This window comes from Pipistrellus hanaki (assembly GCF_964339955.1).
Source record: "Pipistrellus hanaki genome assembly, chromosome: 7".
NCBI lineage: Eukaryota > Metazoa > Chordata > Mammalia > Chiroptera > Vespertilionidae > Pipistrellus > Pipistrellus hanaki.
Genome location: NC_140509.1, coordinates 65,147,546 through 65,269,441, shown reverse-complemented (window position 1 = coordinate 65,269,441; position 121,896 = coordinate 65,147,546). Strand labels below are relative to the sequence as shown.

General features: G+C 41.5%; 3 protein-coding genes across 5 annotated transcripts; 2 read left to right on the top strand and 1 right to left on the bottom strand.

The window, feature by feature from the left end:
- Window positions 1–7,758: 7,758 nt before the first annotated feature.
- Window positions 7,759–52,131, top strand: HECA (hdc homolog, cell cycle regulator). Of its 3 annotated transcripts, XM_084890682.1 has the most exons (5): window positions 7,759–8,355; window positions 36,887–37,927; window positions 45,537–45,691; window positions 48,668–48,848; window positions 50,209–52,131. In XM_084890682.1, the coding sequence occupies exons 1-4, from the start codon at window positions 8,055–8,057 to the stop codon at window positions 48,830–48,832; spliced, it is 1,662 nt and encodes a 553-aa protein (XP_084746808.1). In that variant the 5' UTR covers window positions 7,759–8,054; the 3' UTR covers window positions 48,833–48,848; window positions 50,209–52,131. The 3 variants fall into 3 exon arrangements, with proteins under 3 accessions (XP_084746808.1, XP_084746809.1, XP_084746807.1); XM_084890683.1 differs by having other exon boundaries at window positions 7,759–8,346; window positions 48,668–52,131; XM_084890681.1 differs by having other exon boundaries at window positions 48,668–52,131.
- A 25,093-nt stretch (window positions 52,132–77,224) lies between these two features.
- Window positions 77,225–120,052, bottom strand: TXLNB (taxilin beta). Its single transcript, XM_084890576.1, has 10 exons — window positions 119,857–120,052; window positions 116,641–117,092; window positions 107,323–107,414; window positions 100,801–100,971; window positions 96,800–96,994; window positions 94,907–95,026; window positions 91,086–91,160; window positions 83,302–83,394; window positions 80,708–80,803; window positions 77,225–79,483 (listed from the first exon to the last, which is right to left on the bottom strand). The coding sequence occupies exons 2-10, from the start codon at window positions 117,077–117,079 to the stop codon at window positions 78,692–78,694; spliced, it is 2,073 nt and encodes a 690-aa protein (XP_084746702.1). The 5' UTR covers window positions 117,080–117,092; window positions 119,857–120,052; the 3' UTR covers window positions 77,225–78,691.
- On the top strand, window positions 82,058–82,328 carry LOC311625901 (large ribosomal subunit protein eL39). Its single transcript, XM_084890577.1, has one exon. It carries the CDS (start codon window positions 82,083–82,085, stop codon window positions 82,236–82,238), a length of 156 nt encoding a protein of 51 aa, XP_084746703.1. The 5' UTR covers window positions 82,058–82,082; the 3' UTR covers window positions 82,239–82,328.
- Window positions 120,053–121,896: the final 1,844 nt, after the last annotated feature.

Below are 121,896 nucleotides of genomic sequence, written 5' to 3'. Positions count from 1 at the left end.
GCATGCCTCTTTCCAGCCTTGAGCTCAGTGGCTTATGTTGGTAGCCTGAAATTGACTATGGTGGGAATAGTTATACCATGGGCAAATGTAAACACTACAAATCAGGGCTCCCTCTCTTCTCCTGTGGTTTAACAATAGCATGCCATTGAAACTATCCCAACAGATGCTTAAAACAGCAGCTATGTATTATTTCTCACAATTCTGGGCTCATTTGGACAATCTGCTCCATATGGTGACATTGCGGTAACTCATCTGGCTGCATTCAGCTAGGATAGGACTTTTCAACCTTGACACTACATTTGCTGCTGGATAATATATAGGATATCCCCAAAAATGTATACACACACTTGGAATAATTATAAAGGCAGTGTTTATTAAAATACATTTCATTTTCAAAATTGAGTTATTATCTGTTTAAGTGTCTAAACATTTTTTGGGGGACACCCTGTATTGTTGGGGAGGCAGTCCTGTGCATTGTATGATTTTAGCAACATCCATGACCTCAACTTACTAGATGCTAGTAGTGGCAACCAAAAATGTCCCCAGGGGGCAAAATTGCCCAGGCTGAGAAACACTGAGCTAGGAGCTTGGCTGAGACTAGAACATCGGAGATGGCTTCTCATCTTCCAGAAGTTTGTAGTTCTTTGTTAAAAATATTTTATTCTGTAAAAAAAAAACAACAAAAACCTGAATATGCTTATGATGTACAAATGGTTTGATACATGTATACATTGGGAAATGACACTTGTTAATGATAGTAAGACAGATTTTGTTTAGGAAACTACTAATGAGGTTTGTAATAGGGGAGAAAGATCAGGATCAACTCTAAAAACAACAAGGAAAAGTGGGAATTTATAGCCAGGGAGCAGGGTAGGGGTCAGTGGATGGAAAATTACTAAGAGGAAACATCAGGAGTAGAGAGATTTTGGTTAGACTGACTTGACAGGATTCTTGCTGAAGGCAGACTAGGGTGGGAAGGTATCAAGAATAATCTGATGCCAAGAGTGTGTATTTTTTATAAAATTACTTAGAATTCTTGCTAAAATTGGACTACGCAGGCCAAGGTGAGGACCATATCAAAAAGAGGACTCAGCCTGGTCAGCATGGCTCAGTGGTTGAGTGTTGACCTGTGAAGCAGGAGGTCATGGTTCGATTCCCTGTCAGAGCACACGCCTGGGTTGCGGGCTCAATCCCCAGTGTGGGGCATGCAGGAGGCAGCCAATCAATGATTCTCTCTCATCATTAATGTTTCTCTTTCTCTCTCTCCCTCTCCATTCCTCACTGAAATCAATAAAATATATATTTTTAAAAAGAGGACTCAGAAGAGCCTCATTCATGTTTGATCAAGGAGAGAGTCTTTGTCACCTTCTCCATATGGTCTCTCATCGTTCCATAGCCTAAATCATAGTCCTTCACAGCATGGTGGCTGGATTTAAGGGAGTAAAAGTATGCAACTGAAGCAACGCCCCTTTTGCTGCACTTCTGATTGGTCAAAGCAAATCACAAAGCCAGATCAGATTCAAGGGGAGGAGGAAACGATTTGTCTTAAAGAGAATAGTAGCAAGTTTGTGGCCATCTTTAATCTACGCAGTACCATATTTGCATACGAGGACTCAAGATCAGTATTTTGCAGAAGGGAAGAAAATCTTGAGAGAGAATTCTAATCACAATCAAAATTACCTCCAGAAACTGACATAACAGTCCTTATTACTAGACTTAAAGGTGAAACTGATTATTTATGTGATGTAAAGAATCACATCATATTGAAAGCATACAAGGCAATATATTTCTAGATTCTATAATATTTATTATAACAAAGGTTCTAAAGAAGAGATGGAAGTTGTTTCTAGTTATAATGTTGGTAAAGATGTCTTCACATTTAAAAAAAGTAGTACTATGTTGTTGACACTAATTTTTGTTCTTCAAAGGAACAATGATAGCATAATTGATGTTTCTGCAATTGGAAGCAGTGTTGTGACTGTTTTACTGTTTTACCTTATTTAGAGTTAGTATTTATATCATTATAACAATTGGAGTTTGTAGAGTTTTAAAGATATTTCCCAATGCATTTTTTTCTTATTTTTTAATATATATATATTAAAAAGAAATTTAATATTGATTTCAGAGAGGAAGGGAGGGAGAGAAACATCAGTGATAAGAGATAATCATTGATCAGCTGCCTCCTGCATACACCCACTGTGATTGAGCCCACAACCAGGGTATGTGCCTTGACAGGGAATCTAACCATGATCTTCAGGTTCACAGGTTGGTAGTCAACCACTGAACCACACTGTCTAGGCCCCAAGGCATTTTCTAAAAAAACTGGTTGTTTACAAGAGGGACCCACTGTCTGCCTTTTCACTTGAGTTTTCACCATTGTATCAACTCACTTGAATGCTAATACTAAAAGTAGGTTTTTGGGTTTGTTTGTTTTTTGCATCAGGCACTATCTCCACCCCCTCCCCAATATTTAGCAGAACTCTAGTTCCACAGATGTTAATTGATTTACATGTAAAGGAATTCACAGATTGTATATACTTGGGAAATTCTAAGTTGGGAGTGAGCAGGTTTCTTGGGATCTTTACTATACTAATGTAAATTATGACTCATAACAAACAGTGTTTCCTAGACTCACTTAACCACAGAAATAGAGGCATGTCTTACATAACAAGTGTTCCTCAGGATACTCTTGGTAGAAATTGTTCTAAGTGGAAATAAAGGCAGAGGAGGAATTTTGAGAGAGAATTTTGTTCAAGATCAATCAAAATTAACTCCAGAAATGTGGAGAGCGCCTACAACGTTTGGACAGGTTCAAGCCTCGGACTGATGAGAGGGCACGGTCCTCTTGGGGCAAAGCCACATATAAGTCCCAGCTTGGAAGGCAAAGCCCGTCCAGAGAAATTATAGCCAAAGGCTATGGTTTGTATGCTTGACCTTATTGTCTGAGCCTGTAGTCGTAGGTAGCTGAGGGATGTGGACTGCAGGAGGTGCAGCAAGTGCTGCCAAAACAAAGCTTGACAGAGTTTTCAGGTGCATGTAATCAAGTAGATTTGAAACATGCAAGAAAATGGTAAACATCTTGACCACTCCCTTGTTATGCTTTGTGTGATCTGACTATAAAATAAAGATTCCACTTACAGGCTGTGTCACTGTTTCTTCTTCCAAGTGCAGTGATCCATCTGGCCCCAACTATATTCTCTTGCCAGTTTTATTAAATCCTTCACCGCCCCTCCTTAGGTTCACCACTGGCTGTGCTGGATTCGGTTCATAGAAACAGGCACAGCAGCCGAAACCGGTTTGGCTCAGTGGATAGAGCATCGGCCTGCGGACTGAAAGGTCCCAGGTTCGATTCAGGTCAAGGGCATGTATCTTGGTTGCGGACACATCCCCAGTAGGGGGTGTGCAAGACACAGCTGATCGATGTCTCTCTCTCATTGATGTTTCTAACTCTTTATCCCTCTCTCTTCTCTCTGTAAAAAAAAAATCAATAAAATATATTAAAAAAAAGAAAAAAAAGAAAAAAAGAAACAGGCACAGCAGTACCTTCGCACTTTAAAAAAAGGTGTCCTTGAAGCAGGTCATTGGATCCAATAATGTTTTATACTATTGTGTTGGTTTTAAATGCCAATAGTTGTTTTTGTTTTTTAACATTGAGGACTGAAACCATTTAAATACAAATAATTTTGCTAAAGTTATTTTAAATTCATGTAATTTAATCACCCAACATCAGCAAAAGTTTAGTTTAAACCACAACTTAGAAAACATTGCTGTAACCAGGTGGTGAGCATGTGCAAGTGTGAAGTAAAAGTGAGAGTATTGAGTGGAATGGATGCAGGGAAGTCTTTCTTAAAAAAGACTATACTTGATCTGTTTCTTACAATAAACATCCTGTTATATTACTGGGGTCCAGAACAGTGTTGTTGGGGAATGAGACAGCAGTCTGAGCAAAGAAGACACGGAGGTTGGAGTAAGCAGCAAGTTCAGGGGTCACTGAGGACAGGATTTTTTAAATGACTGCTTTTGTAGATTAGGGAAATAATGTAAAAGTCAAACTAAAAGCCTGAAAAAAAAAAGTTCCTAAGGGTACACAATATTACATGTAATATTGATTATTGGGAATAGTGAAATGGCAGAGCAGATCTGTGACATTTAATAAAACCTACTATTTTTGCATAAGTATTCCACTTTTGTCAAATTTACTTATAATCACAATTATCACTATTTTTCAAAGTAAACCTGTGGGCACAAGAGAGACTATTTCCAGAAAAAAACAACAACACACACAAAAAACACTGTACATAGAGATAACATACATTCTTCAAGCTGTATTTACCTAAAGTGACTTTAGCAGGTCAGGCTAACTGTGGCCCAAATGACGAGCTGACACTTCCACAGTTTAGAAGACAGGCACCCATGTCAAGCAAAAAAATGAACAGAACAAGAATGCTGGGACAATGGCCACTTATTCTACCCATCCCTGAGGATTGGCTTGTCCCTTTTCTCAAGGGTATAAATTATTTAACTTTGATGACCTATTTGTAGCTGTGTTTTATTCAGTTTTGTAAAGACCTCTGTGATGGAGTGGGTGACAAATTCTGGGGGGAAAGAAACCAAAACAATTGTTTTGAAGTTCATTTCAGAACACACCAGTTGACCAGGGAAATGACAGAAAGAGAAGCCAAGTGTGGATACATAGACTATAGTGGTGTCCTTGGGTTCCTACAGCTCATCACATTTTCCTTCTGGAAGTATGCGAGGGGAGGGCTTTCTGTCATTTTCCATCTTTCTCTTTCTTAAAAAAAAATAATTAAAAAATATATATATATTATTATTATTATTATTATTAGTTTTTACAGAGAGGAAGGGAGAGTTAGAAACATCAATGAGAGAAACATCGATCAGCTGCCTCCTGCACACCTCCCACTGGGGATGTGCCCACAACTAACGTACATGCCCTTGACCGGAATTGAACCTGGGACCCTTCAGTTCATAGGCTGATGCTTTATCCACTGAGCCAAACTAGTTTCAGCTCCGTCTTTCTCTTTAGGTAGTTCTCTCTCTCTCTCTCTCTCTCTCTCTCTCTCTCTCTCTCTCTCTCTCTCTCTCTCTCTCTTCCCCCCCCCCCTTTAGAATTGGGAGAGGGGCGGAAAGGAAGAAAATAAAGGGTGAAATTCCACATGGTGTATAAAAGTAGGAAATGGAATCCTTTAACCCCACCTAATTCTTGTTTTTTACATCCTGATTTTAGGATTTTTTTTTTTTTAACAATAAATTGGAACTTTTGACTAAGGCTAAAAATATAATACATGGTTGAGCATGAAGAAGTGACCCAGCTTCTCCTTCTCCTTTTCATTTTGCTTCAGTTTGAATGAGAAGGGGATAGCTCACACAATAAACAAGAACAGCAACTGTCTGTGTGTCTGTGAGCTTTGAGCCAATTATGATATTTTTGTGGGAAAGTTTCCAATTCGTAAGTCTCAGTTATGTAGAGGTGGGAGGCAGCTGGTGTGAATGTCTGTCTGCAGGCTACATGCACAATTACTCTGATCCAATATGGCATGGCATGACAGCAATGTGCTTATTCAAGAAAATAATTATCTCAGTTTTCTTAACCTAAGCTTTTTCATCCTTATCACTTTAAAAAAAAAAGACAAGTAAAACAATAAAAAGGCCAAAGCCAAATATTCAAAAGATTTTAAGATCGCTCAGCTACCTCTAGTGAGGGATAGCAGTAATGAAATTAAGCTAAGTCTGAACTCATTATCTTTGTCCACAGTTCCTACTCATACTGTCCCTCCCCTCCACCAAGTCTCCATTTAATTAACAACCATCATTTCCTTCAGTTTTCAAAATTTCCTGACTTCACTCTCTCCTTCATCTTTCATATTCAAGTGGCCACCAAATTCTGCTGCATCTACCTTCAAAGCATTGTCCATTTATTTATTGATGTATTTGTCATGCATTTATTAAATACCTACTGTGTACCATGTGTGCTGTCATTGTATCCTAGGTACCAAGGATACAATGGCAACTGAGACAGACAGTTTCTGCCATCACCAAACTCATAGTCTAGTGGGAGCCCAGAGACAGGTAAATAGGCAATTTCAATACCATGTATGCAAGCTTGTGGGGAAGGTATAGTGTGCACATAGGGACAAATCTAGCTTTGGGATTTCAGAGAAGACGTCCTAGAGAATCAATGACTTAGCTGAGGTTTAAAGGCTTCTAAACTTTGAGATTTAGAAAAATGTAGCCAGAAGTAGAATGCTTCAAGCATTCCCCATTAAACAAAATTCCATTGGACACTTATTGTGGGGTCAGGCTTTGCTCTAGGTTCCACAGTTGGTTAGACGAATAGATACCACCCTGGCTCTCCTAGGGCTTAGAGGATGTCGGGGGGGGGGGGGGGGGAGGGAGGGAATAGACTTGAAAATATAGGCACAAAATATCCAACCAGCAATTGCTCCTGAGTATCCAGCACTCCTCCTGCAGCTCCAGGCTCTGCCTTGGACTGCGCTGAATGCCTAGAGTTCCCTATTAGAATGCCTAGAATTTCCTGCTTAGGTGAGCATGGGTATTCTTCCCTGTACTCCCTGCCTGTCTCTATATGCTTTGGAACGCAGTCACCGAGAGCCTTTACTGAAAAGCTGGGTTAATTAAAGATCCCACTATAGGTGGGGAAAACTGCAAACTGTCAGCTAGCATAGTTTTTCCTCCAAGGTTCATGGGGAAAAAAATCTAATGTATATATTCAACAAATATATGCTAGCTGTTTCATGAGGTGCTCAAGACAGGAAAAAAATTTCCTACACCATGGAGCTTTCATTTGAGCGAGGAGATAGCAATAAGTAAACATATAAAGTGACAGGATAATTAGAGATGGATGAGGGAAATAAAGAAGGTGATACTTCTGATAGCTCTTCTCAGAAGGCTCCTCAGTGATATCACCCTGAAGGAAGTGACATGTTGGAGTTGGGACCCTGGGGGTGGGAAGGAACTGAGGTGCAAAAAGCTAGAAAAGAGTTGCAGAAAAAGACCATATGCAAGTCTTCCCAAGGGTCTCCTGCCCTTAGGTCATTGCCTCTCATCACAGGTGTCACCTTCTAATCTCTGCCTGCGCACAACGTGGCCACCTATCTCTCAGGACAACTCAGTCCTATCCGCAGCTTATTGGGTATCCCCCAAGCAGGGCCTGCTTCTAGGTCACAGGCAACATTTAGTTCCATTCTTGGATGGTGAGTCCTGTGTGAATGACTATCACCGCTAGTCTGCGATGGCTTTCAGGGACCCTGCATGCAGTAAGTTCACTGCCATTGTCTAGAAATTCAACCCTATTTCTGCAAGTATTGAATCTAAGGCTGCTCCCGAATGGCAACAACGCTTTTTAGTGGATGATTAATCCAAAATCTGAAATCCTTTGTGTTCCTTTCCTGTTCTACCCACCCGCCTATTTTTCCCAACCATGGGTGTGTGCTCAGCTTCCATCACATGAAAGCCAGGAGGCCACCCAATCCCTCCAGATGCCATCAGGCTGGAGATGCGGGCCATTTCAGGAAGGGCGGCGGCTCCCCGGGTTCCCCGGGAGCTGCAGGGGGGCCAGGGCGGAGAGCGCCAGGATGACGTCACTCGAAGGTGGCCGACTCCGCGCGGGGGGCGTGATGTCACGCGGGCGGCGGGCCGGGCCGCCGTGAGGTCATCTGCTGGGCGCGGCCGGGCCGAGTCCCCGGTGACGTCACGGGCGGGGCGGGCCCAGAGCGTGTCAGCGGAGCCGAAGCAAAACAAGCCGGAGACCCGCCTTTTCCCTCCGGCCCCCGAGCGAGTCCCAGTCCTCGCGCCCCGAACCCGCGGCTGCGAGCCCCGGTGCGGCGCGCCAGCTGCGGGGAGCCGGGCAGGGCGCGGCGGCGGCGGGATGGCGGGTTAGACGGGTGCCGGCCCGCGCCCTCCATTCTCTCCGCCCCGGAGCCGTCCGCGCTCCGGGTCCCGAGCGCCCGCGCCGCGCGGGGAGCCTCCTTCGCCGGCCCGGGCACCCCCCGGACGCCTCCCTCCCCCCCGAGATGCCCAACCCCAAAAACAGTAAAGGCGGACGCAAAAACAAACGCGCCAACAGCAGCGGCGACGAGCAGGAAAATGGAGCCGGAGCCCTGGCGGCGGCGGGCGCGGCGGGCGCGGCGGCGGCCGGGGGGGCCCTGGCGGCGGCGGCGGGCTGCGGGGCGGCGGCGGCGGGCGCGCCGGGCACCGGGGGCGCGGCGGGCACCGGGGGCGCGGGCACCGGCGCCGCCAACAACGCCGCTGCCAACGCCGCCGCCGCCGGCAACGCCGCCGCGGGAGCTGCCGCCGCGGGCGACGGTAAGAACGGTAAGAAGACGGGGCGACCGGGCGGGCGCCCCCTTCCTCCCCGACGGGCACGGCGCGGGGGGCGCGGGCGGCGCGCGGACAATGCGAGCCAGGAAGGGCGCACCCCGCCCTCCGCCCCGCCGCGGCGGCCCCGGCCCGGACCCCCGCGCCTGGCGGCGGCCGCGGCGGCGGATCCGCGCCCCCGGCAGCCCGCGCCCCGGACAACGAGGGGCGCCCGGGTGCCCGCCCGCGGCCGCGCTGCCCTCGGGCCCCGCGCCGTGGTGCCCGCGCGGGCCAAGCCTGGTGTGTGAGCCCCGGGCCGGAGGGGGAGAGGGAAGGGGGGAAGAGCCGCCCAAGTTGAGAAGAATGATCCGATTGAAAACTTGGGCACCGGTTCATCCTTTCCCCCTGCCCGAGCGGAGAGCCCTCCGTCCCAGCAAGTCCGGGCTGGCTGTGCCCATGGCCACAGGTGGAGCGGCCGCAGAGACATTTGTGCCGAGTAGGGCGTGTGCGTGTGTGTGTGTGTGTGTGTGTGTGTGTGTGTGCTCGCTCTTTAATCCTGCAGCTCGCTTGAGGAAGGAAGAGAATCTGAACTTGACTTCCGTTGTTCTCAGCCCGGACTTTAAAAAAATAAAAATAAAAATCCACTATGCATTGAATTCTGCTTCACGTTTTTAGGAGGAAGCCTGCTGCTCTTAGGGGAGTGCCTAAGAGCGCAGCTTTGGAGGGGCACCTACGGAACAGTGGAGAGGTGGCAGGACTGCTGATGTCCCTGCACAGACCAGGCTTTGCTGGAGGCTGCGAGCGAGCACTTCGCTCACCTGGACAGTTCCTTTGAATGCCCGTGGTCAGCCAGATTTTCGGGGAAGGGAATATAGGTAGCCTGGAATGGGAGAAGATTTAAGATCTTTATTTCTAGCTTTGACTTGCAGCTTTCAGGTTTTTTTTAATCCATTCTTTAATCCATTTTTTAATCCATGTACATCAGCCACTCTTTTAAATCGGGGCACCTGCACTTAGAAGAAACCCACAGCGACGTGTTGCGGGTTAGAAACAGAACGGAAGGCCTCTATGGGCTGTGTCTCTGCAGTATGGACATAGGAAGTTTCCCAAATTTAACCGCCTATGTGAGGGTTTATAGATAGGACAGCATGTGGCCAGACTGTCTTCTCCATGTCCTGTTGTTTTCCTGGCTCTAAACTTCATTTTGGTTTTGATGTGACAGAGGGGGAGGGAGACAGACTCCTCCTGGCTCAGCCACTTAGAACTTTTTCATCTTGGGGAAGGTCAGTCTTTCTGAACCTCAATTTCCTTGCCTGTAACATTAGAAAAAAAAGAAGTATGCTGATTATATTGTCCCCCTCAGAGGCTTCTGGTGAGGCTCAAAGTGTCCTTTCTCCACCCCACCCCTAGTTCTTGTCGTTTTAAAGGCTTGCTACTTTGGTAAGAGCTTTAGTAAAGTTCCTCAAGAAAAGTAAGTGATAAACAATGATCTCACAGCCATTCATTCATTCATTCAAAAAAATACTAAGCCCTTGAGTTACACGTACCAAGTTAAGTGTTGAAGGAGATAGTGGTAATCAAGAGAGAGGGCCTCCTGGTTACCCTCTCCCTCATGGAGTTTGCATTCCTATTCTGGGGGTGGTTGTGGCTTGCCTTTTTGCCGTTTTTGTGTTTTTGGAAGCTTCAAATTAGCTGTTTCCTTTTCTTCTTTGTCCAAAAGGTTGAGACCACTTTGTGGTGCTGTGAGGGAATTTTGTTCTTAGGCTGGTGGTATCTCCTCATTTGAAAACAACCTGGTTGTGATGTCCCTATTCACTCTCCTCTGAAATGGCAGAAGCAGGTATATTCAGCAGTTCTGTACATATCTATGCAAAGTTACGTATTTCTGATTTGGAACTTGTTTTTATTAATTGAGTAGGGGGAAAAAACAGTGCCACACTCAGGGTTCCAGAAACTACAAACTTAACTTGTGTTAGAACTGAAGCTGGATTTTATGACCCCAGATTCTTGGTGCTGACATGGTGTGAGATCTCAGCGAGTGATCCACTTTCATTTGGAGAAATCTTACTGATAACAACTGAACTTGGATGCTGAGACCTATGTGCAAAATGGATAAATAAGGAAATTGCAGATGCTTTTCATTTTGCCATTTAAAGCTGTGCATTACAACGTAGGGGTGGGAGAAGTAGCATTGGTGAATTTTTTTAAGGAAGGGGCAAAGAGGTATGTGCCAACTCTCAAAATCAATTGTAAAGGCCCAATTATTTTGATTTTTAAAATGATATTAATGGGGCTATTTTAAAAAAAGATAATTTTTATTGATTTCAGAGAGGAAGGAAGAGAGCAAGAATCTTTTGTTAATCGGCAGCTCCCCCAGTGGGGATCGAGCTGGCAACCTGTGCCCGTGCCCTGATAGGGAATTGGAGCATGATCTCCTGGTTCATAGGTTGACACTCAACCACTGAGCAATACTAGCCAGGCTGATGGGACTATTATGTATTATGGAATATCTAAGTATCTTTTTTTTTTTTTTTTTTTTTTTTTTTTTTACTTAACTGTGATTTATATTAGATTTTGTGATTATGAATATTACAAATCAAATAATTTTTCCAAGGATGTAGTAAATCTACATTCTATTAAACTTTAGAAGGTTTATTCTCACTGTTTGAGTCAGTTGTGATCTGCATTGCAAGCATACAAACTTAATTACTTCACTAGAAGTTAATAATATTTATTTCTAGATATTTAGAGTTTATAGAATGGTTTCATGTCTTCTTGGGCAGTGCGGCCACCAGGGCAGGGTAATATTAGTTGCTCACTGTTTGTCAGTAGGTATAAATAACTACTTATCCTAGAAAAGCAGATTATTAGCTAGGGAAAGCTTAGGGAAGTTTGGTCTGGTTGTAGTTGAAGAAGTTGAACTGTTGCAATTTTCCATCTTGGGTAAGTTGAATATTAATAGTAAGGATTTTGTATCACAATAAGAAATGTATTAATACATTTGTATATTGATTTATTTTAATCCTCACGGGATGACATGTTTTCATTGATTCCAGAGGCATAAAAAGGGAGAGAGAAAACGTTGATATGAGAGAGAAACATCAGTTGCCTTTCATACGTACCCCAACTGGAGATAGAGCCCACAACCTTGGTATGTGCCCTAACGGGGAATTGAACCCTCAACCCTTTGGTGTACTGGGCAAGACTTCAATCAACTGAGCCATAGAGGGCAGGGCTATTAGAACATTTTTAGATACTGTTCATTTATGTTTATGAAGCTTTTTGCAGGGATTGTAGTAAAAGCTGTGGAACCACTGTCCTCCTTCTACATGGTAAACAGCTGTCTGCACATACTTTGATTGTAGGTGGACAAGATTTGCCTGCAGTCATCATTTTTAGGATGTCGTAATCACACAGTTGATTATGACTATGCAGTTTCTTTCTGGAATTCTATTTCCATTAGATCTTCATTTTCTTTTCTTTTTTTCTTTTTTTGCTTCAGGCCTAAAATTATATGAACCCTTGATCATAATATCCCATTTTCAGTGGGCCTGGATCCCAAGTCCTTTGAGAAGTTTCTGCTTTCTGAATGGCCATGGTTTACCATTCACTCCTGACTGCCACCATAACCCCTGGCCTGCTGAGTCTGCCTCAACTCATTTAACCACTCTTTCTAGGAAATGGAATTAGTTTATATAGTGATTGGCTTTGCATTGGGTAGACCTAGATTCACATCCCGGCTCCGCAAATTACTTACCACGTGGTCTGGAATAAGTCATTTGACTTCTGTGAGCCTCAGTTTCTGCATGTTTAAACTGGGATTATAGTACCTATCCATTCTTATGCACTAAGATACCTTTCTCTATTTACCTATTATGTACATAATATATATTACATACTTACATGTAAGTATGTATGTTTATAAACAGTGTCTGAGTTATAAAACGAGCTTACTAAATGTTAGCTGTTTGTCTTAGGTCCGGGAAATAGTCTCTGAGACAGAGATTGACGTGCAGGAGGCTTCCTGTGGCTGCTCTTGGCATCGTCACTAGTGGCGGAGTGAGGGGAGCAGGGCAGGGGGAGGCGTTGAACTGTGATGCAGTGATGATGGAGCTCTGGTGCTGGATGGCCCTGCAGAGTTATCTAACCAGGCGGCATGGGGGCAGGGCCTTCAAACCTTCCCTCCCCTTCTGACTGGCTCTTTGGACCTGGGCAGCCCCGGGGAAGAGGGTCTGACCCGAACAGGTCTCTTAGCTGGAGCGCCTCTGTGGAGAGGGGTTGAATTGAGAGCCTTTGGGTCCAAGGGAAGGAGAGCCTCTTCCTCCCCTAGCACTATGGGTTTCCTCACTTAGTGCCGTTCACCGGGAACACCGGCCTGGCCTGGTTCCCACGACTCATAGGCTTCAAGGGCCAGGTTGGGAGTTAGCAGCCATCATAACATTGTTCCGATGGGAATATGTGTTCTGAATTCCATGTATCTGTTTACAAATAGGTGTTTAGAGCACCACCTGTTCCCTACAGACAGTATTTGTGTTTTTTGCCTGCCCAGGCCTATCTCTATTGAAAGGAAAGTGAAGAGTGTTTGCTTTCTGTTTATTTTCTAATCAAGGAATATTTGTTGAGGGTGTAAAGTATGTAGCCACCATGGCGGACTTGGAAGACATTTTTTTTGCCTTATCTGGAATTTATTTCTGTTGGATCTTGAAAAATATCTGCTAATTTTAGATCTTGTCTTAGAAATCCACCTTTGTAATGGGTAGAAAATATTGCCCAATTCATCAAAGATTCATCTTGTGCGCTTTGTTGATTGTAGTAAGAACTATTCTATGCTTTGCTAATGGTGTTTTATGCACAGCCCTCACTCTTTCTCTCTTTACTTGTTGCAGGACCTGAGCTTAAATTCTAGATACTAAATCTTTGATGTTAGCTTTCCTTCAAGTCCAAGAATATATATTATCTGTAAAAAACTGAAAAACAGGATATAAAACTGGGAACTCTCTGCAGCTTAATCCTCCTCTGAGCAATTTAAAGGACTTGAGGGTACCAAAAGGAAAATTTTAGGGAAATAACACTGTCCTGATTGATTTTGATCAACAGCTTTTTAATATTTTTAAGGGATTGATTCAATTAAAGATATTTTGTCATTTCATTATTTTATAAAATGGGCATTATGGAACAAAAATTAAAAAAATAAATAAAGAGGATAGGCAAAGTTCTTTTTTACTTTCTAGTCAAACACATAATCCCACCAGTTAGATCACCATTGTTAACATTTTGATATATATTCTTGTAGCCTTAACACTTTTGTTCTTAACAGTTTTTGAAAACAGAGGATCATATATTTTACTAGAGGCCTGGTGCACAGAACTCGTGCACTGGTAGGGGTGTGTGGTCTTCGAGGATCAGCCCACTGCAGCTGCTCATCCTGGTTAGCTGAGCAGTGCTCCCACTGTGGGAGCACACTGACCATCAGGGGCAGCTCCTGTGTTGAGCGTCTGCCCCCTGCTGGTCAGTGTGTGTCATGGTGACTGGCTGACTGGTTGTTCTGGTCATTCTGCTCTTCATTCACCGGGCTTTTAGAATATAGGATAATCTACTTTTTACACATACAATATTTTGTGGGCATTTCAGCAGAGCCACAAATTTACTTGTATTTTACCACTTTTTTTTCTTGTTAATTCTCACCCGAGGATTTTTTTCCCCCCATTGATTTTTAGAGCGAGTGGAAGGGAGGGGGAGAGACACACAGAGAGAAACATTGATGTGAGAGAAGCACATCGATTGGTTGCCTCTTGAACTCACCCCGATGGAGCCTACAACCGAGGTGCATGCATAATGTGTCATCATATGTCTGCATTTGATCATTCTGCTATTGTTTGATCTTTAGGTTCTGCTGTTGTTGGATCTCTGGGCATTATCCAGTTACTTTCTTAGGATAAATCCTTACTTGTGGACTTGCTATGTCAAAGGATATGCATATTATTATGACTTTTAATACACGCTGTCAGATTGCACTATGGAAAGGTTGTACCAGTTTGGCCCTGCTGTGGTCAGAGTGCCCTTTGCTCATGGCCTCACTGACCCCTGGTTCTTACTGTTTTAAAGGCATGCTGGAGAATTGCTGGTACCCCAGAATGTCTCAGCAATAGGCGGGCCTCTTTGGACCAACAGCCTGGAGCAGCTGCTGCCACACTTAGCGGGATTTTCCAAGCCTTTATTGATTTCTGCTGGGGACTTATGTGCTCTTTAGTGATTTGGTGGTTAACAGATTCAACAGAATATTTAATAATGCTGAAGGATATTTTAGTTAGTGAAGATAAAAGCATAGGCCTTGAAATCCTATTTGTACCATTATTCTAATCTTCAGAAGTAAGACTGAGAGCATTTTAAAGTTTTATCAAAAAGCATGTGACCTGGGTGTAAACCTTATTTATAAGTGCTACAACTTACTAGCAATGTTACTTTGGGGCAAGTTACTTGATATTTTTTGGTTTGCATTTTCAAATGCAGCCTTTTGGAATGCTTTTGAAGATTAAGAAAAATATATGTGAAAAATCTTGGCACAGGGCCTGAAAGATATGCTTACTGTCCACGATAGCTTTATAAATTTTATGACTTTCTTCAACCTTCTTCAATAACAAAAGCTGCTAAACTGTGATGCTCTTGAGAACAGTCCCTGAGACAATAAGGTGGTGGTGAAGTGTCTGTATTAGAGAAAAGGACTGGTATATACAGGTTTTCATTCAAGTACTGATTTAACTTCAAATGATCTGTTCTTTCCTCACTATCTTTCTCTGATCATAGTTTACCTGGAAAAATCAGACTATTTAGTTCAATAGTAAAACGCAAAGTGTGAGAACTGTTACATCTTCATTTCTTCATTCGGTCACTTATCCATCTTGTCTAAGGTGAGTGCCTGCTATTTGTCAGACACGTGCTGGGCTCTGGGGTTACAAGGACAAAAGAACAGGGCGTGGGGTCTTTGGCATCCTTGGGAGCCTTTGTAGCAACAAGTGCAAGTAGGTAGTTACATGTCCTACAGCAGGGCAGCTACGAAACAAAGACAGGATCTTCTGAGGTGGTAAAGCATTGGATTTAAATGTGGGGATTGGATAAAGTGTGAAGATGTGGAGAGGTGAAAGGAGCATGTGGAGTTGGAAAGTAGCTGAGAGGAGTCAAGGAGCTCTGTGTGTTCTTTAGGGATCCTCCAGGGCTTAGTAATGCCCTCTCTTCTCCTGGCAACAGTTAGAATAATTCACTCACTAATTTACTTGTTCGTTTGTTTGCTTATTCATGGTTTTGTTCATCTATACACTCATCCACTTACTAAACATTTATTATGTGCTTACTACTTCTGTGACTGGAAGGATAATGTTGAATTGCACTTGTGCGTATCAGAATCTGCACCCCCCACAGGCTCTTGGTGAAGCTGGATAGAGACATGTATGTAAACACCGGGGCCACGATAATGCGCTACGGGTGCCCAGTGGGGGAAAAAAAAAATAATTCGTTTCCTGGCTGAGGGACAGTTGAGCTGAGTCTTGCAGGAAGAGAAGCAGTTAGCTCTGAAAACAGAGGAAGGATATTTCAATCAGAAGGAGGTGGGAAAGAGCCTTGAGTTCTGGTTGCTGCCAGGAGTTTGTGGTTGGTTCAAGGTAGGACCAGAGGATGGAAAGGGAGGGAGCTAGGCAGTCAGCTCTGGATGTTCTGTAGCCAGTGCAGAACTACCCCCGAGGTATGTCAGCAGGGACAAGGTCAGTGGAATCCGCAAAAGGAAATAAACATAGATTGTTGGCAAGCCAGCCAAGGATCGGCAGTCCAGCCTGCCATGGGCCCTTGATTGTGGTCTTTCAGTAAAGCAGTAGGCAGACTGCACACCCTGCAGTTTTTGCACAGCAGGTGATGGTGTCTCCCAAGGCTGCTGTGTGCAAAGTGTGTCTTAATTGTGGGCACCAGCATCCCTGTGCTTCAGAGCCATAGGAGGTTAGCTAACTGAGGTTAACTTCAGAGAACCAAATGCCAAGGGCGGGACTGGGGCCGTGGGAGCACAGAAAGGCTTTTCCCTGGGGGCCAGTGGGGCTGTGCCTGTGGTTTATTTTTCAGACTTTGGTACAAAGTGCCAGGTTGGATAATTATCTTGGTTTGTCATTTTGCGTTTATCGTCATCAAATCAGTTTTAAAACAATAAACTCTTATGAGGTGGAGTGTGTGTGGGGTGTTGTTTTGTACAAAGTGATTGTATGTGTGTTTTAATTCTGTGTTTCAGAACGCTTCCCGTTTTCAGTAATTGGTGAAATAGCAACTTACTTTATTTAATCAACATGATGTTTTAGCTTGATTGTACTTGAGAGGTTTTTATCAACTGACAAAAAGTGAGTAGCATTTGTATTACTTAATAATTGTATGTTCTGATTTATCAGAAGTAGAAAGGGAAAACAAATTATTTCTGCTAAATTATAATACTTACGAGGATAATATTTGAAAACTGCTGTAGAAATTCAAGTTAGAAGCAAGAAAGATTAAGGGGAAGTTTAAAGAAAAGCAAGGAAAGAGGAAGACATAAAGAGGAAGTGTTAAATGTTAATCATGTAATTGTTTAGACTGCAATCAATAAGAAAGTCAGTATCGTTCTCATATATACGCATAATACAGTGTATTTCACAGATTTAAATCGTCAGAGAAGAAAAACTTTTCCCCTACCCTTTTAGGTTCAGTATTTGGAGGCCTGCAAATTCAACTGACAAAAGATAGATTGCAGAGAGAAAAGTCAGATTTAATCACAGAAAAAAATGTGACTCATAGGGGCTGGGGGTTAGGATATGCGACTTATATACCATCTTCATAGGAGAAGGGCACTTAATGGGGGAAAACAAATGACCTCCTAATAGAAGGGGACGGAGAGAAAGGACATCTTTAGGAAACAAATAACTTTCTGGAAAGACAAATGGTTCTAAGAGAATAGCTGGGAGATGTGACAGTTCTGTGACAATGTGCGTTTCAGTGTGGTGTGGAGACTTACCTCTGGTGATAGAGTCTCTTCCCTGGTTGCTTCTAGGGAGGGGATTTAGGATGATTGAGTTCTTTTGAGAGGCCTTTCTTTTTGACAGATAGAAGATTTCAGGAACTCAAAAGCCTTCAGCTCACAATAGTTTTTAGGCCACAGTGGCATACTCTGGACCCCATCAAAATATATTGCAACTCAAATCATGTTACCCCTATAATAGCAATTATAGATAGTCAGATAGCAAAAGATAGTGTCATAGTTCAGGATTTCTATTTTTCATTTCATTGGAAATTTATTAGAAATAGAGAGCCTTAAGGCATATGACTTTATAAAGCTGATAAAGAAGATGAATTTAGACAAAAGTTAGTAGGATATCAAATTGCTCATATGAGTCAGGGAGATATTTGCTAAATTTAAAGTGTCTATTTTGCTCTAAGGGTAAGCCCAAGTTTGTTGATGCTTTACCTCATGTCTCTTCAAGTTAGAGCACTCAGGAGAATCTTTTGACATTGATGCTGGAACTGAATCACCAGCTATTTTAGGTTTCTAAATCAGCACTCCTGAATGTAATGGTTATTTCAGTATAATTTTTAGTAGAATTCTGTTACAACACAATTTCTTATTAAAGTCACACTCTCCTTGTTATGCCCGACAAAACTGAAATGTCTGGGCAGACATGGAAACAAACTGGGGAATGCACAGAAGCAAGTTCTGGCTATTTTTGATTGGCAGCAGGTGCAGTTTGTAATCTGAGAGGCTGAGCCTGGGATGGTTGGTGGCGGTTGTTAGTGAACACACACAATGGGCCAGAAGCCATGGAGAGAGCCTGGCACTGAGAGTAGGAAGTGTCCTCCAGTGGCCAAGGCAAGAACATGCACGCCTAACATGAGGCAGCTCCAAGAATTCTTCCAGTTGGTTTCCAGCTCCTCAGACCTCCTCTTATCCGGCAGCACTCACACACTGCCGTTAGCCCTGTAGTGATGTGGTCCGACTCTTTCAGGCCTTCAGTTTTAGAGGTCCAGGTGAGGCTTTGCAGTACAGAAGCCAAAGAGGTTAGATTCCTGGGTGGTAGGTGTGTTGGCGCTTCAAAACCCACAGAATCAAAATAAAGGAGAAGTGACCGTTCCCAGTGATAGGAACGATGCTGGTACTGCCACTGCCCTTCATTGAGAGCTTACTAAGACCAGGCGTGACACCTCGCAGTCTGCGGTCTAGGTTTGAGGACGAGGACGCTAAGCTCCCCAGACGGCCAACTCTTCGGCAGTGAAGGCGCTCTGGGTCAGGGAGATGTGGCCCCGTGCCACAGTTGGATCCTCTTTGATGTTGGATTCATCTTGTCGGGCACGCACATGTGCGTAAAATATGAAGTTGTTAAGTAGAGGACTTAAATTCAGTATAAAACAACCAAGGAAGCAATAGAGCCAGATAAAGTACTTTTAAAAGGTCTCGTGCTTATCATTTTGACACTTGACCTGAAATTTAAATTTGTAAAACAAGAAAGCCCCGGAGCAAGGAAGCACTTTGCCCACACCTTGTGTACTCGTGATCAGATTCCTTCTCATGATAGGACTTCTGCTCTTGTAATGGGCACTCTCTGTTCTGCATGGGTCACGTTTCATAGTTGAGCACTGACGATCTTCATCAGGCTAACATCCTCCAAGTGGGATCGCTGGTCACAGGGCTGTGGTTTTTCAGGCTCTGGTGCACCTGGCCGACCCATTCTCCGGAGGGGGTTTAACCTCCTTATGCTAGCACTGGCCCAGCACAGAGTGCTCCTTTCTCTGCACTGCTCAGCATGGATCTTAACCACTTTTGGATGGATGACAAAAATCTCCCTCCCACTGTTAATTTTATTTGTATCTGTTGGACTTTATGTGTACTGCTCGTTTGCATTTTTTTTCTGTTTGTGTTTTTTTTTTTTCTTTCCCATTTCACTAATGGGATATTTGGGTCCTTACTGATCTGCATCGGTCTTTGTATAATCAGGATTCTTTTTGAGGTACATTTCCCCCTGTTTTATGGCTTGTCTTTTTGCTGTTTAAGAGGTTTTCATTCGTTAGAAATGTTACAGTTTCATATGATCACAGAACATCCACATAGAGAGAGAACTTCAAGAGGAAGATAGGGGAGAGGGCCGCAAGCTGTCTGTGAAATGGCTTGTAGGGAAAGTGGTCGGGCGTGGCATACCACTTGTGACTGCGTTCCCTTGGGCATCAGTGCACAGTAATGCTGTTACACTCGTGAGGGTCTGTTTCCTTTTCGTATTTAATTTTAGAGGCTCTCTCACAGAGTTGGTTGCAACTCCTGCCACCCTCCCTGACCTCTTGACCCTCAGCTTCCCTGACCACTGCTGACCAATCGACAGCCGAGCTTCAGTGCTCAACACCTATCACTTTCTGTACTTTTCTAAAATCCCTTGAAGTTTTTATTCCAGCCAGTTCCAAGGACTTTGAAACGTCTACATAAAGGCCCATTATTTCCTTATCAGGTCTTCTCAACAACCAAGCTGCAAACGGGGAGGCCTCTGGTAGGCTAACTTGCCCATGACCTCCTTTTGATAGCAAACTTAAATGCTGAATCATAAGCAAGTTCAAGTTTTTCTCATTCTGGCGTTTGGATTGAAATTACATTTGTATGTTAATAAACGGAGAACATAGCACTCAATTGAAACAAGCGTGTATTCCCACCCCAGACGTCATGTTGATTTGATAGCCCTTGTGCTTTTTCAGATGACCGAGATTTGGAGATTCCACAGAGCGAGATTTGAGGTTTGGTTATAGCTTGAGATCTGCCATTCTGCAAGGCCAAGGAACCTTTCTGAGTTTCAGTGTTCTTATCTTTAGAAAGGGGTGGGGGTGGGGGGTAGTAACATGACATCGTTTGTGACTAAATCTTTACAAAAACTGTAGACATGTTTGAAAAAGCAGAGTCGTGTCAAGATTTGGGGTTTTTCGTGTTTTCTGGTTGGGATTTTGATTTTCAGTTTGTCATGTGGTAGTGTGGCTGCTTCCCAATTTGTAATGAAATGCACACTCCGATGAGTTGGAAGAACCCAGGCAGACCTTTGCTTTCCCCAGTGGAGTTTGCAGCAAACGCTCTCCTAAAACCCTTATTCAGCTTCCTTGGGGTGGCTTTAGTTTCTCTTTAAGTTCAGATCTGGGAGTTCTTGCTGTGTGGATTTTCCCAGAGACTTCAGTGCTTGCCTGCTGGCCTCAGGGTAAGTCCAGCTCCTTGAATGAGTTGAGCTTTTCTGGAGTTACTGAAAAAGACCTTTCTGTCCCCAGCAAACGGAAGGACTGTGGCAGCCGAAGCCTTAGGGAGGGTTCTTTTTACCAGTGTAAGTATAGCTGACTTGGGGATTTTTGTTGTTGTTGTGATCTGTGAATCATTCTGTACCCAGGTTTCATAATAACAGCAGATTCCACTGTGATTTTAACCACTCGATTAACAGAGCCTTGCTTTTGGTCTATTGTACTACACAGTTTTTGAGTAGGTGCCTGCCTGCATATGTAATCATGACTCAACATCGTTCACATTTTGATTCACTTCAGGCCTTTCTGCCTTCTGCTCTTTACCTGCCACTAGGGCCTTATGGAGTGGGCCCTAGTGGCAGGTAAAGAGCCACTATTATTGTAAAAGCATTAAAACGCTTACATATGACTTTAATTTGTTTCCTTACTTCCCTTTTAGATTTTGCATTTTAAATTAGGTTAAAGAAAAATGAAAACGAAACGAAGAGGAAAGAAAACAGAACAAAACTAATTTATAGAGGCATACAACAGATTGGTGGTTACCAGAGGGGAAGCGGGTGGAGGAGGGTGAAGTGAGCAAAGGGGGTCAATTGTATGGTGACAGATGGAAACTAGACTTGGTAGCAGCATGACCTAGTTCATGCAGATGTCAGTTTATAATGCTGTACACCTGAAACTTTCATAATGTTATAAACCAATGGTTACCTCAAAAAAATAAGTTAACAGAATTGTGAATATGTCATACTATGTTGGATTTATACATAGTAATTTGTATAGGCATGTGATACTTGGCATGTGTATATATCAATGTGTTTATATTGAATCTTTGTTTTTCTTGGATTTGGTTGATTAAAAACAATTCGTAAGCTTTACCTTTAAGATACTCATATTTGCAAAATTTGAGTTTGGAATAAATCAGTTTTCCTCATAACTTCTTTTTTTAATATTCTATGAAATATATAATCTAAGGAATACTTGAAAGAAGTTTATATATATATATTTTTTTTTTTTTTTTTAAGAGAGGGAGGGAGAGGAATAGAGAGATAGAAACATCTATGAGAGAGAAACATAAATTGACTACCTCCTACATGCGCATTGCTGGGAATCAAGCACAAAACCAAGGCATGTGTCCTGACTGGGAATCGAACTGGAGACCTCCTGATTCGTGGGTCAATGCTCAACTGCTGAGCCACATCAGGAAGAATTTTGGAAGAATTTTTAAAGAATTAATTTGAAATGTTTTTCTCTTGACAGATATGGAAATATTATTCAGAATTCATTTGAAATATAATCATATGTACATTGTATATATTTACATATGTTAATAGAATTTTACATAACACTAGTAGCTCATCGCATGATACCGTGCACAGTTGGCCACCCACCGCTTCCATGGGAGCAAACGGGAACCGCCGCGCACCACCAGGAGCCGTGCTGCTTTCATGGGACCCAGGGGGGACCCCCGGCTGATTCCGCAGGAGGCGGGAGGGACCTGTGCTTCGCGCGGTCGCAGAGGCTGCAGGCTGGCCCCCCTGTCCCTCTCCACGTCTGCTCTGGCTCCGGTGGGCCGGCCCGAGCCAGGCGCTGTGAGGAAGCGAGCATTCTGCCAGGCCGCTCATGCTGCCCGCTCTCAGCGGCCACCCCCCTGGGGCTGCTGAGACTGGGTGGCACTACCTTGTGAATATGGTGCCACTTTCTTTGTGATAGAGTGATGGTTAATTTGCATACTACCCTTTTATTAGATAGGATGTCAGATTCTCTTATGGCCAAATTTCCAGGTATTTTTGCCGTTTTATAAATGATATGTGACTTTTCCCCTTTAGTTTAGAAATGAATAGTTTTAAGTCTTTGGTGATCATACTGTAAAATTATATCGGTGTTGTGTAAGAGTTAGTAATTGGGAAAGGAGTGAAGGTCTAGTTTAGGGGTGTCGAACTCAATCAGAGAAGGGGCCAAAATCTAAAATCCAGCCTTAATTGCGGGCCGAATGGTTTACTGAACAGTCATAAACTGACAATGTCATAAACTGACAGCGGAGTGCAGTGATGACAGCGCGGTGCGGGCCACATTGCAAGGCCTGGCGGGCTGGATTTGGCCCGCGGGCCTTGTGTTTGACACATGTGGTCTAGTTACAAGGACCATACCGGCACGTTGGCCGTTGTTGCTCAGTTGTTAGAGTGCTGGCCTGCACATGATAGGTCAAAGGCTTGCAGGTTTGGATCTTGGTCAAGGGCAAGTACCTGGGTTGCAGGTTCCAGCCTGGTTAGGTGTATTCGGGAGGCAACCAATCACTGTGTCTCTGTCACATGGATGTTTCTCTCTTTCCCTTCATCCTCCCTTCCCTTCCATCTCTCTAAAAATCAGTGGGAAAAACATCCTGTGATGAGGATTAACAAAACCCCCCCACAAAAACAAAAAGCAAACCAAACAAACCAATCCACGACATCGCTGTCTGAATAATTGATCAGTGGGATCTAAACTTTGCAGTAGGAAATGTTATGAGATGCTCTCTTGGAAACAAGTCATATCATAACATGCTGTGTGAGTGTCCTTAGATGATGCACTGCTAGGCCAGGACTTAAGACATGACTGATTTGTGAGTCTAGTATTCATTTTTCCTGAAGTATGTATAACACTTAGACACGCCTTCTCTTTTGACAAGTCTTTTCCTGTTGCAACAGATTCTGTAACTTGCTTGGTTGCCGAAGCACTGGCCTGCAGTGTGGCCCCCAGGCAAAAGCTTTGTTTTTCTGTCTAATCCCAGCAGAGTGACTCCTAGGGTGGGAGGGATCCCTTTATAGCATTTTCTCAGGTTTATTTTGTAGGGAGGGCAGGGGAGCAGAAAGAGTATATTTTCCAGGGAGTTCAGCAGTGCAGTAAAGGTACATGGAAAACAAAGATAGGGAAATGAATTGAGCACTTTGCGCTGGGGTTTTTATTGGTTTAAGTACAGTAATCTTAAAAATCATCCTGAGATTTGGTACATTGACCCAGTTCGTTGACCAAACAGGGTCCAGGAAAGGCAGGCTGAATTTTTGTTTCTCAGTGTCAGTGCTTTTTCTGCTGTTCAATTTGACAGTCTCTGTACTGGTAGAAGGCTTTTTCTTAATATTTTTTTAAAGGAAATTGCTTTATTTTTATTGATTGACAAGTAGACCTTTGCTCATGAGTTATTTTTCTTTAGTTTAGCAATTCTATTAGCTTGAGTAGGTTTACCTCATTGTCTATCTTTGTTTTTAAAGAGTGCAAAGATTGAGGTCAGGAAATCTTTATATTGTAGTTGGGTTTAAGCACTTGCTTCTTTAACTTGGTTTTTCTTATATGTAGTTTTTAAGTGATTCTGAGGATTCATATGGTATTGAACATTTTGAATAAACTTACTGGTTGAATGACCTTGGGCAGACCACTAAAGGTTCACCTGGAAGTGGCTCAGGAAGAGTTTGTAGAATCTCAACCAAGGGATTGCCTTATTTCTGCTTGTGGAACTTCGGTATTTTTAAGAAACATTCAGGAATAACTATAAACATTATCTTCATCCTGACTTTCAGCCTAAATTAGGTTTATTTTGAGTCCATGTCACTTTGGGTCCTGACATGGCCTCTGTTAGTTAAGAAAAATGTGAATTTCTACTCTAGTCAACAATGATACATTTATATATGGATATTGATATATCATTATCAGAGTATTGTGGCCAGAATGGAAATAAAAATTAGGTAAAATAGAAACATAAGCGTTCTGCTTAGTTTGAATTTGAGGCTTGGTAGGCTTGTGAGTTTTAATTGAAAGTAAGGAAAGAGTGGGTCTAGGAGAATAAACTAAATATATTGAGTGGATGTTAAAAGCCCAAGTTGTTAAATATTAATTATGAAGGGCCTTTTTTAATTTATTTTTTTATTTTATTTTATGTGAAGCTTCCATGTTTATTTGGACAGGGTGGTTTGTCTGAGTAAAAGTCTTGTGTTTAAACCCTTCTCTAAGCATAAAAACATGTTAAATTGATTGTAATCGCCATGTACTCAACTTGCTACCCATTTTGGAGCAGTCTTACATTACAATAACATAAGGGAGGATAAACTAAATCAGAGGTTAAGATAGATATGCTTAAGTGAGCTTACTATAGTTCCTATGCTAATTGAAACAAGTTGAAAAAATATTTTTTGTTTTAACTTCCCTTTATATATCAGCTTTAGTGTCTTTTAAAAGATTTTAGTAGCAGAAGGTGTCTCAAAATATTTGACAAAAATTATTTAAAAGCCTCTTTAGTTTTCAGTTTAAAATTATTCACCAGTTAATTAAGAAATGATTTTTAGGCATCTAGTAAATGGTGGTGTGGGGCACCGGTGGGATGCAGTTAGTCTTCTGACCAGTCTGCCCACTTCTGACCCGCGTTGGATCACTGCTGAACAGAGGTTTTGCTTCTGGGTCTGGTGGGCCCCTAGGCGGAAGGGAGGAGGCCTGATTGTGGAGATCCTTGGACGTATCCAGATGATTTGGGACTTTAGTCTGGGGGGTTCCTGAAGTACTTGAATGTGTGTGTGAGATAATCATAGTGTAATTTTCAGGAGGCTGATATGAAGGTGGTAGTCAGACATTTTTTTTTTATCCCCTAAAAGAATTTGAAAACAGAGTCCTTCTTGCATATTTGAGTTGTAAACTGTTGAAGCACTGAAGGTGTGCCCCAACATACACACAGAGCCCCTTGGTGAAGTTGGGAGACTTACTGGGGTGGAGGCCTGGATGATCAGAGTCCTTGATGCACCTAAAAGGCATTTGGATTTACATTTCATGACCAAAAACCTTGTGCTGGTTTAATAAGACACACTGCAGGCCAAACCTCCCCACTGGAATCTGATCTAGAGGAGTATGTGGACATCATCTATGAAATCTTTCTTAAAACCTGTTTCCCACAGTAGAGCTTTTGGAAAGTATTGAACAGCAGTGAATTATGGCTTGTATTCTGAGACAGATACCTGGTCTGCACATGACCCATGCTGCCAGCTAATCATGCGGCCATATGTTTTACCCGTTGGACAGACCAGGGAGGAGGTACAGTCATTTGTCTTTTGAGCTGAGGCCATTGGGAATCAGAGGGAAAGGGGAGGGGCCCACTCCACTGTGGCCTTTGGTCTGCAGGTACCATTTGGGCCCACCAAGAGAGAGGAAGCAGGCCAGTGTTTGGGAGATGCCGTGCTATAACTCAGGTGGCAAATAGGGATCACATATAAAAATATGATTTAGGAGTTTTTATTATAGCCAAGGCGAGGACGCTGACAAGGGTAATAAATCGAATTCTGTCCTTTTTGGAGTCTTTAAAAATGGGAGAGTTTAACAATGGTCTAGTCTAGACGGTTTCTCTGCAGTTATATATATGCACACATTCATGCACACACGCATGCACATACACATATATTTAATCTGGAGTACTTTTCCCCATTTTAAGACTCTGGGTCCTACCCTTCCTTCAGGGTGAGTGCTGTATAGTTCTCTGTGATCCAGCACTCTCACTAAGCTGAGTAGACACTTCAATGGTTGCCCAAGGCTAAATAATACAGACTTTGCAGTATTAGTCTAGTTCCATTATTATATAAACAACAGTACCAATAGTATATACAGTGAGTAGAAGGAACTGATGTCCAGAGTTGCCATCTTATGTTATTGAAGTGTCTAGTGTTCAACAAAATGTATAAGATACTCAAGGAAATAGGAACAAGTATGGCTTATGATCTTTGCCACCATTTCCATCCCCTATGCCAAACTCTGCACTCCACACTGGGCACATAACAGATGTTCAGAAACATCATTTGAATAATAATCTCACATTGATTGCTGGTTGTAATTGGCTGATTTTCAGATCCCATGTATTTATTTCTTCTGTAGTAAGTGTTGACAAACCCTGGTGTTATTTATTTATTTATTTATTTATTTATTATTATTTTTTTTAAATTCTCACCCAAGGACATGTTTTTATTGGTGAGAGAGAGAGAGAGAGAGAGAGAGACAGACAGACAGACAGCAATGTGAGAGTGAAACATTGATTGATTGTCTCCTGCACAGGCTCTGAATGGATAGAATCCACAATCTAAACCCTGGTGTCCTTATGTCTCCTAGAACAAGGTTCTGATTAAATGATAGCTTTTTTAAAAAGTCATACATTTGCCCAAACAAGTTTATTAGAATACTGGAAAATTCAAAGGCTTTTATTTTTTTAAGGCAATAATCTATAATAATAAAAGCATAATATGCTAATTAGACCGGACAGACCAGTGACCTTCTGGCCATCTTTCCGGATGAGGCCAGGGCTGCAAGGGCCAAGGACAGCCACGGGGAGCAGGCCTAAGCCAACAGTTGGACATCCCCTGAGGGCTCCTGGACTGTGAGAGGGCGCAGGCTGGGCTGAGGAAACCCCCTTCCCAAGTGCATGAATCTCGTGCACCAGTCCTCTAGATTCAGTAAACCTGCTAAGAAAACTGACTTATTCAGAGACTGGGTCACTTTGAAATACTTCATGGGTAAAGTTTATAGTTTAAATTTTGAGACTGTAACTAGTATATTTTTTTGCAGGTGTCCAAATCTCTGGTGACCTGTAGTCAAGTACTACTCACGTTATCCCATATATGACTTTTTTGTTGTAACAATTCAGAGGATTTTTGTGTTTCATACCTAATAAATTGGTGTTAAGTCTATCAGCACATGCTGATTTAAAAAATCTGGCTCAACTCTATAATATTTGCAGATGACAAACTTTTACTATTTTCATGATCAACTGTGATGATGGAAGAAATTTGGGGTTCTAAGGTATCGTATTGATGTTTCCTGATTCATTCCAGGAGCAGAAAAGAGGAAACTGGGAATGCTTGTATCATCACATTTATGCGTAGAGTATTACCAATATTTTCTGTTTCCAAATACTCATTTGTGCATATTCTTCTATATTTTTCATCATTCTGTTTACTCCAGTGTTTGAAAAAAGATGAAGCAAACCTGCTAGACTGGCAGGCTTCAGAAACCTGTGTCACTGCCAGGAGAAGATGCCCTGAATTGGCATTGATGCCAAGCAGGGAGGCTAGGGCGGACTAGTGTCTTACAGAATGTGGTCGGAATTCCAAATAGCATCGAGCTAGTCAACATTCAAAGAGTGACTCGAGAAAGGGCAACCCACAAAGTAAACAGTTGTTTACTGGCCATTGTAATCAAGGCAAAAAACGACTGGGGTTCACAAAGGATCGTGAGATTAAAATTTAACTGTTAACCTGGTTAGTGAAACCGTAATTCGCTTTTGAGGACTAATTTGGGTTTAAAATAAATTCAAGTCCTTGTCTTTTCTTTTTTCATGGTTTTCTGTTTGCAAAAAGTATAAGAAGATAATAAGCAATTTTCCTATGAAAGAACATTTTGGATTTTCTGTATTAAAGCAAATGAAAGTAAAATGCTAGGGTTTTCTTTGTTCACTGTGGAAATAATATTGCATCTAGAGTAGTGCATATTATGTACACATGTACATGTGTATAAAATTTCAGGGATAAGGCTATATCTAGTTATTCATAGACAATAGCCTCATGTACATAAATGAATATGTGTGCCTTATTTCAATTGACATCTGTTATAAACTTATTTTTCTTACAGTTCTTATATATGAGTATATGTATATAATTTTCCTAATTCTTATATTTAAGAATTATATTATTTCCTTGTAATTCTTATATATGACTACATTATAGGATTAATTTACCAATGAGTATGACTTTTTTTGTATTATTAACCATTTGTACGCTATAAGCGTCCATAGATGCAAGTGGACGGACCTATTTAAATTAAATTCAAAATATCCTTTTCATATTTGTTGGAAATGAACTCCAAGATTTGATAGGTGAGGGAGGAGGATGACTTAGAGCCAAGGAGAGGGGATCCCTTGGAAGAAGACAAGGTGGGGTAGATTTGGGAAGAATCCAAGCCTATTTCACTATGTCCTAGTATCACCAGTGAGGCTGGGAGCAGGTGGGGGTTGGGAGGACCTACATGGACGAGGTGGGCCAAGAAGTACTGGAGTGGGGGACTCAGTTGGCTGGCAGAGCACTGAGTGACAAGAGCCAGACTGAGAGAAGAGCTGAGACAGAAAGCAGGTGAGATGGAAATAGGTGGAGGCCCAGGCATGAAGGGCAGAGTGAAGCTGAGGGCGCTGAGCCAAGGGGAGATGAAGAGAGGTGTGGGGTGGGGGAGGTGAGCACCTTCAGGGCCCGGAGCTTGTGCCACAGGTGCTTCTCTGAGGAGCCAGCAGGGGGTGTGGCAGAGAGGGTGGCCATTCAGGAAAGATGCTGTGTTTGTGGGGCTCCTGACACCCGGGGGTCAGCATTGGCCTCCCCTTTCACTTCTCTCAGCCTTCTCTACAGACTTTGGAAAGGGACGAGGGAGAGGAGAAGCTTGGTGCATGTCTAGCACAGGTTAATATGTAGTAGGCAAAACCTATTTGAAAGTTATGGGAAGAGGTGGCAAATGGATTTTTGTTTTGATCATTTGTACCTTCCTTTTTCCAAAAATAAAGTGGCTTTCAAAAATACATGTAATGCTGTAAGATGAATAATAAATGTGAGAATATTAGTAATAGTGACCCTACTATTAGGAAAACAAGTGGATGTCCTGAGTCAATACAAGAGGTAGGTCACAAATGTGGCTTTCAGATTTCTAGCACACAGAGGGACGAGGCAAACAGAAGCAGTGGTATGTTCCGCATTGCCCATCTGATAAAAAAAGCAGTTATTAAAAAAGTCACTCAGCCATTTCTAAGACATTGTAAAATACTGAGCGGTGTCCATCACAATACCCTTTCATAAATAAAACAAATGTATTGGGTTTTCCCATGTCACGAAAAGCAGTCTGTCTAGGGAATGGAACATTGTGGTCCTGGTAACCAGCTCTGTGGCACTTGGCTTCCCTGAGGGACAGACTTTTCCTAGCACAGGAGTCACATACCCAAGTACTTCCATGGTCCTGGCACAAAAATAAATACATGGATGGGACTACTCAGGGGGTGGGAAAGCCTGGATGATCAGAGAGTCCTTGATGCACCTAAAAGGCATTTGGATTTACATTTCATGACAAAAAAAAACAAACAACCTTTTTTACTGGTTTAATAAGACACACTGCAGATTCCAAATCTCCCCACCGGAATCTGATCTAGAGGAGTGTGTGGATATCATCTATGAAATCTTTCTTAAAACCTGTTTCCCTCAGTAGAGCTTTTGGAAAGTACTGAACAGCAGTGAATTATGGTTTGTATTCTGTGACCTGGTCTGGATATGACCCATGTTACCAGCTAATCATGCGGCCATATGTTTTACCTGTTGGACAGACCATGGAGGAGGTAAAGTCGTTTGTCTTTTGAGCTGAGGCCATTGGGAATCAGAGGGAAGGGGAGGGGCCTGCTCCACCATGGCCTTTGGTCTCCAGGTACCATTTGGGCCCACCAAGAGAGAGGAAGCAGGCTGACGTTTCAGGAATGCTGGGCTGTATAACTCAGGTGGTAAGTAGGGATCACATATAAAAATATGATTTAGAACTTTTTATTATGGCTACATCTTGAATATTTGTGCTGGCAGAGGGGAGGGTGTTGACAAGGGTAACAAATCAAGTTCTGTAGTGTTTCAGAGGAAGCAAAAAAAAAAAATCCTTTAACATCAGAAAATAATACTGAAAGATGGCGTGAGTGTTTTTTTGTTGTTTTTGGAGTCTTTGGAAATAGGATGTATCTGAAGTTTTGTTCCCATGTTAGGAGATTATGATTTGGTTCTGAGAGCCTCTGCACCTACCTTTCCTTCAGGGTGAGGGCATGCAGTCCATGGAATGCTAGGGTGCGGCGAGTTCTCCCTGGTCCCGCACCCTCCAGATCATGCTTTGACAAGAGGAAAGGCAGCCTGCTAATTTATTTCCTAGTACAGTGTGAGCCCTTTTTTTTTTTTGCAAATTGAATTATGCAAATTTTAACTAATGACATAAATAATATTAATAGAAGCTTCACATTATGTGCATCATTTCAGCAGACACATTTCCCCAAATTATGCATTAAGCCATCTCATATTTTCAAAGCTTGCAGGTTGACTGAATTATAAAAATGCTCCCTTACCCAGTGGCATCACCTTTTCTTAGGAAAAAACCTACTAACCCTTGGCAGTATGTGAACACCTGTTTTTGTTGTTGTTCTTTTAGAACTTCAAGGATTTTGGTGGCATTTGTGTTATTTTAAAAAGAACTGTTATAATTTAGATCATTATTATAACTTTCAAAATATCCAAATGTGCTGATACTGGTGCTGAAAATCAGTATGATATGCCAGGCTGTCAGTTTATGAGATGCAACTGAGAACTATTAGAACTAATGCTGCTAATACAAGCATCAGTATAGCACCAGACAGCACGGTGACTGCAGATTTATGTGCTCGGAGGATGCCTTCCCCACACCTCCCCCCTAGACTGTGGGGTAATGTCTTGAATTATGTTAAGTTTTTCAGGAACACGTCCCATGAATCAAATGCAACCATGCTTTATGAATTCCTGTAACCTAGGCTTGGAAAAGATCATGTAGGTTGAGAAATACATATAATAACATACTTATTTGTCTGACATTTTTTTCCTTGTTATTAAATTCTTTTATTTTAATGGTTTTTATTACAGGAGTAGTATGTTTGGTGAATCCTTCCAGAATGTTTCCCTAGTCCTATACCACATATATAATACTTTAAAATAAACCAAGATCATACTCTTCACTCCCCGCATCCCCCCCTTCCTTTAACTTAATATATCATTCCCGGTCAGTTTGGATAGATTTGCCTCGTTGTTTTTCACATCCTAAGCCTTTTTTTAAAATTTCAATTTCTTTATTGATTAAGGCATTACATATGTGTCTTTATTCCCCTGTTACCCCCCACCTCCCCATTCATGCCCTTACTCCCCAATTGTCTGTGTCCATGGATTAGGCTTATAAGAATGCATATAAGTCCTTTGGTTGATCTCTCCCCCTTACCCGCACCGTCCCCTACCTTTCCTGAGGTTTGACATTCTGATCAATGTTTCTCTGTCTCTGGATCTGTTTTTGTTCATCAGTTTATGTTATTCATTATATTCCATAAATGAGCGAGATCATGTGATATTTATCTTTCTCTGCCTGGCTTATTTCACTTAGCATAATGCTCTCCAGCTCCATCCATGTTGTTGCAAATGGTAAGAACTCCTTTTTTACTGCAGTGTAGTATTCTATTGTGTAGTTGTATCACAGTGGTTTTTTTTTTAATCCACTCATCTGCTGATGGGCATATTTGTCTGAAATTTAGGAGAATGTATTTAAGGGGTTAGAAGAAGAGAATTCTGCTTCTGTGTTTTTAAAACATCTCAGTGAATATTTATTGAATTGTTTTGTGCATGCTTGTTGTGGGGAAGAAATGTATTTCTTTCGCCTATTTATGTGTGGAGATAGGATGGTCACTTCCTGATTGTAGCTATACTCTAAATGCATTCAGCGTTATTTGGTTTTAACATCAGGTGATAGGGCTTTTAATAATTGCTTATTTTAGCCGAAACTGGTTTGGCTCAGTGGATAAGAGCGTCAGGCTTTGGACTTAAAGGTCCCGGGTTCGATTCCGGTCAGGGGCATTTACCTTGGTTGTGGGCACGTCCCCAGTAGGGGGTGTGCAGGAGGTAGCTGATCGATGTTTCTATCTCTCTCCCTTCCTCTCTGTAAAAAATCAATAAAATATATTTAAAAAAACTGCTTATTTTATGCCAGGCACTGTTCAAACGGCCTTAACTCCTTTAATCCTCACGGGGACCCTTTGAGGTAGATACTGTTCTTCTGCCTTTTACACGTTAGACAACAGAAGTACGGGGAGGTTGACTTGCCAAAATCTGAGAACAAGTACGTTGCAGAGCCGAGAGTCAGGTCCAGTTTGGCTCGCTCCAGAGTCTGTGTCCTCAGTGCCCCAGCTCTGTGGCCTCTCTGGAAGCTAGAGGTGAAGTTCCTCTTGCCGGACTTCATACCCTGAGCAGAACTTGTTCAGCAAGCGAGAAGATGTGTTCCCATGTAACAGGAATTAAAATATGGAAAAGATCCGTGCAATAAAACGGGTGTTCAGGACCCCTAATATTTGCAATTGGTGATTTACTACCAACGGAGGATGGAGTAGGTCAGGTTAAGTTTGTGGAAGTGAGGATGAGGGCTGGGCTCTGCCCCCAAAAGAATTTCAGGGTTGAGTGTAGAAGATCCGTTGAGAGCTCATCTGCACCTAGTCAGGCTGTGCTCTCCGGCATGTGGCCCCCGGGAATACTGACTCAGATGGGCCCATACTTTTCTTCCACAAGACATTTATGGAACACCAATACGGTTTTCACAGCAGTGGGTTTACAAGGATGAATAGGACCAAGTCCCTACCTCATCCCTCTTCCCCATCAAACTCCCTACCTGATGCTTGCAACCGTTTCAAGAGGGGTGAAACATTTAATTTCACGGGTGAAAAGCTGAAGATGGCCACGCCTGGTTCACAGGGAGCCTGTTAGTGTGAACACGTTTGCCAAGGGGATCATGTTTGTTGGGCAGCCAGGGTAAATGACTGCTGTCAGATACTCCCCTTTTAGAAGTAGGTGGCAATGCCTTAACCGTATGCGTGTTGTTAGGCCGAGAGCCTCTTCCATCCTTGTCAAGGGGAGTGCTAACCTTCTCTCCTTTCATACAACACAGATACTCCCCTTTTAATAGGTGGGGGCAGAGGTGGAGGATGTGAAGGCTGGGGAGAGTGACAGGCTGCCCTCATGACCTAGGCCTAGTCATTCTGTTGTCCAGACTTTAAACTCTGTGAGATTGTTGCCCAGGATGAGGTGAGCCCTGATCGTTTTTACTTGGGCAGAGACAAATAGATACTGGATACTGAATATTGGATGATGAAGCTGTAAAAACTGGCACTGGGGGCTTATATACATTTTTAAAAACTGCTGACACTGCATAAAGGAGCGTTTTCCCATATTGCTTGTTGTTCAAGCTATCACAGCTTATACCAATATCCCAAGGGATCTATGTGGCACCAGCCCTTGCTAACGTGGGATCCCCTTCTCCTCTTTCCCCAGTTAAAGGTTTAGTTGTATCATACCAACCTGTATTCCATTTATGGGACAGCTATTCTTAAGAGCTGGGGGTTTTGCAGTTAGAGACAGCTTTCAGGAAGCAATCCAATGTTTTGGTAATACTGCTAGTATCTCATGTGTCATTTTGAATGCCACCACCATTTTGAATATCTTACAGTTCCAAAGTCTTTTTCTATATGTTTTGGTTATTTAGGAAATTTTTAAAAAGGCTTGGCATTATTCATTTATTTATTGACTTTCTAAACACCTATTGAGTATCTATCTAAAACATTAGATAGAAAAAGTAGAACTATATTGGAGCAATCTGCATTTAGTAGGGGAGCCAGGTACACAGGTATAAACTTATCCTGAAGATAACATAGAAAAGTTTTTATGCAAGTTTACAGTTTACAGCGTGTTTCCACATATACAGGAGTGGGCAAACGTAGGTTTACAGTTGTGAGGACATGAAACGGAGTTTGATCTTATATTATTATTTATCACGTATTGTATTATTTGTATCACAACTAGGCACCTTCTAGATGCCTCTGCAGTGTAGACAGGGGGAGGGGGAGGGGGAGGGGAACCAGGTGTAGGGAGTTAAGAACCAAACCCCAAAGGAAACCGTGCCTTTGAGGGTAGAGGCCAGCCTACCCCTCGGAAGGCTGTGTGAGATGTAGAAGCCTCGTCAGGAGTTCTCTGCTGTTCCCAAGGCCCACCCTGTGACTCACCTAATCCGAGGAGCCTTGCCCTTAGCCTGGAGGTGTGTACCAGGGGGAGGTGTCTGTTGCACATAATATTTGGTATTAAAACAAGCCCTTGGCTCTGTCTTTGTTTTTGAGGTCTAGCCACAAGGCCACATCAAAGTGGCTGAGCTGTAAACAAGCCGGGCTGGCAGGGTGGGGTGGGGACTCTTGGAGGGTAGAAAGCAGGTGAGGATGGCTGTGGTGATCACAGACCAGGCTGCAGGGACAGGGACTTGGAGCTCTGCCTCCTCCGTGAGCCAGGCATATACTTCTGTTAGAGTTCTCAGCAGGATTTGCCGTCTTTCCTGCTTCTAAGACCTGTTACGCAGGAAGTGCTCAGTATTGGTTTAGTGATACATGTGCAGCTTTTTGGGAAAGATATAAATAGGATTTCCCCCCTTATTAGTCAACCTTTTTTTAAATGTGAAAATACCTTTTAAAGAAATATCAAGTTGATCTAAACATTTAAATTTTGGATATTATGAATGCAAAGTATAGCTAGGGCCATTTAAAATTTGATTTCACTAGTCTTGGGTTAATATCACTGATTACTGCCATTCTGTTTCAGAGACATCTCTTTGAAGTCTCTTCCTCTGAAGGACTGAAATTAAAAGCAACTGAACTTTGTTTAATTGACTCATTAACATTTTAAACGACACTAAAGGTCTCAGACCTGGAGACTAGTTAATTTACTCAGTTTGCAAACCACTCTCCTACTTCTTTTCTGTACAGTCAGGTCTTTTCTCTTTGTCTAGGATTGCAGAGCTCTCTTCCTGTGCTTTGCTTATCACATAGGTTTGTCAGTGTTATTTTAATGCAACTGTATTCGGCACCGGATGTGTGTATGGCCTGGCCAGTGGTACCAGGAGTCTAAAGGCGAGTCAGAGATGTCCACTCTCCTGAGTCATCACCTGGTGGGCACCAGCATGGGGACTCAAATAAGGTTCAGACTAGACTGTGCTGCTCAGGATGTAGGGGTAGAGGGGAGTCCTGGTGACACTGGTGTCTAGAGGTGGACCTTGAAGATTGGAAAGCAGGGCATGAGGCTTATTTGTGCCAGGCCCTGCTCTAAGCACCGCCTCTGAATGGGGATATTTCATTTTTATGACCACCATGGAAGGTCCATGCATTTTTACACAGAAAAGTAACACAAAGAAAAGTTAAGTAACTTTCCCGTGAGCTCACAGCACAGCAGTGGTGCTGTTGGGATTCCAGCTCAGGCAGTCTGGCTGCAGAGCCCATACTGTGAATTGCTACACTAGGGGAGTGGGATTTGGACGAATGGAGATTAAGGATTGTGGATTTCCAGGAGGTAGACAGGGAGGCCACAGTGGTCACAGGCATGGACGGAAACAAGTTGTTGAGGGCCGTTTTGCTGAAGTCCCAGAATCCCACACTGAAGGGAATGATTGGTGATTTTGCTCCCAGGGGATATCTGGCAACGACTGGAGACCTTTTGGGGTGTCACAGTTGCGGGGGGTGGTGTGACAAGCATCTAGCAGGGGTGCTGCTAAACATCAGCAGTGCACAGGACATTCCCACAACAAAGAATTGTCCAGCCCCAAATGTCCAGAGTGGTGCAGAGTGAGAAACACTGGTCTTCCCTGGCACCCTGAGAGAGCCCAGGTCCCCTGTTCTTACCCCTTTTCCAACTGCCTTGATAGAATTCTCTCCCGATTTGTCAGTGAATTCTGTTTATTCCTTACTAGTCTCTGTGGAGAATTCTTCTCCAGCCTTTTAATGTCGCTTCCCAGGATTCTTTCCCACTCTTCACATTCCAGGGATTGCACCTGCCTGGCTGGTTGCGTGGCTCCACATCTGTATCCACAGCTCCAGCTCTCTGGGGCTCCGCTCACCTCTCTCTCCACCTCGGGTGGTGCACAGGCACTTCCAATTCAGCAGGCCCAGCCTTCTTCCAAACATGTCCCTCGCCGTCCATCAGCATCTGCCCAGCTTCAACCATGGGAGTTTTCTTTCTGCTGTCTAGCCCAGACCCCTGTCATTTCTCACCTGGGTTACTGCATGCCCTGCTCCCTTCCCCTGGCCTCCCTGTCTCCAGCCTCATGTCCCACTCTGCCACCCGGGTGAGGTTTCTAAAACAATTCCGCCTGAGGGGCTCTGTGGCTCACAGCCCTCATTTAGCTTCTCAGCTACAACAGGTAACTCTTACCCAAGCATGGCATGTAGAACCTTTGTGATCAAGCTCCGTGGTTCCCAACTGGGAGCAGAACGAGCCCTCAGAGGGGCCTGTAGAAAACCTTATGGACGTTGAAATACTAGGAACCCAGTGGAACTCCAGTCTCCATAAATCCTGGTGGAAATCTGACACCAGAAAAATGGTACCTTTGGCATGAATGGGCTACTGCGGGATTTGGTCTCTGACCTGGTGTCGGCTGGGAACCCCTCATGCTGTGGGCTGAACGTCTCTCCTTTTGTGTCTCTCCCCAGAAGCCCCCTGCGCCACGCCCCTGATCTGCAGCTTCGGGCGGCCCGTGGACCTGGAGAAGGACGACTACCAGAAGGTGGTGTGCAACAACGAGCACTGCCCCCACAGCAGCTGGATGCACCTGCAGTGCTTCTACGAGTGGGAGAGCAGCATCCTGGTCCAGTTCAACTGCATCGGCCGGGCCCGCAGCTGGAACGAGAAGCAGTGCCGCCAGAACATGTGGACCAAGAAGGGCTACGACCTGGCCTTCCGCTTCTGCTCCTGCCGCTGCGGGCAGGGCCACCTGAAGAAGGACACGGACTGGTACCAGGTGAAGCGGATGCAGGACGAGAAGAAGAAGAAGTCAGGGTCGGAGAAGAACACGGGGAGGCCGCCCGGCGAGGTGGCGGAGGAGGCCAAAAAGTGCAGGCCCCCGAACAAGCCCCAGAAAGGCCTGAGCCACGACCTCCCCCGCCGGCACTCCATGGACCGGCAGAACTCCCAAGAGAAGGCGGTGGGCGCCGGGGCCTACGGGGGCCGCTCCCCCTGCGGCTCCCCCGGCCAGTCCCCGCCCACCGGCTACTCCATCCTCTCCCCTGCCCACTTCAGCGGCCCCCGCTCCTCCAGGTACCTGGGGGAGTTCTTAAAGAACGCCATCCACCTGGAGCCTCACAAGAAGGCCATGGCCGGGGGCCACGTGTTCCGAAACGCCCACTTTGATTACGGTCCGGCCGGGCTGTCCGTGCACAGGGGCGGCCACTTTGACACTCCCGTGCAGTTCCTGCGGCGGCTGGACCTCTCTGAGCTCCTCACCCACATCCCCAGGCACAAGCTGAACACTTTCCACGTGCGGATGGAAGACGACGCCCAGATGGGCCAGGGCGAGGATCTGCGCAAGTTCATCCTCGCGGCTCTCAGCGCCAGCCACAGGAACGTTGTAAACTGCGCCCTGTGCCACCGGGCGCTCCCGGTGTTCGAACAGTTCCCACTGGTGGACGGGACTCTGTTCCTAAGCCCGTCGAGGCACGACGAGATCGAGTACGATGTTCCTTGTCACCTTCAAGGTACAGGTGTTCACTCACCTTGCCTGCTTTCTGTCTGTGGAGAGCCGGAAGGTCACCGCGATGGGCCGCCTCTGCGCTGGCTCAGTGTTAACTGATGGTGCTTTACTGTTCTAGCCAGGGGCCGGGTCACATGTGGACATTTCCGCTTCGCCAGGGAGGTGTGGGAGGTGGGGGAGGTCTGCTTACTCCAGTATCACTGTGCCCCTAGCTCAGGTGTCCTGGTGGGTAATTGCATGTGTTTGTTCTGTTGCAGTTTGAAGAGAGGACCCCTGGTGTATAGTTTTTTTATATTGGGTCGGCAGCTAAGTAATTGCGGATTTTTTAAAGAAAATCAAAGACAATTTTTTCATGGAACTAAATAACTTTATTCTTTAATGTATTGCCCATTTTGATCAATGACCTTTTGCCATCTTTCAGGCAGCATCATAATCCCACGTTCAAAAAACTTCTGTTTTTTATTAGCAAAAAACTGAATCAGGTACGATTTGACATCATCATCATTATTGAAATTTTTACCATTCAAGGAGTTTTGTAAAGATTGAAACAAAAAGTAATCAGATGGTGCAAGGTCAGGACTATATGGTGGATGTGGCAAAACATCCCAACCAAGCTCCATTAATTTTTGCCAAGTGACCAAAGATGTGTGTGGCCTTGCATTGTCATGATGGAATACAACACCTTTTCTATTTGTCAATTCGGGCCACTTTTCTTCAACTGCATTGTTTAATTTTGTTAGTTGTTCAATGTAGACATCAGAATTGATCGTTCGGTTGGGTGGTAAGAGTTCAAAGTAGACAATTCCTTTGTAATCCCACCAAACTGATAACAAAACCTTCTTTTGATGAATCTCAGCTTTTGATGTTGTTTGAGTTGGTTCACCTGGCCTGCTCCACGATCTTTTCCGCTTGATATTGTTGTAAACAACCCATTTTTCATCGCCAGTTATCAGTCGTTTTAAAAATGGATCATTTTCATTACGTTTCTTTAGCAAATCGCAGCTGCTAATGCGTTGCGTTAACTGTGATTCTTTCAGTTCGTGAGGAACCCATGTATCGAGTTTTTGAACATAGCCAATTTGTTTTAAGTGATTTTCAATGCATGTATGTGATACATGAAGCTTCTCTGTAATCTCACGTGTTGTACTGTGACAGTCCGAATTGATTATTGCTTTGATTAGGGCGTCATCAACTTCAACTGGACGACCAGAGCGTCTTTCATCTTTGAGTGAAAAATCACCAGAACGAAATTTGGCAAACCAATTTTGACACTGCCGTTCTTTTAAGGCTTCGTCACCATAAACAGCACATAACTTTTTATGAGCTTGCGATGCGTTTTTCCCTTGCGGAAATAAAAAAGCAAAATATGACGAAAATGTTCCTTTTGATTTTCCATTTTTCAACGAACGCCAAACAAAAACTACAAAACAGATCAAAAAACTTTTTTTACTGATTAACAGCTGAATAGCCAACTATCAAATACAAAATGTGTTTTACATTTGTACTACGTCTGCAAACCTAAAAATTCAACTGAAGCCATATGTGTGTGAAACCCGCAATTACTTAGTTGCCGACCCAATATAATTGGGAGGAAAGTTAGGGAAGAAGTTGCATAAAAAACGTTACTCACTGTTAAATAGTCACCTTTGAAACCCGTGTTAATGTGCCCAGCAAGCTGTGTGTTCTCTTTGATTCTTGTAAGCATATAAAAGTAGGAGTCGGAGAGGGTCAGGGTGTTTTTATATTATTTGAATTATTCTTGACATTTATGAAAGATGAGACTTTCTTGATAGCAACAAAAGGAATGTGGAGGATTATTGGAGACTCAGATATTATCTTGGTGGTGAAGGGTGGGAGCTTATTAATGCTGTGGATGACATAAAAAGACTTAGTGACATTTCAACCGTATGGTGAACGGCAGAGGTGAGCAGTCGGTCAATGCATGTAACACTATTGAATTTATGTAAAGATGGGATGCATGTCACCTATCTTTATAATTTTAAAAGTGTGTAAAAAGACCTGTAGTGAAAATGACATTCCCACCTGTCTTCTTCCTACCAATCCCTGCTATCCGAGTTCCCAGAGACTTAAATCTTATATGATTCTTTAGGTTTTTACCATCATATTTTAAAACTGTTAACTTCATTCTCCCAATTTTAGATACTACCTATTGACTCTTAAGGTGGATGACTATGCTTTCATGATCTTCCTCTTTCTCTCAGGATAATATACAACAACTAGAGGCCCGGTGCACAAAATTCGTGCACTCGGGAAGGTCCCTCAACCTGGCCTGTGCCCTCTTGCAGTCCAGGAGCCCTCGGGGGATGTCTGACTGATGGCTTAATCTGGCAGTGGGATGTCCTTAGCACTGCTGTGGAGGCAGGAGAGGCTCCTGCCACTGTGTTGCGCTTGCCAGGCGTGAGCCTGGCTTCTGGCTGAGCGGCACACCCCTGTGGAGCACACTGACCACCAGGGGGCCACTCCTGCGTTGAGCATCTGCCTCCTTGTGGTTAGTGTGCATCATAGCGACTGGTTGTTCCACCTTAAGTTGATTTGCATATTAGGGTTTTATTATATAGGATTCTTTGATAATCCTTAATGTTGTGTGTTTTTTTTGTTTGTTTGTTTGTTTTTTTAACCATTGGTATGGATATATTTAGTATTGAGCCAAGAAGTATGGGTACTTATATTTCCTATATGGAAGTACCTCTTGTTTTTGTTGAAGTTAATAATTGCTTCACGTTCCATTTGCTTAGCCTTCTTTGAATCTTTGGCTGATTGTTCTCATTCTCCAGCAGCAATGCAAACCACCTTTCAAAAACATTTCCACATACCTCTGACATTTTATGGATTTTTTTTCTAAAAAATTTCCCTCATGGAACCTTTCATCTTCTTGCTCCTGTCTGTCCTTACGCACTCAGTACCTGTTATACTACATAGTTGCCCTCCTAGGAATTTCTTTAATTCTTTCTTATTTTTTATCTTCTGTTTTCTGGACACCACATTTTCTTTTTCCTTGGTTTATTCCCTCAACTTGCTAAACATCCCCTGTGGGCTTTCTGAGAAAGGGAGCATGTAAATAGATGTTTTAAGACTTTGAAAGTCTCATAATATCTTGAGTCTATCTTCACGATTGCTGTTTGGCAGGTTACAATTTTCCAAGATACAATTATTTTTCCCTTAGAATTTCTAAGGCATTTCTTCTCTGTCTCCTGTTTTCGAGTGTTGCTATTGAAAAGTCTAATATTACTTAATATTACTCTTTTTCCTTTATTCCCCTGAGGGTTTTAAGATTTTTCTCTTTCTCCCTAACATTCTGCAGTTTCACCATGATATGGGTCTTCCTATTTTTCATTCATTGGACAGGGTGCTTTCTTGACTTTGTAAACTTACGTTCTTAAGTATGGGGAAATTACTTTTGGTTTATTTTTATTATATATATTTTGGCCCTTTTGTTCATCTCTTTATTTTAATTCTGCTTTCTGGAAGATTCCTATGACTTCATATTCCAGGATTTTTACTGAGTTTAAAGATTTTGTTCTCATATTTATAATATCTAAGAGCTCTTTTTTAAAATAGTATTCTGTTCTTGTTTCATGGATGCAATTTCTTTTCCTTCTCAGTGGGGTAAGGAACTCACGTTGCAGGGATTGTTCTCAGGCAATTTTTAGAGTTTCACCGAATCCCGTGTGTCGTCTGGCCTTGGTTATAAGGCAAACCGCTCCAAAACCTTAGTGGTTTAAGACAGTGGTCATTTATGATTTCTCACAGGTCTATGGATGGTTTGGTTAGGATGGCTTCTTCCACACTTCTAACAGTTGGCAGCTAGTTTGCCTTGGGAGCCGCAACCGGAATTGCTCGTCCCTGTTCTGCAATGCCTTTCACCTCCCAGTGGGCTTGCCTGGGTTTTCCCATGGCATTTCACCAGGAGGGTGAAAGTTAAGTGAGGACCTGAATAACATTACATTTTGTTCATCAAAACAAGTTGTAAGACTACCCCAGGTTCAGGGGATGACGAAATAGACCCTGCTTCTTGATGGAAAAAACTGTATGGACTGTTGATTACTTGTATACCCCACTCGTTCCCTTTCAGCAGCACTTCTTCTCACTCTCCCTGTGCTCGCTGTCCAGTTTGATGGTAAACCATGTACATTTTCTCCTCCCAACTTCTGGCCTCATAGTCAGGTTTAGTTTCACAGGAGATGGGGTTTTTGTGTTTTTCTTGTTCTTCATACTGTTTGGGGATAATCTGAGAGGGTAGTAAGTTGAAACACCTTTAGTCTCCATTTTCAGGCTGGAAACTTTCTTTATGAAGATGAACGAGGGTACATGAGAGGAGTAGTGTTCTTTTTCCATTCATGATGATGGACAAATTCTTTTCATTTAATTCATTCATCGGCCAATTAGACTTAAGAATTTCATGAGCTGGGTACTTTTGGTCCTTACCTTTTATCAGTTTATAGCCTTGGGATGTATGATGCTTTGATAAAAATATAACTAATTCCCAGGCCTATGGCTCTAGTGCCACAAGGGGACCTAGTAACATCTGGATATTATGAACATTAAGGGTCCTGTAATTTCCAAGGTAAAAGGGGCCCATTTGGCCTGTGTAGTGAGAGGCAATGTGAAGGCATATATCAAAAGGTGGACTAATTTGAAGTAAAGGTTCTAACCACACCAGGTGTTTGTTGCTAAGGAGATGAAGCAATATGCAAAGCAATAGAGGTTTAAAAAAATTAGGAGGAGAAAGCTGGAGAGAATCATTTGGTTGAGCAGAGGTTCTAGAGTGGAGAATGAGTAGCGTAGATGGAGAACAGGTTGTAGAATCACTTGGAAGCTATAATAAAGAGCTCTGTCATGTCTGTCGTGTTCTTTGTGGGGCCTTGACATGTTCCTGTGTTGTTATTGTCACATCTCGGAGAAGCCCATGCAGTCCTTTCTACAGCAAATTAGTGTAAATAATTTCTGCCATCAGCATCCGGCCATGTATTCCTCACAGCATCTTCCACTCCAATAGAAAGGCCACGTTCCAGCCACAGATTCCTGATTATATGCTGCTGAAATAACTTATTTTCAGTGCTGGCTAAATGGATGGTCACCCCTCTCCATGCCCTCTACCTCTCACTGCCCTCCTCAGCCTCCAGCTCCAGCCTTCGTTCACTGACTCTTCCTCTGATTAGATATTTTTGTTTGACTTGAATATTTATTAAGATTGTTCTAATGAGGAAGTTTTTATTGTACTTCTTTTCCACTTAGAACCACAGGTCATTGTTCTCTCAGGAATCTCCACTTTCTGCTTGATCTCACAACCATAGAGTTCAGAAATGTAAACCTCTCTGAATCTAGGACTATGTATAATATAGTAACTGAAACAAATCCAGAGGCTGTCCACACCAGGAGTTTGTCTAGAAGTTAAGAGTCAGGCAGATATGAACTGAAGTCTGGACTTTGCTGCTCATTATCTTTATGAACGTGGGCAAGCAACTCAAACTCTCTCTGTTTCACTTCCTCCTCTCTGAATGGGAATAACAATAGTAGCTTCTTTCTAGTGATGCTGTGAGGGTTAAGTGCAGTGCTTCAAGTAGCCTCATAGCACAGTGTCAGACCCTTGGTAAGCCCTCAGCAAAAGCTCGCTGTCAACTTCTTCATTAAGGTCATTGCTACCAACACCTGACCTTTATCTGTTCCTGCCCCAAGCTGCCTGCATGTCTGAATAGTTGAGAATTACGTAAGCCCAGGAGGGAAACTAGGAATGAAGTGTTATCTAGTATCCTTTGGATGCTTGAATTAACATTGTGAAATGTTCCCAGGCTGCTCTGAGTGGGGATGGTATGTGTGACCTTCTCTTTTCAGTGCCCTAGAGCAGAGGTGGACAGTATTGCCAGAAGCTTACACCATCCTTCCTATTTCTGACACGGAGGCTCCCAACATTATATTGTCTTTGTCTATTGATAAGCCCCATCCATTCATTCAACTTACAATTGTGGAGTGCTTTCCACATTTTAGGCACGATGCTAGACTCAGCCTACAAGGATAAGGAAGACCTAGTCCTCAAAGAGGAGACAAAATGCTGTAAAAGATATCTCTGAAGAACTGTATACCCTTCTCCAGTTTAAGGAGCACCGAGGAGTGATTGGCCATGGTCTGGCTGAAGGCAGCGAACAGCACTTATACACTAATAAAAGGGTAACATGCTAATTAGAGTGGATATCTTCCAAACGTCCTTCCGGACAAAGCCCCAGCCGCCGCTCAAGCAAGCTGTGGAAGGTGGCTGCAGGATGGCAGCTGCCACTGCGAGGGCCGTAGTGGCTGCAAGGGCTGAGGCTCAGGCAGCGGTGGTGTGATGGGGGCGTTGCCTTCCCCTGATGGCCCAGTCACCTCCCGCAGAGGGAGGCCAGACTGTGGCTTGGGCCTGCTCCCAGCAGGACATTCCCTGAGGGCTCCTGGACTGTGAGAGTGGGGCAGGCTGGTCTTAGGAACACCCCCCCCCCCCCCCCCCCCCGTGCATGAATTTTTGTGCACCGGGCCTCTAGTTTTGAATAAAAAGCCACTTAGGAGCTGGTGTGCTCCTGATGGGAGTTTCTAGCACAGTGGAACTTCCTGATCACCACACAGAGAGCAGCATTGTTGCTGATACTCACCACTCCAGCAAATCCTGTACATTCTGACACTTTCCCAGTGATTGAACCCTAACCTAAGCCTTCCATATAAACTGAGTGGCATTGTTTCTTAGGTGTTAATAACTAATGGAGGAATGGGGGTGTGACCTTTAAGAGCCCAGTAAATAACAAGACATTGAACTCATTTTAAAACACCACTTACAAGTAAGATATAATTCTGGTTCCTAAATTAGATGTGGTGGTGGTTGAGTAATTTTGGGGACAAGGACAGTTAACATAGCAATTTTGGCCGTGGTATAATTCTGGGCTCCCAATGCCAGGACGGACTTTTGACTTTATCATGGGACTTGTTAATGGATGAGAGGGCCCATGACTATACCAGTGTTTCCCAAACTTTTGACATATGTGTACCCCTTCTATAGTTTTCGTAACACTGAGTACCCCTCATACTCATGAGAATGTAGAATTAGGCGCAGCTTAGCACGGTGCAGTGCATATCCCCACCAAACTCCGGTGCAACGCATACCCCCACCAAACTCTCAAACTCTTCTCCTACCCCTGGGGGTACACGTACCACACTTTGGGAAACACTGCATGAACCAGTGTAACCGGCCCAGTCTCTGTGTGCCACCTGTAGGCTTCTGTGCAGAAAGTCCTGTAGGCCACAGGCTGGTTCTGAGCACCCGAGGCTTGGTCATTTGAGTTTGGATGTCTGTATTGGCAATCTGGCAGCATTTTTTGGAAAAATGATTTGAAGCAATATTTAAACTTAAACATTGAAATTAAAGTACATGTTCCATTGACAAGAGTTGGAATTTATCATTATTCTAAAAGGACAACTTTGGGGACATGTGATATCTACTTTGCTTTTTATATTTATCCAAATGATAAAATGTTTGCTTATAATTAGTAGATGCACGAATGTTTAACCCTCTTTGGAGACAAAAGGGGAATTCCTTGACGGCCACCTCAGCATTGTGTCTCTGTGCACAGGGAGACTCATGCACCTGTACGCGGTGTGCGTGGACTGCCTGGAAGGGGTGCACAAGATCATCTGCATCAAGTGCAAGTCACGGTGGGACGGCAGCTGGCACCAGCTGGGCACCATGTATACCTACGACATCCTGGCCGCCTCTCCGTGCTGTCAGGTTGGTATTGGCCCCCACAGAACGAGCACTGGTGGCATCAGCTTCTGTCCCCGGTGAACATGGAGGAGTTAGAGTCAGCATTGCCGTTACAGTGGGAGGTGGACGGCCTGGGGAAGGTGCTTTAGTAGTGAGCGTTTGAGACTTCCCCGAAGTCCAGCAGTGGTGGTGGGTTTACTGCAGTGTGCTGCAGTGGTCTCTGGATTATGCAGTCACGGAAAGGGATACTGCAGAGCCGTGATTGAGTATGTGGGGAATGTTTTCAGTATTGTAAGTTAAAAAATTCTAAGGATTATAAATGTTCCCGTTGGCCAAAAATGAACATAAAAAGCAATCTGCTATTCAGTTATCATCTGGTTTCTGGATGTGGGATGCTGAGCGGTTCTTTAGTTTTCTTTTTGCTTACTTATATTTTCTAATGTTTTATATAGTTAACATGTACTGAGTTTCTAATAAGCAAAGTTTCATTTAAAAGGAAGAAGAAAGCTTCGCTTTTTGTAATAGACAGGATTTCCTTTTGGTTTCCTTCCTGTGAGACCAGTACAGTTACCCAGGACCTGCCTGCCTTGTAAAGTGTTTGAGGTTGACATGAAAGAGGCAGTTAGCACTGCTCAGAGAGCATCTGACATTTAGCTGTCACCAGCAAAACGGGGAAATAGTAACATGTGAAAACATTAAATAAGAACATAGAAACACAGGAGATAACAAAATCCTTGGAAATACCTTCGTTTATTTCTAGGTGCTTGAAAAAAAAACAAGCTCTTATATAATTCCTCGATCTTCGTGGGTCAGAAAGATATTTTCTATCACTCTTCATTGGCCACACCTGGATTTTAATAAAGTGATAAACACTTTATTAGTGTACTACACATTTTTTCATCATTAGCATGCTTTGATTTTTGTGAAGAGAATATCCTGACTATTCACAGTTTATTCAGAAGGTACCTTATATCGGTTGAATTAAAATGTTGGCAGAGTCAGTATTTCACCTGTACTTTGTTTATACCAGTGATCTTAAAGGTGAACTAGGGTGACGAGAGACCTAAATGGCCATCCATAGCCTGTCATTTAATTCCACAATTGACTACTTTTATGCTATTCTATTCTGTTTAAAACTTGGCCTTAGACATGAGATATTACAGTCTATCGGTTGTTCACGGTAGCATTTTATAATACTCACTGTGCCTTAATGCCAGCTCACGAGGTGAGAGAAACAAAAGGAAGTGGCTCCTCTTTCTTCACACACACACACCGGAGAGAAACACCTTATTTCTCTGTCTTATAGAGAAACAAGGAAATAAAAGCATGGCTGGGCCTGTAAGTCATAGCATGTTATCGCTTGGAAGGACCCAGGGAATCTCGTCCAGCCTCCTTGTTTTCCACATGTAATGGAGGCCTGGAAAGGAGGAGGTTTTGCACAAATGTGTCACCGTGATGAGTAAAACCCACAGCTCCCAGGCTGGCTGGCGCTCTTTCTGACAGGCAATGGGACTGTTTCCTCACCTTGGAGAAAAGCAGGATGGCCTTCTGCACACCCAACCTGTTGGACTTACTATATCTTTCTTCCTTAAAACAATGTAAGCCCAGACTTTTATTTTCCGCCCCCCCCTGCGTACTGAAATGGAAAACACATTTGATTGCTGTTTGGCTTTAAAAAACCAAGTAACGGTAGTCACTGTGAGGGTGTAAGTGTTAGACATGACTAAGGAATCAAGGGAAGTCTTCCAGTCAGACTTTGAGCCAAACATAAGCAACGATTAGTTATTAGAAAAGAATAGCAAGTTAAAGAAAGTTGTGCCATAGACCTCACGTACTTACTGTTGCTCAACGAGATTAATCAGTTAAAAGGGAGGTTATCTCAGGGGAGAGAAGGGTAGTCCACATAGTGGCTCAGAGCGTGGGCTATGATTGAAGCTGCTTGGGTTCAAATCTCAGCCTTTCTGCCTCCTAAGGGTATGGTCTTGGGCGTGTCACTTTACCCCTGCATACCTCAGTTTCATCTAAAAATTCACAGAATTCTACCCACCTCACCAGGAGTGTTTCAGGGACAAAATGAGGTAATACTTTTCTATTACATTTTTGGAATGAATCTAAATTGAGAGCCTGTTTGTATTTATCAATTCTGGTTATTCACTTAAGGCCTGGTATTTGCTGTGAGAGAGGCCTGGGTGTGAATGAAGATGCACTGTGCCTGGTGGGTTCTGGAAGCCTCAGATAAATATAGCACTGCTTCCTGGATTATTCCTTCTACTTTAGTGTTTTAGGGAAATTTTATTTTTATACAGAGAAAATGCAAATATAGCCAGGAGTAGAATGAAACGTGTATATGAATTTTAAAAATAAACTTAGAATCTTCAAAGAAGTTTATGCAGTTTCGGGTGGGGGAAGACAGGCAGAGCCACCCTTTGAAATCGCGGGGGACGAAGGCAAGTCCTGTGGTTGGAGACGTTAGTGGAGAAATTTAGGGCAGTACAAGTTGTTTTTTTTTTTTAATATATATATTTTATTGCTTTTTTACAGAGAGAAAGAGAGAGGGATAGAGAGTTAGAAACATCAATGAGAGAGAAACATCGACCAGCTGCCTCTTGCACACCCCCTACTAGGGATGTGCCCGCAACCAAGGTACATTCCCTTGACCGGAATCGAACCTGGGGACCTTTCAGTCCGCAGGCCGATGCTCTATCCACTGAGCCAAACCAGTTTCGGCTAAGGCAGTGCAAGTTTACATTTTCTTGGAGCGGTGGACATATGGGGAGAGAAAGCAGAGTTAATCGTTCAGACTAACGAATACCTGAATACACGTAGGTCTTATGCTTATCTCATGCTCTGCCTACCCTGGTTTTGGTAACAGAAAGGATACTGCCCTAAACTCCGGGTCAGTTTCGCGGCTGTAACAGTCTTGCCTTTGGGGTCAGGTGACTCGGGCCGGTGTGGGAGGCCGAAGGCTGTGGCGGCTCACGTGCCTGTGCTTCCCCCCAGGCCCGGCTGAACTGCAAGCACTGCGGGAAGCCCGTGATCGACGTGCGGATCGGGATGCAGTACTTCTCCGAGTACAGCAACGTCCAACAGTGTCCACACTGTGGCAACCTGGACTACCATTTTGTGAAGCCATTTTCCTCCTTTAAAGTTCTGGAAGCTTATTGATGAAAGCTTTGCTTTGGTAATAGCTCTTTTATCGACACTCTTACTTTATTACATATCTTTTCTAGGGAAACATTCTGTGATGTTCATTTCTTTTCTAACCTAAAGGAAAGTTCCTTTGTGTAGGGGGTCACTAAAATGGGCTGCCCCTGCCCTCCCCTGACTCCTGAGTGTTCGTCTGTGGTCCTGGCCAGAGCCCCGTGCGCAGTCCTGTGAGCTGGGGTGTTGGTTCCCTATCACAAAGAGTCTCCCTTGCAGCTTTTAAGGTGGTGGGGAGGATGGGCTGAGTTTAAGAAAGGAATTAGAGTTTGGTAGGACTTGGGAGCCCCCTCTTACTCAAAGTCAACCGTTTAAGACCCGCTTTGGATCTTCTCTGGGCCGCGGGAAAACATGTGACAGGTGAATGTAAGTCTGTGCCTGGAGCTGATGGTGTGTCAGCCCTCTTGTTTAGCTGCTGCAGCGCACTTTGGCGTGCAGTTTACACTCATTGACAAACTATTTGAAAGTTAACGTGAGGGCTATTTCCATCACTCTTCTAGTTTCGTAGTCAGTTTGCATACTGAAAATAATATCCAAATTATGGGACATATGAGAGCTATTGGTATTGCACATATTTTTAGGTAAGCTGACTTATAGCAGTGAGAATGTACTAAAGTAATTTGATGCACACGGATTTAAGAGGGCAAAAAGGTAGAAAATTGTAATTTGAATTTGGTCACATTAGCTTCCAAGGAGAATGCAGGGATAATAACATGATTTGGGCAGCACTGGTATATGAAGGTTGCACTGTCTAAGTGCCATTTCATGCTAGACCTTTCTCACAGGGAAATCTCACAGCCACAGACCTCACTGGTGATTCTGGAGCTGCTCACGGCCACATTTCTCTCCTCCCAAATTGCTGACAGTGACATTTTACCCATTTAATGCTGTGTTTGCAAAATAAAAAAATTTGGCCCTAGGAAGGAAAGGAAAGCATTATTTGTGAGGGTATGAGGAAAAGAATAAATTTAACATCTCTGTTTCAAGTGTATTTAATTTTGGAAAAATCATTGAATTTAAGGGATAATAATATGTTTGAAAATAGATCATTCGGAAGCTCTCTATGATACCTTAACCATTGGTGAAAAATAGGTGATACTCTGTTAGTATGTCTTTATTTTGTCAGAGCATTAGGCTTTCAACATGCTGCTACCTGTTCATTAGATATTGCTGATTTAATTAGACATACATCCTATGCCCTTATAGGATTGGAATATCATTGCACAAAAATGATAGGCAAATTGAAAGCTTAAAATAAAATTATTTTACAGGTAACCAAACTTGGAGTTACGTGAGCATTTACATTTCTCACTTGGTTTATACCATTTTTGTCCCCTCAGATAAACAGTTGTTTTACCTCCCAGAAGTGTTCAGGCATTATTGCAAGTGAGCTTCAGTTCTACATGCAACAGCTGATGTTTTGTTTGAAACAACGCAGTCTTAAAAAGAACCCACATCTTTCAGGTTGGATGATTGTAATTCAGTTTCCCGCATCTGGTTTGGTGTTTGATGATCTGAAAAGTGTTTCATAGCTGGGGAACTGCCCAGTGCCAATAAGAAGCAGAAAATCATCGCTGGTCTGAGAGCATTTGATGCAACTGAAACAGGTCTATAGGACATAACCTTTGCAAATTTGTCTGTAACACACAGACCTGCAATTATAGGTTAACTATTACCCTGTCGTTCTCTCATGTACCCAAGTACAAAAGTTTCTCTTGTCTTTCGAGCACCATTTATTTGGCTTTTATCTCTGAATTTAAAATTAGTAAAGTATTTGTAATGCTGTTCTAAATTTTTTTTTAGAGAAATCTGCTAGTATTGTTCTCAAACTTAATGTCTATGTATAGATTCCATTAAGCAAGTTCTTCAGTCTAAAACTGCTCTGAGCATAGTGTCTACTGCTTTCGTTATTTTCTCCTTATATTGTCTTCTATTCCCTAAAAAATAAGTATGACATAATTACGTAAAACTTGCTTTTGACCTTTATTTTGATGAAAAAGTTAGGACCCTATGGATGCTGCAGTTACACAAAAGGAGAGGCAGAGATGGGTATCCTATTTGAGGATATCTTTGGCCTTCAAGGCATTGCATTCCTGTCTAAAATGGAAAATTTTGTTGATTTGAGAATAAAATATAATTAATTATACAATAATATAGAGACTAAAACTTATTTTGGAAACCTGCTGACCATAATATTTCCCCCATGCTTTCTCAAACTACTTTGCTCTGAGTACCTTGATGGAAATTGGAATATGTCAAAAAGATGATTATTTTTGTTGTGGTTTGGATATTAAAAGGTATTAGTCACCTAAGAGATCCATCTTCTGTTTTTCTGATGAATAGTGCTCTATAATATGAATCACTCATAGTGACGTATAATTTCAAATCCATTTGTCATCTGCTCTAACTTTTTTATCACTTATATTTAAGAGTTATACACCTTGAACAAACACAATTATCTACTTTAGTTTAGTGAGAAAACTATTTCTGATGATCTCATCATTTTCTCTTCAGACCAGCTCAGTTCTCCATTTTCTTCTGGTTGCATCTGAAGCACTTAAAATACTGGGTTTTTACCTAAAAAGAGACATTGGCGTGAACCTGGAGATTGGGGTCAGTTATTCCATTCTAATTAAAAAAAGAGCTTTCCCAAGTCTTTATTTTATAGTTTTTATTTTAAAAAAAAAGTTCATTTTCAGAGTAAAAAGTATTTTCATATCTGCTTTGGGGAAGTTAATTAATCAGAAAAGAATATTATTAGTTGTTTAAACCCTAAAACTAATAGATGAACTGATACATAACTGACTAGACCACCAAAACTAACCTGCTGAAATCTTTCATTTTTTCCTATAAGACCACTTCTTGCCCTCTGTTCTCCTGTGCCAGGTCAGTAACTCTAGCTTGCTTTTTTCATTAGTCTCATGGTAGCAGCTGTTGAGTAAGTTTAGTTGGAGATTTGGTTCCTATAACCCCATGCTGCCTAACTCAGCTCATCTCCATATCCTGTTGACTTTATTACCCTTCCAGGTAATTGAAAGAAAACATATGGGATGGACATCTTTAAAACCAGCTAAAATGTATTCTTGTCATTAAAGATTTCTTGTCAAGATGTCTTGGATTGCACTTTTGTGGAGGGAAGACCGTGTAAATAGTTCAAGAAAGTTGGTAAAATTGAAACATTTGGCTATGGAATTGTATGTGATGGTAGAAGGTTTCTGTTTGTGAAATGTATGTAATAAAAATAATAAAGCTTTAGAAACTTACACTGTGTCACTTTATTTTTTGAGCTTGGAATTGTTAACAGAAAAAGTAGTGGAGAAGACTTTCTGAGGTTTTGTTTACCATTCAGGTAACCATTTCACAGTCACTACTGTGGCTAATAAAAACTGACCTTTTTATGCTGTTTGAAAGTGGTTTGTCACAACACAACGTGGTAAACTCCCTTTGCAACAAAATAAGCATTCAATCAATAACAGTCGATTCCCTGTGAATACACTAAAATTATTGTTCTGGTTATAGGGAATTCTATTGCATAGATAGGTAATCCTATTCTACAGATGTTTTCCTTGGTTCCTAGGCTTGTAATATTTTTCGTAATGAAAAAATTTGGTCATATGCTTTTTCATGATAAGAAAATGGAAACTGAATTGTAATTAAACTTCGTGCTGACTTTATGCACGTTCATCAAGCGTAGCTTATCTTTCAAATCTCCTTGATCCCTCACTTCTTTTTGAGCCCTAAACAATTACTGAAACATTCAATAACATTCAGCAAATATATTTTAAAGCCTCAATATATGCTCAGAAGGTTTTTATTTTTTTTCCTTTTCAGACAACCCTCTACCCCCATCCCCTTTGCAACCATTAGTCTTATATCTATATCTGTGGATCTGTTTCATTTTCTTTTTTCATTTGTTGTTGTGGGTGGTGGTGGTGGTGGTGGTGGTGATGGTGGTGGTGGTGTGTGTGTGTGTATGTATGTTTTAGGTTCCACATATAAATGAAATCATATATTATTTGTCTTTCTCTGGCTGAATTATTTCACTTCCACAATAATATCTAGGTTCATCCATGTTGTTGCCCTTCATTTAAAATATTCTCAGTAAGTGGGTTGAAATGCACACAATCATTAGAACCTAGGATAAGATGTGGAAATGTGGGTGAGGAAAGAGCCCAGTCTGCCAGAGAATTCAAAGCCTGTCTTACCACTTATCTGCTTCTGACATCGGAGGCATGCATCTTGTTTTGTTTAAGGGATCATGTACTTGGGATGTTGTGATTCCTACTATATAATTTATGTCAACAAAATTTCTTTGCAGTTACAAGGAAAGTATAATTCTTACTCTAGTAGAGAGAAAAAACAAAGTTAAACAGTAATTGTTAAGAATTAAGTTTAATGGAAGAAAAATCTGATTTGTTGTTAGTAGTTTCCATTTCTTAAAATCTTGCTAATACTGTTTTGACTTAAATTTGGCAGCAATTAGATTGCTAATTATGCAGACCTCACTGTTTCTTTAGTAATAAGGAGTTAATTTTGGAAGGAAAAAAGCTTACCTTGAGCTTTGGTTTGTTTCATGTTCTCTCAGCTCTCCATACCTGAGGTAAACCTTATCTAATAAGTGTGAAATATCTTTGAAGATAGTAAAGTGCTATACAGTGGTACTGTACACTGGAAATAATGTATTTTAAGGCATATTTTTCTTCTAATGACAGCTTGGAGCATTGTTGTAATTACTTCATTTAAGCTTGATCTGCTATTGGTATGCCTTAGGGAGAGCAAAAATGAGCAAAAAAGTTAAAGCATTTTGGCTCACGGAGTTCAGTTTAACAACACTGACTACATTTGTCAGGTTTCAAATGGGATTGGCCATCACCAGCATCATTTCCTGGTGATGGATCCCATGCCAAGTGGGTCTGATACACTTGATTGAACATGTAGATCATATCTTAAATTTAGAACAACCTAATTACATTCCTCATAAACCTAATAATGGAAAAGTCATAGCCACAATCATCACATAATTGAGAGATGCCAGAATTTAGAGCAACAGCTATGGTTTTTGTTGTATTCGGAATAATATATGTTTGTTAAATTTCATTAACTAACTCATTTTAGAGAGAAACTGAGGCCCAGAGAACTTAAACCTAAATAATTTCATGTAGTTAATGGCTAGCTGGGAATTAAGTCTGGATTTCCTCTCCTAGTCCTTCCTCAAAATGAGATCAGCGAATGGGTACATTGTTTTCAATTGAGAGATGACTTTGGGCTTGTTTTGACAAGGCAGTAGACTTAAATGGTATAGCAGCCCAGGTGCTAAAATGGAAGTGATTCTGAGAATGCTTGCTGGGGCCCCTGCATAAGGATGACATGCACATTTGAAAGCAACCCTTATTTTTAAGAAGAACAAACAACGAAACAACTAAAAGAAAAATAATATTTGAAATCAATAATAGTGTCCTCTATACTCCTTTTTCACACATTAATTTGTTGACATCTCTTCCCTTTTGTTAAGATCATTGTTTGAGAACTGTGGGTGCAAGGTGACATTTCAACAGTCTACATTAAGAATCCAAAATTTTACCTTGGGATCTGACTTTGAGATATTTTTAGATTCAGACATGTCAAGCCATCATATTTGATAGCATTAATCTATCTAATTTGCACAGGGTTTTCCTTTTTGACTAACTTTTCAAATAGTTTGGAATGTTTCATTTGCAGTTTCTTACTATCTTGTCTGAAGGTCTGGTATCCAGACTTTTTTAAGTTCTTAAACCTGGTTAATGCTTATTTGAAATTCCACATAACCTTAGGGGGGAAAAGTGCTGGTTACAGGTTTCTTTTAGAGAATTAAATTTTTTTTTCATGGTTTTTAGGGGCTATCTTTTGGGCTAATGATTGATGATATTCTGAGCTATTTCAAAACCATGGATTGGCAATCAGTGCTTTACATCTTATTGTCATCGTATTAGCAATTCATGCATTTTTCTGAAGTTCTGATGACACAGCAAGTGGTTGACGAAGGAAGAAAAGTCAGGTGAGGCCCCTAGGCTCCGGTTTATCTCCCATGGTTCTAAAAAGAGAGTGAGTTGGGCAGGAGCGGGTGGTGGGAGTCGTGGGGGCTGAGTGAATATTTCAAAAAGCTTAATAGAGATCACATAACATTGCCCACCACAAGGCTGCACAGGATATCTAAAAGGTCAGTTTATTTTTGGCAGGAGTTAAAGCAACCTTGGTTATCTCATACTGCTCAGAAACACTGGCAGTAGCATATGCCTTTGATGAATAATATATGAGAAGACAAATGAATTATGACCTAATAAATGCTATTTATTTTATAGACATAACCTTTCAAAACTGGTTAGGGTCATATTAGGTGGGGGTGGTGGTCTTTAGTGATGACCGAGTTGGGAAATGCCTTTTTTTTTTTTAAAGTGCTAACTTTTTCTAATCCTTTTCCTGTGTGATACTTTTGCTTTCTCTTTTCTGTACCTGGCCATCTCTCTTTTCTACCTCGTCCTCTTGCTTTTCCTGTTTCATCAAGTTTCTTAACCACTAGAACGCAGTAAAAGTTTCCTGACAAACCCAGGCATGAGTTGGTCAGTAAATTTAAAAAGTTAGTTAAAAGAATAGATGCCAACAGTTGGCACAGAGATGGATAAGTTGATCAACAGCAAGACAGAGACCAGAAGTAGATCCACATTTACATATATGGCCAATTGATATTTGACAAAAGTGTAAAGAGAATTCATAAGAGAACAAACGACCTGCTTAGAAAAATGGGCAAAATATTTGAAGAGATTTTACCACCACCCCAGAATAAGACAAATGAATACATGATAAGATACTCAACATCTTTAGTCATTAGGGAAATGTAAATTAAAACCACAATGCAATACCACTACACACCTGTTAGAAGGACTAACGTTTAAAAAAGACAATACCGATTGCTAGCAAAGATGTGAAGTAACGAACTCGCATACATTGCCACTGGGAATCAGGTGGCAGCTTCACACAAACATATATCTATCAGATGACCCAGCCATTCCACCTCCCTGTATTTACCGGGGAAGAAACAAAAGCATGTTTCAGGAAGACTTGTTCATGAATGTTTGCAGCAGCATTATTTTGTTAGAGCCCAAAATGGAAACAACCCTCTTGTCCACCAACAGGACAATGGATGAACAAAAAAGAAAGGAATATCTGTACAGTAGAATACTGAGCAATAAAAAAGAACAAACTATTGATACTGGCAACAACATGGATGAATCTCAAAACAATGACACCGAAGTCAAAGGAGCCCGAGGGAAAAAATAGCATATACTGTATGATTCCACTTAGGTGAAATGTTTATGAATCTATTGTGACACCCTCCCCCCGGGATGATTTATATACCATAAACACTTTATTTAAATTTAACTCAGGAATTCACATATATTGGACAGTTTGGTTCTTTTGTTTGTTTTAATGTGTGATACCTGCAGTTGTAGGACCGTGTACCTTTATTGCAAACTTTCTTTTGTAATGCATTCTTTAACAATACTTTCCACGGATTCTCTTTAAAACAAACAGAACTTAAAGACACATAAGAAATTACATATATATATATATATATATATATATATATATATATATATATATATAATATATTAAAAGGTTAATATGTAAATTGACCGAATGGCAGAATGACCAGTTGCTATGACACACACTGACCACCAGGGGGCAGATGCTTAACACAGGAGTAGTGCACTCCCATAGGGGGAGTGCTGTTTAGCTAGAAGCTGGGCTCGCCAGTGGGATCACGGCTGGTAAGCGCAGTGGTGGTGGTGGGAACCTCTCTTGCCTCTGCAACAGTGCTAAAGATCAGACTGCGAGAGGGTGCGGGGCAGGCCGAGGGACCTTTCCCCACCAGTGTACAAATGTCGTGCACCAGACCTCGTGTGTGTGTGTGTGTGTGTGTGTGTGTGTGTGTGTGTCTGTGTATACACAAACTCTAGAATTTTGGGAGAAACAATATGCATATAAAATATTTCTAGAATTTTGGGATTTTTGTCTCCTAATTGTTTACTCTTTTATCCCCTATGTTTCAGCAAACAATATTTTTATGTGTGTATAATTTGCCTTATCTTTTGAAAATATCCTCCTGAGTTTTTGAAATAGTGTTTTCTTTTTATAATTATATTTTATTGCCTTAATGTGCTATTCTTTTTAAATTTCCTCATTGCAGTGACAAGTGTAACTGTCATAAACAAGTTTGGGAACAAACACAATTAATTTTGGTAAGCACACAAACTTCGGGGAAAACCGAATGCAGACGGACCCTGCCCAATAATGAGGCCACCAGCCACCAGAATTCACAAACTGAGGTCATTCATCACACTGCAGTTTTACAAAATGAATTAGTCAGTGCATGTGCTGGATTGGGTTCACAAAGGTCAGTTAAGGGAGACTGTCACTGCTCGAGCTCTCTAATGATCACTTTCCTCATCTGTAACTATTAAGACTATCTACCTGTGGGTATTGGTATTATTAAGGAATAAGTGAAGCAATGTAAAGTGCTTAGTACAGTCCCTGGCATGGAATAGGTACTGAAAATGGGCCTGGTTATGATCATGTATTTTATTTCAGAAAGCACTCTTACAATGTTAGGGCAGAAAGGGCCTTAGATACTGAGAGCATCTTCTAAAACCATTTGTTTTACAGATGGGGAGGGGAGAGTGGCTCGGCAGCACACACATCAGCAGCGAGGGCTCAAGGTCTGGAGCCTCGCCCAGTGGGTAACCCTGAGGCGGCTCTCCTGGGGGCTCCTTACTAAAGGCTCCGGAAAGCCTTGGAGCGCCTCTAGTACTAGGGGAGGAATTGTGGGTCTTATGTCAGTCTTCAGAAAGCTGACCACCTCATAGCTGTGGACACTTTCAAAAAATATTGTTACTGATTTTTAGAGAGAAAGAAGGGGGGGGGGGGGAGAAGAGGGAGAGAGAGAAATGCCCTGACCAGGAATCAAACAAGCAACCAGTGGTGCGTAGGACGACACCCAATCAACTGAGCCACAATGGCCAGGGCCATTATTTTTTTATAAAGGAGAAATTGGTGCTTTTTTTTTTTTTTTTTTTTTTTGGCTATTTGAGGGGATGAAGCAGAAGGAGCAGGCTGGCTCTGCTGGCTGGCCAAGCTTCACCAGCTTATGGAGAAGTCGCCAAGGTAGTGGCCACTCATCTCAGACTTGATTGCCACCTGGTCCATTTAGACGCCTCCATCGATCGGCCCACCATCTCTGGCAGGGCGTTCCTGTCCCGCAGGTGCACCTTCCCCACCTGGACTGCTCCATGGCTGGTCTCTCTCCCCGCCCCCCCCCCCCCCCCCCTCTGCTCCTCCTTGGCCTCGCGCAGGCGCTGGACAGCCAGTGCGGCCTCCTCCACAGGCCCAGGCCCGGTTCGGTTCGGTTCGGATCGGTCCCACCACCGACCCATGGGCCAGCCCAGCAGCTGGGGGAGACCCACGCTCGGCAGGTGAGCATGCTGCTTCTCCAGTCCCACCATCTAGTCGGTTCGTGAGCACAACCCATCTGTGCAATTCTGGGCCCGCGGAGCCAGGTGAAACCAGGACGCGGTGCGCGCTCAGGTGAGAAGGGCTGAGGAGGCCGGGACAAGACCAAGCAGGTGAAACCTCACTCAGGAGGGCGGCTCAGACATTTTGTGAAGGACGATCCATCTCTTCCCCGGGGTGGCGAAATCAAGCGGCTGCCCACAGGTTGCGCGATAGTGGCTGGCTTTTTGTTTTGTGTGTTTGTGCTGCTGTTGTTGTTGCTGTTGTAGTTGTTGTTGTGTTTTTAACCTGAAGAATGCGCATGAAGGATGGCATTTGCCTTCCTGACACAGTGCAGTGAATTCACAAAGGCTAACGTGGAATGCGATGGAAATGCCGCCTCACTCTGCGGGCCAGGAGAAGGCCTGGAGTTGTTGGAGTGTGCTGCTTCTGGCCAGGCCCGGCCTGGGGGATCTGGGTGGCCAGCTGCACCTGCTGAAATGCGTTAGGGCCAGGAAGCCCTGGAAGGCATCTGAACCCAACAGCAACCAGGGCCAGGAACCTGGCAAGGGTGCTGGCCTCAGGCAGGAGGCCTGGGTTTCTCCTGTGCCTCTGACACGCTCAGGGAAATCACTTAATCTGTCGGTCATGCGTTTGTTACGGCATGAAAACACAAATACAACTTTCTAATCATCTTACGTGAGATTGAATGAATTAACAGGCTAAGTGTATTTATAAATTGTTCAGTGAGAAATAGACTCTCGAGTTGATTCAAGTGAGCAAATCAGTGATAATTCCATTTATTTCCAATTTTAAAAAACAGCAGCTATCCCAGATGCCTTAGCTCTTTGGTGTGAGGCAGCTGTGACTGTCTCACTGTCATATGTCATGCTTGATGTGCTAAATGCTCTTCATTTTAGCATTTATTGAGGACATACTATGTGCAGGGATAGGAGCTAAAGGGGGCCATTATATTTTGTTCCAAAGGCTGATCATCTTCAATCGCTGAGAACATCTTTTAAAATGTTACCAGATTCTACTTTTGAAGTGTCAGCATTCCATGAGAGGTGGCAAGTCTGCTTGAGGTATATGCTCCTAAAATAGTTCTTGCTGAGAATTACTGTGCTCATCTGTGATCTTCTATCCTAGCACTGAAATGAAATTTTAAATGTAGATTCTTTTTTAAAGGAACTAATTGGAATTATAACAAAGACTTTGATGATAAGGTTTGCGTCTTTAGGTTAAGAAGAATTGTATTTGAAAAAGTTCAGAAGAGAAATTTCACTCCTGGCATGGCTCTCATTTACATTTTTGTCAGGTTTACTCATGCATATGTGGTACTTGTGCAGGGGAGCAAGAGCTTTTAGAAGAATTGAGTTGGAATCTCCATTTTCTAGATGTCTTTAATCTGGTGTCTATGTAGGCGGGATATGGGCTGAGGTTCTGACTCTTGAAATTGGGATTTTGACATTAAGCATTTACAGTGTTGCTTATTGTAAGATGTACTAATGTTTTATTATAACCTTTGAGGTAAAAACACTGCAAAGGAGGTAATAGGCATATTCTGTTTCTGTTGCTAAAAACTATGATTGCTCTTCAAGCAGATGTGCAAATTTTAAGAAAATATCTCTAGCCAAAACTGGTTTGGCTCAGTGGATAGAGTGTCGGCCTGAGGACTGAAAGGTCCTGGGTTCGATTCATTCAAGGGCATGTACCTTGGTTGTGGGCACATCCCCAGTATGGGGTGTGCAAGAGGCAGCTGATCGATGATTCTCTCTCTCATCGATGTTTCTAACTCTCTATCCCTCTCTCTTCCTCTCTGTAAAAAAAAAAAAAAAAATCAATAGAATACATTTTAAAAAAGAAAGAAAATATCTCTAGAAAATCATCTAAGCTGTGCAAGAAAGCTTATTTAGAATTGCTAAGTTCAAAAATTCAAGAGATGATTTTATCTAAGAAGAATTCTGTTTAAAATAGTCGTTTGTTACTAGAATTGCCTCTGTTAAGGTTGGAGCAAGTACTTGGGCACTTAGTTTTCTTGCTTTATACATAATTTTAGTTAACAAGGTATTAATTATGAGTCTAAAGATTTGAAAATTTATTATTAAATCCCAAAGAAAGGAAATCAGGTCTTGAAGTACGCTTTCTCTGCTGTGGAGATGTATGCAGTTTGAAAGTATATACTTCTGAGTCAGATTTCTAGTTGTCCAAGGAAGTAAGCGCTCAACTCTTCAAAGATAATACTGACTTTGCAGCTGTGGGAGGTGCAGGAGATGAAAACAGAGGTTTTCAGGATTGCAATGTCAGCATTTAGGAAGGATGATCTTATTGGTCACGAAGTTGCTCAGATATGAGGTACTCAGAAGTTGCTAGGCTGTTGTGCTCTGGAAGCCACGTGATCGGATTCCATGCAAACATCACTGATTATCCTCTCTTCAAGGGCAGGGACTATGTTTTTGACATCCTGTATTCAGGGCCTTACCCATTAGAAACTCATTCAGTGAATGGACGGGCAGCTCTGTACACCAGAGACTCAAATAAGCCAGTTATGGGAGAATTCGGAGCGTTGTTCTTGTCACCTCTGGTGCTATGTGTACATTATACTGTGCTTCCTGGTTTTACTCTCCGATGCCTGCTCCTCTGGGGATTCCTTTCAGAATGTCAACAACCAAAATATTAAAAGTAAAGAAGATACCTGGGTTATAAGAATTAACCTCTGTTCTGGGACTTCGGTAAAAACCATGTTATCTCTCACATGTTTAGCATAAAGGTGATTATATTTAAGATTGTTTAAGTAGTTGAGATTAAAACATTAGAACGAGAGGATGTCAGAAATAGAAGGCACCTTAAAAATCCTCTTTCTCAGTCCCCTTAGAGAAAGGGAAACGGACACAAGGATTGCTTAGAACTGAGGTCTCTAGAGCTGGTCCATCCAATACAGTAGCCAGTCCATCCAATACTATGGCCGCTGGCCAAATGTGGCCCTGCAAATTAAATTTTAAACATTTAAATTAAAAGCCACATTTCTAGTTTTAAGTAGCTGCACATTAATAGGATTAAGGTACCAGAGAAAATCAAATGCTTCCTATTCAGCACAAGCCAACCTTTTTGGTGTGTGACGACCTACCACCTCCCTTAGTACACAAGCCATAACCACTGCTTTCTCTCCTAATAGTGAATATATTCTTAATTATTTTCTGTTAATTGAAATAAGTGTTTATTTCAAAGTTTCTTAATTGTATGTGGTTACATTAGCTCAGTTTAGAAACCTGTTTGAGACTGACTTTATCAGTAATCTAACCAACAAAGATCATATCCGTATGTCTGTGGTTATACATTCTATTTTATTGAATTAACCCAGGGCCATTTAAATGATGCAAATTGTTTGGCCTCTGGTTTAGTGGATACAGTCCTGGACTTCTCAGAAACCTTGTTGAAGTCTTCCACAGTTGCATACTAGTAAATCAGATATTTTGGGAATTTCAGATTCTAACTGATCAATTGGTTCCTTTTCTATTTTATTTTACTTTTTGTTAAGCAGGACTTGAACAAATTAACTTTGACCTTTGTTTTAAAGATTATTTAAAAAATTATGTGTATATTCATATAGTACTTCAAGACCCATTGTTTCACTACACTCCAGGATATGGTCTCCATGTAGTACATATAGAGCTGCAAGTTTATTTTCCTTAAGCATTTTAACTGTTGACTTAAAATCTTCAACTTTCTTCTCTGGAACTTACATTTAATTTCAGGGACTTGTCTTTCTCTTTCTCCCATTTCACAGCCTAATTTGAAGAATTGTCTGGATTTTCTGGCTGATATTTTACATATTGCAATCTCATTTTTACCCTTACTACTCTAAAGAATTTGCTCTAGTCAAAGAAGCCAATGTCCCATTATTGCTAAGTATAATAAATGCTTTCATTTCTTAGCTTAACCTCTCAGCAGCACTTGAGAAAGCTGCCCACTCCCTTTTTTTCTTGAAACACTTCCCTTAGTTTCCATGACAATGCACTCACCTGGTTTTCTTTCTATCTCTCTGGATGCTTAGCAGTCATTCTCTCTCCATCCTTTAGTCTTCTCTTACTATATACCCTCTAGTAGAGAGGAGACAGGAATTGTACAGCAGTCTGACAGTTCTCTGCAAAGACAGCCTCACCTACCAATGTGTCCTAATGTGTCCTTTATCATTCTAATTTTCTCTAATAAAGGCTCTAGATAGTTGACAGATGGTGGTGTGAGGCCACCTCCTAAGCAAGTTCTGCAAAGACAGTCCAGCCTCACCCTTTAGAATGTGAGGGTGCTTTGTCACCTGTATTCCATCTTGGGACTTGAGTTTAAGTTGGGGCAACAGACAAAAAAAAAATCCTGTTAGCATGTGTATCTTTAAAAAATGTTCTCATTTTAAGTCTCACTTTTTATTACAAACTGTGCTTTGTTCTCAATGTTAAATGCATCTCTCTACCCTGTTTGACAAGCTAGACAGCTTGTTGAAATAACATTTTTGTTAATGTCTTAGTTTTTTACATTTTTCTTGATGGACATGTGAATGTGCCCTTGACCAACTGAATTACTAAGCAAGGAATACATATTGAATATTTCCAATAGTCAGAAGGAATTCAAGAACAAATCAGGGTAAATTGATCTAATTATATTTCTGAAATTGTACTGGCATTGGGAGTCTTGGGTTCCCCAAAATAGAAATTGAGAGGAAGCCCCAGAGAAATTTCCAGGCAGATTTTATTAAGCTTATGCTCGAGCTCAAGGGAGGCAGCACAGAGGAAAGGAAGGTCCTCTTGGCTGCTTTTATAAGCTGGGAACAAAGTGGGTGAGCTTTTTGAAAAAGGAAGGCTTTTGGAATTTTCCATTTAGGGCTTGAGTGACTTCCTTTTCCAGCTGTGTTGCTTGGTAACTATGCTCATGTGCCTGGGGTGTGGCTGTAAGATGAAGGCTGCTCATACCACCACCCTAGGAAGATCTTAGAGCAGTAAAACATTGGTCAACTGTGACTGCAGGTCAGTAGTTTCAACATAGGCCATTTGAAGGGAGATGGTATCAGCTACCTCTGTATTTTTGAGTAGTGAGTGGAAGGGTCCCTTCATTCTTGAGGTCAATTTATCTAACATTCCTTCTGGCTACCTAGTCTTAACTTGGCTTCTTGTAATTCTCCTTTTCCAGGCCTAAATTCCTATGCTGTCTCCAAAAGGTTCTTATGTAGTTAGGGTAGTGCTTAGAGACATTTTGAATATGTGCTTCAATAAGATATTCGATGAAGATTCTCAATAAATTCTTATGAATGTGATAATATTATCTTGGATGCAAGGAAATTGTGATTAAATGATGGTGTGCAAAAATGTAGATTAATATCTGATGTCTACGTAGAAGAAAGTTTCTAGTGTTATTCTCTCTCTGTGTGATGTGTATGTAAGCATGTGTATGCATGGATGTTTCCACATTGTGAAAGGCAGCCTCTTTGGTAGGTATGTATGTGAGTGGTGGAGCCAGACCATCCTGGGTTTAGATGAGGAGATATATATAGAGTACGTAGCACAGCTCTGAACTCTAATAAATGTCTCATACATTTATTACGATTACATCATTAACTGTATTCTATAAAGATGTATCAAGTGTATTTAGGCAACTTGCAGGTGGCCTATAAAGTATGAGAGATCCTAAATACGCTGAATGACAAAATTACATTGGGAATGATCTTAATAGGTTGGAATGATCATGAGGTGGCACTCGCCAAAGATAAATGTAAAATATGCTCAGAGGTCCCTAAAGCCAGCAGCTCCATGTTATAGGATGAGGATGACATACTTATTGAGAACTTTTCATTCAATAAGGATCAGGATATGATATAGAAATATAGGATCTAGAAGGACACTCTCCACTATGTAGCCACTAAACATATGTGGCTCTGTAAAATGTAATTCAGTAAATAAAATGAAAATTTAGTTCCTCAGTTTCATAGTCACATTTTGAGCACTCACTAGCCAAGAGTGGCCCGTGGCTACTGAGTAGGGCAACATAAGTATAGACCATTTTCATTATTGCAGAAAGTTGTATTGGACAGTGCCAATCTAGAATGCAGGTGGCTGTCATATCTTTCTACACTGCACTGGCAAAGCATATGGTTACGTTAGAATTTGAATAACACATTTAAAAAAAAATAAATCTTTATTGTTAATATTATTACAAATGTTCGTCATTCCCCCCCCCCCCCATTGCTCCCCTCCACCAGGTTCCCACCACACCCTCTGCCCTTTCCCCACCCCCCCATTGTCCTCATCCATAGGTGCACAGTTTATATTCAGTCTCTTCCTGCACCCTCCACTCCCCTTTTCCCCGAGAATCATCAGTTCACTCCCCTTCCATACCTCTGATTCGATTATATTCACCAGTTAATATTGTTCATCAGATTTTTTTAATTCTCTTGGTTTTTAGATTCACTTGTTGATAGTTACGTATTTGTTGTTCATAATTTTTATCTTTATTTTCTTCCTCTTTCTAAAGAACCCCCTTCAGCAATTCATATTATTCTGGTTTGGCGGTGATGAACTCCTTTAGCTTTTTTTTATTTGTGAAGCTCTTTATTTTGCCTTTGATTCTGAGTGATAGCTTTGCTGGGTAGAGTATTTTTGGCTGTAGGTTCTTGCTATTCATCACCTTGAATATTTCTTGCCATTCCCGTCTGGCCTGCATGGTTTCTGTTGAGAAATCAGCTGACAATCGTATGGGTGCTCCTTTATAGGTAACTACCTTCTTTGCTCTTGCTGCTTTTAATATTCTCTCTTTGTCTTTTGCTCTTGGAATTTTAATTATGATGTGTCTTGGTGTGGTCCTCTTTGGATTCCTTTTGTTTGGGGTTCTGTGCACTTCCTGAACTTGTAAGTCAATTTCTTTCACCAGGTGAGGGAAGTTTTCTTTCACTATTTCTTCCAGTATGTTTTCGGTATCTTGCTCTCTCTCTTCTTCTGGGACCCCTATAATTCTGATGTTGGTTCACTTGAAGTTGTCCCAGAGGTTTCTTACATTATCTTCAACTTTTTGGATTCTCTTGTCTTCTTGCTTCTGTTCCAAATCTTTGACTTGATTCTTGCAATCTTCCATTCTGTTTTTAGGACTCTGTATAATATTTTTTTTATTTATTCTTTATTTCTAGTTGATCCCTTTTCATATCCTCATAGGTCTTGTTTATTTTATCGGCCTTTTCTAGGAAATTCTTGAAAAACCTTATAAGTGTGGTTTTGAACTCTATATCCAGTCACTTTTTGTCCTCCATTTCTTTCGTTTGTGATCTGTTTCCTTGTCTTGGCATTTTTGCTGCTTCCCTGAGTTGGTAGGGTGACTTTGTGTGCTAAGGTGTCCTATATGGTTCAGTGGGTCAGCCTCTCAGTTACCTGAGGTGGACACGCTTGGTGCACCCCTTTGTGGACTGTGTGTACAGCCTTGTTGTAATTAAGTCTTGATTATTGTTAGCATCACTTGGAGGAACTGACCACCAGGCCAATTGGCTGTGAGGATCAGCTGTGTCAATGCCAGGAGACAGCCTTATTCGACTAGACTTGGAAAAATGCCAAAGCCTCTGTGCTCAGTTTGGATGGAGTGGAGTTTCAGGGTGGAGCCTACAGCCTTGGCTTCCATCAGCCCCGCCCTATGAGGTTCCTAAGTCTCAGTGTTCCTCAGTGTCCTTGGGTACTTGCTGCAAGCACCTCTGAGAGAAAGGTGCCTTCGAGTTTTGCCCGCTACCATACAGTCTAGTCTCTCCCACAATGAGCCCGGAACTGGGGTTCAGTGCAGTTGGAAGTGGGGTTCAGAGCAGTCTGGAGCTTTTGTCTCCTTCCTGCTAGGGCAATCCAGCAGCACAGTCAACAGTCTGTCCTCTGCGCGCAATGCCCGCGCCTTGGGGATTGCCTTTCACCGCTCCCCTGTTTCCGTCTTGCAACCCAGATTCCCTCTGTATGAGCCTGGGTCCCCAGGGTCTTGCCTAGAACTGGGATTCAGTGCAGTCGGAACTGGGGCTCAGCACAGTCCGGAGCTTTTGTCTCCTTCCCGCTAGGGTAATCCAGTGGCATAGTCAACAATCCCTCCTCTGCGCGCAATGTGCGTGTCTCCTGGACTGCCTTTCGCCGCTCCGCCTTACAGCCTAGATTCCCTCTGTATGAGCCTGGGTCCCCAGAGTCTAGCCCAGAACTGGGGTTCAATGCTGTCGGAACAGGGGTTCAGCACAGTCTGGAGCTTTTATCTCCTTCCCACTAGGGAACGCCAGCCAGGCACTCAGCCGCCCCTCCTCTCCGGCTCAGTCCTCTCCCCACTCAAGCAGCGTGTCTCCATACCTTAGGCTTTTACAGCTCCTCTGATTTTCCTTCTGGTTTTCTCTTTCTTTCTAGTTGTAGAATTTCCAGTCAGTCAACTTTCTTGTAGTACTGGATAATGTCCAATTTGTATTTTAGTTGTATTTTTTGAAATTGTTGTGTGGGCTGCAGTTAGGCGTTTACCTATGCCGCCATCTTGGTTTCTCTCCAGATCAAATTTTCTGAATAACTCATTTTAGAGGGCAAATGGAACATGTCAGAGTAGAGGGCCTGGAAAGTGAGAGAACTAAAAATCATGTCATATAACACATGTTGAAGGACCAGGGTGATTAGCTAGAAGAAGAGATAACACCTCCTATCTGCTGAATACTAAGGCTATCTAACAGAAGAGGAATTAGAGGCCCTCGTGGCCTGTGGAGTTGACCAAAGACTAATCCATGGATGTTAGAGGACGCAGGAATCATTATGCTATGTAAACCCAGTATTTTAGAGAGGTTCTGGAGTCATACAGCCTGGGCTCAAATTCCACACTGTCTCCTATCTGTTGGATGACCCTGTGAAGGTTCATCTATAAGCCTCACCTCCCTCATCTGTAGAACAGAATAATATTAGTATCTTCCCACAGCATTTTGAGGAGAATAAACAATATTACGTATAAAACATAGAATGTCTAACAAATGAGAGCTATTATTATTATGTCATATTCCGGCTGATATGGAAAAGAATCATCAGAGTATCAAATGAGCTGTTGGGGAGTTAGTAATTCCCATCGCTAGAGGTGTTTCATGTGCTGATGACTCTTGGGCAGGAAGTGTAGAGGGCACTGAAGCTCTGAGTAAGAGGTTGGATTGGAGGGGTTTATTTGTGTGGTTTTTTTGTTGTTGTTATAGTTGTTTAGTGTTTTGGTATCTGCACTTCTGTAAACTTAACAATTTTAACTTTTAAAAATATTTGGTTCTCTTATTATCTTATATGATACTTCTTTGCCCATTTCCCATCATTTGTTCTATCCTGGTTTCCTCTGAGAGGAGAAGGGACCCCTGTACAGCTCATTAGAACATGCTTGAGTGGTGGCCATGCACAGTGGCTAAAGCACCAGGGTTTCTCAGTAGGGAAGGGGCCCGCTTGGGGTGTTGAGGTTCTGTCACCCAGCTGCAATGTGTGAGAGCACATCACCGTGTGCTGGGGTCTTGACTTGATAGGGTGTTAACTTACCAACTCCTATAAGGATGTGTGTACATATTGTGAGATTTTCTGGTGTCATCAGACACTAAAAATATTTAAAAAGGTAATTTATTGGTCATGCACTTCTTTGAGAGTTGTCCTGGCAACATTTTCTGAGAGGCAAGCTGAAAGAATGCTTTGGGCACCTGCAAAGCAGCTATTTTGAGCACAAAATTCCATATGTTATTTGTTAATTGGTGACTCAAAAATAATTACAGAATCCATCATTACTTCTTAAGGTAAGCTTAGTGACAGTAGTGATAGAACCCAGGGGAAAATGGAAAATCCAGATCCCCAGTTCTATACTTTGAGACACGTTTTCCTGTGCAATAAATAGTGGCTGGGTTCCTTGAGTGTATTTTGTCAATTGTGGAATGCAGATAGAGATGTATCATTTTCCTGTTGTTTTTCTACCCCATCCCCACTCTTAGCTCTACCCAGTGTCTGATACAGGGTAAGTACTTAATAACTGTGCTCTGTGTTAAGCAGCATTTGCTGCTTGCCCACTTCTTCCTTAAGTGGAATACAGCCGGGATCCCAATTGCAATTGGATTTCATTTGTTCAGAGCTGAATTAACTTCCTTGAGACTTTTCCAGCCTAACCGTGGTAAATAATCACCGAAGTTGGCAGAAGACGAGGCCTACTTAATTGCTATACAAAGGTGGTTTTCAGTCCTGTTGCTGGGTGACAGGCAGGCCTGGGCTGGCTGAGACACTGGCTGCACCTCTAGTGCTTCAGTAGGTGGCACTCCTGTTCCGTGCTGAAGCTGTTCTGTGATGACTAGGCTGTGGGTTTGGGCAGACAGGAAAGAAAATCCTCAATTCACGGCAGCTTCTGGGGGCAAGCAGCAGCACAAGCCCATCATCCGTGTAGTGACAGATGCTGCTGTCTGTCCCTCCTTGCAGGCAGTTTCAGAGTAGAGGCTTTTGGGTTCTGACTGTGAGAGTGGAAATGTTGAGAAGTGAAGCTGCTGGTCCAAAATAAGCTGGTTAGAAGTTAGTTATCTGGCTCCCTGTAGACACATCTGGGAGCAGAGAGCAGGCTGGTCCTTCCCTTCTGTTACTCTGGTTTGAAACGATCTTATCAAAAAGCCTAACTCTCTGAAGCCGCACTCTGGAATCAAGTTATTATATATCTTGAACTAGTGACAGAATTGGATTTATTTATACCTGAATACTGGCTTCTCCTGGTCAGTCTTGATTTCTAGTGTTCTGTCTTGTTACTCATATAGGAGCATTAGCCCTTGTCAGATGATGCCTCTACTTGGGATTTAGAAAATATGGTCACCATACTTACCCTCCATCTCTTGACAGCTGAGTCTCAACCAATGCTATGGCCTGCATGTTTATGTCTTCCCACAAGTCACATGTGAAATCCTAACCTCCAGTGTGATGGTATCAGGAGATGGGGCCTTTGGGAGATGATAAGGTCATGAGGGTAGAGCTCCCATGAATGGGATTAGGGCCCTATAAAAGAGTTCCCCCAAAAGCTTTCTTGCCCCTTTTGACATGTGAGGACAAGCGAGAAGATGGCCATGTATGAAGTAGGGCGCAGGTTCTCACCAAATATTGAATCTGTAGGTGCCTTGCTCTTGGACTTCCCAGCCTCCAGAACTGTGAGAAATAAATTTCTGTTGTTTATAAACCATCTAGTCTATGGTACGTGTTGTAGCAGCCCAAATACACCAAGACAACCAACAGTGTGCCTCCTCTCTCTATCTAATTCAAACTCATAAACTTTTATATAAAATGATGGGAAACCTTCAGCCACTGGGGTTTAGTTTTGCCAGTCTTTTATTTTATGGGATGACTATCTGACATGTTAGCAAATTTGTCCACATTTTTTGAGGCAATAGCTTGTCTTTCTAAAATTTAAGGCGATAGAAAGGAACTCCTCAGAGAGATGAATTCCCCTGTGGGTCATCTCATACGTGTCTGATAAACACCTGACAAGGATGCTGCGCCACCCCTCTTGCGAAGGTAGGACTATTAATTTATCTCAGCACATTCTCCTGCTTGGGCCACCAGGTTTGGCACATGGATAAAACTTATTTGTCTGGTTTGAACCATGGTTGATCTTTAATGTTTTTATTATATCGGGTGATAACAAAGGCCAAAGTATTAGCTGAAACAACAAAACAGGTCCTCTGTAGTTGATTCTTAAAAGAAACAGCAACTTTAAGGAGACCGGATCACAAGGGGTCATTTAATTTTAGAGCTCCAGGGAAATGTGAAGAATCTCTGGAGTCTTGAAACGATGGGGTTGATGCCCCTCATCGCCTGCACCTGGGTGGCTCCCCCTGCCCCTCCCCACTTTCTTTTGAATTGTTTGTCTTACTGCTTTGTAGGATTTCTGTTTGTATTATGAACATTTAGGCTCTGTTGTATTTATTGTGGCTATCTTCTCCCTTCTGGCCTTGTCTTCTAATTTTATGTTTAGTTGTTTTGTTCCCTTTAACTTTCTAAGATCATCAGTTTACTTGTATGGCAGGCAATTAATTTGCTATAAAAAGCTCTCACTCTCCTTCTTTTGCGTATTGCTTTAAATTACTCCCAGAATGAATCAGAGGACTTCTGGATCAGTTTCCTAATACCAGGCAAGGCAGCAGCCAGATGGTCCAGCTATGACAGCACAGCTAGTCAATAGTAGATATTTTTGGGAGATGAATTGTATCACAGAAACAAAAATCTCTCTGCGCAAAGAATGAGTCATGGGCATGCTGGTTGGCTGGTAGCATCTGCAATCGACTCTCGTTTGCTATCTCCGACTTAACAATTAAACCATAAATGGATTGGACGCTTTCTCTTTGGCTTTTTAAAAAATGTATCCTTATTGTTGAAAGTATTACAGATGTCCCTTTTTTCCCCTTCTAGCTTACACCTGCCCCTCCTCCCCAGGCCTTCACCACACTATGTCTATGGGTTATGCATTTTATATATACTCTCTTCCCACCCATTCCCACTGGCCTAATTCAGGGAAATGTTCTCGATATTCAGGGGTTTGATTTCAGCTGGATGATAGCAGTGGAGATAAAGCAGACTACAACTCCGCCTCCACGGACGCCAACTTTGCTAGAAATAGTGGCCACCTGAGGAGCTCTTCTCATTTAGAGTAACCGGAATCAAGTTAGCCTGGCTGCTGCCACTTCTTGTATTCCCTGCTCAAGCCATGGCTGGTCCGTGTGAAGAAAAGCACTGAGAGTTTATCCAGACATACCCGTAGCCTTGCCTGAGGGTGGGAGCTGTGAGCCAGTGGTGGCTGTCACCTGGGACCGGTGGTAGGTGCAATTATTTCATGAGTTGCTACCACTACACTTGTAGCCTCACCCACCTGCCTGTTCGTTCAGAAGCCAGATTGTCAGCCAAAAAGGAATGAGTCCTGTGACAATGTGAGCGAAAGAGGATTAGTTGTGCAAACAAAAGTCTGTAACCAGACATGATCCTATAAAAAACAAGCTAGTCACAGGACTGAAACCACATCTGTAGTTCCCAGCCCCATCACGCACACGCCATAAACTCTCACACAACTATACACACATAGGCTCGTGCCAAGTTATTCTGCATAAATACAGTCACATATGATAATAAACATTCACACAGAACACACTTTCAAAAAACTATATAAATATATATGCACATATTACACTCAAGTACTCATACATACTCTCACATACAAGCATGCCCTCACACACATTTATGGTCACAGACACATTTTATAAAAGAATGCAAACTTTTCCACTTACGACAATAGGAGGTGGGAGCTTGAGTGGAGGGGTGGGGGATTGGCAGGGGTCCTCAAACTTTTTAAAGTGGGGGCCAGATCACGGTCCCTCAGAGAGCTGGAGGGCCGGACTATATGAACTACTAATTCCTACTGTAACACCTCGGCTGCGCTCACTGCCCAAAAAACCTGGCGGGCCGGATTAGACTCCTCTGCGGGCCGCATGTGGCCCGCGGGCCGTAGTTTGAAGACCCCTGTATGGGGGGTTGAGGACAAATATGTGATACCTTAATCAATAAAGAAATAAAAAAAACTTTTCCACTTAGAGATCTGGATATCATTTGTAATAAAGTGCTCATAGAAGTTTCCTTTCTGCTTTTTGGTTGTAATTTGGTGGAACCTCTTGGCATCTCTTGCTGTCCCTTTCCTTGGTAATGAGTCCCTGTTGCATGTAGTGGGAGGAACTCTCAGGCCCCAGTCACATGACCAGGTGCTCTGTTTCTGAGCAGAGAGAGCTCAAGGTATGGATGGTCCTAAAATCCTTCGTTTAGCCTGGTCATCCAAGTACCTCACACATTGAAGGCCTTCAGTGTTTGTTGAATAGATCCAAGAACTTGTGATTGCCCCCTTAATGCTGCCTTTATCTAATTTTTAAAATTAACTTTAAAAATTTTTGAGTAATTTCTTCTGCTTACTTACTCTTAATAAAGGTGATGTGTAGATCTCTTAGAATAAAACCTTCCCTGGAGAGTAAAAAGCCTTACATAATTTAACAAGTCTCTTAAGGATTTTAATCAGAGACTCCAAAACCCTCAGACATCTGACTCAAGGCTCTCCTTTTATAGATGAGTGAACTGAGATAGTAAGTAATTTCTCCAAATTTACCCAGCTACTTGGTAGCAGAACAGAAACTAGGGCTCTAGTAACCTGATTCCTGTTCTAGTGCTTTCTTATACTTTTTACCTTGGTTAGACTTAACTGGTTTTTCCAGGGGGTTAATTCCTGGATAAGAATGGAAAGAACACAAGTGAATTAAACCATGAATTTCTGTACTAAGAGCATTACAACAATCTGTGGGGAATTACACTAGTCTAGATAGGGTAGTTGCTATATTCTAATCTAGTCTACAACACTGGAGCACTCCCATCTGACATTAAGTTTACCCTAAATTTGAACTCTTAGACATAGAATCATGAAGGTGAAACAAAGACTCACCTACAGAAGCAGAATTAAATCCTGGTCAAATTTTATACATGTATGTGCATTCACACACACACACACACACACACACAACCACAACTAGCACTATCAGGAGATGCCCCCAATGAGACTTAACCTCAGGTATTGAGGCCATAACTTACCAGGGTCGAGAAAAATCTTTCTTATCAACATTTATATCAGCCAGCCATGAGGGCACTAATAGAGTGCCCTCATGGCTGATATAATGATAACTTTAATTTTCAGATTCTAAAGTACAGAAAAGGAAATGATTTAAATCTTGTGCACATGTAACCCAGATATGCAATGTGCCTCCTAAATCCTACTTGTCAGTTTATGATGGAACAAATTTTAGAGACTAAGATTATCATTTTAATTTCATACTAGAGGCCCAGTGCACAAAATTCCTGCACTGGTAGTGTCCCTAGCAGCTGCCAGCTGCTGGTGAGGGCCTCCCTCCCTTCCCCGCCACCAGTCCTGCCCTATGGTCAAACTCCTGAATGAACTCCCGGTCGAGGGGACAATTTGCATACTATGCTTTTATTTTATAGGATTTTTAGTAAATTCTCTACATTTTAAATTACTTTGGTTTTTCCTAAATACTAGATTTAACTAGTTAGAGTTGGAGGGACTAAGGAAATTTTCCTGAAATGATTTCTCTTGTAATAATCTCTTTGCCTTACTGAAAAGCAGCCTCAGTTTTGCAATGAACACATAATACTTTTATTATCTCAAAACAGAGAGAGCTATTTAAAAATGTGTATCTATAACAGGCAAAAAGGAGGAAAAATAGCCTTAAGGGGAGGGTTGAATCTTTTTTCCATTCTAGCTAAACAATCCTTATTCAAGTATCCTAGGAAATGCCATATTTAGGAAGCCCCTCCCAGATCAGTATGGTCTGGGGTGAGAAATTGAGCAGAAGACAGAATAGCTGGGTCTTTTAGGGTCTTGCTAGAGAAAATTCTTAGAGTAGTTAGAGGGACTAGGTAGAGGCAAAATGAGCTGACACCTTCCACACACCTTCCCTTGCTCTTCAGAGTATTTCTGAAGCACACATGACAGAACAACCTGTGGAAATATAAATCTCATGGGAGACTGGTACTGGAGAGAAACATCAGCCACGTGATATCTGTCTTCTTCTTGTTAGCCCTGGGCATCATGTTCTATTTTCCTTCCCTCCTCCTCCTCCTTTTCCTCCTTCTCCTCCTCCTCCTTCACCTCTTCTCTCTCTCTCTCTCTCTCTCTCTCTCTCTCTCTCTCTCTCTCTCTCTCTCTCTCGCGCACACACACACCAAGAGATTTTGCAGTGTTCACTCTACTACATTCTACTCAGAGTTAAAACAAAACAAAACAAAAAAAACCAACAGCAGAATAAAACCATAATCTTTGTTAGGTGTTGCTGAGACATAGAAGTAAGAAAAGTTAACATAAACATAAATTAAAATTAAAAGATAAAACCACTGCTAGAGCATTTGGGGTGAGAAATATTTTTTTTATTAGATAAATTATAGTTATTTAATTTAGAAAACACCAAACAAATTGTGTTTCTGGAAAGTAGACTTGGTATCTCTAGAAATAGTTACATAAAGTTGATAAGAACCTTATTCTTTCAGTTCTTATGAGTTACTAGTGGCCAGGTGCATGAATTCATGCACATTGAAAGGAAAATAATTAGAAGAAACATTTTAATATTGCTATTCACTCTTTCTCTATAATAGAAATGTCAACCAAACTCATGATCGATGATGACAGATTGAAACACACACATGCGATTGGTGCCAGTGAGAGCTTTAGATGTATTGCACATGCGTAAGTCAACTTAGCCTTCTATAGATATAGAATAAACTTGCTTAATTAGACGTGCTTTCTGATTTAGCTAAACTTTTTTTCTAGCCCTGTAAAGCACCCCAAATTCTCTTTCAGGTATTTGTCATCAATATACTGTAGCAGTAAATATCAACACAAAGCAGATGATTATTGTAGATCACGCAGGGAGAACAAAGGGTACCATAAAATATTTAACTGCAGCAGTGTAGCAGACTATATTCTGTGCAGTGAGAAAACCTGAAGTCATTTTCATAATGCCCACCTCTTCTTACTTCTTTTCAGTCATGTCAAGTTTCTAAGCTTTCTAAATCTCCATTTTCCAGCTAATGAAAAGAAAATAGAATTCTACTGAGTCTTTTATCTACTTACTCCAGGACTTTGGTGAGGATCAAATGAGATGAGGCATGGGAAAACACTTCACAGACATTTTGTTAAAGTGTAAAATGTTTGCACCTGGCTATAAAGCAAATCGTGTTCCTGGGCTGAAGAAACTCCAAGGAGGCTAGTTGCTAGGGAGAGGAAGCCAGGCATTGCTACATAATGTCATTACCTGGTGCCCACAGTGACTGTTTCCAGACTGGGCTGGGCTGTGGACCACATTTTGTGCCATGGGCTTTGATTTGGTGGGGTGTTGTTCCAGAATGGTGGTAGGGCCTGTGTCCCACTTGGGGAAAGCTGAGTGTTGCTTTGTGGGTGCCAGGTGCATGGTGCCATTTCTCTGTAAATGGACAGTGCGTATCACGGCAGTTCCTGTGTTGTGCATCTGCCCCCTGGTGGTCAGTGTGCATCATAGCGACTGGTCAGACGGTTGGACACTTAGCATATATTAGCCATATATCAATATATCAATATATCAATATATCAATATATCAATATATCTATCTATCTATCTATCTATCTATCTATCTATCTATCTATATCTGGTGCACGAAATTCATGCGCAGGGGGAGGGTGTCCCTCAGCCCAGCCTGTACCCTCTCCAATCTGGGACCCCTCGGGGGATGTCCGACTGCTGCCAGTAACCAGCAGTCAGACATCCCTCTCTCAATCTGGGAACGTTGGCTCTTAATGACTCACCTGCCTGTCTGCCTGATTGCCCCTAACCATTCTGCTTACTAGCCTGCTCGCCCCCAACTCCTCCCCCTTGCCAGCCTGCTTGCCCCCAACTGCCCACTCCTGCTGGCCTGCTTGCCCCCAACTGCCCCCCCTGGCCTGATCACCCCCAACTCCCCTCTCCTCCTGGCCTGATGGCATCCCTAACCACCTCTGCCTCAACCCTGCCACTATGGCTTTGTCCAGAAGAACGTCCAGAGGATCTCCCGGTCTAATTATATTACCCTTTTATTAGTATATCCTATATAATAAAAGCCTAATATGCTAAGTATCTGTTCATCCATTTAATCAATCAAAGGGTAATATGCTAATGATATGCTAAGGCCACTCAACTGCTCACTATGCACTGACCATCAGGGAGCAGAAACTCCAACTGGTAGGTTAGCTTGCTGCTGGGGTCCAGCTGCTGGGGACTGAGTGCCCTGGAGCCCTCCTGAGGTCCCTCCCAGGCTGGCCAACCTCCCCTGCCCCAATCATGCACCAGTGGGGTCTCTCGGCCTGACCTGAGCCCTCTCACAATCTGGGACCCCTTAGGGGAGGTCTTACTAATTATAACTATATATATAGTTATAATTCGTAAAGCCAGATTTTAATACAAAGGACCCTAATGTTTTATATTATATTTTAATATAAAACATTCTTTGAATATTAAAATAATTCTTCCAAAGCCTAAAGTTTTGCAAATTTCAGGCAAGTTATTATATCTGAAACTCTGTCCAAGACATATAGTGAGTAATGTATTGCTATAAAAGCCTTTTGGATGAAAAAAAAAAAAAAAAGCTTTGGGTATTAGAATATTTGATTTACTGTATTTTGGCTCCTCTCTTTCCTGTTTCTCTTGCTAAACATTCAAACTGAGGCTTTACTATGATTATCAAATCTTAGTCCATTCTTGGAAGTTTAGCCTATTTAAGTAGTGGAAAAGGGGACCCTCCAGAATTGTTATGGTGAACATTTGGCTCTGAATTAAATGAATCTTTAAATTTCTAAGATTTCATGTAATGTTGAATTTGGCTGGATACTCTGTGGTTGTAACATGTTAAGTCTTTAAAAATACATGGGTTCTTAAATAGCGATAAAACCCTCCCCTCGTTCCCCGCTCTGACTAGCATTTTGTTATTATCCTCACTGTCTACTTCAAACAAATTTTATGCAGTTTACAATTCTTGTAGCATATGGTTACTGCCTACAAGCACTTTGTGTCCCTTGGCAGACAGCCACATGTGACACTGAAGAATGATTTCCTGCATGAATAATTGAGGATCTTGCTTTTATCCATTTTTCTACTTGAGTTCAACTTTTAAGGTAGGGCTGAGTGAGATATTTTTTTTTCTTTCTTCTTCCCTCCTTCCCTCCCTCTCTTTTACCTGCCCCCCTCTTCCTTCTTATTGTTTTTATTTTGTTGTTGTTGAAGTCTCCCTTTACCCTAGACAGAGTAACTTATGCTGTTTTTATTATTAGAGGTTCTTGCCAAGCAATGATACGCATGTAGACAACCCCAGGTGTTTCTAGCTTTTGCCTTCTTTTGGACCCTCACTTATTTTTCAAGTCATTTTGAGTAGGACCCCATTTTTCCTTCACTTTGTGTTTCTTGGCAGTAGAGAATTCCTAAAAATAGAAACTGTATTGGTTTGTAAGCCTCATCACTCATGTTGAGACCCTGTACTGGAAAAATAATAGCTTTTACTTAACAATAATTGAAATGAGAATTGGGTGTAATTTCCTGATGAAGTAAGGAGCAGGTGCTTTGAGATTCAGCACTGAGGCAGCTACAGCAGCAGGTGGTGTGAAACCCTCAGGCGGGAAAGGTAGGTGGCAGGGAGGGAACTGAGAAGCTGGCAGGGCAGGTGAATATTCTGTCTCAAGACCTCCGTATCACAAGAGGCCAGGGGTGAGGACGGCCTCTCCTCATAACTTTGTGCAACCCTTTCTTTGCAGGAAGCTATGAATAGGCTGGGCTGCAAGGCAATGGGGCGAATTGAGTAGAAGGAGCAGCTAGAAAAAGTCAGCAGTTTACAACTGTGATTTTTCCCCTTTTCTGTTTAGACCCCATTTTGATCATCTTTGTGTCTATGTACTTTACACAAACTTATAGTCTAACCCAACTGCTGTTATGTCATTTGATCAATTGGTTGAATTTATTGACCTACCACTGGGTTACTTATTTTTGCCCAACATTACATGGCCTAACTACTTGTGTTCTGAACCCACTACTGATTTATAGATCATTAGTCCCAAGTGCAAGTAAGAGATAATTTTTTGACTAGCTTCTAAATATTTTGCATGAAAGAAATTTTTAAAAGTATGAAAGAAATGTATGTAAATATAAACGTATACTAGAATATGATACACACATGTGTGTATATGAGCATAACTACACATATGTATACACACATTGTATGCATTTACATATATGTACACATGTACATATATGCATATGTTATAGGTATCATGTTTAAATAGAATCTGGACATCCATTACTTATTATATAATTTATTAAACTACATATGGAAATAAATAGAACATCACATTTTCAGTATTAATATATTGTAGTGAAGTCTTTAAATAACAAATCTTACTGTTGATTAACAAATTGAATTAAGTACCATCTTGATGGCAAATTAATATAAATTTTCTGTTAGCATGTTTTGTTGCCATTTGGGAAAATTATACTATCAACCAGTGATAAATAGAAAAGCTCCAAATTGAGAACAAATAGCAAAGGCTGAGTGAGCTCTGCGTAACATTTAAAAATGTTGTGATTCTAATTAAGTCTCTTCCATTGCACATCCCTAGCCCTTATGCCTCTTTCAGAAGAGTCTGTTACAATGAAGATTGTAAAGTCAGGAAGAACAGCCTCCGGAGGCACCATGAGGCTTAGTCTACTTCCTCCACGTTGGTGTCAGCCACTTTGGGCAGCTGGAGTCCAGCTGAGTCCCCTCCTGGCAGGCCCTCAGCTGCTGCTGCTGCTGGCAGAGGCTGCCTCCTGGGCTCACATCCAGGCCCCCCAGCTGGAATGCTCTCACCTGCTGGGGGTGGTGGAGCAGGACCATTGGCCTCCATCCCCCCCAGGGAGGCCTCTACAGGGGACTGTACGGTCTGACCAGAAGCTTCTGCCTCCAGAAGGGGCTCCTGATCAGCTAGTGCTCCAGTGGGGAGACCCTGGCCTTGGGGCTCTGCCCTGGACCCCACAGGGAGATTACTCGCCTTGGGGGAAGGTTCTACCTCATTGCCTCCTTCAGCCCCAGCCTGAGAAGCTGAGGAAAGTGAGGAACTCTCTGAATGGCAGGAAGGGCTCAGAGTGGGCTGTTCAGGCTCCTTAAGGGCCAAGTCACCGCCCCCTTGAGGACTGCTGCATTCTGGTTGGAATTCTTTGGACTGGTCAAGGGTCACCTCTGAATGGTGAATAACCATAAAGGCTGCGGCCAGATTTTTCACAGCATTGTGAACACTATTGGCCTTCTCAGTGTCGGCCTCTTCACCCACGGAAACCGTTGACTCAGGCTCTTCGTCGGAGGTGTGCTGACCTTGGTCATCCTTCTCAGGCATTTTTGCTTCTCTGATCTTTTTGTAGAGTTCGTTCCTCTCTTCTTGTAAAGCTCGGCAGAGATTCTCTAGTCTCCCAATTTTCATCACAAAGCACTCATACTCTTTGGCTCTTAATGCTTTCTGTGATTTGAAAATACACACACACAAACACACACGCACAAAAAAGTAAAAAAAGGAAAATTGTCAGAATGTTCTCTGGAGGTAAGCAAAACCACTTGTCTAGGAATTTGCCTACTGATCTCTGGGGTTTGACCACAGAGTGGTGGCTGAACAGACACTTGGTCAGAGGCATCTATTATTATTATTATTATTATTATTATTTATTTTTTTTTTTTAATTTACATTGTATGCTAGGTTCTGGTAGAATTTAGGAAAGAAAGTTGGCAAAGCCTCTCTCTACTTCAGTCCAGGATATCTAGAATTGTACATGAATTTTCTGTCTGAAAGACTGAGGGTGTAAGCAAATGCATGTGGCAAAATGAATGAGGTAGATTGGGTCTTGGCAATCAGCAGTGCCTTATATATTTTATAGATAAACTGCTTATATGCTAATCCAGGAACAGTTTGATTTATGTTGATAGATAATAAACTCATGCTTTGGAATTGGTTGTAATTTGGGATGAATTTTTATAATAATTATAACCAGAGAAACTCACCACACACTAATTCATGATGCTGACTGCTCAAACTGTTCGATTTTCCTTCTTTCTAGAAATGTCAATGTGTTTGTACATGAAATTGTTCCTAGTTATTTACTCCTTCATCCCATCTTTGTGTTACTCTGTACACTTTAAGATGTTTTTGTTTTTTTTACTTGTTTACATGGAAAGACCTTTACCTATAAGTCCTGCCTCTCGGGTCAAAGGGCCATGTATCAATATAGTCTCTAAACCTCCTCAGAGTCTAACATAACATCAGTGTTTAAATGCCTGTTGGAGGAATTAAACAATGTATCTCTATATCTGTCTATAATACAGCACGTACCCTGGGTGCTTGGGCTGGTGTCTTCTCTCAGTATGTTCAAATCAATGAATTAATTCATGCTGTGCCTGTTATATGCCAAGCACCAGGGAAATTCAAAGACAAGTAGGACACTCATCAAGCCTTTAAGGAATTCACAGTCCTGAAGGCCTGCTGCTGCTTGGGGGAACAGTAGGCATGTGACTGCTCCTTAGGAGTCTGGGTAGGATTCTGAATTACTTTGCTCTAATTACTCTATTACAATTTCATATATCACATCCCAGAAGAAATCAGTCCTTTTTCAAAGGTAAGCATTAGGATATAATGTTGTAAGTATGAATCCTTTGGCCAAGGGGGAGTGAGCTCAGAGAAAAGCTCCCTCACCTCTTCAATCATGTCCAGCAGAGCTTTGTTGCAGTTCTCGAACCTGCCCTTCCACGTGGCCGTGTCCTTTTCCAGCTTCTTCATCTTCTTAGTCGTCTGCAGAAATTAGAGTGTGTTAATATTCATCCTGAAAAGTTAACCGACCAAAGAAGCTAGTAGTTCCACAGGCGATGTCAAGAAAGTCCTTTTGTTCCAGCTGTTGAAGCAAACACGAGTTCCATGTGTAGGGAGGAGGAGTGAGTGGGGAGGTCACCATTTATTCCTACGCCGTAGAGGTCAGAGGCAGACAAACGTATTTGCACAGGAGCCAGTTCAGGAAAAAGGAAAGTACTTAGGGCCATGCTGTTTTGTCACTGGTTTTTCTCTCTTTTAAAATAAAATTTAAAAATATATATCATCCTTCTCAGGCATTTTCGCTTCTCTGATCTTTTTGTGGAGTTTGTTACTCTCTTCTTGGAAAGCCGTCTTTTTGAACCTGAAACTGCTCATGATCCTGGTTGTAGGATTTCCTCTCTGCTTAGATGAAGGAAAAGACAAGGCACATAATGCAGGAGCAGTGACCTGGATTTACCACAGCTGGCACTTGCTATATGTGCCAATCTGCCTGAGTCTGTGTGCCCTCAGAGGCCAAAGGCTGGACCCAGCCCTGGGCCACTGGCCTCAATAGAGGAGCCTCAAATGTTTTTTGTTTGCTTGTTTTTATTTCTTAAAAGTTAGTAGTTTATGAACTTTGTAAGGTAATTGAGTTCTTTAGGAATTTGATGAAGTCTATGGGACCACACTCAGAGAAATGCAAATATGCATATCAAATATTTTGGCTATAAATGAACTCCAGATTAAGAACTCCTACTTTTAATCTTTATGATTTAGATTTCTCTTAAGATTTATTCCAATCTTAAAAGCTATATAATTTTAAATTAAAACAAATTCTCATGCTTTAATATTCATCTTAAAACTTTATAATTAAGTTCTTTTTAAATGGACAAATCCCTCCAGGAGTAGAAAAACTGTAATTATTAACAAGTGCTAGTCTCCTTATGTTTGCACACTGAATTGTTAAATTTATATTATTATTTTCTGAAAATATTTTGTATTTTAAAATATTTCTACACTTAAAAATGGTTAATGCCAGTGTTTTAGAAAACAGTTGTGATGCTGATTTTGTTTTGGGAAAACACTGAATTAAATAAGATTTAAGTGTTATATCCCACAATAATATGAGCACCTTTTATTTGTAAAAAATTTTTTTTAAAGTTGAAAGCCCTTTTAAAATATGTTAATTTATTTGAACTCCATATTCTTATGAAGGAAACAAAGGGGGCATTGCCTTGAATTGTATGAAAAATAAAACTGAGGTGTTCGTCTCTCCCTCACCATGTCTTCCCACAAGACTTTCAGGATCAAGAGGTTTCTGGCCAAGAAACAAAAGCAGAATCGGCCCATTCCCCAATGGATTCGGATGAAAACTGGTAATAAAATCAGGTACAACTCGAAGAGGAGACATTGGAGAAGAACCAAACTGGGCCTATGAGAACTCACTCATGACAGATGACTCACATATTTATGCTGTATCCAGGTTGCCTACACCGTTAGATGATTGAAAAGATGCTACTGTCTGGACAGTTGGAGCATTTTAATTGGAGAATTAATGGACTTCTGATTTTGCTCTGTTGATTTTTTCCCCCCTCCTGCAATAGTAGGATGGTTTAGTAATAAATGTGTGAGATCTTTTACAATAAATAAATAAATAAATAAATAAATAAATAAATAAATAAATAAAATAAAGCAAAAAATAAAACTGAGGGAAGCTGAGTGAATTGTTCAATGCTACTTGAGGTGTAAGAACACACCAGAATTTTAATTCATCTTCTTATTCAAATACTCGTCAGTTATATCATACTACATATCTTCTCTTTTAGGAAGGATCTTATAAAATGGCATTTTCTGCTTTAAAATTCTACTCTTGAATATTTATATGAAAGCTTTTAAAAATATATATTTTTATTGATTTTAAAGAGAGGAAGGGAAAAGGATAGAGAGGTAGAAATATCAAAATATGGATGAGGAACATCATTGATCAGCTGCCTTCTGCACATCCTTTACTGGGATCAAACTCACAACCCGGGTGTGTGCCCTCACTGGGAATCGAACTGGTGAGCTCTTGGTTTCTGGGTCAGTGTTCAACTGCTGAGCCACACTAGCTGGGCTGGAAGCTTAAAAAAAATTTTTTTTAGAATATATATATATATATATATATATATATATATATATATATAATCAGTATGAACAACATAATGTTAAATTGCTAAACTGCTAGCTCTTGTCTTTTTTTTTTTTTAAGCCATCCAAGTACTAGAAAAAAAAATCTTCCTCAGAATGAAAATGTGTTCTAGTGTTTTGGGACTCTTTTTAGGATTAATACACAGATATTTACCAATGAAAAAATACAACCCAAATCCCATTGGCACCTATAAATGTTTCATTACTTCGTGAAATGCACTGGAGCATCTTAGCAAGAGAAAAATGAACCCAATGGAGAATTGCCCGTCAAAATAGAAAATGTCAATATCTTGTGTGGGGTAAGCAGTACTCACTTTATCCATTTCCTGTTTGAAAGTGGCAAACACCTCATTGCTTTTTGTCAGTGTGCTCTGGAACTCTTCAAACCGTCCAGAGTAGAGGGTGAGCTGTAAGTGGGAGAAAGAGGATCTATTTTAGGGCTCCTTTCTGAATGCTTCCAGAACAAAACAACATGTCATTGTTCATTATTTGTTAAGATAAATGATTTAAGGGAATTCTAATGCAGTGTTAGTAATAAGTTTAGTTCTTTTATTTACTATGAGATCAACCGAGGTCAGTGATTATGATTGAAGTACGTCTTTAAAGAAAAATGAAATAATAAAATAGGTCATTACCACTTCATTGTATCATACATTTTTTACCAACAAGCATTTATTGAGCTCTGAACGTATGCATGGATTGTATATACAAAAATATTTGACATGTGGCTCCCACTTTTGAGGGACCTGCAATCTTGACGGAAAGACAATCCCAAAGACAATCTAAATCACATGTGTCAAACACACGGCCCGCGGGCCAAATCCAGCCCGCCAGGCCTTGCAATGTGGCCCGCACCGCGCTGTCATCACTGCACTCCGCTGTCAGTTTATGACATTGTCAGTTTATGACTGTTCAGTAAACCATTCGGCCCGTGATTTAGGCTAGATTTTAGATTTTGGCCCCTTCTCTGATTGAGTTCGACACCCCTAATCTAAATAGTGTTCAGTGAACATAAAGTGCCAATGCAGATAGAGAAGGAGCCATGTTTCTGTGGGGAAGGTGAGCCTTGAACTTGGTCTTGGAGGAAGTGAGAATGTAGACAAGTGAAAAGAAGTGATAAAGGAAATGTGGGCCTAACATGGACTGGGGCTGCTGCCATTTTGCAGGCTGTGCTACTGCAAGCAATTTCCATTTCCATTTTAGACACTGAGGTTTTGTGTATTTATGAATATAGTGTTCTAGCCAATAGCTGTTAAATGTCTCTTCTCATCAACATCAATTTCTTATATCAGTTTCCTACAGATGGAAATAATGAGTCTGGAGGAAGGAAGGCCTTTTTCTGATTTGCACAAGACAACATTTTTGTGCAAATGTTGGGTTAGCATTGGCAAGTGTGCGGCTTGCCCCAGGAGTATAGGGAGGAGCCTTTGTGTCTCTACATCCTTAATTCCAAAGCTTACCTTTGGGTGGGATTAGAACAGGACAGGAAAGGAAGGAGTGTAAGTACTTGACTGTTATGACAATGATACAATAATAAAATTTTGTGTTTGAAAATAATTTTAGGATAGCATATTTTGGGTGATTGATTTAATATGGCCAATTTAAGTGATAAAGCCGGCATTTTATAATAAAATGAGTCTTTGGTAGGTACCCTTGAGTGCCTGGAACAGCCCCAAGTCCTCAAATGGGTACAGAAATGTCTTTTATATGAAGAATCAAGCTTACAACACCCGGCAACAAGCAAGAAACCAAGATTGCTGTTGGTAGACTGGGATGGTTGGATTATTGGGCAGATGATAGAAACCAACTTTTAGCCAGCTGGTGGTACTTGTGATATTTTCCTTTCAAAAGCAGAGAAGAGCAGACCAATTGAAAGACTGTAGAATGTAGACTTCTTAGTCTTGGAGGTGGGAGTGAGAGGGAGTGTGTGGGAATCAATCCCTAGAACTCAGAAAGTATGCTTATCTAGAATAGTTCATTCTCAAATGATTCTTCAGAACAACAGAGTTCTTACTGCAGTAAAGATCAACAAAATGACAACATAAAACCTTTTCCTTGGGTATAATATTTCCAAAGAAAAACCAGACAACAGCTGACCATCATTTAAAATCATTCATTAGCACTGTGAGTATGTGACAGAATTTGGGTTAGCTCTGCTGGTCTAAAATTTGATTCCATGCATACAGATTAGGGAAGACTGGGTAAAGGGGCATTGGGGAATTCATGGCCAGGGAAATTTTGCGTGCGAGCGAGCACCCACACTCACATCCAGACACACATACAATGTGTAAGACACTAATTTTATTACCTTAATGCATTCTCAAAACAGATTTAATTCTGTTTTTTTTGTTTTGTTTTGTTTTGTTTTCAAAGTCCTGGCTGGAATCCAATTAATTTAATTCAGGGCCCGTGAATAGGTCACGGCTCTCAATTTGGGATTGGCTACTAATATTGCACACGATCTGATGGCCTCCGGTGGGAGTAACGGATCCTCTTCACCCTCTATCACAAAATCCATTTATTTGCATTCTTGGCCAAGCATTCCTATTAACTTCTTTTTCTTGCTTCCTCTCTTTTCTTTTCCAACTTTTCAGTAATCCCAGCAGAATTACATGGGTGTCTCAGATACTGTGGTCTCCCAAGCCCTCTTGCAACCCCTTAGTTGCAGGTTGCAGAATGGAGAGTGAGTGCAGGAGTGATTGAAGGCATGGTCCATCTCACAGAGGCAACTGTGACAGTTCTAGTGGGAGTAACCACACCCCCCCTTTATTTAGGCATAATGTTATTTTTATTGTGTTAATTGGGCTGATTGAGATGACGGATATATCCAGAGTGCCAGGAAATAATTTTCTGCTTCATGACCACCTTTTCTGGCCTTTTTCTAATGATTTTTTTTTCCAGCTTTTCCCTTTAAAAATTTTTTAAGTTTTGGTAAAATATACATATCATAAACTTGACCATCTTAACCATTTTTAAGTGTATAGTTCAGGATATTCATATTATTGTGCAATCAATCTCCAGAACTTTTTCATCTTGCAAAACTGAAACTCTATACTCATTAAACAACTCCCCATCATCCCCTTCGGGTGACTGTTTTTAATATTCTGCTTTTCTTCCTATTTGACCCCATTACCATATGCGGCAAAACCTCTGTGGATTATACCTTTCTCTAACCCTCTCTTATGCTATGTAACCAACTCTAACCCTCCACTTATGCTACCTAAAGATGTATACTTCCTGTTTGCTATATAGATATTTGTTTGGTCGTATTTTTCCTCTCACTGCCAAACATGGTGCATGTTTGTTTGGATGTGTCATATTCCTGCACTCACTTTAGTATTTCAGAGAAGGGTAGAAGGAACATCCTGAGGTCATCCACAGTACCTCTCTCTGCTGCCAGAGGCAGAAATAGAAACAAACTGTTCTCGGGTTAGTAAACAATAATTGTCTCAACATTTCTATTTTAAACGGGCTGACACACACATTCTTTTAACCGAGCACCAAATTTAATTACAGACATTCATAGCATATAGGGAACAGAACTGTGCCCAGGAATTTTCTTAGCAAACTTGTGAGATTTGATTTGGGAATAAATCCAAATATAATATAGTTGCAGAGGACTCTTCTCCCATCGTCTATTGATAAGGTGAGGACTTTGGGGTTGAAGGATGATGATTACCCATCTCTAACTGTTTATGCCCTGATCTGTCCCCTCGGGCAGTATTTTGTGTCTGCCTTGCCAGGGGTTGCTGACTTTTCCACCTCTACTACCATCTTCATCCTGATCGATCCAATGAACACTCTATTTTTAGTGATGATTGCATCCCATTGATCATCTGTGACATTTAGTCTATTGCCTTGGTTTGTATAATTGAAAGCCAGACATCTCTCCCCTAAGTGAGAACCATGCCCCAAACTGGCAAGGTGTTTGACTGAAAAGTGACTTCCGTCCAGGAAAACACAATCCATCTTTGACATTTCTCTTGCTCAGATGGAAGAAATGAGAACGAAGGCCTTCCTCCTCTTTCTATCAACCACCGGTTTAAAGACATTGTAAACCAGAGGAAGTGTTTGAGTGCTGTGCGAAATAATCTGTGACAGACTTTGCTTTTCAAGGTTTAAAAGTTTTTCGAGTATAATATTGATACTTGTCAAGGGGAACTTGTCTAAACATGATTATACACAGGGATTCAGGGCCTCTATATTCTTGACGATTAAGTAGTTATTGGAGTTTGAAAGTGCCTCGAAGACTAAAGAGATAGACAAAGGTGGGTCCTTGTAGAGAGAGCCATGTGCCATGGGAAATGGGACAAAAGAGAAGAAGGCAGAGTTAACTCAGTTTATGGCTACACTTCTTCAGATCTGGAAGTTGTTTACATTCATGAACTAGAGCTGAACAGGTTATTGATATCATATTTCCAGTAGTTTCTTAAACTTTTGTGCAAAGACTCCCTTAGACTCATGTATTTCTATGTGGATTCTCACCTATGAAATAGTATTGGTATTAGCTCATATACTAATTATTAGCATTTTTTATTAACTTTACTAGAAGCCCGATGCACAAACATTCGTGTTAGAATGGACTTTCCTTTCCCTGGCTGCTGGCACCTCCTTTACACTCCGGTCCAGCTCAGGCCTAGGACCCACTTCTTTCTGCTCCCACCCTACCTTCCCACACTGCCCAGAAGCCCTGAGAGATGGGGGTGGGGCAGAAGACCTGCATCTTCATGCAAACATCCCACCCCCTCACTCAGTGCCTTTGTATGCAAATTAACTGCCATCTTTGTTGGGTTAATTTGCATATCACTTCTGATTGGCTGGTGGCATGGGAGAGGTATGGTCAATTTACATGTTTGTCTATTATTAGGTAAGATTGTTATAACTAGAGTGTAAATTTAATTAGGGAGGGATTTTTGTCTTCTATTGATTATATCTCCAAAACCTAGAAGCATGCATAGCACTTTGTAGGTGCTCAATAAATATAAGTTGTATTAATTATGTTTATTATGATCTAGGCACTGAGCTAAGTGCTTTCATGCACAATATGAAAAAAATTGCATATATTTACATATGAACTAATTTTTCTTTTAAACATTTAATCAAATATATGAGTAATTGCCATTCCTAGGTGCATGATTGAGGACTGTTATAATGTCAAAAACAACTACATTTTGGATAGCAGCTGCTGCCTTGTGTGCTGTTATGTTTTGGAAATATTGAAAACTAATTTGCCTCCCAGAGGACTCCAGCGTAGGATTATTAATCCATTACACCATCCTATTTTACAGACAAGGAAATTTAGGTCCCAGGAGGCTTAGGTGCATTTCACAGGGTCACCCAGTTTTTCAGCAGAAGAGCCAGGACTCTGACCCTGGTCCCTGGACTCAGGTCAGTATTGAGAGATGAATGAGAAACATTGGCAAGTCTAGAACCCCAGATAGATGCTTTTTCAAGTTTTAGGGAGATATCTGTGGAAAATTAAGGCACACTTTTATGTTTTTTATTTTATAGGTCATGTCATTTGAATGAATCACTCTTAGTCCAGAGTCATATGATATTAATATATTCTTCTCAAGTTCATTCTCTTTATTTAGCAAAGAGGAGTAGAGATTGCTTGTAACATGATGTGAATAGTTGCAGTATTGTCTATTGTACCATTCAAGGCTCTCTGTTGAATAGGGAAGAGATAGGGCCAGAAGCCCTAGCTTGATTCTCTCATGCCATCATGTTGGTGAGGTCACACCTCCTCCCCCTGCCTGGCTTTGGTTAGAGTGCCACCTCTGCCTGTCATCAACCCCCCACAGTGATGTGATGGGCTTTGTGACTGCCTGAAGGATGATCTGGAGTTTATGACTCTAGACTTTTTTTTAACTCTGAGTTCCTTCATTCTATTAATAGTCAAAAACTTTATGGCTCTACTGTTGATGTAATTAGTATTTTAAAACTATTTTGATAAATTACTGGGGGAAAAGAATTCATTCTACATTCAGTACACACATTGTAAAAGTGTGCTTTAGGAAGGTTAGCTTTCCAAATGTTATCTACGCTTTTGTCTACGTGTGGAGAGCAGCTACAACGTTCAGACAGGATCAAACCTCGGACTGACTTGTGGCAAAGTCACATACAAGTCCCAGCTTGGAGGGCAAAGTCCTCCCAGCACTATTATAGACAAAGGCTATGGTTGTAAGCTTGTCCTTATAGTCTGACCCTGCAGTCCTAGGTAACTAAGGGATGTATGGGCTACAGAAGGTGCAGCAAGTGCTGCCTAAACAAGACTTGATAGAGTTCAGAGAATGGCAACAACAGGAAAGAAGCAGATTTGAAATTCATGAGAACATTGTGAACATCTTGCCCTCGTTTTGCTTTGTGTGATCTGACTATAAAATAAAGCTTCTGTTTACAGGCTGTGTCACTGTGTCCTTATCCAGGTGCAGTGATCCACCTGGCCCCAACTGTATTCTCTTGTCTATTTCCTTTAATCCTTTACCACCTGTCCTCAGGTTCATCCCTGGAGATGCTGGATGTAGTTCATTTATGTAGTGGTATAATTTGTGATTTTAACTTTCTTATTTTTCTTATTTGCCTTTTCTTTTGTAATGAACAAGTATTCAGCAGTTAGTGCATAAACATGGACAAGTGAATTGCTAACATCTTTAATAAGAGTCAGCACCCAATTAATGCTGTCCAGTTTGGAAGGCTTCTGATTTCAGCACCTTGTGTGAATTTGTTCCATGTGATTTCACAGTTCCGGAAGGAGAGCCAGAGCCCCTGTGTGGGCCAGAGCAGAATGGCTCCCCTGGAATCTGACAGGGAAGGTTTTCCAGGAGGGGCAGAAGCCCCAAGGCCCAGGAATGATGGGCAGGTTTTGCTTCCCGCCAGAGTCAGATGCTGCATGAGGCTTTTTTTTTTTATTCTGAAATATAAATGCCCTTAATCTAGTCAAAACACACACATGACATCATAAAGCCAAATGAGAATAGTTCCTGACTTGTCTACCATTTAGTCATTTGCCACTGACAGAACCAACCTCAGATAGCACAAAAGCTTAGGTGCTGACTCTTATTTTTCTAATTTCCTTTTATTATGAACTAGCATACTGGTGCATGAAATTCATGCATGGGGGTGGGGAGGTTGTCCCTCAGCCTGGCCTGCACCCTCTTGCAATCCAGGACCCCTTGGGTAGGGTCCCTGGGCCTGGCTGGTGGTCAGGGCCTATTAGGCTTTCCTTCCCCTAGCTGCTGGCAGCTGGCCCCGCCCCCACCACTGCCACTGCTTGCCATCTGTGTGGCGCTACCCCCTCCTCCCCTGGTCACTTACCTCTGTGGGAAACAGGCATGGGGTGTGATCACTTGGCTGGCCTTGGCCTCCCTCTGTGGGGCAATCAATCACAGGGTCTCTAGATTGATTGCCTCACAGAGAGAGGTCCCATCCACCTGGCCTAGGCCTCCCTCTTTAGGGTGATTGATTTTAGAGCCCCCCAGTCAATTGCCCTGCAGAGGGTGGCCTGGGCCTCCCTCTGCAATGTGATTTTGGAGTGATGGTGGGAACCCCTGACCAATTGCATAGCACCTGCTTTGGCTGGCCTGGCACCAGTGCATGTCATAGCGTGGGTTGTTCGGAAAGTTATACAGATGATTGTTCTGCTGTTTGGTCATTTGGTCAATTTGCATATTATGCTTTTATTATTAAAGTTAATATCAAGCAAACAAGGACATTTTCAGTATTGACAGTATAGATGGTGCATCTTAATGGTTTACATTTTATTCTTACTTTAGCAGGGTGATGGGGGAAGAGAGAGAGAGGACATATGTATGGACAGGTAGGTGGGAACCTGGACACCAGCTAATTCTCATTGACCATGTTGGTGCCCTTATTTGCATGGATGTTGTTGGTGCAGAGCATTTATTTTTCTTAATAGACATTAGACAAAGTTATTCTTTGTTTCTTAATAGACACTAATAGACAAAGTTATTCTTTATTTGCAACTCCTGGTCCCCTCTCCCTGCCACCTGCAAGCCCTCTGCAGACCACCTTTGGTTCACAGCCTCACACTTGGGGACAGAAGAGCACACCCCATGCATGTTTTCCCTCACTTCACCTGAGCCTGCAGGACTGTCTCTTGTTCCTTCAGCACTTTGGCCTGAAGCTTCCACTCTGCTGCCTGGTTCAGCAACTGTGAGAAGAGAGAATGCAGGAAAAGACGGTCAGATAGTCTTTCAAATTACCATTTGGTTGTAATTTGCGTAAAAAACATAATAACTTGCTAATTCACCCACCCAAGTAATTTTGGGGGAACTTTGTAAAGACTCTAAGAAATATAAGAAAACAACTAGTCTCAGTGGTTGGATTCTGAACTAAAAATTAGTGGTTTTATTTGGGGGGGGGGGGGGAGGGAAAATCATTGTCAAGTCAAGCATGAATTACACAAAATTCAACCTCCCACTAAATTTTGGCAATCCTGCCCACCCATCATTTGACCTCTGCTTGAACATCCTCACAACATTCCTACCTGGGACACTTTTGTGAATAACTGTTTCTTCATATTAAACCCAAAGTTTGTCTCCTAACTAACCAGTGTTCTCCACCATAGCAGATATTAGAATCTCTTAGGGAACATGTCTAAATTCTGATTCCTCTCAGAGAACGTGAATAAGGAAGTTTCGGATGTGCGATTGGAATCCATACTTAGAGCAAATACCCAAAATGATTTGGATGTTGGTCCATAGATTACATTTTGAAAAACACTGGGTTAGAATTTGACCTATTGCCCCAAATTCTGTGTTAGGTTTAGAAAATAAGTCCTGTATAAGTTTACAAAATAAGATCCCTCTTCCATAAGGTAGCCTTTCAAATACAATCAAGGTTCTCATAGTAAACAGGATCAGAACTCTGAGCTGTGGTGTTAAATTGAAGAACTTGTTTTAGGCATAAAAATGACACAGACATGTTATTTTTAACTTAAGAGACGTGTTCACTTATTTATCCATTTTGATGTAGGGTTTTGGTCTTTTTTGGGGGGTATGGGTTTTCATAATGGAACTTAGAAAAGTTTATTTTGTTTTACAAAAATGATATCCATGATGTATTATATAAGATTTAGAATTTTTTCTTTTTTCAACAAAGGTGCTAGAGTGCTAGAAAGACAGATACTTGTGAAACAGCTTGATTTTATTTATTCTGTAGAGTTTTACAACACTCTTCCAGTCTTTTATAGCTACTAACATGTAATTTGACAATTTCTTCTTGCTGTTTGCTTATATCTAGTCTTTCAAAAGGAGCATTATTCATGATTTCATAGAAACAACTTTCTTTTCACACTCCTATTTCTTCAGTTAATGTGTGATTCTGTTGATTTACAGAATAGAAACACAAGGATAACCGGACAGAAAGGGTTTGGGAGCAAAGGGCTGATTCTTGGTCAACTCCATCTTACTTATTGGGGGCAACCATATGTAGTCAGTCCAGAGCAGCTTACTAGCCACAGGACTCAACATGTTGTGGGCTTCTGTCAGCAGTGCGTTTACAGAGAGGATGGTGAACATCATGAGTTAATCTGGTTAGTTAGACAGGTGGCTGTCAGTTAAGAAGATTCTCATGTATTTGAAGAAAGGCTGATTTAAATTTTTTTCTTTGTATTTGTCTCTACTGTAAAAAAGTGTCTGTAAGGTCCCTGTATTACATTTGTAATCAGAACAACAACAAACCAATGAAACCATTTTTTAAAACTTCAAAATATCTTTTTTCTTATCTTAGTATTTTTTCTTGTGGCTCAATCTCTCTACTTATGAGTTTTATACATTTCTCTATACCTCCCAGCATGCAGCGAAGATGGATTATTATAGAGGTGAAGTCATTTGTGTGCTCTGGGGCAGCTGTGAGGGGAAGGCCCCTCTGGCCAGCTGAGTGGCATGGTGGCTGTATATATGCTTCCTAAGTGGGTTAAGGAGCCCTGCTGTGTTGGGTGGTCCCTGGCCGAGGGGAGGCAAGTGGCTGCCATTTCTACCTGGAGTGAGGGAACCCCCCCAGCTCTGAAGTGACTTCTTCACTTTCAGAGAAAAGTATCAGAGCTAACAATGGGGTCAGTGGCCAGCCAGCTCTGAAAAACCGAGGGGGGCTACTTTTCTTTGATTCAAAACCTGCTATGTTTCACTAAACGGGGATAGGAAAATAGATAGCATGAATGTTTCTTGCTAAGGCTGGGTCGGTCACCCCACATCTGCCCCCCAGTCTCCTTCACCGAACTTTTGCCTAGATGTCCCTCTGTCATGTCTCACACATTATAGATCACAGGTACTGATCCTCTAGGAAGCATATTTTACCGAATGGGGTAATTATGCCAATAGTAGAGTATTTGCTTTCTTATATGTATTTCTTTCTTTGAGAGCTAGGTTATAGATGGATTAATAACTTAATCTTTTTATTAAGAGCACATGGACTTCTGATTTGAAATTATTCCATGACCACTAGGTTGGTTATGGACTCCAAAATTTGTCCTTTTGTTGTTACATTTGAAAAGCAAAGTTATTTTTAAATTACTTTTCTAACAAATTGAAGTGGTTCTGATCTGATTTTCAGTAAAGGCAAAGCATGTGATCAATTATTAAATGGCCAAATTCTAATGAATGGCCCATTCACTATGCCTTAAATCCCAGCAATAGACACACACTTCAACTTTTGCCTCTGACACATACCCCCGAGTGTGATGTAATGTACTATCACAGAGCTTGGGCTTGGGGGCAGATACACTTAGGTGTATTAAACATCTTGGTCCCCTAGCAGTATGTGACCTTAGTTATAAAATTGCATATCCTCTTTGAGCCTCTCATCTGTAGAATGGCCCCACAGCTGTCCTGTGTATTAGGAGGAATGAGATGTCAGTAAAAGCCACCACTCAGTTTCTTAAGCCAGAAACTCAGGAGCCAAGGATGACTCCTTTCCTCACTATTACCTTCAGTTCACTGCATTGCCTGCTGGATTTGTGTTGAAAACACAACTTTCATCTGTGCCCAGCTCTCCTTCACCGCTGCCCCCCTCCCTAATTCACACCATCATCATAGCTCTGCCAGATTGCTGCAGTAGCCTTTTAACCATCTTCTTGCTTTCTGGCCCCTCTTTAGTTCATTTTCCACCCGGGAGCCAAATTCATCTTTTACAGATGCTAAGCAGATCATGCCACTTCTTTTGCTAAAGCTACCCAGTCCTTTCTCGTTATTTTTTTAGAATAAAACCCAAACTGCTTTCCAAGCCTACAAAGCTATCCAGCGTGGCTCCTGCTTCCTCCTCCCACTTCATTTTGAAACTTTCTCCCATAGGGTCAACATGTTCTTGCTACCTTAACCTTTTTCCTATTTCTAGAGGATGCCAAGCTGGTTCTAGCCTCAGGGCCTTTGTCCCTGCTACAGACATTGCTACGGGAGACATCCTTCTCAGGTAGGACTCAGCTCAAGCCACCTCCCCTGCAGGAGGCCTTCCTGGTCATCCCCTCTAAAGTAGGCCCCCTCCTTTTCCCCCTTCTCAGTTCCTCCTTATTTCCCTGGTCACACTTATTATCTGAAATGACCCTTCCTTGTGTGTTTGCTCATTATTTGCTTGTCTCTTTCCAACTAGACTCTAGTCTCCAAGGCGGGTCATGACCTTCTCCATCTCGTTCACCACTGTACCCCTGGACCCAGGATGGTGCATGGCATAGGACAGGCACTGGGAAAAGATTTGTTGAATGGATGCATGATTGTTTTATGTAGAAAGTTGTTTAGTGCCTCCTACCAGGCTGGCCAATTTAGTCTCCAGGGGAACTCAGTCTCTTTCTCTATCAGTTTATGACCCTGAGGCCATCCTCAAAAAAAAAAAAAAAAAAACTTTCTCAGGGCCCTGTGACTCCAAGGCAGACCAGGCAAGCACACTGACTCAGATGATAAGTACATATTCCTTCTCGCGTTTGTGTCGCTCCTCTGCTTCCTTCATCATTTCCTGCGCCTGCTCCAGTTTCGCATCCACCAGCTTCTGCTGTAGTTCTCTGTGCTTAAATATTTTATCCAGATGCTAAGGAGAAAACAAAGTGCACATTGTCAAGCTTGACTTGTTATTGATGCCAAAAATATAAAATAAAAAGTAATATTTTTATAAACACGCATTCTCCAGGTTTTAAGATTTTTAAAAAGAGGGGAATCCTAAATGCATTAGCATCACTATGGCTTTGCAGGAGAGCCATGCATTGTTGAAATCCCCTGCATTTAGCATTTGCAATTGTGGTGGCAAAGGTGGAGGTGCCAGAACGCAGCAATTATAACTCCAAAAGGTCCCAACATTATTTTTCTAGATATGATGCTGGTAATATGCCAGGCAGCACGGACTGTGGTGTATATCATAACAGCACCATCACTTGGTATTTTGGCACTTTCTATGAATATAAAACTAATTTTAAGCACAACATTAATATAGTTTAATCATGGTGAATTCTCCTCCACAATGTTCTTGCTTCAAGGATTATAAGGAAATTCTGGGGTTCCAGCAGGTGGCCCTGGATCGGGGACTAAGGCAGGAACCCCTTGCCTTCAAGTCTGTTGATCTGGTGGGCAAGACAAGGCCAAGAGCCTTGAGTTGATATGCAAATGTGTAACTGTGTGCCTCCACCCCTTTTGGCCTCTCTGCTAGCTTGGTCAAGAGATGCTTCCAATTCTACCCCAGGGAGGAGAGTTTCTTGCTCATGAAGAGGCCCCACTGGCAAGTGGACACGTAGAATTCTATCCTTTGGCCTTACTTAGAACCAGTCCCAGGAATTTACAGCCAGTCTACCAGGCCATTCCCATTGAGATCTTTTTGACGAGTATGGCTCTTTTCTTTTTAGCGCCTTTCTTTTCGCTTTCACCTGCTCCTCCACTCTAAAGCAGCGTTGATCTTCCTGACAAGATGAAATGGTTGCATGGCATTTTGGCTTATTCTGAGGCGTTGCTTGATTTACCTCAGTGTGCTACCATGTGCCTTTGGCTCAGTTGATTCCTTAGCATGTTGCCAGCAGAACCAACTTTGACTAAGTTATGTTTAAAGTTTGGGTGGGATGAGAAGAGAAATATGATCAACAAAATCCTGATGGGACTTCAGGAGTCTTAAAAGCATATTACATATTAAAATATAATTTTGGAATAATTAAGTATCCTCATAGGCCCCTTAAGGTAAACTATAAGCAAACCTCTTTTTGTGGCTGTGGGTGATTTGATCTCATAGCCTCTGCTTCCCATCTATAAAATGTGGATAATCTATTATTATCTACATTTAATCTATGTAGATAATCTATTATTATCTACATTTAAACTACAATCTAGTGCATAAGATTGCTGAGACAATTAAGTGACATTGTATGTATAGTTCTTAGCACATGACCCAAACTAAACTCTGAATCAATAATACCATGATGGCTATAATTACTACATTATTAACACTGGTATTGGCTTGTGGGGTATTTAGAATACAGATCCTTAATGACACGGTGATTCTTCAGAGGGAATGTGTGCAATATTTCTTGGCTCTGTAGACAGCATTTTAAAAGGCTAAGGATAACTGTACTCACAGCCCATCACTTTCTATTTATTGCCTTTGCTTCACAGTGATTCCAGTGTTGAAAAGATTCCATATGACTTTCAGCCAGGTATTTCGCAATACCATTTGTTTTTATTTGGCTAGTAGCAGAAATCCAATCCTAAATATTAATCAATTGAGAAGGCTGGTCATAACTTTCTTATTAACCACGTTCCCTCCTTCACAACCCAGATCGGGATCCGTGTCCAGTGCTTCCACGCTGTTTGATGTGGTTCTTACCTCCTCTCGGAGCTCGTACTGATCAATGATGCTTTTCAGTTTCTCTGCGAGCTCCGTGTTCTCCTGACACAGCTTCATGTTCCGCTCACTCTGCTGCTCGATCTGGGCCTGGATGTCTGTCAGGGTGCTCTGGAAGTGATTCGTGATCTCCTTCCTCTTCTCTTCCTCCTCCCGTGCCCGCTGAAGGGTTTCCTCCTGTGGGTGAAAATCTTCCATTATACCAGTTTACATGCACCCGGGTTTATAGGACTCAAGGTCAACGAAAGGAGATTCATGTGCAGGGAAAGCAGGATGTTTCTTCTCGGTTCCCTAGAGCCGTGTTGCTCAGCCCCAACATAAATGTCTGAGCAAAGATTTCAGTTGTGAATACACAGTCACTGAGAGCAGGTGCAGTGAGAGCCCTGACTTTGATAGCTGGTGATGAATAGGCTTGTTTTAAAGATGACAGGTGTCCTGCTGAGTGAATGAACTGCAGCGATTTCTAATAAACATATAGTCACCTGGTTTTGATCTCTTGGTTGTGGCCTGGGGAAAAAAGACCACTTGGTTTTATTGATATATGAGACAGATCATATGTATGTGCCTTTGGTTGGTACAGAAAGAACAATAGATCTTATAGTCCTCTATAAAAAATTATGGGATGTGAACTACATACTTGCATGACCCAAGTTTTGTAAATATAAGTGATCGCAATGTATACTTTTCCTTGGTAATCATCAAAAAGCTTGAGAAGGAAACTTAAGATAGCTAGAGATCAATTACAGAAATCAAAAATGTGAAAGGAAATCTTAAAAAAATACGTTGGCTATTTTATTTCTGAAGACCCATCATCCCACGTGCTATGTAGGGTAATTGCAACATTCCATTGTTCATTGTAAATTTTGAATCTGAAAGGATTATTAAGTTTCAAATATACTTTAACTCTAAAATGAAACCTCTAATTTCCTCTCTTCTGCTTTGTTAACATTTGCATATTGGAAATTAACTTTTATGTTATTTCTGTTCTCTTTGCTTTTAAAAACCACAACTCTCCTTTCATTGCTAGCTACTAACAATGTACCCATATTTCCCCCATATCTGTATTGAAAATTGTTTGCTTTGTGATTATTCCTCTCATTCTTTTAGAATAAAAGGGTTTAATCTAGCTCCATCATACCAAAGATAGAGACACTGCTGACAAGTGATATAGACTTCGTAGGATTCCTTTCAGTTCGGATTAATTGCTATTATGAAAGCTTGCTTCATTGTTGGCAAGTAAAATTACACTGTATTTAGTTGCCTATTATAATCAAATTATGTAACAAGATTTAAAAAAAATAAAACTATAATTTAAACAGAAGTAATTGTGCAAATCTTTATTATGATAGTAGAATAATGTGATCAAAATAAAAATTGATGCTGAAAGTATATGCTCTGGAAATATTTTAATTCATCACCAGGTGTCCTCTTTCCTTTACAATTATAATATAGTTTCTAACTTTAACATGACTCCTGATATCAGAATCATAATTTATTCGTGATATCAACATTTGTTGAGTGACAATATCTTAGGGATATTGTAGAAGATACCTGCACTTCCGAACCTGGAGAAATTAACTATCAGAGATCTTATTTCCCTGAATTTTGTACGCTAACCAACAGTTGCTCTACACATTTCACTAAAAATGATTATGGCCATTTGTTAAGAAAAATGGAATATACGTGTGGTAGTAGTTGTTTCCTCATTACTTCTAATTAGCTTAGAAATCAACAAGTTCCTAGTCATGTACTTACAGACCATGATCTGAATGACATTTGCATTTATAAATAATTCCATCCATGAATGAAAAAGTCAGTGGAAGAAGCCCCCGCATATTACTCAGTAAGTACAAGTTTTTCATTGGCAACTGGATACCGATAGAAGGCATGGGTGTTATGAGGGCATTAATCACACATCAAACCATTATAGCACTCATTTCTGGCCCACACAGTGGCATCTTGTTTTTTACATTGAATTGTTTTTAATAAGAGAAAAATCTAAAATTACCTTATACATTTTGAATCAATTGATAAAGAAAATGCAATCATTTGAATGGTGTCTGAGATAAAATTTTCTTTATCAAGCATGTTAATCAAAGTGCAAATTAAGGCAAAGAGGATTGAGGGTCACAGTCTGAATATTAAGAAATAAACTCTGCAAACATCATTATCCACCTTAGAACCCGTGCTGTGCCTGGCACATGATCTGTAGGTGTTCAGTAAGTGTTTATTTAATGAATCAACGAATTATTAATTTATATATAGTCATACGAGTAGCTTGAACTAGATGATTCCTATAATCCTTTCCACATTAACATTTTGTGAAATTCAGTTATAACAAATTATGCTTTCTCCTTTACCAAAATAATGTTGCCTAAGACACTTAGCTATTCCTTATAGGGTAGTTCTTTTCCAGTATAACTTGAGGCTCAGATTTATTGCTTTGAATATATGTAGTACTTTCTTGAAATGAGTCCATATTTCAGACTTTCACTGGTCTTTTTCCAAATTAAGTTGAATTGTGAGGTTTTTTGTGGGGTTTTGACTCACTGAAGAATCAATTTTCATAAATACCAGTAAGCGCTAAATGTTATGTTGATGGAAAGAGCTATGCATTCTCTTTCTGTATCTTCCCAAGTTTCTATCATAATAATGATACTAAACTTCACTGTCTGTTACCTGGAAGCCATTATTGAGGGTGTGGGAGTATCCCCACAGGGTCCCCTGCCATTGCCACTTCCATCATTCCATCTTTGGATGTCGCCCAAACAGACCTTGGCACATTGTTCCACTTTTATATCTCTTGGTTGATAAATCTTCCCACTGTGTCTGGTTAATGTCTCTCCTTTCTATAGAGCACTAGTGAAAGTCAGGAGATTTGTGTAAACACAGAGCGCTATTCTTGGAGCCCATATCTTGAGTTGCGGATGATCCTCCCCTCCCCAGGCCCCCATCTAATCTCATTGTCCTTAGAGCCGTGATTGAAGAGATGCCAGAAGCTCATCTCCTACAACCCATGCTTTTAGGTGTTAGAATTCATCACGATGGCTTCCCATTTCCCAGATACCAAAGAGCATTTTTTGAATATGAGGAGACATTATCCTCTTCTATCTTTTTTCCTAACTTCATTGTACAAACTCATCAGTGATTTTAACCTCTCTGTTTCTTTAAGTATTTCCTTTTAAACACATCTAATAATAACTCTCTTCCAGGAATATTGGCGTCTAATTAACACTTGTTTGTCAGAAGTTTTAGGATCTTCCGCTAGAAAGGGGATTGTGGACACATGAAGTATTATCTCGGAGAGGCCTGCATCTTGCTTCATTGAATGGAGCTAGTGTCTGTGTGTAATCAAATTAAGCACACTGCTAGAGGCTTGCGCTGCAATTAATGAAGCCCATGCAGGCTGAATGAAGTGGTCAGTCCATTATTTTGAGATTGAATAATTAAGTCTGAAGAGCTTCAGTGTTTTCTCAAGTAACTTCTGTTTTCAGATCACTATTGGCATTTTGGCTCTCCATTTTGCTTTACCCTGTCAGTTAATTTAATTCATGTCATGCAGATTTCATTATCATATAAAAATGTTGCATTTTTACAAGTTTGTATTTTAGAGGGTAGAATGAAGGCCTACCTAAGAAACAAAACTAAACAAGCTCAACCTAAGAAAAAGGCAAGGGGAATGGCATGCATTTTACTAAGGGCCTGTTCTGTGTCAGGCACTGTATGGACACCGTACATATGTGCCCTCATTTCATTTTTCCCCCAACCACACAGTGAAGTTCCTATAATCCCCTTTTTATGGATGAGGAAACAGGCCTGGGGAGGTAAAATAATTCATTGAAGGTCACAAGTGAGCAAGTGGCAGGGCTAGTATCTGAACCCAAGTCTCTCTGATTCTGAAACTCGTGCTCTTTCCAGGAGTACAGAGGCCTGTGTCTGTGCAGCAGCTGGAAGGTGTTGAGCAGGGCCTTGGCCACCCTTACCTTCAGTGTCTTGTTGTGTCTCTGCAGCTCCCGGCACAGACTCTCCAGTTTGCTCCGAGCGAGGATAGCTCTGCTGTGTTCGCTTTGTAACTGGTCCTTTTCCTTTTGGATCTGGGCCTGTTTCTTTTGTAGGAGCTTTAAAGTCTTCTGCTCAGTGCGATGTTCATCCAGCTAGACAGGGGCGTGGGGGATGCAAAAGGAAATGGCAAGAGTCTCTTTTGAGTTAATAAAAAAGAGGAGATGCCTAAAGGTCACTCTGTGGTTGTTTAGAAATATTTTCTTTGTTATGATCACTGTCCCTCTGGAATCAAATGATCCTCACCAATGTTACTACCTCTGTAGTACTCGTAGATATTGTTTTCACAGCTTAACATTCACAAGTTTTTCCTTATCATCACTATTATTAGTGACCTCTTCTTACTTTTATCTTCTTTTTCATGGCCTAGGGTTAGCTCCCTTGAGTCTCTCTAATGATGCCAGTCCATATTAGAGAGGCATGTCTCAGAATCTGTAAATTAATTAGTATGCCAGAAGTCATACTAATTAGCGCCCAGCATTGGGGCTATGGTCAATGTGTGTATGCTTGGTTTACCTGTAGTTCTCAATACTTTCTCAAAATAAGCTTATTGAAACTATTTTAAAGAGTAAGGGAAAAAAGCAGCCTCCTGGTAGAAAGAAGATGAAGTTTGTGGGATGTGATAAAGGGGGAGAAGGCACCCCTTGACTAAGCATTGGCAATTTCAAAAATTTCACAAATGGCCATCGCACAACTCAGCACGATGACTAGTATCTGTAATGTGCCCTGCCCTGTTGGAAACCAGTCATTGTCCTCAGGAGTAGAAAGATGTGCACAGGGAATCAAGAAGGTTGATCAACAACCTTAATTGCTCTAATCACTTATTGTTTAGTTGAGACATTGTTAGCTGCAGCAGCTTCCACCTCTATTTGTCTTATGTAAATTCCTGTATTGACATTTCCTGCCTAAGGCCTATGGGTGTATCCCATAGTCTCAATAAAAGGGATAGCAAGGCCAGAGCAGTGTGTAGTCCTCCCACTAGGGGTGGGCTCCTGCCTGGCCCCAATATTCCCAAATTAATACTTTTCAAGTCTCTTCATTTGTGTGTGGCCTTCTCCAGAACCAGAACCCTAAACCGGAAGACTGAACCACGCAGGCCTGAAAGGGGTTCCCACACTGCTCTCTGCCCATTCATACATCCCTCGTGCGTATGCTGAATAAATCATGTCTGCTGTTTCTGCTGAGCACTGTGGGGCCTCCCTCCCCTCCTCCAGGAGCCATAACAAGCATCAGGGAAGGCGTGGAAAGTGGAGCCAGTGCACTCCGGACCTTCCATCTCAGGATCTTCAAGATCTGGGTAGGTTGCCAGATAAAACATGGGACCACTTAAAATTGAATTTCAAATAAATAAGGAATAATTTTTTTTAGTAAAGATATATCCAACGTGTTGCATGGGACATACTTTTACTAAATAAATTTGTTGTTTGTTTACCTGAAGTGAAAAGTTAACTGACTGTTCTGTATTTTTATTTGATAAATTTGGCAACATTTTTAAAAAGCCTCACCCAAGGATATATTTTTTATTGAGTTTAGAGAGAGAGGAAGGGAGAAAAAGAGAGAGAATAAAGAACACCTAAGTGAGAATCATTGTTTGGTTACCTCATCTATGTGCCCAACTAGGGATGGATCTCGAAACTTAGGTATGTGCCCTGACCAGAATCAAACCCACAACCTTTTGGTGTATGGGATGATGCTCCAACTGACTAAGCCAACTGGCCAGGGCAAATTTGGCAACATTTTTATGGAATTCTCATTGAGTTGGGGCAGTTTGAGTATCAGCCTTCAGCAGCCCTCAGAGATTAGCACACGCTAGGAGAGTGGATCTCAGATTGACATTCAGTGTGACCACAAGTAAGTGCAGTCCTTTGTCCAGAGCCATGCCCTCTGCTGGACTCAGTCTGATCACTTGAATCACGCTGGTTAAGCCAGGTACATACTTATCTTAATAATGACCTTGTTGCCCAAGGAAGAGGGAAAGCTCTGGGAAGCCCCTCTATGCTTTAGGACCTGGCCAATGGATACACACACGGCAGGAGTCCTGATGGGTATCTCAGTTACCCTATCTTGAGGAAGCACTTGCTCTTTCTGAACTAGATGAACAGGACTGTCCCACTTTCTTCAATTCACAAATGGTTTTACTGTTGCCACACGGAAATAATCATGATACACCCTTGCCACATTTAGGTGAGGATAGTCATACACAATAGTTTATCTTCATACTTATGGGAAATATTTACTTATTAGTGAGAATTAACATCAGAAAAAAACGAGGCCCATATTACTATAAATATTGATATCCTTCTTGAATTTCAATTGGAAAAATCAGTTATATTTTATTACATATTTTTCACGCTCACCTCCTGTTTATAGGATATATGAGGTCCTTTCACGTTGCATATGTTCATTAGATAGGGGTGAAACGTCTCATACTTATGTATAGACTGAAAATGATCTGTTGTTCTTTCTTGAAATTTATATATTGTTGCCTTTATGCTTTAGACTTTACCCTTTGAATATTAAACCATATATTAGCATTTCTCAGCCTTAGCACTATTGATCTTTTGGGCCAGATCATTTTCTTGTTTTGGGGACTGTCCTGTGCACTGTTTCAGCAGCATTTCTGACCCCTACCCACCAGATGCTGGTAGCACACCCCCTAACCCCGATTGTGACATCCAAAATATCTCCAGACAGATATTTCCTGCTGCCCCATGGTGGGCTAAACTGCCCCCTCCGGGGGAACCTGCCCTCTGTGATTGATCTGAGTGTCAGGAGGAGGATACCGACATGTGTTTCATAAATTGGAAGTGATAATCTGTGCTTGCTCATCAACCATTTAATGTTGTAGTTTATACAAGATCATACACATCTGCAATTTAGCTAGGTCAGTCTTGCTTTGCTTTAAATAAAAACCCTTAACTCTGATAATTTTTTTTATTTTAGAGTGTGGCTTATTTTGTATAATTAGTTCAGATTTACGTAAATGCATATGAAGTGACTTGGTTAATGAAAACAAACATATTGCAACTGAGTCAACTTCAGTCCGTTGCTGGCTTTGTGGTTCAACAATGCACTTAGACATAGTTCTATACACTTGTAACAGGCATATAGGATTTTTATCTGAAAGTTCTCTTGTTCTCTCTTTTGTGTTATTAAATTAAAAAAGTAAAATTGGTTCCAAGAACTAAATCACAATAGTGTTAGTGAAGTTGTTGTAACTACATTACTATTGAGGAAATTTGCAAAAAATATTTCTTCTAGCTCATTTCTTAATTTAGTCACAAGGTGTTCTTATTTATTTATGAACTTATCCTAATTTATAAATGAATACCATACTAGATACTATTACAAAACTCCAAATCTAAAAGGATGAGTGAGCTGGAGTGGCATTCTGATTCACAGCTTTGAATTTGATGATTTATTCTATACTAACACTTATATTTCAGACACTTTCTGTATTAATATTCAAACCAGTGAGCAGGAAAATAGGTTTTAGTCTCCAAGTAAAAGATTTAGACTTCTCATAATTTTTTTTCTTTCTAAAAGTAAAGTTAATGGGTTTTTTTGGGGATTCATTTTCTCCTGTGATTTCTAGAATGCTCTTTGGGGTTTTAACATTTATTAGACATGATACAAATGTCAAGGTATAGTAAGTAAGGTTTGAATTGAGGAGGATCTCTGGAAGAGTAACCTCCGTGGGGATGACTGCTTGGCTAGATGGTGAGCAGATGCTGGGAGTTCCCTGGGGCCACGGTGAGCAGCCCTGGCTTATGAAGGAAATATTGGGCAGAGTGGAGAAGTGCTTCTTCAGTGTACTGCTGTGTGAGTCTGGAATGCCACACAGTCCAGTCAAGTATGGAGCATGGTGCTAGAAACTAAACATGGCATTGGTATGAATAGCTACATGGAAGGGGCAAAGGAAAAAACCATGTGAAAAATATTGAAAAGAGCAGGATGGACAGATGAGAGTGGGAGCCATATTTTTTGGAAAAATATTTTTGACACCTAATTTATTTTAGGATATTGAAGTTGTTCATAAATGGTTAATAGCCAATGTTAAAGAAGTTGCAATAAAATTGATACACTGATAGTTACTTTATAAATTTCTACCATTCCTTTGGAAAGCAATATGGCCATTAACACACAAAAACAAAAGGCATTCATACTGTTTGATTTAGTAATCCCAATTCTGGAACTTTTTCCTAATATAAAAAAGAGAGAGCAGGAACAAATCGAATGTGTGATAATGTTCACTGCAGCAAACACTGGAAGGAATTTTAAATGTCCCAAAATTAAAGAACCAGTAGGTATGTCTACTTTATGGAAAATGACAATGTTTTTACAAAATATAATTATGAAGACTATAAACTAAATGATAAAATATATGCCATATGAGTCAAAATACCAGATTTCAAATTACAGTTGACCCTTGAAAAACAGGTTTGAATTACATGGGTCCACTAATGCATGGAGTTTTTTCAGTAAATACGTATAGTATTGTAAATGTGTATTTTACTGATTTGAGAGAGAAAAAGAGAGAGAGAGAGAGAGAGAGAGAGAGATTCGTTATTTCACTTATTTATGCATTCACTGATTGCTTCTTGTATATGCCCTGACTGGGGATTGAATCCAAAACCTTGATGTATCAGCATGATGCTCTAAGCAACTGAGCTACTAGGCCAGGGAATTTTGTATTTTTCTTGTCCTTATGATTTTTAAATAATGTTTTTTGTTCTTATTCTTTTTAAGAATACAGTACTATATAATACATATAACATACAAAAATGTGTGCTAATTGACTGTTATCAGTAAGGCTCTGGTCAACAGTAGGCTATTAGCAGTTAAAATTTTTGGGAATCTAAGGTTATACTCAGATATTTTATTATGCAGGTGGTCAGTGCTCTAACCCTCTTGTTATTCAAGACTATATTACCTCATGGTGGTAGTTATAATAAAAGATATCTCTGCATATATAGCAGGACTGGAAAGGAAGATATATAAGTCAAAGTTTGTTTTTAAAAATATGGAATTAGAGATATTTTTACTTGAATTATGTATTTAGCATTTTTCTTATCATAATGATATGGGTTATAGAATGAAAAATAATTAAAAAACCATTGTTGGCAGAGTTAGGCAATAAGCTAGTCTCTCAGGATTTTAGAAGTTCTGTGAGTCTACTGCAAGTCCCTGACTCATAACTGGGATTACAGGACTAAAGTTAGAGTGAAAAGGAAAGAAAATAGGTCACTCAAATTCTACTCCATCAGGTACCAAAGGGGTTTGTGGGCCTGAAGCTCAATCAGTTCTGGGGTTTCTCTTTTTAAAACCAAAAACCAAAAATACATAATAAAGAAAAGAGGAGTATGTGCAGGGCCTGTGTACTACAGAGGGGCCCGTGCAAGTGAGAGGCCCTGACTCGTAGCTGCTTTGGCTGCCTGGTGAACCTGCCCTTGGGGGAAGGCAGCCTGCTGCCTGGAGGAATTGTTCTGCTTTGTGAGTGGACAGAAGTTTCATTCTGTCACCACTTCTCTAACAGAAATAAGTAAGTTAAATTTTTTATTTTTATTTTTTTTTAATAAAGCAAGCAAAAGTGAGAGAGAAGCACATTGCCTTGTTTCTCTTACGAGGGTGCCACCACTCAGCTTTGCACACCCCAGTGTAGTACACAGGCTGCTGATGTCACTCCTTCAGCAAGTTTGGGGAGGGTTCATGGAAAACAGACAGGCTGGCTTCACTGCATGCTCCCCCTGCCCACTGCAGGAGTACCGGTGAGGAAACAACACACATCCTGGCTTCTCTGAGGTCTGGGAGGGGCTGCCTTTCCTCCAATAGCCTTGACTTTTTGTGAGGGAGACTGAATGGGGAGGACCTAGAACTGGGCGCAATATGGTTCACACCAAACACTGTGCCATGAGCAGGGGTGGGGGGGTGGGGGGGTGGGGTGGGGGTGGGGAAAGACGGGTTGGAGAATGTAGATCAAAGAGAATAAATGAGTGAATAACTAATTAGTTAACTGAAACTGAAAAGTCATCAAGACTAAATGAGAATGTGTCACAAACTGAGGAGGTGTATTAACTCAACCCTCTTCCTGAGGGAAGTCCCTCCAAAAACCTGAACACAGAATGGAAAGTTTGCCTTTTGTTTTACTGCAAAGCCAAAAAGAACTTTAAAATATCCAGAATTTTCAGTTATCTGTAATTTTCTGTTCCATCCCCCAAATTACACATGTACTCAAAGGTGGAATAGACTCCAGCACTATCTTCTTTCCCCACTCGGCTGCTATTCCTTGGATTTTTTATTTTTTTCCTATAGAAATTTTTGCTTTTATAAATTCTAGCTTTGGCTTATTTGAGCTAACCAGTCATGGTGGTAATGATGTACCTAAAAAATGAACAGCCCCCTTTTCTCAGCTCTTTCGGACAAAAAGAGTTAATCAAAGATCTTACCAATTCGGCATACTTCTTGAATAAAAAATCAAGCTTTTCTTCAGGTGTCTGCAACTTGTTTAGATTTTGCATTAGCAGGTTGGCTTCTTTGCCTTAAGAGAAAACAAGAACAGTGAAGATGTTTTTAAAAGTAAGTGTTGAGCTTGAATTCAGATCATATGGGCCAGAATCACATCTATCATGTCATTTGCTAGTTACTATCCAGCTCGGACCAAGCCACTTAACCTGAGCCTCAGATATCATTTTCTTCTCCTATAAGAAAGGTAGGCATTTTGGATGACACCTACCTTACAGAGTAAGTGAGGATTAGTTGAGAAGTTGGTGAAAGTGTGTGCTACAATATCAGGCTCATGATAGATTCTCAATATAACAGTAGTTCCCAAGGATCCATTCTTGTTACTCGCCACCCCCATATTCTAAATGTTCAATAGAATTTTAAATATTTAAAAATATTCAAAAGAATAAAATAAATTGACTTTATGAAAGAATAGATCACCAAACTTCCCACATTAATTAATTTTAAAAAAGAAACAAAACAGTCCATCAAAATTTCTGACTACTATGAAACAGCCATCATTGAGTTGCTATAATTCCAGCCCAAAACAGAGAAACTTGACAGTTTTGTCTTGTGTGTGTGTGTGTGTGTGTGTGTGTGTGTGTGTTGCTATTCTTTTAGTACTTTTCTTTCTCTCTTTTGGGGGAATCATATTCTCTTGTTTCTGTGCATGAGCCCATCCATGAGTTTTGGGTGGAAATAACTCTGATCATATTTCCTATCAAGCAGAGAGTAAAATCAACAGATAAAGAAAATGGACCCATCATAACATGCAAGGTCTTTTCCAGGCCTTTGTGTGTCTCTTTGGTTACAGGTTAAGCTTTCCTGGGCCTTCCCTTCTCTCTCCCAGGACTTAAACTCTGTTGGCAGTTTCATTTTCCGCTCCCAGTATGGGTTTATGCTACACTAAAAACTCATCTGTTCATGATTATTGGATGGTAATCTTCAGATTCTTTCCACCTCCGCTCCATAGTTCCTCCTTTTGTGTTCAGCTCAAACTGTCTAGTTTGCCTTCCTGTGGTGCCCAGAAATCTTGTCTTTAAGTAGCCATTAGGAGGAGAGGGACCCTGAGGCCTACCTGTACCACTGAGTGTACATTTTCAAAAGTCCAATCAGGGTGGAACAGAATGACAACCACTCTGTCTAATCAGAATAGGTCAAGCCCCACACTGGAGCCCATGTTTCTCAATATAAATATATTTAAGAATATTAACAACTAGAGGCCCGATGCACGAATTCATGCAAGGGCCGTCGCTGCCTCTGCCTTGGCTCCCGCCTGCTGTGGCTTTGTCCTGAAGGAAGGACATCGGAAGGACGTTCCGTATAATTAGCATATTACATTTTTATTATTATAGATTTGGACAACCTTTTCCTCATGAACAAGCATTTCCTGTTTGCTGGACTTTTTGCTTTCATCCCGGATAAGAAGAGAAATAATGAAATTAGGGTTGCCAGGTTAAATACAGGACATGGAATATAGTTGTTCTAAAAAAATTATGTATCATTTATGTAGAATTAAAATGTTCCTGGCGATCCTTTGTTTTTATTTGATAAATCTGTTAACTCGAATGGCTTCAGAGAACTTGAGGTCTAGAAAGAACTTCAAAGAGCACACAGACAACTGATTCTTAGACAAGAACCTAAGGCCCAGGGAGTCCGAAGTTACATGATTAGTACTGGCAGAGCCAAGGCCCAAATCCAAGGTTTGTCTACTTGCTCTAAATCACTTCACTCCCTTGTGGAATTTTGATGCCAGGGAAGCCAAGAGAAATGAAAGGAAACTATTTTTGAAAAAAAAATAAAATAAAAAATGACCTCATTCCTAACAGCTGGTTTTGTCTATCTTTGTCCAGTGAGTCAGTTCAGATTAGAGATGTGGGCTAAGACAGGGGAGAAGGTGGGTGTGAGAGGTGCCCCATCAGCTCCCCAGTCATGGCCTGGGATAACATGCACCTTTAAACTGACAATCACTGCTCTTCCCCTCTCCTCCCCTCCTTTCCCCTCCCCTTCCCTTCCTCATGGGCTTTGAGTTATTTCTCTAGCAGCAGGGATGAGTTTGCATGGTACAGGTCAGGCCGTCCCTTCACTCTTGTCTTCAGTTTGGGGAAGGTGCCCACGTGAAGACTGCTGTCCTGAGTCAGTGTCATCTCTGAAAGGCAAGACCCTGCACTGCCAGCACAGTGCTTGCTCCGTGACAGTGCGCATCGAATGTAGGTAACAACGGGACAAAACAAAGCCAGCCAGTGCACGCTAGCGTCAAATGAATACTGTGTGACTGACTAGAGCTGTGGTCGGCAAACTGTGGCTCGCGAGCAACATGTGGTTCTTTGGCCTCTTGAGTGTGGCTCTTCCACAAACTACCACGGCCTGGGCGAGTCTATTTTGAAGAAGTGGCATTGGAAGAAGTTTAAGTTAAAAAAATTTGGCTCTTAAAAGAAATTTCAATCGTTGTACTGTTGATATTTGGCTCTGTTGACTAATGAGTTTGCTGACCACTGGACTAAAGGAAAGATAGGTCTTACTGTCACCGGTGACATTTAGTGTACACTAGTGTGAGTATGGACACATAAAACCATTACGTATCCCATTTGTGGGGGGGCGATAGAAACACTTGAGTTGAGCCAATGGCTCTCTTCCCCCCACATTAAGTATCTTTATCCTTTTTGTTTTCTTTAACTGTGAGAAAAGGGTTGCTTTCTTTTTTTGATCATCACACTCACTGAGATCTCTTCCCATATGCTGTTATTTTGTATAGAAGAATGACATTCAGAAACATCACCAACTCTTCAAAAGTGATTTCTCCCTTCAACAACAACAAAAATCCAAGAAATCAGAATCAGGCATGTGTAGAATTCATAAATTAGCAACACCAGAGAACTTGTATGCAAATTTTGTGATAAATTGTATAGGTTTAATGAGTGTTCAAAACTGCTTTTTCTCTTGTAAAATTGTCTTTTAGAACTTTGGTGCTAAAATTTGGTCTTGAATACACATATGCGCCTATCTTCTCTCTGATTTCCAAAAGTGGTGGAAGAAGCTTAAAGCAAGAAAATAAACTGTGAATGTTCTTTTCAAATGTTAGACCCAGAATATTTCAATGTTAGCTTTGTTTGCCCTCTAACATAATTTAAAAATAATGAATGTAATACAAATAATTCCTGAACACCTATAGATACCTTTTAAGGGAAATATGTATGTATACAGGAAGAATAGTAGAGTTAAATTCACACTGGACTCAGGTTGGGGGACGTGGGTTCTAGAACTGACTGCATAGTTCACCAATTAGTTGAGTGACCTTTTTACAGACTCTTAAACTTTCTGTGCCCAATTTTTCCTGCCTATAAAATTAGTGGGTTCACTAAATGGATTATGAGTTCAACCTTTAAAATTTGATGATTGCATAACTGAAATAGCTTTAACTATTTTTAGCTTGATACAGATAATAACAAAAAACAACATTGTTTGGTTGACATATTGGTTTACTTCAAATGTTCTGGTCCACTTTTAAAATTATTATAAAGATTCTCTTCCCCCTTCATTGTTACCTCATATAGTAATGGTTTTGTTTGCTTTGCTTGTTTTTACTAATTACATCAATTCTGAAAATACTATCTTTCCTCTGTTTCCTAGTCACATTGTTTTCCATTCAGCTGACATTTTATTTCTCTTGTATTTTAGTGACCTTATTACATGTAATTGGAATTTTGGCTTCTCACTCATTTGGAAAGTGATTTTGGACTTCTTATTAGTTCTGTTAATGTGTTTAAACTACTAGCAATTCCTTGGCTATAACTATAAAGAAAAACTTCTTTAAAAGAAAAGAAATCTCTAAGTCTAGTAATGAGGAAATTATTCTAGGAAAAATAAAACAAAGCAAATCTTATAATAAAAAAAACATATTAGAAAGAACAGGAAGAAATGAATACATCCTTTCTCAACTCGGTTCAAGTTTAGAAGAGAGTACTGATTATTTTGCTTGAGAGAGATTTTTTTTCTCTTCTTCCACCTTCTTCTCCAGATTCTCCTCTCCTTTCAGAATCTGGCCTAAGTTTTAGCTTCTCTGTGAATCTACTGTGAACCTTTCAGTCTCTGCTGATCCTTCTTCTCCATGAATTCATCTGGTCTCCTGCCACCTCTTCCAGAAAATCGAGAATTTGTTTCAAAGCAGCATTTTGTTTCCCTCTCACAGTGAAACTAGAAATCAAGCTAAAGTGGATGAAATAGATCATCAGGGCAAGTGGCCGTTCTAAGGCAAAGTAAGTAAATGGCTGAAGACACTTTAGAAAGGGAATGTTTTCATCAAGGTACCCTTCAGAAAGTAGAACTGAAACTCACCTGTAACTAAAAGATGAAAACACATTAAGTGAGCTAAATGAATGCTCCTCAACCAATATATGGATTTTTTATGTCTATGTATATTTGGTTCTGCAATATTAATAACTTCAGAGCTTCCCTTTGCTTTCATTATGAGTAATCTCACAATCACATCAATTAGTTGAATACCCTCCCTCCCACCCCTCTTCCCCTCTCTTTCCTTCCAGTCTTTAAAACTATCTGATCTTCCATTTCCCTGTCTATAAAATTAGTGGGTTGACTAGATGGAGTTTGAACTCAAAATGGACCTGCATATCAGTTCTATTTTTCTCTTGGGCTTATGCTTCAAACTGATTTCCTATATGATCAGTTATCAACATAAATACCAGATGGTATATTAAATTTTATCATTGTTTTATGCTTGTTATTATGTGGTGCTTGTGCAGCCCACATTATGTTATCAGAGAAACAATTAATAAGACACTTATGAGCCTGGAGGATGGTTTGAGGGAAGCAAGGGGGATACTTTAGATGCTAACAAGATAAGTCATGGTGCTCTCTAATGTGGAATCTCTCTGTGTGTTTTTTTTAGTTCAGATGCTAAGGAAAAAGTGCCTCTAAAAACTAAGGAGGTTTAAAATGTTCCCCCAACTGTTCCAGTGTACAGGGTGTTGACTGTGGGAGGATATGCAGCCTCTATAGGACAAATAAGTCCTAAGTGCTTGGGTTGTAGAGACATGCACAAATGTTCCATGAAAGAAGGGTATTGTGGTCCAATATGTTTAGGAAATGTTGTAAACTATGCTCATCACTGTTGGAGATTTTAATTTTTGTATGCTATATTAAAGGTCAGAGAATTCTGGCAGTTAGGGAAATTTTAACTTAGTCTGAAATTATCAATATCCCTAAGTTGGAAGGTTTGGGGAGAGTCAGAACATTTCAAAACCTTAAAAATACCAATAAAGCAAATATTGCTTGATAAACATGTAATAATTAAAAACTCATCTTTGATCAAGTACATAAATGAAGTCTAAGCATATATCTTCAGGTATGGGTAGAATCCTATCTAATAAAGAGGGAATATGCTAATTGGCACTCACACCATCACAAAGATGGTGGCTCCCACAGCCAGTAAGGAGGGATATGCTAATTGACTACCCCACCCTCAAAGATGGCTGTGCCCATAGCCAATAAAGAGGGAATATGCTAATTGACTGCCTGCCCTCAAAGATGGTGGTGCCCACAGCCAATAAGGAAGGAATATGCTAATTTACTGCCACACCCTCAAATATGGCGGCACCCAGTCCCCTCAGTCCCACCAAGGCAGCAGGTGCACAGCTCCTTGTGCCTGCCTTTGGAGTCCCCTAGTTCCCTCAGCCCCCCAGCCGCCCAAGGCCACCCGAGGCTCAGGCAAGGCACAGGCAAGCCTCGGATGGTGGCTACCCAGCTGCCCAGGGCCACCCGAGGCTCAGGTAACCAGGGTTGGCTGAGGCTTGTGCTGCCAACAGTGACAGTAGCAGAGAGGTGTTATGGGGCATCTCCTTCCCCTGATCGCCAGGTCACCTCCTGCCCTTGAAGGCTCCCAGACTGTAAGAGAGGGCAGGCTGGGTTGAGGGGACCCCCCCCTCCAGTGCATGAATTTTCATGCACTGGGCCTCTAGTCCTATATAATGAAATCCCAGGGACCGAATGGCGGAACAACCAGAATGACCTGTTGGCCAGTTGCTATGATGCACACTAACCACCAACGGGCAGATGCTAAACACAGGAGCTGCCCCTTGGTGGTCAGTGTGCTACCACAGTAGGAGCACTGCTTGGCTGACTGGGATGAGTGGCTGCTCCCACTGTGAACCCTGGGCTGATGGGTAGGAATCCAGACTACTTTGCTTCCTTGCCCCAGGCTCCTGATCTTTGCTCCCTGCCACCTCCTCCGGATGTCTACCGGTCACACAGTGCTGCCGCTGGGCTTGCAGAGCTGACCCAGAGGCTGGGAGGCAGGTTTATGGCCACCCTGGGACTGAGGCCTACTCTGCCACCTCTCAGTGCCATTGTCTCTGGGCCCAGCTCCAACTGGGTCCCATGAAGAGGTGAGTGCTCCAGCTCCATGGAAGATGCCGGATCAGGAAGCAGCCACTTAGAGGGTGGTTCACAGCCACTCAGCTGACAGGGATGAGTGGTGCTCCAACAGTGGGCTGATCCCCGAGGGCCACATCCCCCACCAGTGCCTGAATCCCATGAACCAGGTCTCTAGTGATTTAATAAAATTCCCCAAAGAGCTAGATAGATTTTCAGAGGATCATAGCTGGCACCTTATATTTCCCAGAAGGTGGAGGAAGCATTTTCAGAAGCATCAGAACCATTGCTTCTACAATCCATTTGTGTCAAAATTACCCAGGGTGCCATGGACCTACTAATTCTGAATCTTTGTGCTAAGGAGCGGCATTTTTGACAAATTCTGTATTTGATTCTAATACACAGTTAAGTTGAAAAACCATTGATCTAGATGATATGCAGTGCCATTTAATTGATAGATGGCCAAGAAGCTTATTTAAATCTTTTGCAGGCAACTGAAATAATATTTAGAATAGTGGTTACTGCATATTAAGATTAGCCTAAAATGTTGTTTTAACTCATACTGTAGTTGAAATATTACAGTGATTGGAAGACTATTCTGATGGTGTCCAGAGGAATGGCATGGAAGGGTCAGCAGCTTGGACCCAGTAATTAGAGTGGACCCACCTGGGCACTCTGGTTCACAAACATTGGTTCTGATCAAACACATTCAACTGAAATTTGGGAACTTGTGCATAGTGGCAGAATTAGAGTTGTGGAATTTATTTTCTCTTAATTTTTAAAATTATTTGGTAATTACGAGGTTAATACAGATTTTGAAATAATTCATGAACAGAATAGAAACCAAAATTGGCCATCTTTAACTTTACTCCTACTTTCTTCATATCATCCCCCTCAGTACAACATATGCAAATTCCTATGTGGAGGTAGTTTTAGAGTGAGAAAGCAAAATAACTTTTCTGGTTAGAAACACTTAAAATCATTCACATCTGCATGGGATTTTTCTCTTGTCTTATGGAACATTTAACAATAACTAATGCTAAGAGACTTTTTGAGATGACCTGGATAGAGGGGGGAAAAATAGCTCTGTAACACACTGCCATTTTATTCTCCTTCCCCAAGTTCTCAAACACTAGAGAATTTGCACATTGGAACTTGGTATTATCTGGGTTAAACTTGTGCTGGGTGGGTCAAGTAGGCTATTTGAATGTGTCTTTTAGCCCTTTTTGAAGGCATTGCCAGCAATGGGCTTTAAGCATCACAGTGATGTCCTATGCCAGCACAGACATACTTTTGGGTTGACAGATAATCTGTTACTGGAGTCCAAATCGAGTTCTAGCTACAATAGCTCACAACCTTTCACTCTGCGACATTGTCTTTCAGAAGTGAATAAGATGTGATCACTGCCTTTGATAGATTCTCCATCCAGCTTGGGAGGCTGCTATATAAACAAATGATTGCTGTAGAAAATGTAATAATGAACTAAGAAACGTAATGCTAACTCTACCTGGGCATGACAGGAAATGTATCACATAGGAGGTGGCATTTTTAGTGAGTGTTTCAGTAAAATTCACCAAGGAGGACAAGCAAAGGAACATTCATATGCAAAGTAACATGCTTTCATTCCTAGCTAAAGCATTAATTCTCTCACCCTTCTTTCACAGCCATTTTTGATGTTACCAATCCCACATGGCTCTCCTAACAATTTCCTGCACCTGCTCTAGCTCTTCCCCTATGTAATATAATTAGTTTACATTTTTTTTCCTCTTCACACCTAGAGCTCCTTGACTAAAAGGCCAAGACAATTTAATTATCTTTGTGCACTTAAGCACAGTATCTCATAAAGTGGAAACATTAATAAGTATTTGCTGAACCAATGAAATAACGAGAGTAAAAATATTTTCTGAAGTTGTTGACATTCTGAAATTGACACATTTCTGAAGAGTTTTGTTAAGTCAAAAACATTTTATACAGTAATGGGATATATTACTAAGTGATCTGACAGTCAATTTATATGGACAAATCCCAACATTTATATTTTGTTTAAATCCAAATTCCACTTGCTTTGATTTAAACAACTTCCATTTCTTCATCCATTCATCCTTACAACAAATATTTATTGACCACCTAGCATGTGCTATCCATTGTCCTGGACCCTAGGCCTCTGATGATGTGCAAATATGTACACAATCCCTGTCCCACTCTTGAAAAAGGAGCTAGTGGGGAAGATGAATGGAATAATTAATGAAATAATCACAGAATAAATGTACACGCTTAAATGCCTATCTATGCTAGGAAGGAAAGATACATAGTAAGAAAAAAGTAAGACTTCATCTATAGTTCAGCTAAGAAAATGCCATTTGAGTTGTAAGCCAGATGATGAGGTAAGTGTCCTAATGGCTGAACTGGGGAATGGGGACCCATTTCTAGGTAGAAACATAGGATGGAGGCAGGCCCTGTGGCAGGTTTAAAAAACTGCAGGAGAAGATCAGAATGACTAGTTATTAGGCAGCTGTGGAAGTGGTGATGATAGGGGCAGAGTGTTCAGGAAGGGGATGTTGTGGGGTAGAGCGATGTGAGATAAAGCTGGGGAAAAAATGGTTGGGGTTAGACCATTAGGGCTGAAAGACTATGTTAAGAATTTTGCTCTTTGTTCTAAGAATTAAGTCATTAAGGACAGAGCGGAGGTGGATAACACATTGAAAGTTCACTTCAACTCTATTGAGGGAAAGCAGCTGGAAGCAAGTATTGCAAGAGAAGTGTAGGGAAACCCTGTGGTAATTCAAATATGAGATGGTCTTTTAGTAAAGGTTGGAGGAAGTACCCCTTTGGAAATAATTCAAAGAAAAAGCATAATATAGAACGCGACTACTTGCCTAATCCTTTTAGGATTTTCTTTTCCAGTTTTTGCTCTTTATTGCTGGCAGGCTCTTTGGCTGCAGGTGGCTCTCCAGAAGCCACAGGATCTCTCTCGGTCTCTTCAGTGGCTTCCTCACAGTCTCTGTCCCCGTTGTCAGCTGGTTCTGTGTTCTCAGGCTGCTCCTTGGCCGTGGGAGAGGTCTCTTTCCCTGCTGTGCAGGCAGCAGACCCATACGTGTTAATGATGTCTTCCAGTTGCCTATTCAGCTCTTCAGAGATGTCATGAGCCCCCGTTTCAGGCTTCATGTCTGCCTCCCTCAGTGGTGCTTGGAGTGGGGTTGAGGAATCCTGCTCACCTGGCTTCCCCAGGCCATTTTGACTGGGTAACGATGAGCTGCCCTCAGGAGGTGCTGACTGGGGTTCTCCTGAGAGCTGTACAGAGTGGTTGGCCTCCATACGGGAGTGGTACCTAGTGGCAAGCACAGTCAGGTTTAATGGAGCGAATCCAGTTGCATGTAAATGAGCACCTACTAATTACAGTTTCTAACATAGAATGAAGGTACTTTCACAAACCATAAATATTTTGATTAGGTAGGTAGGAACAGTGGGAAGCTATTTTTCCAAACCAAGTTATACTATTAGCATATTTTTGGTTTTGGTCTTTAAAATCCAGTAGCATCTCCTATTATTGGCATTAACAGAGTAACTCAAGATATTGTTTCTCATAGCCATACTTGTTATTTTGCTTAGAATAGTCAATATGTGTTATCATTCTCTTAAATAATTCTATGTAGACTTACAATTATTAGGAATACTTGGATATATACATTTAAAATTTATTTTATTATTTTTTAAATTTATTTTTTAAAATATATTTTATTGATTTTTTTACAGAAAGGAAGGGAGAGAGATAGAGAGCTAGAAACGTCGCTGAGAGAGAAACATTGACCAGCTGCCTCCTGCACACCCCCAACTGAGGATGTGCCTGCAACCAACGTACATGCCCCTGACCAGAATCGAACCTGGGACCTTTCAGTCCGCAGACCAATGCTCTACCACTGAGCCAAACCGGTTTCGGCTAAAATAATTACATTTTAAATGGTGTTACTTTTTCAGAGTAAAAATATTTAATACAAGAGCCACTGAACTTACTTAAAAACCTTCATAATAATAATATTTCTTAACTCTATTAATGAAGATTTGTTTGATATGAGTACATTAATATAAATCATTATATTGGATACAGAACATACTTTCTTGCTTTTCTGGTATTTTCCTTTGCCCAGATGAGCAACACATAATTACCAAAGATGAAAACACTGTGTTTTGAGGTTCAAACTAGTATCATTTTGTGAATAAGACAGAAAATGAGCAAATATATAAATTAAACAAACAAACTGGTATTGAAACATGGTGATGCTCATAATAATAATTCTTTGAATTCCTATAATATTTTGTTCTAATATAAAAGTTGACTATCTTATAGAAAAAAAGAAGAGAGTACAACATTCTCAGTCAAGAAGTGTTAGGGTAACTTAATTTTTAAGAAATATCAATGTTTAATGAAGTGGGGGATAATGAACTAGAGAAATAATCAAGATACAATATGGGCTCTTTGGAAATTGGGGGTAAGGAGTGAGCTGGGTCAAAGATTCCAGGGTTTCTGGCTATTACCAATCTGAGCTTTCAGTAGGTTTGGCTTAAGCCTTTAAGTTATGGTGCATTTTATTTATAAAAGATAGCTTATGGTGATGCAGCTAATTAACAGGATAAAAATATGACAGGATCCCCATAATGCACAGGCTTTGCTGTGGTGGTGGCATGAGGCAAAAACAGAAACATACTGCTCTACGCATTGCACAGCTTCCTGCTCCCTTTCTCAGGGGCAGGAGATGGCAAGTGCTCAAACACCAGCAAGAACGGAAAATTCGACATACACACATCGCCACCCACTTGTGGCCCTCACCAAGTGCTCATTAACTTGGAAGGAAGTACCTTTATTTTTTTTTCTCTCACCCATTTTATTCTATTTTTTATTTTTTATCGATTTTATTGGGGTGACATTGGTCAATAAAATGATAGATTTCAGGTATATAATTATATAACACATCATCTGCCTATGATATGATGTGTTCACCATCCCAAGTGATGGTGAACACATCATATCCTTCCATCTCCATGTATCCTATTCTACCTCCTCCACCCCTTTCTCTCTGGTAATTGCCATACTGTTGTCTGTGTCTATGAGGGTGTTTGTTTTTCTTTCTTAATCAGCCCCGAAATCCTCACTCACTCATTCTAATCCACCAACTTTATTATCTAATGATACAGTAAACAGTTCCATTCTCTTCATCACTGACATTTCCTTATCCCAACCCCTACTTGTTGGGCACACGCATCTATATATAACTGTGCCACCCCTGAACTTGGAGAAAGACGGGCAGCACCTGCTGTCCAGCCAGAAGCTATTTTAAGCTCTTCTAAAAGGGGCCGTGGCATTTAGTGCTTTATCCTTGGAAACCAAGGGAAGAGAGTACTTTTAATACAAATTGAAAACAGTAAACATTTCCTGGCTTAAATCCACATGCAGGTTTTCAAGTGTTAGGGAGGCTTTTTAGGATGTAATAAAATCTAGAGTAAACCAAAATTCAAAGCAATGAAGTTACAATGGACTCTCTCAACGAGTGTTAGTGTGGTTAGTGCACATGCAAGTGTTCTGTTTGGACTAGTTTTATTCTTCATTCACCAGAGGCCATAATGAATGATGTTTTTATTTTAATCCCATGAGTACTTTTTAAACTCATGTACCGAATTTACTTTAAAACGGAATTAACTTAGTCATTGTAAACCACAGAACAACTCAACTCCTAAAAGTAGCCTCAAGATAAATCTATAAGGGGGGTGAGGGGGGAGAACAAGGTCAAAGTACTGTTACTTTTAAATGGTCTCTTTCTAGATTAATTTATTTTACAGCAAAACATTGGTAAATCTTAGCTTCTATAAACTTCATTGCCTGCCCTTTTTCTCCCCTGGGAGAGAATTTTTCACTTGTACTAGCAGTCCCAGCAGATCCTTACACACACATCCTTTCCTGAGCAACACATTTTAATTATAAATACAACAATGGAAAGTTCTTCAACAGTTCACTGGCAATCTGCAAGTTCCAAACACCACAAACCACACCCCATTTCTTCCCATACTGCTTGGGTGGGGGGAGTGTTTGTCATACTTACCAACAGGCCAGGAGCTAAGCAGAAAGAGGAAAGGAGAGGCAAAGAGCAGCAAAAAGCTAGTCAGAACAGCAGTGACAGCAGGAGACAGGCAGGCGGCTGGGTTCTTGCAAGGGAGAGAGAAACCACACACACACACACACACACACACACACACACACACACACACACACACACGGCAACAGGGCAACAGGAGAGCAGGAGGGGGAAGGGGAAGGGACAGGGAAAAGGAACACCGTATGACATAGCAAGAGATAAAAACACTTAAGCTTTGGTAGCTGCCTGTTGGGCAGATGTCTTAGAAAGGAGACACAGCTGGTAGATCTTATCCGATTCTATGTTTTATCCTTCAGACAATTGAAACTCTCAGCATGTAGCCCTTTTGCCAGCACACTTTTTCACCATTGTTCTTCTGGGCAGAGATCCATTTTTCTTATTCCTTGGTTTATTTCCAGTGTGGTCTATGAATCATCTCCTTTTTTTTTTTTTTTTCCTCTTCTTATGCCAGCCTAATTGGGATCAGGTTTCTTACAGGAATCATGGGAAAAGAGACAATGCCTAACAAAAAGGAGGTGGTACAACTGCTTTAATTCTGATGTCATTGTTTGTTGTGTTTGAAAAATATGAAATTAAAATTTAGAGGGCTATCTTGGCAGTGGGTTTGGGGTCATCTTCACGTGCTCGGAGTCGGTGTGACCCAGATCCCATGCCTTCCTTGGGTAATTGCTTCACGTCTCAGATAAGCCCCTGGGAAGCAGGTGCTTTTCCTTCCTTATCGGAGGCCTCCCCACCTCCCCAATCAGCCTTGCCAGGTCTGTTCCACCCTTTCCACACCCTCAACCCGCTCCTTAATTCCTTTGGAAAAGAATACCTCCTCCTCATTCACCATACAATGCTTCTCTTAAGCCTACATCCATTCCCTTTTACTTTTTGTTTCTGGAGAATGTGCTCTCACACTTTTCCAAAGTGGATTCCTCCATCAGAGTTTCTGCTCCTGGGACAGGTGGGATTTAGGGATATCCTTTGTAGCAGGTAGAATAATGCCACCTGAGTAACATCCAAATCCTACTTCCGGGAGCCTGTGAATATATTGCTTACCTTATATAGTGAAAGGGACTTAATAGATGTGATTGAATTAGGGATTTTGAGATGGGGAAAATTATCCATAACTAGAATGCATGGCATTCGTGCGTGGGTGCAGTCCCTAGGCCTGGCTGGTGATCGAAGCGCAGGAGACTGGCATGGCAGGGCAGGCCCCGGCTGATGTCTGGGCAGCACCTGGGCCGCCGGACCTCTGTGAACCTCCCTTCACCTGAGTCATCAGGCCCCCTGCCCAACTCCCTCAGTGCCTGGGAGCCAGGCAGTGGCCCTGCCCCCTGCCCCCACCACTGGTCACCATCTTCAGGTCGATTGGCAGGGTGATTGGGCCCCACTTACACTTGCCTTGGCCTGGTACTGCCCACTCACCTGCTCCACCATCCCAGTGCAGTCCTGCTCTCATTGGGGCCCACTGGGGCCAGCAGTGTCTCCACCGCCACTGGCTTCCAGAGTCACTTCGCAGACACCAACCTTATTCCACACCACCCCCTGGTGGTCAGCACACATCATTGCGAGAGGTCAAACTCCAAGCAGACACCAACCTTGTTCCACCCCACCCCCTGGTGATCAGCACACATCATTGCGAGTGGTCAAACTCCAAGTGGAGGGGACAGTTTGCATATTATGCTTTTAGTATATAGAACTAGAGGCCCAATGCATGAAATTCATGCAAGGAGCTCCACCCCCGCCTGCAGCAGCTTATTCTGGAAGGTCGTCCAGAAGGACATCTAGTCTAATTAGCATATTATGCTTTTATTATTATAGATTGTATGGATGAGCCCAATGCAACTATAGGAGTCCTTGTAAATGAAGGATCAGGGTAGGAGGGTGAGAATCAGAAAAGAAGATTTGGTGATTCAAACAGAGATCAAAGTGAAGGGTGTGTGTGCAAACCAAGGAATGTTTAAAGTCCTGGAAGCTTGGAAAGGCAAGGAAATGAATTTT

Bases quoted from the DNA above. Each gene is read 5' to 3' on its own strand.
- HECA (XM_084890682.1), top strand. From the start codon at position 8,055: ATGCCCAACCCCAAAAACAGTAAAGGCGGACGCAAAAACAAACGCGCC. The intron at 37,928-45,536 runs GTACAGGTGTTC...CTCTGTGCACAG, and splicing joins TGTTCCTTGTCACCTTCAAG to GGAGACTCATGCACCTGTAC. The intron at 45,692-48,667 runs GTTGGTATTGGC...GCTTCCCCCCAG, and splicing joins CCGCCTCTCCGTGCTGTCAG to GCCCGGCTGAACTGCAAGCA.
- LOC311625901 (XM_084890577.1), top strand. From the start codon at position 82,083: ATGTCTTCCCACAAGACTTTCAGGATCAAGAGGTTTCTGGCCAAGAAA.
- TXLNB (XM_084890576.1), bottom strand. From the start codon at position 117,079: ATGGAGGCCAACCACTCTGTACAGCTCTCAGGAGAACCCCAGTCAGCA. The intron at 107,415-116,640 runs GCAAGTAGTCGC...TTTTCTCTTAAG, and splicing joins GAAAATCCTAAAAGGATTAG to GCAAAGAAGCCAACCTGCTA. The intron at 95,027-96,799 runs GTAAGAACCACA...TTTTCTCCTTAG, and splicing joins AGTACGAGCTCCGAGAGGAG to CATCTGGATAAAATATTTAA.